Source organism: Peromyscus maniculatus, chromosome 2, assembly GCF_049852395.1.
Source record: "Peromyscus maniculatus bairdii isolate BWxNUB_F1_BW_parent chromosome 2, HU_Pman_BW_mat_3.1, whole genome shotgun sequence".
In the NCBI taxonomy this organism is placed as follows: Eukaryota; Metazoa; Chordata; class Mammalia; order Rodentia; family Cricetidae; genus Peromyscus; species Peromyscus maniculatus.
In genome coordinates, this window is record NC_134853.1 from 153,640,347 (window position 1) to 153,762,845 (window position 122,499).

General features: G+C 54.6%; 1 protein-coding gene and 1 long non-coding RNA gene across 2 annotated transcripts; one reads left to right on the forward strand and one right to left on the reverse strand.

Annotated features, from left to right (window-relative positions):
* The first annotated feature begins 61,139 nt into the window (after positions 1-61,139).
* Runx3 (RUNX family transcription factor 3) lies at positions 61,140-120,961 on the forward strand. The gene is made up of 6 exons (XM_015994542.3): positions 61,140-61,666; positions 95,017-95,276; positions 97,462-97,618; positions 105,273-105,377; positions 113,977-114,126; positions 118,335-120,961. The coding sequence occupies exons 1-6, from the start codon at positions 61,609-61,611 to the stop codon at positions 118,865-118,867; spliced, it is 1,263 nt and encodes a 420-aa protein (XP_015850028.3). The 5' UTR covers positions 61,140-61,608; the 3' UTR covers positions 118,868-120,961.
* Positions 108,160-109,413, reverse strand: LOC143272016 (uncharacterized). The gene is made up of 2 exons (XR_013049388.1): positions 109,307-109,413; positions 108,160-108,688 (listed from the first exon to the last, which is right to left on the reverse strand). It is a non-coding gene; the product is annotated as an uncharacterized LOC143272016 (long non-coding RNA).
* Positions 120,962-122,499: the final 1,538 nt, after the last annotated feature.

The following is a 122,499-nucleotide window of genomic DNA, read 5'->3' on the forward strand; positions in this document are numbered from 1 at the left end:
ATTTGAACTCAGGTCCTCACACTTGCATGGCAAGCACACTTACCTACTGAGACATCTGCCCAGACACATGGGTCTCACTTCAAAACATTTATTTATGAATGTGTGTGTGTGTGAGAGAGAGAGAGAGAGAGAGAGAGAGAGAGAGAGAGAGAGAGAGAGAGAGAGAGAGAGAGAGAGAAGGGAGGGAGGGAGGGAGGGAGGGAGGGAGGAAGGGAGAGAGAGAGAGCTAAAGCTACAGTACATGAAGTCAGAGAACAATTTTGGGGAGTTTATTCTCCTTCTACTTTGTGAGTTCCAGGCACCAAACCCAGGTCATCAGGCTAAGCAGCAAGTGTTCTTACCCACTGAGCTACCTTGCTAGCCACTCTGGAAAAGCCAAATGAACAAGGACCTAGCCTGTAACCAGCACTTCCTACCTCTCTGGGTGCATGTGGTGAACCCCTCTTACCTTGTTTTCTTTTTTTTTCCCCCCTCAGGGAAATGGACATAAAAGTAGATTATTTGTGTAGCATTGAATTCAAAATGCAGTAACCTAGTTCAGAGAAACACCCACCATGGCTCCTGGTCCACAGCAAGTACTCAATCCATGTTTGTCCGGAGGAAGAGGGAGGACAAGGTGCTCTCCTGGGGGACCTGAGTCCTGAGTGGGTTCGTGGTGTGCCAGGGTCCTAGGCCTAAGAGCCAAGCAGACGCTGGGAACTCGGGTCTCCTTTCTGCCGTGACTTCAAGAAGGGGAAGCAGGGTTGGGGTATGGCTGTGGGGAGAGTGGCTGACTGGTGAGTCCCACAGCCGGGACTGGGGCTGCTCTCCCACCGCAGCACAGAGCTGGCTGGTCAGGAACGGGGAAGTCAGAGCTACCTCCTGGGCAGGGCCAGACAGGCCAGGCTGAGGGTGGAAAGACCCTTTGTTCAGTGCGGCCAGAGCGTTAGGAAGTGCTGTTCTCAGCCCGCCGGCCTCCTGCTGCCCTTGGCGCCTCCGGCCTAACGTCCAGTGCCACGGGCCCAGGCTTTCCTGTGCTGAACCTCCCAGGCCTACTGAGGCCTGGTAAACCTTCCTGAGGTCCAGCTGGGACCCGTCACTCTTCTGGGCAGGGCCTGCTTGGCTACTTGGAGTCTGAAAAGCCAGCTCTTTACTTTGACTAGCCAAGTCTGCTTTGGTGTGACCACCTTGGCCCTAGGGTGGCTGGAAGGGCAGCATAGAACCCAAGTCTTGGGGTTCTCCTAGACTGAGAGCTGCTCCCCGGACTTGGTTCAAATCCTCCCTTGGGACACAGTCAGCACACAGCTCTGCACCTGGTGGTACATCCTTTACCTACGGCACAATAGGGCACGGAGAAGAGCCCACTGAGGCAGTGCGGCTCCATAATCCTTCAGGTGTAGCTGCGAAGGATGCCAAGGCTGTGAGCTCATCAGCAGCTCTGAACAAAGCACCCCCTGTTGGCACAGAGGCCTCGTGTCTTCTAGGCACCTCCTCTCTACCCCAGCTAGACCAAGGGCAGAGCTGCAGAGAGCCATCTCAGGAGCTCGAGACAGGGCTCGTGCAGCCAGACTGCCTTCAGCCTCGATGTACAGCCCAGGAGAGCTTGAATTCTGCTGACTGAACTGTCTTCCCGATCCTCTAACGGCGCTCCTGCATCCTGAACCCCACCATTCTTCTCTGCCGGTCCAAGAGTGGGGAACAGAAGCGTACTGTTGTGAGGGACTTACTCAAAGTCACAAGGCACGTCACAGCCAAGGCCGGGCAAAGAACTCAGATTTCCCGCTGGTAAGACGGCTCAGTGGTTAAAGGCACTGCCACCAAGCCCGGCAACCTGAATTTGATCTCTGGAACGTATGTGGTGGAAAGAGAGAATGAACTCCTGAAAACTGTTCTCTATCCTCCTCGTGTGGGGCTGTGGCTTGTGCATGTGTGCACACATACACAGATACAGACACACAGACACAGACAGACAGACAGACAGACAGACAGACAGACACACACACACACACACACACACACACACACACAAACATATTAAAAATATTTACAAAGGGAAAGAACTCAACCCTCTTCCCTCAGCTACGCCTTTCCCCACTGCTTTCTGGCCTTGACCCCACACTGGGACCAAATGCGACCCAGTCGGTCTGCAGGAACGAATCTTGACAGATCCGGCCTGGGTCTGGCACAGTGGGGGGGGGGCTTCTGTGTCCAACTTTCCCTCGGGGTCCCGGCCTTCCTGGAGTGATAGAGGCTCACCTTGGTGTCCATTGGCATCCTGCTGTGACCTTGCAGCTGTCTCTCCAGGGACTGGGTGGCGTCATCTTGTCACATCTGTGTTGCAGCCGAGGGAAGGCTGTGTACTTGGGGCAGTGATGCTTGGCTTATGGCTTAGGTACAACTCTCCTACAGCTTAGGTACAAGCCATTTCCCACTTGGGGGCTTGGGCTGGGGCTCTCTCAGGGGTGTGGCTAGGGCAGAGGTATTCTGGCAAGAGTGGTCTTGGACTTGGCCCAGAGGACCTTTGTGAGGGCGGTTTCGTTGACCAGGCCTACTTCTCAGCATAAAGCCTGCCTGACAGTTCTCCAGATTCTAGAGCGGGAAACCCGCCCAGGGACGAATCAGTTTTACTCAAGGTCACGCAGCAGCCACAGATTCTTTCCGGCTGCCTTGACTCCCTCACTTTAGCCCTGCTTCTCCTCAGCATCTGCCCCTGTGGGCTGCCAAGGCACCTTCACCCTGGCCTGGAGGAGGTACAGGACTGCAGCCCCTCAGGAGAACCCCCAGACTGACTTCCACTGAGCAGCACCCTGAGTGGGCTCTGTTTCGGCTGTGATTTTCACAGGACCTGCCTTCCTAGTCCTGCGGGATGGGGTTCAGCTTCAGGAGCGCTCACTTAACGAGGCCTAACAACCATGCCATCGTACCCTGCTGCTTCCTGGGCCTCCGATCTGCCTCTTCCTCCCCTTGGCATATCAAATCCCCTTCTCCAGGCTTCCTTCTCTGGGCCCTGGGCCCACTGCGGCTTCTCCTCAGCCTTCAGGCCAGCCTTTCCTCCAACCCCCGACAGAGTCCAGCGACACAAATGGGCTCCTACCACCCATTCCTGTTTCCCACACTGCTGGTTAGGCAGATGGCTCTGGGGTTCTGGCCTGTGGGTCATGTGACTCCTTCCCCTCTCTGAAGTTTTCAAGCCCTCTAGGTTCCACCTTGTCAGTGGGCTGGGGTTCAGAGGTCACACGCCATCAAGTTGAGGGGAGCCCAGAGGGCATGGCTGCAGCTGCCTGAGAGGCCTTGTGGACAGCTTCCTGGGAAGGACCAGGGATCAATGGAAATGGAGGAACGGGGTGGACGGGCTCATTAGCCGGAGGACCAGCTGGCCAGCTGTGCTAGACCATGAACTTGGCAAAGGGCGGTCACCCAGGACACAGGGTGGCCTGCCTGTGCAGAAGGGACTCCCCAGGGGGCCCTCACAGAATCAATGAGGGCAGCCAGGCCAATGAGAGGTCAGCAGGCCCTAGGGAGGTGACCCTGGGCAGGACAGGGAACTAACGACAGTTCTCCTCCCCGGAGTCAGACCCAGGCCAAAGACTTTGCAGCCAAGGGACCATTAAATCGACACTCAGTCAGGGCCATCACCGCTGTCCTTGGCGCTACCCACCAAGCTTCTCATCTTGCCCCATTGGAGAGAAGACACCTTAGGCTCAGGGAAGTGGAGGGACGTGAGAAATACTGATCAACGTGAGACTCAGGCAGCCGGACTCCAAATCCCAGACTCTGTGTTTTTGGTTTTGTTTCTCTTTTTGGGTCTGAATTTGGGATCTTGAATATACTAGCAAGATATAATACCACTGAGCTACATGGGTATAGAGATGACTCATTCTATATGAATAGACACAAGTAACCACACACATACATACATGCACATACATATATGTGCACATGTCTGCACATGGTCACACACATATGTGCATACACACACACACATACACACACACACACTCTTTTCAGAGAAGTTGCTTTGATGTGGCTGTGACTAACATGGGACACAGAAGTCATGTCAGTGTGTGTGTGTGTGTGTGTGTGTGTGTGTGTGTGTGGTCAATAGTGGGACTGACGTTTCCACTCTAATTTCAGAATCTTTTTGGGGATTGTGGGGACTGTGGGGAGATCTGAGGCTGGGCCGCCCAGCCTGGCTGAGGTTGGCATGGTGGGAGAGAACCTGTCTGTTCCCTCTGTCCAGCCCCCAGGGTCAGACCTGGGAACTCCAGGGTTAGAATAACTTTATTTATCCCGGCCTGGCCCACGTGTGTCCCCTCCCCTCTGGCCACAGTGAGCCCTGACCCTCCCCAGTCTGCTCTCTGGTGATGGGTGAATCCTTATTTAAACATAGACTGGCAGCTGCCCCTTGCCACGGACCCCTGAACCAAACCCCATGCTGATGCTTGGCCTGACTCCAGGGTGATCCTTGGTCCAACTCCAAACCTCAGACCCAGCTGGGATGCTGACCTTGGCCACAGGTAACCCCTGCTTCCTTGCCTGGGCAGTGGCCAGACTGTCACTGATGTTTGGTGACCACTCTCCCCTGCCAAGTGGCAAGAGGCAGGAACTCTCTAAGAGGGAGAGCCCCTCCACTCTGAAGGGGACACATGAGATGCCACCATTGCAGCCCCACTATGGCAGGATGCATGGGCATCATGACTGCTGCCCCGAGGCCAGGACTTGGCACCTATCCTGCCTATGTTCAGCTTTTGGAGCCCATGTCCATGTCCTGCCCCTGACCTCAGGTGTGTGTGTACGTGTGTGCGTGCGCGTGTGTATGTGTGTGTGCACACGTGTGTGCGTGTGTGTGTGTGTGTGTGTGTGTGTGTGCGCATGCGCGTCAGTGGTGACATGCTAAAACCCTTCAGAACTCTAGGCCACTGTCTAAGCAGCCTGACTCAGGAGGCAGAAGCCCGGGTTTTGAACTGAACTCTGCCACTGACCCACCCTGTGACCTTTCTGAACCCTTGTCTCTCTGTCCTGTTTCTTCCCTACCAAACTTGAAAGATCATTCCAGAGATGGGAGTCTCCACGGAGTGGGAACCACGGTGCTCTGCAGCTCTGTTATTTACGTGAACCTCCGATGGCAGCCTGAGGGCTTCTGTGATGCTGTTTCCTCTCCACGGAATGCTCTCCGCATCACCCAGCCACGGCTCACTTCTCTTCCACCGGCTTTCTGCTCAGGGAACCTTTCATTCTACCCCTCACCCCTAAACACACAAAAGTCTCACCAACCGACACACTGTAAATTGTGCTCATTTTGCTCATCATCAGAGGTGACATTCCTGGAAGGAAATGGGTCTCATCTTTGAGAAGGTGGAGCCCCGCCCCCTCCCAGGAGCATCAGGGCTAAGGTGCTAACCGCAGGAGGCACTGAGCGAGACCCAGCCCCTGGCAAGGCTCCGCAGTCAGTACCGGGGATGGCGGAGCCCGTTGACGCTGTCAGTCATTGCCACCAGGGGGCGGCCTGGCTATGTGCAGGGGTGAGGTGTTGCCCACGGCTAGCCACTTTTACCGCTGGCTCGCCCAGTTCCCTGGCTTATCCTTCAGACATGGGGAGACCTGCTCTATCTCCCTGCCTTCCGTTTGGGTAAAGGGAAACGCGGAGAAGACCTGAATGGCCAACTTGACTCTGCCACTTTCTTAAGGCTGTGTGATCTTGGCCAAGGACTTTTCCGTCTCTGGTCCTCAGCTACCTCAGCGGAGGAAGAGAGAGAGCATGTCAGCCGTTGTGTTCCGTCAGAGTCTGTTTGAATTTGTTTTGAGTCAGTAACTGCCTTCACGCCAGCCACAAAATATTACCTCCACTTCCTCTTAATTCCTTCTGGCTCCCAGGGAAAGTTCTTCGCCTGTTTTCCATGCTGCCCTCTGTTGGCTGGAAGAAGAACCACAGCGGCAGCCGCTGGCCTGGGGTGGGGTGGGGGAGGGGCTTCAGCAGCAGAAAAAAGTCGCCTCCTGTTTTTTTGAGCGCCTACCATCTCTTAGGTGAAAACACAGCTGGGCCCATGATATTGCTGACAGTGATCCTCAGGGTCACAGTCACTTGAAGGTTGGGGGCCTGGACCCTTAGGTCTCCAAGCTGGCAGTGTAGTGCAGTGGTCAGGGACAGGGACTCTGGTATGAGGTTTGTAAGTTCAAATCTTTGCTTCATCCTTTATTAGCTACCTGGCGTTGGACAAGTCATCTGACATCTGTGCCTTTGGTTCCCCAAGAGTAATGTAAAGAGAATAATGTGTCTTAATCTCACACTGCAGTTCATGCCTGCTAGGTACCGAGGACACGGCCAACATGTTTATTCTCTGATTATTACATTTAGACTCTTCTGCCCCCTTCCTCCAAGAGCACACATGCTCATCTCGCAGCCTGCACCTTCCTTGCTGAATGCAGCAGCCATGAGGCTGGCTTTCATCCACACTGGGGCGAGCCTGTAGGATGGGGGGGGGGGCTGGGATGGGGGAGGGGGTTCTTATTCTGCAGTAATGACAGAGGCAAGGTGGCTGCACCCTCCGGTAGGTCCTGGGTGGAGACGTGGTGGTGGTGGTGTTGGTGGTGTTGGTGTTGGTGTTGGTGGTGATGGTGGTGATGGTCGTGGTGGTGGTGGTGGAGGTGACGGTGACGGTAGCAGTTGGTAACGGAGGAGGTAAGGTTGACTGGTGACAGTTGTAGTGGACTGTGAGGGTGATGAGGAGGTGGTAATGGTGATGGTGGTCACATGGTGTGGGACGGTGTGGCGATGGTGTCAACCGTGGTAAGCGGGGCTGGTGATGGTAGAGGTGACAATGGTGACGGCGGTGATGGTGTTAAGTTGTGGTGGTGACAGTACAGGGGGACCCAGCCTGACTGTCTTCTCTGAATGGGGCTGGGTCTTCAGCTCCAGCCAGCACCTGGGTGTGGGTGTGCGATTTTGGCTCCTCTGAGCTTTCCAGAAAAAAGAGCCATACTGGAATGCCAAACCATGCTTCCTTTTCCTGCCTACCAGACCCCTCTGTGGCTGCCTCCTCATCTGCAGTTGAGGGGGGAGCAGACGGCTCCTATTATACCTTTTATTTTTGCCTGTGAGAATTCGATAAAATCTGAGTTGGGGGCTCCCAGCTGCCCTCCAGGCTCATGGGTTCTGGGCCTGATGCAGATAGGCTAGTCTGTTACTTCTCTGTTGGCTCTATCGTCCAGGACTGCTGATCCCACCCCTCCCCAAGTGTGGCATCCCAGGGACTCAGTGGAACCAGGCCCAGAGATTGTGTCTCCCCCCAAGGGAGGCAGGGACAAGCAGGCGAGTTCCTCCTTCTGACAGCCAGCCTGGGGTCGAGAACTCTCTCTCATACCAGGAGGCCCAGGGCATTGCAGCAGACTCCAAACCTGCAAGATGGAGGTTCTGGTCTAGCTCCACTAAGAGGGGATTGATGTACGTACATAGAGTGTCTCTGCACGTATTGTTTTTGCTGGGTCCTGTGACAGCCCTGGATGCTGAGACCTGTTCCCTCACCATAGAGAAAGGCCCAGAGGGGCTGGGGAAGTGACCCAGTGGGTAAAGTCCTTAGTGTGCAATCATGAGGACCTGAGTTCAATCCCCAGCACCTACGTAAAGCTGGGTGTGGTTGTACACACTTGTAATCTCAGCTCTGGGGCCCAGGTGTGTGGTATCACTGAGGAGACTCAGACTGCAGCTCCCCGGGGCTCACTGGCCAGCCAGCCTAGCCTATTTGTCAAGCTCCAGGCCAAGGAGAGACCCTGACTGAAAAGAGCTCCTGAGGAAGAGCATGTGAGGCTGACCTCAGACCTTCACACAGGCATGCACACTCGTCTGCACCTGCACACACGTGTGTTTAAGTACATGCATAAATACCCAGAAACAAGGCCCAAAGGCTGGCGGATTGACTGAAGTCCCACAGGAGGCAGGGGCTGCGAGAGGCAAGTCCTGCCTCCAGATGGCCCTGCAGCTGCCAGGCCTACACCTGGGGCTACCTCCTCCCCTTCCAGGTTGTATCCCCTCTGTGAAAAGCCATGGGGACTTTCCAGCCATGATCTTTCAGGACATACTATCCCCTTGAAGTAGCAGGTGAGGTTTTGCACCCCCCACGGAACACACCAGGAACAGATCCAGTTAGGGAAGCAGGGTGCCTTGTGTTTTTGTGCCCCGAAATGACAGAGCTGGGCTTAGAACCCAGTCCCTAGACCCCCCAGCCACAAAATGGGGGGCCTGGCTGGAGTGGGGTTTCTAAGAATAAAGTTGCTCCCAGAGCAGACAGAGAACAGGGACTTTCAGGCCAGCTATCTCTCCAAGTGTGAGCTCCGGCAGGCCTGGTTGGCCAGGGGTGGGAAGGGTTGACCACTTCCTGCTCAGGGCTGGCGGTCCCCGTGAGGCGGTCATCAGAAGCCGACCACTTCCCGGTCTGGGCCGCCTTCCCCTTTCTAGCCGGGAGGGAGGGTGGAGGATGAGGTGACCCTTTGCGTGCTGTGGCCTGGGCGACGTCGTCTGGCCTCTTTTCATTTCCCCCAGCACTGTGTCCCTCTCCACAGCCACCAACGGTCGGAAGCTGCTCAGAGCTGCCCGCCTGGTCCTCTGTCTCCAGCCAAGACCCTCCCTCTGGGGGGGAGGGGGTGGGCTCCTTTTCTCGGGGGCTTGGGAGTGGCACCCTTCTCAGTCCTGCTGGGGGTCTGCCCAAGAGACCTGGACAGAGGCGTTATCCTTCCCAGAGAGGCTTCAGTTGGTCTAGAGTCCTGCCCGGGGTCACATCCTTGCCTGTCAGCGGCAGAACCACAGCTGAAATTTAGTCAAGTCTTACCCTAAAAATCTGAATCCTACACACGGTTAACATCTTTGGTGCCCCTCAGAGGACATGTGTCCCAGAAGACGCTGGAAACAGGGGTACAGACAGTCCTGCCAGATCTGGAGAACCCTAACAACAGGGATGGTACCTCTCCTCCTCTGACTCATCCTGGAACCAGCCCACACCACACACAGAGCAGGTTCTTGGGATACTTGTACAAATGTAAAGAGCAAACTGATCGCACACATCCAACCATAAAAATGCTCAGGAGACTGTAGATCATCAGGCCTGAGCAACAGAGCCCCGACCTGAGGGACACAGGTTCTGCCTGAGAACGGTGTCCATCATCCTTACCCAGAGTTAAGACTCATGATATGTTTATTTATTGAGGTGCCGGGGGTTGAAGCCAGGGCCTTGTACATGCCAGGCAATCACTCGACAGTGGATTTCCAGCCTCAGGTCTCTTTTATTTAGAGACAGGTCTTACGAAGTTGCGCAGGCTGACCTTGCGCTCACTCTGGAGCCTAGGAAGGCCTCCCGTCTCAGCCTCCCAAGGTGGAAGGGGTCACAGGCCTGTGGCACCAGACCTGACTGGCTGACAGCATTTCAGTGCCCCCCCTGCCCTTTTCAGCCCATCGGCTGGAAAGTCCGAGATGTGAGGGGCCTCTACACAGAGGGGGGTAGGATGCTGGGTAAAGAGTATGGCACTACACAGCCTGGGCTCCCACGGAGCCTCTGTTCAGCTGGGCTGGCTTTAGAAACCTAGTCAAACAGTCCAAGCGCCTGGCAGATGCCAGCCGGTGCCCTCGGATGTGCCATACCTCCTTTCCAGGGCGAGGCAAGCCCGGGGCGCCCCTTGCTGGTTGGCAACTCCTGATGCTTCCAGGCTACACTGGTCAAGGGAGGTTTGTCCCCAGACCCTTAGCCTCCGGCTGTAACCGTAAAACCAAGACCCAAATGAGGCCGAGGGGAGAGTGGTCATGCCATCAATAACTAAACAACAGCCTGGCAGCCACCAAAGGTGACAACGGCCGCGGAACTAGGTGACAGGAAGACAGACAGCTGTCAGTCTGAAAGCAGCGCGCTGGTCCTGGCTGGCTCGTTCCACTTTCTATGGTTTCAGGCACTACAGGTCAAAGGTATTCAATGGAAGAATCTAGAAATCAACAGTTTGTAAGTTTGAACCCATGCTGCTCCAAGCTCCACCCTGCCCACCTGAATTACCCCTTGGCCTAGTGTATCCAGGCTGTGCACACTGCTTATCCGTCACCGAATGCCTGTCTTATCATCAGGACTGTCACTGGCAGGACTTGTGTTTGAGAGAGCCTTATTTTGCCCACTGATGTCCCCATAGAGCAGTGGTTCTCAGCCTTGCTGATGCTGCGACCCTTTGATACAGTTCCTCAGGTTGTGGTGACGCCAACCATAACATTATTTTCATCGCTACCTCTTAACTGTAATTTTGCTATGGTTATGACTTGTCATGAAAATATCTCTGTTTTCTGATGGTCTTAGACAACCCCAAGAAAAAGGGTTGTTTGACCCCCCTGAAGGGTCGCAACCCACAAGTTGAGAACCACTGCCATAGACCAAGCATGGTGTGGTAAAGGGCAGAAAGCATGGAAGGCTACGAACCCTGGTGCCGTGCGACAACTCGGAAGGCCTGTAGGAAAAACTCTCTAGAGCTCAGGACTCTGCTTCCTTTTGAGAATCCATGCGGACCACAATAGTTAAAATCTACGCCTGTGGATTTACAATACAGCTCAGGAGATTAAAAAAACAAAAAACAAAAAACAAAAAACCCCACAACACTCTGACTGAGGCCTGGGCCCATGGCTTAGACAGTGTGAGGACCTGATTCTGGTCTCTTGAATCCACATGAAAGGCTGGGTGTGGTGGTGGGTGCATGCTCATTGTCTCGGCGCTGGGGAGGCAGAGACAGGAGGATCCTGTCAGTCTAGATAAGCCAGTCAACTACAGACTTGGTGAGACAACCGTCTTTAAATAAATAAATAAGTAAGTAAGTAAGAAAGTAAATAAATAAATAAATAAATAAAATAAGGCAGGGCTGGGGGTGGCTCCGTGGTTAAGAGCACACACTGCTCTTCCTGAGGACCGGAGTTAATTGCTGGAATCCATGTGGGGCAGCTCACAACCACCAATAACTCCACGGGCCCTTGCACTCACAGGCACATTCCCATGCACAGATACATACACGTTAATTAAAAAGAAAATAAATCTTTACAAGAAAGTGAGGGATAGATAGTTGAGAAAGACACCTGATGTCCACCACTGTCCCCCACCCCCATGAACACATGCACACACACACACACACACACACACACACACACACACACACACACCAATATCCTGAAGGAGCCTGTACCAGCTCACCTCACAGGCCCGATTAAGACAATTAGGTAGGACCATCAGCGCTGCTGTTCAGGTACCTTTGATGGAAGAAGAAGAAGGAAAAAAAAATAGAAAAACCAAAAACCAAGCAGACAGTTCCGGCAGAGGCCTCAGTCACCAAGACGGCATTGGCCCTGCCTCAACCCATCACAAGGTGAACCCCCCCCCCCCCCGGGCTATTTTCAATACTGTTCAGTACGCTGTGTTAGATCACACACTGATGTAGTATTTCCTATTGTAAATATATTCTCTTTCGATTAACCTACCACTGGCCTTGCCTCACTGGTCAAGAGTTTTCTATTAATAGTGCCTACCTCTAGGCAGATGCAGAGCATGGGGTGGGCTAAGGTGTGCAAAGTGTCTGGTGCTGTGTATTTACCACACCAGCTAGCGACACTGTCGTCAGTCTGGGTCCCAGTTTGGTAGAGAACATGGAGGCGTGGAGGGGAATCTTAAGGTCATGGAGAAAGCTGGCTACAGATGGGGGCCGAGGCCTGAGCTCTTTGAATGGCCACACCCAGAACAGTTCTAAGGTTTACACACCTCCTCCCCCACCTCATATTTTAGAAGGGCTGGGGGGCTGCAGGAGCAGTTAGGGGACATTCTAAGCTGTCTTCCCACACCCCTCAGGACCACACCACCCAGCCTCCTCTGGCCAGGTCCACTCTCTGGAGAGTCACACGTATTCCCTACATCATCACACAAAGCCGCCAGTTTACTGTCTCAGTGGTCTTCCCGGGTTCACCAACCCTGTGTGTTTTTATGCCTAGACCTTTGCTCGTGTCTAGCTATTTGTCAAGGAGTCCCTGGGGAGCAGGCCCGATTCCTCTCAGAACCCTGAGCCCCAGCTGGAACCAGGCGTAGAGAGAGCTTCCTCGCGTGTCTTTGGTTGAACTGACTGCGGGATGGAGACGTCTATCAGGGACAGCCCTTTCAGCCTTCTGGCTTTGAAACCGGCCAGAAGTGTGTTTCTCCAGGCCTCTCAGACACCGGGGAAGCTGCTCCGTCGCATAGCCCTGCCTGCTCTTCTTCCTCCTCTCCATTCCCGCAGCTGCCTTCTTCCGGGGGACACTGAGAGGCTGTGCGAGCGAGGGCAGCCAGCCCTGGGAAACCTGGTCTGTGAGGATCTCTACATACTGCAGTAGGGTGTGGCTCTGGGCTTTGTCTCCTCTGAGTCACCTCCTGGGTGCCCTGAAGCTGACTCAGACAGAAAGGCAGAAGGAGAGGCCTGCGTCCCTCGGTTTCCAGGGGTCCCTCAGTTTCCAGGGTCCTGAGCCTCGCTGGGTGGGTGGGGTGGAGAGGGAGAGGCCCTGGATCAGGAGGGATTAAGCCTGTGGTTCTCAACCTTCCTAATGCTGTGACTCTTTGATACAGTTCATGTTTTGGTGACCGCCAACCATAAAATTATTTTCGTCAGTACTTCATAACTGTAGTTTTCTACTGTTATGAATCGTAATGTAAATATCTGACATGCAGGAGATCTGATATGCGACCCCCAAATGGGTTCACAACCCACAGGTTGAGAACCACCGGATTAGAACCTTACCAAGTAGCCATGTGGTTTCAGGGCTCGAGGATATCTCTGATCTTCATGCTATCAGCACGGCAGCGGTAGAGACAGCGCCGGTGGTGGAAACAATGGAGTCTGGAGTCCGGAAGCGGCACCTGGGACTGGCTGAACCGGATCCTAACCCTGTCAGGACTGCCTCACAGCAGGGGGCTCAGACCCCAACCCCCTAGTCAACTTGCAACCCAAAGTCCAAACGCCAAAGACCGCTGGGGATTGAGCAAAAAGAGCAATGGCCAAGAGCTGGCGTCACGTGGCACTGAGCTTGAGTTAGGATGGTTCACAGCTGGTGTGAGAAGATGGCGACCTTCCAGCAGAGCGAATGCCTACTGGATAGGCAGCGACTTCTCGCTACCATGATAAAGGCCACCGGGGGTATGTGTTAAACAAGGATTCTACCCGGCAGACCCCAGAGACCCAGCATGGCAAGAGACGGAGGGAGGGCTCAGAGGAAAAGATGCAGGAAGTGGGGTGAGAAGGGACCCGTGTGCTGTGTGGTCCTGGGATGTGGCCTCTCCCCCATGGGTCAAATGCCTCCAGAAGCCCCTTAATCCACAGCCCTGAACGCTGGTGGCACCAAGGGCCAGAGTGAAGGGAGACACTCCACCAGTGAGTGGAGGGACAGTGTTTGGACATGGGGGAGGTGGTGGAGGCTGATGGAGTGCGATGATGACGGGACAATGGGGTTCAGTGCTGAGCTCTGAGTGACTCTTCTCAAATGACCTCCAATCTCACTCACATTGATCGCTGTCCTCTGGCAGACAGCAAAGACCATGGAACCGAGAGTCAGGCTGTGGAGTTAGTCTTCTCCCTCATCTCCCAACAGAGTCATAACACCCCTGTCCCCAGGAGGAGGGCTGGGCAGTGTCGGAGAGGCATCAGCTGGAACAATGTCTGGCAGAAAGTAAAGAGGGAAATCGTGATTATTGGTATTATTGATGCAGACATGAAGACTCAGAGAGGTGAAGCTAGTTGCCTGAGATCACACAGCGACTAAGTGGTCGAGCTAGAATCTGATCTTTAGATCTATCTCTTTCAAAGCCCCACCCCTTCAATCCCCATCCCTCCCTACAGCCTCCCCGGTGCCTTTTCTGATCCTCTGTTACAGCAAAGTGTTTAATATCAGAGACCCCAGAAGGGGACATGAACCTTGGTAACATTCATTTCAGAGGGCGGGATAGAGGAGAAGTCACATGTCATGGTCAGTCAACGTCCTGGTCAGGACTGGATCCTCAGCAGAAGTCGCTCATGCCAAGCCCCCCCAACCCCCGACAGCAGGGCCAGTCCCTTTGTGGGCCCCATCCTTTTCTCACCCCTCACAGGAAGTGATGGCTACAACCCATTCCTAACCACAGGGGAAATTTTAGGTTCTGGGCCGGACTCGGATCCAGCCAGGGCCCTAGGTCAGACGCTCTGTCATAGGCAAAAGGCACTTGGTTCCCACAGCTGTCTGGAGCTGGGGTTCCCCTTGCTTGGCTTGGATCTTCTGACTGTGGCCAGGGTCCCCCAGACTCACTTGCAGGGACCGTCCTCATGTCACGAGTGAGCTTGATTAGAGCGGAGAGCTGCTGAGGGAGGCAGACTTGGCAGCGACTTCCTGCGCAAGCACTGTGTGTCTTGGACAGGTCTCTCATCCTCTCCCATGTCTGCCCCTCACGGCTCCAGCATCCCTATGAAACATCTTCTAGTGTCTCAGGGAGGCTCCCCACATGTATCCCCACCCCCACAGCACCCACACATGTTGGAAAATATGTAAACACATGTACTGTGGCATTTTCCTCAGTAAAGCATGTGTCTCTGGCTTCTAACTTGTTCTCACTCTGGCTCCAGGGAGGATGCTGGGCCATCTCCAAGGAAACATCTTTGCTACATCGACCGTCGAGTCTGGGGGATGAACTTTGATGAATTGTCATCTATGGGCAGAACTGTCTGGAGAGCAGTGCTCTCAGCTCTGGCCTGACTCAGCTTCTACCTGAAGCCTCTCCAGGCCTCTCCTGGAGGCTGTTTGATGAGGTGCCCTGGTGCTTCCGTCTGGCAAGCTGACCCAGAGGCTCAGTAGTCACAGCAGGAAGCCATGTGGCGGGCAGGTCTGCACGTCACAGGCAGCTTGAACCAGTTCTGTGTGGCGGTACTTGAAGGACCGACCACAAGTGCCCCAGGGGCAGAGCCGCTAAGTCTGTGGGAGCCTGCACACTGCCACCGTGTGCCCCAGACGCTAGACACAGAATTAGAGTTTGGCGTTGGCCTTTCTGACTGGGGGACTTGTATGGTCTTTCCCTTCCCATGCCTCCCTTTTGGAAAGGAGTGTCACTGTATACCGGAAGCACGTGATTTAATTTTTTTTTAAATTTTTATCTTTTTTGCTTTACATTATTATTTGGGGAGGGATGCACGTCACAGTGTGTGTGGTGGTCAGGTGACTTTATGGAGTAGGTTTTCTCCTTCAGACTTTACATGGGTTTGGGGGAAACAAACTTAGGTTGCCAGGCATGGGCAGTGGGCACCTTTCCCTGCTGAGCCGTCCTGCTGGCACACACCTTTTTTTTAAAAAAAAATTTAGATATATTTATTTAATTTTATGTGCATGAGTGGTTTGCCTACAGGTATATATGTATACCACGTGTGTGTCTGGTGCCCACAGAGGTCAGAAGGGAGCATGAGATTCACTGGAACGTAACTGGAGTTACGGCTGGTTGTGAACCACCATGTGGCTGCTGGGAACCAAGCCCCGGTTTTTTGCAAGAACAAGTAAGTGCTCTTAACCACTGAGCCGTTTCTCCAGGCCCTATAACTTGCTTCTTGATTTTGCAGGGGCTCACGGCTAAGTGTGCGTCTCAGAAGTGGTTTTAGACTTGGTGGCCTCGCTGCCTCAGCCTCCCAGATGCTGGGAGCATATTGATCTGTGTGCATCAACAAGTCTGTGGTCGTTTGAATGGTGTTGGGTCGGTGACAGCTCTGAGGTGGTAGACGCTGGACTGGGTGCATTTTGCATTCTGAGACGCCCCTAAACCTATGGGACCGGGGGGGGGGGGATGTTTGCCTGTGAGTGTGGAATGTCCCTCATGGGATCATATGTTGGTCTGCAGCTGGTGGCACTTGGGTGACTGTCTGAACTGGTGGCAGAATTCCAGGCACCTGCTGGCAATCTCTAGACATGCTGCTCCTCCCAGAGACAGGCCAGCCTCATTTTCCATCCACCACTCAAGGGCCCAAGACTCAGCAGGTCACCTCCACCCCGGAACCTCCCCCTGACTCCCCTACCACCCTGGGATGAGCACTGTCCTGCTCTGGCCCTGGTGACCTCTTGACCTCTTGAGCTCAGTAAACCTTTCTCAGGGGGCTCTAGCCATTGCCAATGGCTGAGCACAGCAGAGCCCAGGATTCCCTCCCTCCCCCCAATATTCCCTTGATGCTCTGGGGCGACAACACATAGCGTCCACAGAGGGGTGATCCCCTGCTGTCCAGGGAAGCAGCTCCTCTGGGACTTCACTGCCGTCTTCAAATCCTTACCAGTCAGCAGACCCGAAGTCCTGATTCCCTTGAAGGTGACCACAGGGATTTCTGTATTGTGACAGAGAAGTTTCTGGACGATGTCTCTGGAGACCACCTCTGGTTGCTGCTCTAGGGGGCCTGTGCAGCCTACAAAGCTTGGGTACTTACTGTGTGTGTTTGCCCGGGGGCTGGGGCACTGGGGGCCACGCTGGTTTCTACCCCGAAGACATTCCTGTCGGGACAGGGACACAGGCAGAAATGTACGGCCTGTGCTGGAGTGGTGAGGGTGCAGACAGGTGCAGGCACCTCCAAGAAGTGACTTCCTGAGGTCTCAAGGCTGGGGATAGGCAGGTGAGGAGGGCAGAGGCCGGCTGGGGGGCGGGGCGGGGGGCTTGTACAAGACTCCGAGCACAGAGCCATTCCTTTCTCGCTCTCTCGGGGACCAGTTGTCAGCCACCATCACCAAATACTGGGGACAGCTTAACGCTGTGGTTAGCGGCACAGGGGCTTTAGACCACATGTCCTGGGTTCGAGTCTTGCTTTGCTCCTTCCTTGCTATGAGAAAATATACGTAACCACACCACCCCCTTGTGCCTCAGTCTCCACAAGTACAAAACAGAAGATGTCTAAGACTGTCCATGGAACTGTCAGGAGGCTTCAGTGGGACTGTTCACAGGCAGGAAGTTTGGGGGTTTTGTCTGTTTGTTTGTTTTGTTTTGTAGTGCTGTAGATGGAACCCAAGGCCTTATGTACACTAGGCAACTGGTCTACCGCAGAGCTTCACCCACAGCCCCTCAGTGGGATTATTCACGTGAAGCGCTTTTTTTTTTTTTCAGAGTAAACATGCATTAAATCTCATTTGTCTCTCTAATCCTGAAAGCTTTTATTGAGCACCATCAGTGTGTCAGGTGCTAGCAGATGACCCACACACCCGAACCCAATGCCATGTCACTGGAGAGAAGACAGAGGCTCAGGGGATTAAGCAGGAAAGTGGAGACTGACTGAAGTCCTGGAGGAGTTGAGGGTGCCTTTCTGGAGGTGCCAGTGGCTGAAGTGAGGTTTGAGGATGCCTCCGCCCTAACAGCCAGTGGCCCCAGCTTGGGCAGAGCATTCAGGCCCTTGAGTCCCAGGACCCCCAAGGGACAAAGGAGCCGCCCCCCAAGCCTTCCAGGAGTCCCAGCAGGGGAAGGCCCCAGCAGGCTGGGTTCTCAGGCAGCTGAGCCTCCAGCAGGCATCACACAACAAAAAGGCCTTTCTCACCCAGAGTGAGTCACCAGCCTCGAGAGCAGCCCTTGCACTAGCTCGCGAAGACAAAACCACACATCTGAAGAAGTTTCCCACGGGCCACCACCGGCTTTAAATAGCTGCATCGAAGCTTGGAGGAGGTGGTGGGGAGGGGTGGAGAGCCAGGGCCCTAGCCAGTCCGCCGGGATCCCCACTCCAGACCGGGCCTTGACATAGAAGCCCAACTGAAGCCGTGTGGATTGGAACTCAACATCCTGGGACCCCTGCAGACACGCAGAAATCTGGATACAACAGCTGGACACACAGACAGCTGGACAGATCTCCAGCCAGCCGCGGCAGTGGGGTGACGCCGGAAAGGGGGAAGTTGACCTCTTGGTGCACCCTAAGCAGCCTTCAGGCCTTGCTGGGCCTCCTGGCTATCACCTGACCCCCCTGGTGCTCGGCTGCCCCCCTCACCCAGCTCATTCGTGACTGTTCCCTGGGCGGTTTCCGGAGGCAGGCTGGGAGCTGGGCTGTTGACGCACTTGCCGCCCCCCAGCAGCGCTGGGTGTGAATGGAGCCCCCCATCTCCCTTTCCCGTAAATGAGCTCACCCCAGCTGCACAGGCTTCTAAGAAGTGGGAGCCGAGTACCCAGCCCCTCATCCACAGTGCTGGGTGGAGCTTTTCTCCAGTTCCTCCCTCTACCCTGGCTGGGGGCGGGGGCCACCTCAGGCTGGCAAAAGCCCTTCCCTGTGGGTGTGGACAAACCCCTTCAGTGTCCCAGCAGCTGGGGTCATCACATCTCTAAGACCTGGATCTATCACTCAGAGGACAAACGGACAGGCCCTCAGATACGTGGGGGACAACAGCCATGTGCCCTCCCAGGTGAGGGAGGTCACCTCCCTAGGTCCACAAAACCCTTCAAGACTGTCAGCGGCTCAGCGGTTCAGGCTTTGGTGACCAGCTGTGTCCAGACCCACAGCATGCCATGACTTGTCCAGTCACACAGCATGCCACTGGGGATCCAGGTAGACCACTGTGTGATTGTACATCCTGATCAGTCCACAGACGTCAAACATTCACTCAACAAACATACTGAATTCTTTGGTGGGTGACAGACTCTAGATTAATAAGATATTATCATAGCTGAGAGATTAGTATATATATATTATATATTTATATATTATTACATATATTAATATAGAAATCATATATTTAACATATAATTTATATATTTGTATTATATTAAACATTTATAAATTTAATATATTATTACATTATATTATAACATAAATTTAATAATATATTATTATATGATTGTGATATTATAATATATGTCAATTATATATAAAATAATTAGTTATATATTATAATGTTATATCAATATAGTATATTAAATATATAAAATTCTACATAGTAGTATATAACATATTTATGTTTGTATATTAATATACTTAATACATATAATAATATTAACTATATGTATATTTCTCACCTGAAGCCAGGCTGAGGCCCAGGTTCTTGTGTTGTTTACCTATCTGGGCCTCTAGGTTTGGAAGAACAGTCTAGATAGGAAGGGCCCAGGGTCCTCATCTTACATGGTTCCTCAGGTCCTCTGGCAGCTCTGAGGAGTTGAGGCTGTTGAGGGCTGCAGCTCAGGGATACCTGCTCTCTCGCTGCCCCCGTCCCTCTGCAGGGCCGAGCACAGAGAGCCTCCTGAGGTGGTACATGGCTGAGGGACGGTGGGCGATATCTACACCTCTCCATGTCCCACAGGATGGGAGCGCCGTGGTCATCTGCTGAGCCGCCACTGAGCCCTTGTGACCCTGTGGCGACTCTCTGGTGCCCAGGGCATTGTGTGGCATCCCTGTGGTTCAGGCTGGTGGAGCCGGGTCTGCACAGGCTACAGGCTGTAAATGGGAAGGAAGCCTGGTTACTGCAGGGCAGAGGGGAGGTATTCAGTGCCACAGCCTCCCAGGTCCTCTCTCTCTCTCTGTGTTCCCCACTCAAGACCCTGGCTATCTTGGGGCCCGAGAGTACTTGGTGACATCCTTCTAGATCATGTGGGAAACAACATGGAGCTCACAGGCTGGGCTGCCTGTGTGCACAGTGCATTATCCAGCTGAAAACAGGCTTTGGGGACTGGCTGACAGATCACCTGGTACCTCAGGGTATCAAAGCCCTGGTCCGGCAGGGGCTGTGCCCTCCGGCTCTGACTGGTGGCAACAGGGGCCACTGTCTTTGGAGATTTTGTGCAGCCTCCTGTACAAGGGGCGGCAGGTGCAGAGGGAGGGGCTGACACTGGGTGGGGTGGGGGCTGGGCAGGGTCACAGTCAGCTAGTGGGAACATCCCAGACTCTGCCAGTCTCCAGGGGAGGCAGCTCGCTGGCCTGCTGGGGGGCCAAGAGGACAGTTCAATAACACAGGAGCAGAGAGCCTGTTCCCGCACCTGCAAGTGAGCTGCCGTGCTCTGCCTGGCTCTGGGATGGAAGCAGAGTACTCTGGCCTTCACAAGCCCACTCTTCGTCTGCAAGAGACACCTTGACTCAGGAGAGTCATAGTGGGGACTCCTATGAGGAGGCACCGTGATTTTAACAAACACACTGTGACCTTCTTCCAAGGTTGGGACATTGCATGTGTGTGGATCAGCTGACAGGCTCAGGGTCAGCTATCATCCTGAACTTGGACCGGGAGACCTCTGCCACCTGTGCTCAGCATGCATGTCTGCATGTGTACATGTGTGCAGGCATACATGCATATGCACATGTGTGAGGCTGAGTCTGTAGGCATGCATGTGTAAGCATGCATGTGCAGGCATGGATATGTGCCTGCATACTGTATTTCCATACTGTACATTCTTGCCGTGGTCTGGCTGCTGTGGCTGTGTCTCTGGAGGGAGCCTCTCTGAGCCTACTTTTTGTATGTGGCTCTTACAGGCACACATCAGCCAAGTGCATGGACCTACATGTGCATGGGCCCGTGGGGGGGGGGGCTGTGTATACATGAACCTGTGTGTGCACGCACATGTGTGTGCATGAGTGTGTGTGTGTGTGTGTGCGCGCGTGTGTGTACCTCTCAGGGGACAAGACTTGGGGAGAACCTTAGAAAGTCCCTTCTGGGACCATCTAGGCCCCCTCTCTTCCCAGGTGTGCCCTCCATTCATTCACTAAAGCAGCCTGCCCCTTCCGAAATCCCATGCCTTCCACACAGGAGCTCCTCAGGTGCCCAGGACCACAACCTGCACCCAGATTTCCCTGCCCTCTACCCCACCTTCTCAGCTTCCTCTCTCACATCATGCCTGGTGCCCCTCTTCCTCTCTGGGGCCCCTTCGCTCTGCACAGGTGTCAGAAGTTGCTTTTGAGGTCTTTACCATGTCCCAGCGCTTGGTACCCCACCTGCCTTGCCAGCAGCATACTTTTTAAAAATTATTCTTGTATTTCTAATTATGTGTACATGTGTATAGGTATGTGCATGTAAGTGCAAATTTCCACAGAGGACCGAAGAGTCAGATTCCCCAAGAACTGGAGTTACAGGTGGGTGTGAGCCATCTGATGTGGGTGCTGGGAACTGAACTTGGGTCATCTGGAAGAGCAACATGTGCTCTTGACCACTGAGCCGTCTCCCCAGCCCCGTCGGCAGAACTGGGCTCCTGTTCCCCTAACAGAGGGTCTTTAACTCAGCCCTGTCAGTCTGATACCTCTAAGCCCACTCGAGTTTGGCCACCAGGAAGTTCTAAGTGTCTCCATGGCCAGACAGCCTCTGTCTGGTGACCCCGTGGAGAGTAGAAGCCCCTCCACATGCTCATTACATCTTGCCCGGAACTTGCTTCTGTTTGGTGAGGGTGTGTGTAGTGGGGACCATGTGGCTTTCATTTCGGTTTCACCCTGGAAAAACAGTGGTTTGGATTAAGGAAAGAAACAGTTGGTACAACGTCATGAGAAAGATGGGGGAGGAACCTTGTAAAAGTGGGCACCAACTTTCCACTCGTGTTCCAAAGCATTCTGGATGTCTCTCACCTTCTGCCATGGCATGGCTGCGCTCACCTCCTGCTGTGGCATGGCGGCCCTCTCCTCCTGCCATGACATGGCTGTGCTCTCCTCCTGCAGTCAGGAGACTGAGTCTGAGAGGGCTGGGACCTGCTTCTGTGAAGCATGTGAAGGAGAACGGCGGAGACTCTGCAGCCTTCGTTCAGTTTGCAGGGAACCGTGGCCTCAGTTTCCCTGCTGGGAAAGGGGAAAAGATGAAGCAGTATCTTCCATCGTCACTAGAGCAGAGCCCAGGAATCCCATGGATGGTCCCTGAGGTCCATGCCAGGCCCTGGGTCAAGAGCATCAGTACACCATGGTCCCCATACCAGAGACTGACAGACCAAGACTTGTGTGAGAAACCACAAAAGACCCCTGGCCTGGGGGCAGTGCCATCTGGATCATCAACCCTGACTTCTGGATCTCTGGGGTCTGTTCCTGGGGTGGGAGCGTCACTCTGAGCAGCTGGGGCCAAGGCAGTGAAAACAGGGGCCATCTGGAAGCACACAGGTGGTACCAGGGCTCCGAAGCCACCTGCTGGGAGGTGGGACAGTCCTGCCCTGGTGAGGAAGCAAAGGGTACTAAGATTCCCAGACTGGTCCAGGCCTGGCTACAGCCACGTCTCCTGAGGGTTAAAGGGCTAGGTGACTTTGATCTATGGGATGACCACCTCTGCCTGCTTGGCCCCAGACTGTCACCCGCCCCTACACCGGCCTCCACGTAACCGTCTATATCCAGAGCCAGGGCTCCGAGCAGTCAGGAATCAGGTTTGGCTGTGGTCAGGGTCAAGGTGAAGGAGTTGAATGCAGTAACTCAGTTGTGGCAAACAGAGAGCCTTCCACCCGTGCAGATCAGTGTTGTCCCTGGTGGGGTCGCGGGTGCCAGTGACAGGCCGGGTGGAGGTGGAAGCCCCCTCCAGAGACAGCCTGTCTGCTTGGCTCGTGAACTCTCTTCGACACCACAGCCTGCCTCCGGCTGTGTGCAGAGGGTTGTCAGCGCCTGTCAGGGCTCCTGTCACCCAAGGCCCTGCGCACAGGGTCGGAGGTCAACTCAGAGGGGCCATCTTCAGCCTGGTTGATGGGAGACTCAAAGCAAGAGCCAGCCAGCGAGTCCCCGCCGCGCCATGCCGGTCAAGAACAGGAGGACTGTGGAAACGCTGGCTGACCTGTGCCCAGTGTCACACAGACAGACAAGCGCCATTCTTGACTTTCTCTGCCCTGACCTTGTGGTCCCCAAACCCTCATAGAAAACAGACGGACAAAACCAAAAAAATTCCGCCAACAGCTGGACTGAAAAGGACCCCAGAAATGATGCTTCCCTCGTTTCACAGGGAGCACGGGGGTCAAGGGTCATACTGGGCAGTGTCCCCCACAGGGGTCTAAACTGTTAAAAAAAACCAAGCATGGTGACCCCTGGCTCTCATATGAGTACTCGGGAGTGGGTCACGGAAGAATCAGGCCTCAAGGCCGGCCTCAGCTCCATAGTGAGTTTGAGGTCAGCCTGGGCTACCTGAGGCTTGTCCCCAAAGCAAACGAACAGAAAACAAGAGGACTTCAGTGACCCCTGTAGACTGTAGACCCCCTCTTGTGCCTTCTCAGCTAATCCAGCCAGGACATCGGGCACCCAGGCTGATGGGGGCGGGGAGTTGTTACTGGGTGGGGGCTCAGGCCATGCTCACCCCACCTCACGGGGAAGAAGGATGACCCGAGCCAGCCAGGGCCGAGCAGAGGGTCCCACTACACCTCTCTCACTCCAGCTCGGGCCTGATAGCCTCTGCCCCGTGGTCACTGCAGAGTATTGGAGTCTACAAGGACCCTGGTCCCTGCACCCCGGGCTGTCTCAGGAGCCCTAAGAGGAAGGAAAAGCCACAGGCCCAGGTGAGGAAGTCCTACACCTGCCACCGTTTTCCCTGGTGGATTTCCCCTCAACCACCAAATACTGAAGAGCCAGCCAGGAGGGACCAGGCTGGGACTGGGCAGCCGGGGGCTGCGGCAGCGGCGGCACAGGAGTTGGTATGGTAGCACTTTTCTGGGCCAAATGCCATCGGCTCCTTCGGTATCCACCTTGAAAAGGGTTAGAGGTCAGAGGGATACTTTCTGTATGACCTTAAACAAGTTGTTTGCCTTCTCTGAGTCACTGACACCACACACATAAAACGAGACACTTGGCTTTAGTTGTGAGTCCATCCATGGCTACACTGGCGATCTCTCCAAATAAGTACCTTAGTATGCTTCTTCCCTGTCCCATGCCTCAGTTTCTCCACCTGTGGTTTATCCCAGCCTCTCCTGCATGGGATTCTAAGAAGACGGTGGCCCAGGTCTGTGAAATTCTGTCACTGGCTGAGGAAGGGCCAGCTGCTGAGGAATCTGTGGGAGGTGAGAGCTGGTAAGGGTCTGACCTCAGGGATGGCAGCCTAGGGCATCAGCTGGGACAGGGACGCTGCAGTGGGAGCAGATTTCCTGCCAGACAGGGGAGGTGCCACAGCCCCAGGTACTGTGACTCCAGGAGCCAGTAGTGCCCCGGGGCAGCAATCTCCTGCTTCCGGGTGGGCATCAGACACTGGGCCCCTCAGTAGGTGACTCGGGCAGACCCGTGGACTGTGGGGCAGGTGGGCTGAGTAGTTCCACACCCCAGCCACTGCTGTGACGCCAAGTTCTGTGCTCCCAGGATCCTTCTGACCAGGTCCAGGCCTCTCACTCTCAGGAGCTGAGGATGTTGTCTCTCCAGTCACTCCTACGCCTACCTTCCATGTCCCTGTCACGGCCACAAGGCTACAGAGGGCCCCGCCTTACTCTGATGGGACTGGGAGAGGGGCACACCACAGAACCAGCTGACGGGGGCACCCAGCCTTCTCCATCAAATGCCTCTGTGAGCCTCAGTTTCCTGCTTCCCAAGCCCTAGTTCCCAAGGCAACAGGAGGACTGTTGAGCCCATTGTCCAGGCTCAAATCCCAGCTCTGCCATTCATGAGCTCTACAACCTCCAGCAATGTAGTCCTCCTTCCTGTGAGTCTCAGTTTCCCCATTTCTGAAATGTGAGTAGAAACTGAACGTCTTCCTTATGGGGCTCTTGTGATGGTTGCTATGTAAGGTGGCCTGGCCCCAAGTCAGCCCCGTAGAGGCATCGCTGGAATCAGATGGTCATGTGACATGTGTGGCTGGTAACGTGGGTGGCAGAAAGGGACAGTAGGACATGACCTTTGCCCTTGCTGGGTCTCAGCAGTGTTTTCTAGTTTATACTTCTGCCAGGTGGAATGTGAGTGCTAATTGTCAACCTGACAGGATCTAGAAGCTCTGGGAGACTTCTCCCACCATGCCTGTGAGGAATTGTCTTGAATGTGTTAATCAATGTGGGAAAACCCGTCTTAATTGTGGGTGGGACCGTTCTCTGGTCAGGGAATCCTGAACTGTGAAATAGAGAAACTGAGCTGGGCACACGTACTTGCATTCATCTGTTTCCTGGCTGTGGCTGGGATGTGATCAGCTGCCTCACGTGGTGCTAGGATCATAGGTGTGTGTGTGTGTGTGTGTGTGTGTGTGTGTGTGTGTGTGTGTGTGTGTGTGTGTGTGCATCCCATGTCCTATTCATGTGGTGCTAGGATTGAACCTGTGGCTTCATGTGTGATAGGCAAGTGCTCTACCAACATTCTTCCAGGCCAGGACATGCAGTTTTGAGGGAGAAAACTTGACTGAGGCGGGTATGGTTGGTGTGTGGAAGCCTCCCCTGCTTGCAAACTGCCTTGGTTGATTTGTTAGTCTTGCATGTTACCCAGGTCACAGCATGGGGCTGCACGTGGCCAGGGAAGTGGGAAACACTTGTCCCTATACTTGGGGTGGCCCAAGAGGCCCGGTCCCTTGAGTCTGGCAGCTTAACTGTGGACCTGTCGCCTTGTACCTCTCATCATGACACCCTCCTTCGGTCACTCGGCAAATCCCCCTGCTGCTTCCTCAGGGTGGCCCTGCGTCCTAGACTCTGTGTGCCTGTGTCTTGCCATGCCCAGCATTGAGTCCTGGAGATAGAATGCAGGACAAGGTAGATGTGAGCCATGACCTGGTGTACAGCAGAAAAGGCCCACACTGCCTGTCCCAGCATTCCACGGGTGGAGGGAAGGTTTGTTTTGGCTCTCTGTCTCCAAGCCTTCAGTCCACTGGGGCAGGGACGTGCGGCAGGCGGCACACATCATGGCAGGAAGCAGTGGGGAGAAGCCTGAGTGTAGGCTTTCTCTTCTCTCTCCTTTTATTCCACCAGGTCCCCAGCCTTTGGAACAATGTCCCTCTCCTATTCAGGGTGAACCTTCTTACAAATGTCTCGGGCACTTCTTAACCCAGTCAGGTTGACCAAGAGGAACCACACAGAGACTTTCTACGGGACAGAAATCCACATCTGAGCACACAACTTCTAGACGCCTTTTAATGGCACACACTGAGTCAAAGGGACAGTCCCCTGGGTCAGTGCAGAAAGCAGGAACAGACCCAAGAGAACGCATGTTTACATTCATTATATGAAGCTTAATCTAATTGTCAGCTCAATGCAATCTGGAATCACCTGCGTGATGAGCCTCAGGACCTGCCTGCACTGGAATTATCTCTTGATTAGGTTAACTGAAGTAAGAAGATGTCCACTATGGATGGCTTCATTCCCTAGGTTGGGGTTCTGGACTGCATATGAAGGAGACAGTGAGCTGAGCACCAGCATTCACTTCTCTCTGCTTCCTGACTGTGAATGCAACGTGACCAACTGCCCCACACTCCTGCACCCATATTTTGTTATTTTTTATGCTCTTCCAGAAGACCCTTGGTGGCTTAAAACAATGAACAATTAATCACTGAGCTGTCACTTCTGGAGGCTGGGGTTTGGGAGCAGCCTTACCTTGGGCTCTCTGTGAGGGTATGGGCCTGCAATCAGAATGGTGCCCAACCATCTAAAGGCTTGGCCCCAGATGCCAGAGGCTGGCTCCCAGGGGGCTCACTGGCATGGCTGATGAGTCTGTATGGACTACCAGGAGCCCTAGTCACCAGGCCCCTGTGTAGATTGCTTGACTGTGTACTTATAACAGGGCAGACAGCTTCTCTCAGAGCAAGGGATGGGGCCAAGAAAGGGTGCGATGCAAGAGCATTCACGTCCTTAAGGATTCAGCCTCAGAAGTTAGCCCCTTCTCACTTTTTCTTTCTGGCAGGGTCTCACTTTGTAGCCCAGGCTGGCCTAGAACCCAGGACCCTCCTGCCTCTGTCTCCTGAGTGCTGGGATTACAGGTATACAGAGGCTATCATTTCTGCATTAATTCAGTTGGCTAAATCAGCCCTGCCCCGGGTGGGCTGGGCTTTCACCAGGGATGAATACCAGCAGGTGGTGGGGACAAGCCCTCTCAGAGACTGGCTCCCCAAACTGGGTACTTTGCTCCTTCCAGCCAGAGGCCGAGGCTGCAGCACACAGCACACAGGAGTGCCTTCAGGTGCCCCCTGGCCAAAGATCATTTCTAATCACCTGCTTGCAGGAGTTTTACAGGCAGGGGCCTGGGTAGATGGCTCTGCTTTCAAGTCTCCCTGAAGCACTTGGCGTGGCTTGCCCACACCAGAATCTCAGCTCAGAACCATGCTGCTCTCTGAGACAGTGAGACTGGTTAGTCTTAGTATGAATTAGTTCATCTTCAGGCCATAATAAAGGATAGGATTTGGAGTATAATCTAGTGGACAGGAGCCAAGGCTGTAAAGAGCATAGACCAAGCAGAGCACCTGGTAGTGGTCTCCAATGGGGAGCAGTTGGAGAGGGTTCTCCAGGAACAGCCATGGGGTAACTCCCCAGGATCCTGAGGGGACAGTGAGGGGAGGAATTAGGAGGTTGTCCCTGCTGGGAGTTCCGGAGACCACGAACTAGGTGAGATGCTGCAGAGAGGTCACGTGGCATGCGGAGGGCTTAGCCCTGCTGAGACAAACTAACCCCAACATTCCTGGGGCCTCCAACCCAAAGCTTCCAGAAGGGGCAGCTGAAAGCGAGAGTCTGGGGTCCAGGTCAACCCTGCCTTTGTTTACCCTGCTGTACCGGGCTGAGACTCCAAGCTCACCTGGCTCCTCTCACTCTCAGCTCCAGGGGGCCATGCTCGGAGCCCGCTCAGGGGACATCCAGTCAGCTGGCCTGAGGGCCAGCCAGGCTCTTCCCCACTTCCTTTCTCTTACCCAGACCTTCCTAAAATCATGGGAGGGCCACCCAGCCAAAGGTGCTGACCCGGGCGGGGCCTCTGACCATGGCCAGCCTGGGATCTGGGTGGGCAGCTTGGAGACAGGGGCACGTCCAGCAGGGACTGACAGCCTGTGAAATGTCCCAGAGACATTCATTTGAGCAGGAAAGGGAGGAAGGCTGCCAGTTTGGGGGGTAATTATTTTGCAAAACTTTACGAAGTTTCGGAAAAATCTTGTTTCCCCCTTCATTGAAACCATTGTTTTTCAAGGGAAATTGAATTAGAAGGTGGTGGCGGCTGGAGGGGCAGGAGAGGGAAGAGTGAGCCACATGTTTTTCTAACTAACTGGGCGTCTGTCCTGTGCCAACAATTCCCAAAGCTTCTTGCGCTCTGCGTCTGGGACCACCAGGGCTGTGGCCAGGGGCAGGAGGGAAGCCCCCTGCGGCTTCAGGGACGGTGGCAAGACTGGATGTGCCCCCACCTCCTTCACTGGACTGGAGGGCGCTGAGATTCAACTGAGAAGGGGTGTCAGGCCCTGAGTGCTGGTGCATAAGCCTGGGAGGGGTTGGACCTCAGTTTCCCTCCTTGGAGGACTGCAGTCAGCAATGGATGCCTGGAGTGGTGAGCAGACTCCAGGTAAATGGGATATGAGCTCTTCTGTGCAGGGAAGAGGGTTGTTGCCTTGATCATCACTTCCAATCAGCACCACCCTCCAGGCCTGTGCTATTCGATTGGTAGAGTCTGGCAGGGGCAAGAGCAAGGATCAGCTAGTGATGTCTGCTGTGGACACACATTTGGAAGGAATGGTAGGTACCAGACCAAGGAATTGCCATCTCTAATCTGTTCTTCCAGGAAGGGCAAAGGTCTTCCTAGGCCTCATTTAGGAGGGTGCTCCAGCCCCAGCAGAGGAGGCTCAGCTGAGTCCCCAGGAGGGCACAGGCAGGGGACTGCCTCTGGGTGCAGCAGGGTTCCTCCTGTACCCTATTCCAAGGGACTTGTGAACCTCATGCTTAAGGTGGATCTCGTGTCTCAGGCAACCCGCAGAGTTTATGTTGTATAATCCTGCTGTCACCAAAGCCTGCCCAGGCCGCAGCAGCTAAGCTAGTCCTCTGCAATGTGTTTAGCCCTTTAAAGGGGGTTACCTTCCACTAAAGGTGATACCTCCCCCTCTTCCCTTGCCCCTCCTCTTCTCCCTCCATTCCTTCCTTCTCCCTTTCCTCTCCATGTCCTCCTCCTCCCCTCCTCCCTCTAGTCCTCCCTGTAATCTCCCTCCTCTTCCTCTCCCCTCCCCACCTCCTCTTGATTCCCCTTCTCCTCACCTTGCCCATGTGATGCTCTAGTCCAGGAGGCAGCGTCTTGCCTCCCTGCCTCTGCTCCTACAGTGGCCCCATCAGTAGCATCCTCCCTTCTGCTGGGTCCTGATATCCCAGGAAGCAGGAGAAAGTGGTGAGGAAGCTGAAGATTCTGGGTTCCTTCAGTCCAGGTCCTAGTAGGGTTTCTTCTCCCTCCTGCAGCTGATTTTGGCCCCTGAGATCACAGCCACATCAGCCACGGGCTTTGAGATGTGGCTCTCAAGCGCTTAGGACACTGTCTGGTATACACTAAGTACATAATTTCTATCATTATAAGATCTGTAAAAGCTTCCCAGACAGTGTGCCCGTGTAGGCTCCCTGCACATACTGGAAACCATATGTCTGTCCTGTTCCGAGGACACGGGACAAAAGAGCCTAACACCAGGATTTTGAACAAATGAGAACCCAGCACGGCTGCCTTGGGGCCTGGTTCATTGTAGAAGCATGAATTGAGCACCTGCTGTATACCCCGCTTGGGCCTGATTAGCTTCATCCATGTCCTTTCCCGCCTCTGTGATATCTCTCAGTAAGGTGGGAGTTGCCTACCAGGCAAGGTATACAGCAGGAGCTCAGCAGTTGTGCCACTAGTGAGGACACGAGGCAGAGGAGCTGGAGCAGAAACTCAAGGAAGCTCATGGGAGCCCAGTCTCTGGACAGACTTCCCCCGCAGTGGGTCCCAAACCAGCCTGGACATTTACAGATTGGGAACCACATGGCTGTGTCATTAATTGTCCTGGCTGCTATGGCTGCTGTCCAAGGACCCAGAAGCACCACAGCTGGAAGCTGCCATTCACTCTGCAGAGCCGCTATGGTTGGGACCCGGAGAAAGGCAAGGGCGTGGCACTATGCTTCTTTCGCTTGGGGTCTCTTGTGCCATTGTGGTCAGAGCCGGCTGGGCTGTGTCCATCTGGAGACCTGAATGGGCTGCATGGCCATGCTGGCGCCTCGTGCCAGCTGGCCGCTAGGAGCTCAGCTGGGCCAGCTTCTGGATGGAGTGGCTCCACACGTCCTCTCGGGTGGTGGCCTTCTGTGGCAGTGACTTCTCCAGTGTGAGTGTCCCACGTGCACAGTTTTCAGCCATTCAGGATTTTATGACCTACCATGGAGGTCACATCGTGTCCTCACATGACAAGGGCTACCCCGGTCCCACTGGGAGGAGGTAAGGAGGCCTGCCTCCTGGTGAGGTCAGAGAATTGGAACCATCTTTAAAAACACTTCACGGGCTGGAGAAATGGCTCAGAGGTTAAGAGCACAGGCTGTTCTTCCAGAGGTCCTGAGTTCAATTCCCAGCAACCACATGGTGGCTCACAACCATCTGTAATGAGATCTGGCACCCTCTTCTGTCTGGCCTGAAGGGATATATACAAGCAGAAGCAGAACACTGTATACATAATAAATAAATCTTTAAAAAAAAAAACACTTCACACTAATTCTTTTATTAATTGAACTAGTTTGACTTAAAATTCTTAAGGAAACTATGCCTAGTGGCACACACTTATAATCCCAGCAACTTGGGAGACTGAGGCAGAGGAGCCAAAGTTCAAGGCCAGCCTGGGCTACAGAGTGAGTACAGAGCCAGCCTTATATATCTCTGTAGTAAAGAGTTCCTCCTCCTCCTCCTCTTACTTCTTTTGAGATTTATCTCATGTAGCCCAGCCTGACTTCAAACTTTCTATGGTGCTGAGGATTGCCTTGATCCCCCTGTTTCTCCCTCCCTAATGCTGGTATTTCAGGCCCCATACCACCACACCTGACTCTGATCTTCTCTCCTGGTGCTAAGCAGGGGCAGCAAACTCAGCTTCTGGTTGGCCCCACACTCACAAGGGACGCACACCAACCGTTCTGCCTGCCTGCGCTGAGGTGAGATCTGGGTGTGGCAGTGGGAATACACACCTCCGGAGGGCTGGGGGAGGGGGTGGGAGCCTGTCAGCTCTGAGCAGCCCCTTGTAATCAGAGGACCATTTACATAAGGGGAGCAGAACTCTCAGGCCCCTCCTGCCTCAGGTGGAAAGTGACCACGCCAACAGACCTCACAGCACGGGTGGATTGGGAACCATGCCTCCATGAATAGGCTTGGGTGTCTTCATGCTGCAAGCACTGTGTCAACTGAATTAACCTTTCGTCCCATTCCTGCATCCCTTCTAAATGCTGGTCAGTGTCTGGAGTTGGTTGGAGCAGGGTGACAGTCTCTAGCTCATCCAGCTGTTATCAGGCTCCTGAAGGCCACCCAGAGTCCCCCCCCATGTGACCATGCACAGGCCATTCATAACCCCTAAGACAGCAGAGCACAGTGCCTGACCCCCACCTCCATTTGTAGGTTCTTGTGGTGAGGTCAGGCTGTGTTAGTTACTATTGCTATGATGAAGTCTTTGACAAAAGCAGCTTGAGGGGTTATTTTGTCTCAGGGTACAGTCCATCACAGTGAGGAAGTGAAGGTGGCATGGCCTTGAAGCAGCCTGTCATGTTGTGTCCACCGTTAGGAAGCCATGAATCCTGGTGTTCAACTAGCTTTCTCCCTTTCATTGGGACCAGAACCCAGACCTAGGGAATGGTGATGCCCGCCGTAGGCAGGTCTTCCCATCTCACTCAGTCTAAGTAAGATAATCCCCCACAGGCATGCCCAGAAGCCGGTCTCCCAGATAATTCTAGATTGCAACTTGAAAACTGAGACTTGCCATTCCAACTCCACTCCTTGTCAAGTTGACACCCAGACACATCAATTTAACCATAATTTTCCTCCCATTGCCCCCAAATTCTCATGTTTATCTCAGAATGCAAAATACAGTCAAGTCTCTATCATCTCTAACATGTCCAACAGTTTTAAAGTCTGTGTCTTGTCTGAGACCCGAAGCAATCTTTAAATGCGAACTCCTATCAGACTAATATAAATAAAACAAGAAGTCTTTAAGATGGAGCTGCAGCTAAAGGCAACACTGGACAAAGCCTGACATCATGCGTTTGATCCTGGGAGCCCACGTGAAGACTGAAGGAGAGAACCATCTTTACAGAGCTGTCCTCTGATCTCCACACAGGTACAGCGGTATGCACTCCCCTGCATATCACACACACACACACACACACACACACACACACACACACACACACACACAATAATAATAATAATAATAATAATAATAATAATAATAAATAACAAGTTACATATTTCTAACATAATGATGGCAGAGTAAACATTCCTAATTTCAAAAGGGAAGCATTAGCCAGGTGTGGTGGCGCACGCCTTTAATCCTAGCATTCAGGAGGCAGAGGCAGACGTCAAGGCCAGCTTGGTCTACAGAGCAAGTTCCAAGACAGTCAGAACTACATCGTGAGACCCTGTTTTTTTGTTTGTTTGTTGTTTTGTTTTTGTGTGTTTTTTTTTAAAGGAGATGGGAGAGCATTTGGCGTATAGTGAGGACTTTTCAGACCAAAGCAAGACAAATCCTGTAGTTCTTTGTCTAACATCTGGGGAGTCCAGATAAATTTGGCGGGACTCTGGAGGCCTTGGGTGTGATCCCATTCCTTGGGTTCTGCTGCGTGCAGCACACAGAGCCTTCCTCCTAGGCTGGCTCCTCTGCATACCTCCCACTTTCCTTGGTGGACATCTCATAGTCATGGCATCCTCAATGTCCTAGGGTCTCCTTCCTGGCTCTGCCCTTGGCCTCTCGGGGCCTCCTTGCAGGTACCCTGGCCCTGTCACATATTGCCTGGCCTCAGCTGCTCTCCACAATCACCTCATCTTGATTTTTTCATGCCTCCAAAACCAGTACCACAAGGCAGACACCGCCAGACTCTGTGGCCAGACAGAGATGTAGCCAGGCTCTCCCTGGACCACAGCAGTATCCACTTCTGTGTGCTGACCCTGGGGGAACACTTCCCTAGGGAGATGCCTTTGAGGGACAGGGAACCCCTTGTTTAGGCTTTCTTGATTTAAATGAATTTGGATATAAACAAGATAGAGCCTCGCTTGGATGGTTTTTCCCCCCTGAGGATGCCTGTCCTGTCCCAGTGTGGTGCCAGGGGCCTTGCTCCTCAGAGCTGATGGCCTCTCTTAACAGTGACAGCTGCTTCCTCAGCACCGGCAGGGACGTGTTCCTCTCTCAGATTTTCTTCTGTCAAACAGATTAGTCGATTACTTTTAAATTTGGTTTCACTTAAATTCTCAGGACATAAGCAGAATAAAGTCAGAATCTCGGCCAAAATATCATGAGACCCCCTTCGCCCAGTTCCTCACAGAACCCTCCGTCCCCTCTCAAGCCTCAGGAGTCCATGCCTCCAGCATGCACACTTCCCTCAGCATTCTTGCCTTCTAAGCACCCATCAGAACACCCCACCAATGTCTGCTTCCAGCATTTTCTACTTTTTTAGCCCAAACTCTCCCACATTGCCACCACAAAACAGTTCCAAAGGCCCAAGAACCACGTGGTTGGGATTATCGCAAGAATGGCCAAGTTTCTCAGTAACTATTTTTTTTCTCTTAGTTACAGTTCCTGTTGCTGTGATAAAATATTCTGACAAAGTCAATTTAAAGCAGAGAGGATTTATTTTGACTCTCATTTCCAGGGAACAGTCCATCATCGTCCCAGAGAAGCCCTGGCAGCAGGAATGTAAGGCAGCTGGTCACATCCCATCCTCAGTCAAGAAAAAGAGAGCAGCGGATGTTTGTATTCAGCTCCCTTTCTTTTGAACACTCCAGAATCCCGCCCAGGGAATAGAGCCTCCCACGTGGGCAGGTCTTCACACCTCAATTAACCTAATCACTTGGGCTCATCTCCCAGGAGCTTCTGAGTCTCATCAAATTAACAATTGAGATTCACTGTCACAGGTCATCAAGGTAAACTTCCTTTGGGTTCAAGGTTACCTTTACCAAGTCTTGTTCATGCCCAAGGGGCCAAGGGGCCACTTTATGGCCTGTCACAACCGTTCTGGAATGCCAGCTGGGCTCTGCCAGCTTCCCAAACCTTCAAGTGCAGACCTCATCTGCAGAAGTCAGCCAGTATACAAGAGAAGAAGACCCTGGCACCACGGACCTCAGCCCTGATGACCGATGGTGGGAAAGGGCACTCCACCCCCTCTTAGTGCCAGTCCTCACTGAGGCTGCCTGAGTTTCCTCAGAGCCCAGGCCCTGTGAGGCATGAGATCAGAGTCTCTCTGGGTATTCTGAGGCTCTGAACATCACTCTCTTGCCATTCTTTGTACTCACATGGCCTCAGACCTAGGCTTGAGCATGGACACCACAGCCATAAAGTGCTGGCTGATGTGTGTGGTTGTTAACCTTGACTTTTAACTCTGCTCCTGAGGAAGACACTCTGGGAAAGCATAAATGGGGACCTCTGGGTCTTCATAAATTGCAAGGCAGTCAGAGCCCGGATCCCCCTTAACTCTCTTGATCATGAAAGGCTCTGGTGTTCTTGTAGCTAGGGTGGCTCAGACAGGATCGGGCTGTGCCATCTCAGAGCTTTGAGAGGCAAGGGCTTGGGAGTTTCCATGTAGGTTATTTTTTAATTGTCTTCCTAGGAAAACATGATGGATGGCTCACCCATAGCACCTGCCTTGTTCATGGTTAATATGCTTTGAGGAAAAGTCACAGTCAGCTGGGGTGTTGCTCAGAAGCAGAGCACTTTCCTTGCGTGTGAAGGGCTCTGGGTTTGATCTCCAGTACTGAAGTAATGTCAAGCTTGTGATTATCAGAAGTAAGATTTCTTAAGTTAATTAATTCAATAATTAATTAATTGACATAGGTCTCTTTCTATGCACAGCCTTGACTGTCCTGGAACGTCCTATCTAGACCAGGCTGAGCCTTGAACTCATAGAGATCTGCCTGCTTCTGCCTCCCAAGTGCTGGGATTGAAGGTGTGTGCCACCACACTGGGCTACTTGAGTAACCTTAAGAAATTAAATTCGTTAAGATGCCTCCAAGCCTGAAGAGCTGAGTTTGATGCTGGGATCTGTGTGGTGGAAAAGAAGATCCAACTTCAATGGGCGTTCTTACTTCCGCATACCCTTCCATACTCCCAAAAGCGATAAATACATAAATAATTTTTAAAAGAAAAAAATTAAACTTACTTCAGTGAAAAGAATGAATGCATTTGAAAAATATATTAAGAAATACATTCAAGACGAATTTAGGGTTAGAGACTCGTTGACGCTATTACTGGAATGACCAAAAATTTGGAAAGAAAACATTTTGGGGAGGCAAGTCCACCACAGAGGGCCCTATGCCCAAGATCATGGGGTGGGGCTCCATTTCTTCCTGAGTCATCAAGCCAAAGGCAGGGAGTTTAAGACAGGTCACTGGCCAGCCCTGGCTTGCCAGCCAAGCTTGGGGGCCTGTCTCCAGCTGTGGGCAGAGCAGTGGGCGTAGAGAGCAGCTGTGTGCAGCTCCAGCTGATGCAGAGCCCCGAGCAGCTGACCAGCGTGGAGTCTGCGGCCTCCCAACTGGCCCAGAGGACATCCTGGCCTGAGCCAGTGGCCCGTAAATGCCAGTTCCCTACTGAGGAAGAACCTGGGGGGCCTTGGAGCGCCTGGGTTTCATTTCTGTGGCCAGGAAGCCTCTGTGGACGGAGCTTGTGGCAAGGGCGGAGAGGCCCAGGTGGGGTGGTTGAAAGGCATGTCAGCCCAACACCAGGTCAGGGCAAACTCACACAGCAAACATGAGCATGTATCTGCGTTCTCACCACGGAGGGTAGCAAGGCCAAACCTGTTGTCCGATGGCATGTTGGGCAGGAGTCCACAAGGGGCACAGAATGTCTATCGGATGTAGAGGTAACATGGCTTCTTCTAGGGGCCCAGGACAAGCCCACAGAACAAGGTTCCGGGTGGTACACGTGTTCACGTGTGAGCTGGGATGGGAGACTCTATGTTGGGGGAAAGCCTGGGGTAAGGGAGCTGGGGGGGCGGAGTTGGGGGAATGGAAGGGGAGAGAACTCATTGCTTCTACAGCTTCTGGATTTTAACAAGCCACACGGCAGGGCACCCACTAAGTACAGTCTGTAAGGGGCTCTTCCTGGTGCTACTCCATCAGATTCCCAGATACTCCACCACCCATAAGACCCGGGAAAGCGGTTCTCTTACCATGCCTCCATGTACAGGCACTGAGACTCAGAGGGCCTCAAAGCAGGTTCGACATCAGACATCAAGGAAGTGGTGTACACCAGCCACGGCCAACCCCAGCCACCACTGCCCTCATGAGCCACCACTCACTTCGAGCCATCAAAGGCCATGCTTCCTATGAATGCAGCTTCCTGGGGTACGCTCCTACCCACCCGCAGTTCTAGTCAACCTGTTCCCTCCCATCATTCTTAGACCTGGGTTGCTCAAGGCTTCGAGGTCTGTGTCAAAAGCCACGTGAGGCGTGACAGCAAAGACGCAGCCGCCAGCATCTGCGGAGAGCTGAGCTGGCACCTGGCAGGGCTTGGATGTTTACCCAAGTGGCTGTCTGTTCTTGCCTCCTTTGTGCCAGGGCGAAGCTGGATGTTGAGACACAGATGTGCACCTGCTCTGGCCCCGAACCTACGGTGTCTCAGGCCAGCGGGGACAGGAACAGGATCCAGCTGGTTTCAGGAGACTGGCTAGAACCATTAGGAAGATTTGGCCTCAGGAAATCCAAAGAGGGAGAAATCTGGCTGACTGCATGAGTCCAGAGCAGCATCCTGGGGTGCAGGGTGTGGGGGTGGGAACTTAAAGAAGAGGGCCCGAGTGCAGAGGAGAAAGTGCAGAGCCCACCAAGAAAGTTCCAGACCCACAAGAGGGAAGAACCATCAAGGGAAGTCACTGAGAGGTGAGACCCACGCTGGCAGTGTTGGTCAAGTCCTGCACATACCATCTAGCTCAAGACAGGCTGGGGAAGGTCACATTTGTCCCATTCTGCAGAGGGAGCTGCTGTGGCTAACCATCCTGGTTGGCCTGGATGCCTCATGTCCCAAGAAGCTCCTCCATCCCAAGCAAACTGGGAAGACTGGTCCTGTGGACAGCTCAGCCTGCTGGCATCCGGGACCCGAGAAGCCCCAGTGTGAGGCCTATCATCCCCTGCGCCGTAGGTGTTCCTCAGTTTTAGGTGGCACCCAGGGAACATTATTGCACTCTTGGGATGGTGACAAGTGTCCCTCCAGATGGCAAAAGAGCCAGTGCCTTTGAGGAAACTGAGGCTGAGTGACTAAGACCCGTGCCCAAGGCCAAATGGCAAGCTTAGGACTGGTCTGGTCATCCACAGGACTTCCACTGAGCCATACGGCTGCTTATGGTAGAACCAGCAGGACGTCTGGACAGGGTCCTTGAGTTCGCCTCCAATCTGCTGTGTCTCAGTCAAGACCCTCCCGACTCCACCCCACTTCCCATCCCAAAACTGCTGGCTTAAGTCTGACAGACAACGTCTGCCTTCCCAGAGCCAGGGAGGGTCAGCCCTACTGGCATGGTGGGGAGGTGACATGTGGCCAGGCCCAGAGGCAAGGGAGCTGAGGGGAAGGGGAGCCGGGCCTCAAGGGCCCGCCCTGCTGTCTGGGCTCAGCCACCCTTGTGTCTCTGACCACAGCCATACCTCTTCCGGGCGCAGTGGGCTCAGAGCTACCCGCAGCAGGAGCCTTCAAAGGAATTCTGAACAGGGCCGAGACAACCAGGAGGGGCTGGGACACACCGCCCCTAAGAAGCCTGTCTTTGTGGCCATGGCTACCTCTCCCTCTGACGAGGTCCTTGTCCATAGTGAGAGATCAAGAATGGTTTGGGTATGAAAGGACAGTCAAATGTGTGGCCAGTCTCCACTCCAGCTGCAAGAAACCAAGGTCCAGCCTGTGGTCTAGCCATCCTCCAGCTCTAGACCTGGTTCCTGGGCTCCCCCAACCCCCAGTCTCCCGTCACCCTGCCAGGCCCGGCACTGTCACTGTGCCAGGACAGCCATGGGCCCCAGAAAGCTCTCCTACCTAGGGTCAGTCCCTCTGCCCAGGTACAGAGACCCTGGACCCTGGGTGGGGGTTGCTGGGGGGCCCACTGGCTCCTACAGAGGGGCCTCTGAGCCCCCAGCTCCCCACGCTCCCGCCCCCCACACTGTGGTTAGCTGAAGAGGAAGCAGCAGCCGGGCTGCACACAAGGCCCAGAGTCGTGCTCACTGGGGCTCTATGGAAAGTTACAGCCGCCGCCACCAAGGGCTTTGAAGACCAAACTGTTTGTGTTCCCCACAGCTATTTGTGGCCAAGGCGCCCACCACCCACCACGGCCCTGGCTCAGAGGTGGGGACTGAGCAGAAGTCAGCACTGTGGCTGTCCTCAAGACAGCCAGACCAGACCAGCTCATAACCCATCCCCATGTCTTACAACCAACCTGCCCAAGCCATCAAAGCTAGTCCAATTCTAGAAGCTCAAGTGACCAACCTGTCCCACTGGCGGTACCCAGCTGACCCTGCTCAAAAGAGCCCAAAGCCATCACCCAGCCAACTGACCTAGCCTGGATAATGAGTTCAACCAGTCTAACCAAGCTTAACTCAGCCAGTCAGCCCACTCATGCCGCTGAGGCCGCCAATACAGCCCCAGCCAAGTCTGCCACCCAGCTCAGTCAGCAGCAGGGTGGACAGGCCTTTCCCGAAAGCCACAAACCAGGCAACCCCATCCCAAAAGAACCATCCCAACCCCTAGCCAGTTAAGTAATTCTATTCAGCGAGCCCTACAACTCAACTTACCCAGTGTAGGCCAACCAGATTCTCAATCTGGATAATCCACAGTTTCACCACACAAGCCATTGTACCAGACCCACATAAACACCCCACCCCAGCACACAACCACCTGACCCCAACATGACCACCCTACTTCACAACATGGCCAACCTATCCCACCCCATCATACCACACGACCGCTCAACCCCACCACCACAAACACCCCACCCTACCCCATGACCCATCCTACCCCACCAACACGAACACCCCACCCCACCACATAACAACCCAAACCCAAGATCACCTCACCCTACTCCACAGTCGCGTCAACCCTACTACAAGACCACCAATCCACCTCAGCCCCACCCACTGGTGAGCCCAGTGAACCCCTCTTACCCAGGTGACCGAGCCTAACCGAGCCAGAGGCTGGGCCCTTCTAAGCCAACCTCAGCCCCCAGGTATAGGACCACCCTTCCCAATCCAGCATGTTGTCAACAAGCTAGCCAGGCCTTCCCTCCGATGGCGCCGCCACCTTCTTTAGGGTTGACTGCACCCCTGAGGGAAGCCATGAGGAAGTCCCAGCCCCTAGGCGGTGATGCCAGCTTCCACAGACTCTCGGTCACAGGGCCACCTTGAGTCTAACTTAGACTAGCAGCATAGGAAAGACAAAGTCAGGGCTGAGGGAACTCTGGGGGGGGGGGCCCAGCTCCATGGCGGGCATGACACACATCATGAGGAACGACAGAAGTTTGTGTGGGAGGCACACAGTGCCAAGGCTTAGCAGTGGCAATGGCGGCAGTCTGCCATGGCTGAGAGCTGAAGCCCAATGGGAGAGGAGGGGTGCCAGGCAGACTTTCACGACTGTGACAAGATGGCCGAGAACTGGACGTCAAGAAGGATGGTTTGTTCTGGTTTATCAGAGGTCTCGGTCCTTGGCTGGCTGGCTCCATGGCTGTTAGGCCTGTGGAGAAGCAGCGACATTATGATGGAGAGCACACTGAAGGAAAGTTGTTCCCACAATAGCAACCAGGAAGCAGAGAGAGGAAGGGGCAGGAGACAGATGTTCCCTGTAAAACACTCCAGCGGCCCACTTCCTCCCACCCTTTCCCACAATGCCACCCAGGTAGAGCCTTCCACGGACTAGACCCACCCCCGGCTTCTATGATGGGACCAAACCTTCCACACAAATGCCTCTTGAGGATGCTTCGTTATCCAAACCACAGCAGGATGGATGAGCCAGGACCCCGGCTGCCGCCTGGGACTGGATCTAAGTCTCGGGGAAAAGGAGTGAGACACTGATCAGGGGAGGGTCTGAGTCAGGTGGCCATGGCTGCACCAGATAGACTGCAAGAGTTTAAGCTCTGCCTGGCTTGGTGGGTCCCCTTCACAGGTGGGTACCGAGGGCTAGAAATCAGGTCGGCCCAAGGCTCAGGGCCCAGCCTGGCTCTCAGCCCACTGTTTCCAGGACACGCTGCAGCCCATTCCAGGGGCCCGGCCCCACTGCTGAAGCCAGAGCTTCAGAACTTCTGCTTCTGACTCCTTGGTGAGCTAAAGCCTTCTGGGGAGACGGGGCCCTGAGGCTGGGGGATGAAGGGGGTCAGAAGAACTTGCAGAAGTGAGAAGGAATATGTAGAAAGGATTATGATTGATATTTGGGGATAGCGGGGCCCAGGTGGAGACTCATGCCTGCCCTTAAAGCCATCTTGGGGGATACCCAGACCTGGCAGGAGGTGACAGCCACCAGTTTCCTTAAGGGCAGAGCAAGACTGTACCAACTGATGACTGGTTTAGCCTTCCGCTTTGACTCTGAGGGAAACTGCAGTGGACGCTTGTGCAGCAGTAACTTGAGGAGAAGGGGCTGAGGGCTGTCAGATCAGCAGCATCAGGGCCACTCCTGGAGTCCAGGGTCCAGAGCCTGGAAGCTTTCAATGGCCCTCACCTTTTCCCAGCAAGCCCTGCAGCCCACCTTGCCAGCGGGTCCGTGACTGAGAACAAGATGTCTGCTCCGTCAGGAGCTGAGCTAAGAATGGAGGGCATTGCTTCCTGGCTCCGCAGGTCCCACCCCAGTCTGCAGGACTCTGTCCCGTCAATGTCAGATTTGGAGAAAAGCAGCTGCTTCCCACAACCGACCCCCTGGATCAATAGAAACCCCGCCTCCCCTCGTCAGGTCAGACAGGTCTGACACCTGGAGCTGTCTCTCTCTATCAACCCCAGACCTTCCGATCCTGCCTGCTCTGGCACCCGCCTTCCTGGCTAGAGGAGGAAGTCCAGGAGACACCATCCCACGGGCTCTGAGAAGGAGGAGGCTTTGTGGAGAGGAAGGGGGACACCAGGAGGACCCCCTGGACGGAAAGAGCATGAGACAACAGAAAGCATCTATTCAGAACTAGAGAAACTGAGGCTGGGAGAGGAGAAGCCAAGACCTACCCAGGGGCACATGTGAGTGAGGTCAGAGCTGACCTGAGACAGGGTCCCATTCTCTCTCCTTAAAACCAGAATCAACCAGGAAGTGGACAAGGCCGGCCAGGATTCCCCCACTCGACACCCTCTCTGAGGGGAGAGGAAAGCATCCCCGTTCAATAGGGTGGTAATGTTAGTATCACAAACGTGCCAACAACACAGTACACCAGGATTCGCTGTGTGAACCTTTTTTCTCAGTTTTCCAACCCGTAAGATGGTTCTAGGAGCAATTCTCTCAGGTAGAATGAGCACCCGACACCAGGCATGTGACAAGTGTCTGTTATCATAGGGGAGGCTCCCCAAGGCAATCGTGTGGTGTGTGTGTGTGTGTGTGTGTGTGTGTGTGTGTGTGTGTGTGTGTGTGTGTGTTTGTGTGTGTGTGTGTGTGTGTGTGTGTGTGTGTGTGTGTGTGTGGCGGGGTGGGGTGGGGTGGGGGGTGAATGACCAGTCCCAGAACCAGGGTCCAAAGGCAACTTCTTATTTCACGTCTGTAGTAGGTGGGAAGCAAGCTGTGAAGATCCTGTGCATGCCACATTGGACGTACACAAGCGGTCAGTAAGAGCCAGAGTCCTATCTTCACTGGCCCAGGGTGGGCCACATACCCAGCTGCAAGAGCCAGCCCAATCACTGTGGCCAGGGCTCAGGAAGTCCCGAGTGACAAACCTGGGTTAGGTACTGTCCACATGGAAGCCTGGCTAAGTCCACCAGAGCTGGGGATAGACTGGACCTGTGGGGGTGGCACCCACCCCTGACAGGTGGCCTCTGAGCCCCTTGAGGGCTTTACCTCCATCCTCTCTAAGGACTATAGGTGATGTTTACAGTTGGCCTGCCATGTGGGGCCTGTTCTAGCCCAAGTCATAGACACAGAGGTGGGAGCTGCTAGGGGCCTGGAAGACGAAGCCTCCAGGGAAAGGCACTGTGGACTGTCCCATCAGAGGCATGCCCAAAGTTAATAACAAAGCCATGCGTTCTGGTGAGCGGCGGTCAGGTGCCCTCAACTCAGTGGTAACAAGGCAAGCTGGTATTGATTAAGTGCCACAGGACAGGTGTGGTTCTGAGCACTTTACCCCATGATTCCTGGGTCAGATTTACAGATTGGGAAACTGAGGCACAAATAGCTTAGGTAAGTTGCCGAAGGCCCCCTCAGCTAATATTTGAAAATTTCCTTTCAGAGAGCTTCCGTGAGTCACCGGCCATCATCACCCGAATAGACGTCAGCTAGTGTTCATACCAGACTGGCCACCGATGTCACCTCACCACTTCCCACCTGCCGGACTTCCTGTGGGGTGTGCCACTGACATGCAGTTCCACAGGCGAGACCCTGAAGTCTTCTTTGTCATCCCCACTTCCGAGATAAGGAAACTGAGGCTCCCAATGATGGGGCCAGGGATTCTCAGGTCACCCACCGTGGAAAGAGGCCACACGGGCCAGGACTGAGTAGGGTCAGGGTGGCCTGTGTGGCCAACGTCTCAATAAATGGGGCGCAACTGCGGTGTGTGTGTGGGGAACATTCTGTGCCCAGGCAGAAAACCTGTCCCCAGGGAGAGCAGGAGCTGCCCGAGGCTCTATTCCAGGTGACTGTGGCCTCGGTTCCTTCAGGACCACAGCCTGGCCCTTGTTTTGCTCAGAAAGCCACACGTCATCTCACACAGGAAGCTTCACCCTGGCCGGCTCACGTCCTGTTCTCTAGAAGAGTGAGGAGGAAAAAAAAAAAAAAACCCTGTAGAGTTAGTGTGAGTTGTTTTTCAACCAGCTGTCTTTGAAAAGTTCCCTAAGACAAGACGGAGGGAGTGTTCTAGAGAGAGGCTGGAGGGGACATGACGCCCAGCCCTGGGGACACAGGGAAGGCCAAGGGCGCTGGCCCCACAGAGATGTGGCTCCACAGCACAGACCCGGGCGACATCTGCCTGCCCCTCGCTCCCCCAGGCTGTGCTGGGGGCAGACAAGCATTCACAGGAGCTCCGGGGCCCTAGGCTCGTGACCATCGTTGCTGTACAGTGTGCTAAAGTGTTGAGACCTGTGTATTTGTGGCAGTTTGTAGACAGCTTTGGTGGGGATATTTACGCCAAAGAAATTGGCAGACACTGGTGAATCAGGTCTCTGTCTCTGTCTCTCTGTCTCTCTCTCTGCCATTTCTCCTAATTGCTGTGTGACCTTGCTCCTGTTACTTCACCTCTCTGAACCTGTTTTCTCACCTATGCTAAAGATTAGACAACTACTTATCCAGCTTTTGGAAAAATAAACTCCGAGTGTGTCTGAGGCACCTGTACGCACAGGCACCCCACAAATGTTCCCTCCTTCCCTGGAGAACCCCAAATTCTGTCTACCTCAGTCTGGTGTTACCCCCTAGAGAAGAGCTGATCTGAGCCTTGTCCTTGTGCCCTAACTGGGGTTTTGGGTGGGGAGGCCACAAGTGTGCTTCAGAGACATTTAATCCTTTCACTCACAGTTCCTAAGCCTCTGGGGATCTCGAGCCAAAGAAAGGATGGGGACCAGGGAGGGAGGGTAGGGGGAGCTGGGTGTTTCCTGGAATCGGAGAAACAGAGGGCGAGGCAGGTGTGAAAACATAAATCTCATCTGGCATCAATGTGAGACTTGGGAGAGGCTTCCGGGGTGGGTAGCACATGGACTGGGTAAACTGGGGGAGCTGTGTTGTCCCCTAGAGTAAGGACACACAGTCACTAAGAGACACGGTTAGAAGTGGGCCCCAGGCAGTGGGATGCAGAGTGTGTGCCCTGATCCGCAGTGCCGGCCAGTTTCCATGGTGTGAATGTCCTCTCTCCCTCCCTCCCTCCCGTCTTTTGTGATGTCTTCGTTCATCATCCATTCATTCTCCGGGACCTCCCACCACCTGTGCAGACTGGAGGATGAGGACCCAGAAAAGCAACAGGTACCTCACTCTCTAGCTCACAGGCGGGAGGCTATACCCACAGAAACCTGGTCCACGCAGTGTGGTCTCCTTGCCACAGGATGGAGGGAGGGCTTCCAGGAAGAGCTGGTAGAAGCGAAAGCCCGGGGGGCTGGAGGGAGTGGGCAGAGCTGAGGCAGGGCCAGCAGAGCGGCAGGGGGCTGGAAAGCAAAAATCTCCAGCGCTTGGGACGGGACTGGACTGCTGTGCCCAGCAAGGTGGTTTCAGGTGGACAGAAATGGAGGGGAGTCCATAGTTGTCCTCAGCGGAACCAGCCAGGGTCCTTTCTGCAGGGCACCTCAGCGTGTGGACACCCTCAGCCTCTGTCTGATTTTGAAAATAACATCAAGAGTTTCTAGTAGGAATCACCAGCCTCTCAGACCCCTCCATGTGGCTTTGGGAACACAGATTCCTCCCAGGCTCCGGGGGGGGTGGACTCATAACTCAGCTGAGCTGTGGGCCGTCACTGAGGCTGTACAGGGAGAGCTGGGCCTGGCATCTCTGTCATGTTCTGCCACTCGCAAAAAGCCAGCAGGACAGAAGCTAAGGGCATGGGGCCACCTTAGCCTCGAGCCAGAAATCCTGCTGAGAAAATGGAGAAACCAGATGAGCTCAGCACCGAATGACAGGCAGGTGGCTATCTGATGACGTCACTGGAACCCCTCGATCCGTCCATACCCGAGGCAGACCCTACTTCTAGACTTAGTATCTCTTCAGACTGATACAGCACTTACTGCTTACTTGTTTTACTTCCGTTGGTTTAAGGCACTTTGAGAGAAGGCTCACCAGTCAGTTACCACTTACCCTGACGGAACAGCACCCCAATACTTCACCAATGCCCTTTGCTTTTCACTCAGACCTGGACTCAGAGAAGCCACCTGGCCTTTCTGGGGCTCAGTTTCCCCATGGCTGTGCCAACTTTATCCTTGGCACCCCCGACCCAGAGCTGCCATCGACTGGCCCCAGCATCTCTAACTCGGATACTGTCAGAGTCCCTTTAGGATTTCCATGTTCACACTTGTCACGGATAGTCCTTGACAGCATCCGGGGCTGGTCGTGAGTCAGACCATGACGCTCTGCTGCTCAAGTCTCCAGTGGCTCTCAGTGCCCAGTGAAGAGAAGGCGAAATTCATCATGGGCTTCGGGTCCCACACAGTCTGGCCTGTTTCTTGCCTCTCTCCTGTACCTCACCTGCTGACGTCAGGTGTGCTGGCCTTCTTACTGATTCTGGAATGTACCAAGGCCACTTCTACCACAGGGCCTTTGCATGTGCTCTTCCTGTGACCAAAAAAAAAAAAAAATGCATTGGTTCATGGGCACTCATTTCGTTCAGCTCGAATGTCTCCTCGTCCCAGGGGTCAGTCCTCCTACACAAGCGACTCTCAGGTTCCTTTTACATATTCCTTGTCTTCTGACAGGTCTCACATTTGTTTGTGCTTTGTGGTCTGGCAGCCCTCTGATCTACCTATGGGTGCACTGCTCTGTGAAGGTGTGTGTGGTGGGGGGGTGGTGAAACCAGGGTCTTTCTGGTCTGTTCGGCTGCATCCCCAGCACCTAGGACAGCGCACAGGGTATCCTCAGCCCAGGGGCAACTGGGAGCAAGCCTGGCCTCAAACCCCAGCTCAGCTCAGCTTACTGACGCACTTGGGCACATCGCATAAAGTTTCTGGATCTTGGTTTCTTCCCCAGTTAATGGAGATGATGGAGAGGCACCTTGAGGCCTGGTGATGCCCAGTGTGTGTCTGCCATGACCATTCCTGGCAGCCATTTGGGGTAGGATGCCAGTCTCATTCCCCCAAGTAAGTTATAGCTGAGCTTTGCGCAGCCTGACTGTGTGACCTTGGTGGGACTTATCTTGCCCTTCTGAGCCCAGGAAGGGCTATGAAGGGTGGTGGAGGCTGGCCTGCAGCTGTGGAGAGTCCATCACTAGAGAAGCATCTGACTCACGGTCTCAGAGTGTGGTAGATGCAACTGGATAAGGTGTGTCAGTAGGCTGACCGTGGTCTCATTCATTCATTCAACAAACATACCTGAACGTGTACGAGGCATTTTTTGTTGTTTTATTTTTATTTTTTTTTCTCGAGACAGGGTTTCTCTGTGTAGCTTTGGGCCTTTCCTGGTACTTGCATTTTTTTTTTTTGAGGTGTTAGGGATCAAAATAGGCAAAGTCCATTTTTGTGAAACTTAGCTTGGGTGTTAACAAGTGCCGGGAAAACACACACACACACACACACACACACACACACACACACACACACACACACAGAATATTATTTTAAGGTGTGTTACTTTTGTTTATGTTGCATTTGTTTAACTCTGTGAAGCTGTGTTACTGTGCCTGTCTAAAACACCTGATGGTCTAATAAAGAGCAGAATGGCCAATAGCAAGGCAGGAGAAAGGATAGGCAGAGCTGGCAGGCAGAGAGAATAAATAGGAGGAGAAATCTGGGAGGAAAGAGAAAGAGCAAGAGAACAAGGAGAGGAGGACTCTAGGGGCCAGCCACCCAGCCACCCAGCCACCCAGCCACCCAGCCACCCAGCCACCCAGCCACCCAGCCACCCAGCCACCCAGCCACCCAGCCACCCAGCCACCCAGCCACCCACGGAGTAAGAGTGAAAGTAAGATATCCCGACGTAAGAAAAGGAAAAAGCCCAGAGGTAAAAGATAGGAGGGACAATTTAAGTTAAGAAAAGCTGCCAAGAAACAAGTCAAGCTAAGGCTGGGCATTTATAATTAAGAATAAGCCTCCATGTGTGATGTATTTGGGAGCTGGGTGGCGGACCCCCAAAAGACAAAAGAGTAAAGAGCAAAAGAAAAACAGCAACAACAATAACACACACACACACACACACACACACACACACACACACACACACACACACACACACACTGGACTGAGGTACAAGATACAGTGGCTGGGCTGAGCTGTGGTATATGGGGAGCATCAGGCAACTGGCCCTAGGAGGCCCTGGGATTCTTGGTTGCATTAACCAAGGTAGGTTTTCCCAGAAAAGACGGAAAGTAATTTTCAGCTGGGGAGTGCAGCACACACCAGCCTTCAGCAGCGGGAAGATGGACTCCAGACAGACCAGCATGTCCGCTTGCAGAAGCAGCATCCTGTGGGCCCTCTGCACATCCACCACTCACACACATCTAGTCCACATGCGTCTGGTCAGAATGGCATTCCTCCCCTGCTCCAAGCACACGACCCAGGCCTGGCCAGCCTGAGAGCCAGATCTTGAATATAGTCAGCGGTTTAAAAGGAGCTCAGGACCCACGTCGTGTGGAAACAGAGCCAGCCCTGGGTGTGCGGGAACAGGACACCCTTCCCCTGGGATCAGTGAACTTCAAGGGTCAAACTTCAGTTGCTGAAGGTGATGAAAGGGAGGTCTGGTCAGGGGCATCGTGGTGAGGTGGAGAAGGAGGAGCAGTCAGGAATCGCTCCTGCCTCTGGAACTAACCATGCCTGAAGCCGTCTGCTCCTGGAATTTTCTATTCTACGAGCCAGGGTGAGGGGCTTTCCACGGCATGGAGCAGAAGAGTTCTGGCTGTTGCCGTCTGTCCTTCACGCCACTCGACAAAGCTGTCACCTACTGGGTCGTGACCAGGAGAAGGCTTTTGGGAGAGCAAGGGGGTGGGGGCAGCAAAGCCACTTCTGAGGGACAGCTACAGGACAGCACAGCCTAGAGCCAGGGGCACACTGGCTTTGGGATCCCAGAGGCCTCCTGTGCTGTCCTGGATAGGATTGGCTTCCTGTCCCAGGACCCCATCCCCTCCTTTGTGAAGTGGATGCCATGGTATCACCACCTCAGAGAGGAAGCTGTGGGGTCCCGTGAGTTGTGTGCCTGCCCAGCACTGACCCGGAAGCCCGAGGACCACAGTGCTTGAGGACCACAGTGCCCGAGGACCACAGTGTGATCAGAGCAGAGGGGGAAAAAGATGATGAGAAGGGGCAGACTCAGGACTGGAGGTTGGGGGCTGCAGAAGCATGCCACAGCTCCCTGGGGGAGACTGTCTACCAGTGAGCAAGCCAAAAGAGGCACAGGCTGCCTGGACAGGCGGTGAGCTCCTGTTAGAGCAGGTGTGTGCCTCTCAAGGGGAATTGGATGGAGAGCTTCAGCTGTCAATCAGAATCAGGAACCAATAGACCTCCATAGGGTGGGGGCTGATGGGCAGCTAGTTCCTCAGAGACTTTGGGTTCTGTTGCCTGATCCCTGTAGATGACATTTAATTTGCTCCCCAACTCCCATGAGTCCCTGGGTTCCACCCCACTGAAATGCTCTCTCTTGAGACCCACTCCTCCCCTTTTTAGCTGACTGGAGCCCATAGTGACATAAGTACCTGAGCAGCATGCAGAGTGCTTGCCCCTGGCTGGTCCCAGTCAGAGCAGCAGGTTCCCAGTCACCCCACACACTAAGCTTGGTCAGTGAGGGTTACCCCTAACCTTTCACCGGACCCGGAACCATTTGAGCCCATCTGTCCCAAGGCTCGCTCAGCCAAGGCCGTGAGTCAGACTCTGGGTCGCCTAATCTCCACATCATGAAGATCCTGTTCAAGAAGTGGACACACAACACAGTAGACCCACAGAGGAGCCTCTGAGGAACCGGTTGCCTCTGTTGCAGAGGCTGAACCCGTATCTGCAGCAGCCTTCAGAATGGAGACCCGGGGAGGTTTTGAAATTTCTGCACATGTGCCTGGGTTGTCGGCAGGCAGAAGTCACACACGCCTTTAACTGATTTGGTGAGGACCATCCACACAACGGAGGCCTAGCCTGTCCACTCAGTTTATGTTGATTGGAGTTTGTCTCATCTGAGAATGCCTTCCCAGCAACCTCCAGACAAGCATCCTGTGGGCCTGGGCACTCTGGCTTAGCTTGATTGACACTTCAAGTCACCCATCATAGCTGGGCGTTGTCACTTAGAATAGCCAGTATGGCCCTAACTCATTAGGTCAGCTGCCTGCAGGCAGGGCATGGGCAGGCCACCTTCCTGCCTCCTCGGGCTCAGGGATTCTATCTGGAGCTGAAGCAGCAGAGAAAGCCTGCTGGATTTGTTTGTTTGTTTGTTTGTTTGTTTGTTTGTTATAAGAGAAGACATAGGGGCTGGCCGGAGAGCTTAGTGGGTAGGGGTGTTTGCTGCCAGACCGCTAGAGCTTGGCTCCCAGGACCCATATGGTGGAAGAGTTGACTCCTACAAGTCCTTTGACCTTCACGTGTGTGCTGTGGCTCATACATATATACTTTTTAAGGAAATAAAGAGAAGAAAGTTAACAGAAATCGAAACCAGTGTGAACCTGTCTGTCTAGAGCATCCATTGGGAAGGACAGCAATGTGCCAAGAAGACCCAAGTTTCAACTCTGGAATGGTCCCACTGATTCTGACACGTTCTGGCTGTGTGACTAAGGGATGCCCCTTGACCTCTCTGTGCTTAAGACACTAAACATGGAGAATGGAGGTGGGGCACCGCATCAGCACGTCACTGTGGAGTCTTGACAAGCGGGGTCCACCCAAGTTAAATACAAACAGGGAAGACCATTAAAAACCAGGAAGGCCTTGAGCACAAGGCTGAGGGGTGTGGAGGTGATGCTCTGGGTCCCAGAGAGCCATGGGAGACTGTAGACCGGGAGAGGACCGGGCATTTTGCAAACTTCTGGGGCTTCTGATTTGAGGGCCAGACATTGCTGGGACTTGTGATCCCATCTAGTCCAGGCTCCATGAATGAGTGGGCTCTGCCCACGCCTTCTCCAGGCTTCCCAGAGGAGGCCAAGCTGAGCAATGAGAACCCTTGAGAGAGGCAGCCAGCAACCAGCCCGTCTGACACCTTAACCACATACAAGAGAGGAAGCTTCTCTAGTTACCTTTGGGTGCAGGCTGCAGAGAGGCGAGGAAGGTATCTTGATTTCTTTCTGGCTTCTGGCTGCTGTGCCTAGGAACGGCCTCTGTAGCCTTGTGGGGCTGGGGGCATGTAGCTCAACTATCATTTTCAGGCCACCAAGAATGGCAAGGTCTCGGGGGCGGGGGGGGGGGGATTAAGCACCACTGCAGCCACTGAATGACATGCAATGCTGGACGGATCTGTCTGCCCCCTCCGCTCCTGCACGGGACACCCCCAGCATGGCTGCCTCCCTGGCCTGAGGCCTGCTGGGTCCATGTTCCCGTTATGGGTGGGACCTGGTGGCTCTGTGGTCTATCCGCTTGATAAGAAACCCACTGTTGTTGGTCTGCAAGCAGCCTTGGGGGTACAGGTGACAGACAGGTGGGGCCCTGGGACATCTGAAGCCAAGAGATTCTGGGGCCCTGGGGCTGGATGCTTGTGTTGTGTGCACAAAGCTCGGGTTCAATCCCCAGGACCCTGTGAACTGTGTGGTTGGGCACACCTATAATCCTAACACTGGGGAGGTAGAGGCCATAGGGTCAGGAGTTCAAGGTCATCCTTGGCTATGTAGCAAGTTTGAGGCCAGCCTGGGCTATGTGAAACCCAATTAAAATAAACAAGAAGTTCCCCGCTGGTGTTAGTGTTTGATATTCAACCCCTCTCTGTTCCTCATATCACACCTTGCCACCGGCTGGCTGAAGGTCCAAGGTTTGGGGGGGGGAATTTCTTTCCCTATTCCATCTACATGGATCTGCTCTCCAGGAACACTGCCTTCCTGTAGCCTGCCAGGCACAGCTGCCCTCTGCCACATCCACCATGCAGTATCTTCCAGACTCCCAGATGTGAGCCTCCACTCCTGGGGGCCATCTGTTCCCCAGTGTTGTTCCTGGTCCCCTGGCCATGCCCCCTCATTCCTGGAGGGTCCCCAGTCCTGAAAAGGCTGTGACTGAGGGGCTGTAAGTGGAGATGTTCTGGCTTCCATGCCCTGTCCTGTGTCCCATCCCCAAGCTGTCTGCAGTCAGTCATCCACACATCCTGGCCACTCACTGACAATGGGTCCTTTGGTGTCACCCTCCTCCTAGACTCTCTCCGAGGCAAGGTACTTGGTCACCCTCCGAGCTCCGTCAGCTACCCCCTCACAGCTGATGCAGTGGCCCCTCCCCTCCCACCCATGCAGGTGGTGAGTACCAGAGTCCACAGCCTCCCAGAGGTGAACATCGCCTCCCCTGGATGCCTCACTGCTCACTCCTAGATGACACGGAGAGCCTGGCCGCCTCCCTGTCACCTGTCCTTCTATCACTCCAAACCCGCCTCCCGGAAAAGTGACATCAAAGCTCACCCTCCTCCGCTGAGTCCCCACCAGGCGGACGAGAGTGGCCAGCTACATCGCCTCTTCAGAGGAACAGCTGATGGCATTTTGGCACCACCCAGGACACATTCCTATTTTCATCTGCAGAATCAGGGTGTCTCTGGGCTCAGAGTGACTGTAACCAGTGCTCCTCCCCCACAGTCCCCTAGGGATGACCTGCTGGGGAAAATGGGGGGACCTTCTGACAGCCCACTTGGTCTTGTGCCTGCCCTGCTCTGCCCGCCCTGGGACCACACCCCACACAAATGTAGGAGCGTTTCCCACTTCTTCAGCCCCTACAAGGACCTCTTCCTGGCCCCAGCTGGCACATGTCTCTCTCTTTTCCCAGACATTTGCCCACACCCTCTGTCCCTCATCTGCCCTTCACAAGCCTGCCCCCAACACTTGGATCCCTACCACTTCTGAATCTATAGATATCACGTCATCCAAGGAGCGTTCATGACTCAAGTTGAATTGTAATCTGTGAAGTACCTGCTGAGCTCTGGTTTCTCCCATTATAATACTGTCAGTCCTGCTTGGGGGGAGGTGATGTGCTGTGTGTTATTTCTACAGCCCACCAGGGAGCCCAAGCCCTCACACAGCCCTGTAGCAGGAATAAAATGAACAATGAACTTCTTTGTTGGGGTTGCAGTAAAGCAAGATGCTCATTAGATCTTCCTTCTTGGGTCCTTCAATTGCATATTCATTCAACAAACCCCTGTGCATGCCTACTTTGTACCAAGCCCTGGGCAGGGAGCTGGGGACACACTTTTGGTCCTCAGAAAACCCACAGATTGGCTGAGAAGGCCAGATACAGGAATCCGAGAAACTGAAAAATATGGAAGGGTTGAAGAACCCAGATAAAGAAAGTTTCCGAGAGCCAGTGACCTCTCCATAGACAAGGAGCAGGTGCTGGGTGGTGGCAGGCCACCCATGGAGATGACCACAAGGGCAAGACCATGTTGTTGAGTCAGTCTAGGGTACTGCATGCCTCATTCTATCTGGGCCTGGAGCCAGTTGTGCCAGTAAGGGAAATCCAGGCCTTTCTGCAGGAAACAGGATTTTGTAGAAACTGAGGCAGGCTCTGACTGACTCCACCTACCTGAATAAGAAGCAAAGAATAAATTGCTCACATTGTGGGTAAGAGGTGACATTGTGAGGATGGGATGTGACTCCATTATAGAGCGCATGCTCAGCATGCTCCAGGCCCTGGGTACCATCCCCAGCGTCAAAAAGCAAGAAAGAGGCCACATCCGAGTGATTTGGAAGGTGTCACCAGCAGGAAGCAGAGAGTGGAAGGAGAGCTGGGACCTGACTTGGGCCAGGGGCCAGGCGGGGCCACCCACAGGAGACAGTCAGTAGAGGCATTTTGGGAGCTGAGGCTCTCGCTTACCTAGCAGACCTCTGAAGAGAGGATTTGGCATTTCCATACATCCTGGTTATTCCTCATTCATCCTCTCAAGACAGAAGAATCAAAATGTCTCCAGACTCGCCACCACAGTGTAGGAACAGAGAAGGCAGTGGAGAAATGCCTCAAAGCATGAAGAAAACCGACTTCAATCATTTCTATGCCCAGCTAAACTATCCAAGAAGATGGTGTAAATCTAGCTCCTTTGTAATGTTTGTAAGTAATATTCTGGAAAACACACACATACACACACACACACACACACACAGACACACACACAGACACACACACACACACACACACACACACACAGTCCCCTCCAGTTCACAAAATCCCGGCGCCTGTAAGCCAGGCTGTCTTGCAGATTGGACTGGAGACTCTCAGGTGCTGCCCCCAGTAGTTTTTGCTTGTTTGTCTGTTTTATATTTTTAAGAGTCTCACTATGTAGCCCTGGCTGGACTGGGACGCACTATGTAGACCAGGCTAGCTTTAAACTCACTGAGATTTGCCTGCTTCTGCCTCCCAAGTGCTGAGATTAAAGGAGTGAGCCACCTCACCTGACATTGGACCCAGTAGTGAGGGAGGCTCTTGTTCTCCACCAGGTGCCCCAATGCATGGCTTCCCTGACAGTGTGGCAGCTGGAAGGGAGACAGAAGGGTACCAATGAAGGTGCATGTAACACATGGAATTCCTGCTCATCACACATGGAGGCACCCTGGGCTGTCTTGGGGAGGCTGTCGGGCTGTGTACCCATTCCCCAGGAATGCCCACTGATGACACTGGGGAAGGGTGGGTACATGCCCCACTCCCTCACCACCAGAGAGCAGCTCTGTGTTGGTTTCCATGAGGTCCCCACCTGGCTGAGTCCCAGGTGGCAAAGCCAGCTGCCTTCCCTGGCCTGTGTCCCTCCCCATTTCATCCTGACCCCCACCCCCAGCCGGCTGCTTCCTGAGACACCTCCTAGACATATCCCTTACATATCTTACTTCTGAGACTTACTTTTAAGGAGATACAAACTAAGGCAATGGCCCTGCCCTGAGTGAGTGCACCCAGCAAGTCATTTGTGGGTGTTAACTTTAGCTGGGTGGCCTAAGGAAAATTCTACCCGGCTCTGTGCTGGGCTCCCCTGAATGTCAGCCATACCTGTATCCTCACTGGCCAGGCCCTCTGGTCCCACAGTGTTGCCTTTCCCTGACACAGGCTCCAAGCGTCCAAGTAAATGAGCACACACAGGGAGAGGGAAGCCGCAGGCCTGGCTGGGAGAGGATCCTCTCGTGGAGTGCGCTGGGATTCCTGGGATGCTAGCTCAGTGGCATGCGCAATGCTCCGCCATTTCCCAACCACATAATGACAGCCCCTCGCCTTTTGCCTGGGTCAGCAAATTTGCTGGCCAGCGCACCCCTGCAAACCAGGCTATTATGACTGAAGGGAAAAGGGGAAGAGAGAGGAAGAAGACTTCTCCTCAGGCCCAGACCCTCAAATGGAAAGGCAGTCGGGGCTGGGAGCTGGGAATGGAGCTTCCAGAAAAGCGTGGGTGCGTGGGGAGGGCGTGGCTAAGGTCCCGATACTGACTTTACCACCTCTCAGCTGTGCAGTGGAACTGACCAGTTTCATTATGTCTCTGAGCTTTCCTTCCCAATAAAATGGGCGAAGGGGTGGTCACACCCCCCATACACATTTGTTAGAATCAGCTGCAGTTAACAGCCCCCCGAAGTACGCATAGGCACAGGCATCCTAGGACACTCCTATGGATCTGAGCGACCCACTTCTTATCCAACTGTGCAGAATTAATTTGCCAGCTTCCCTGAGCCTTGTTCCTCTGCTGTCAAATTAGTCAGATAACAGTGCCGTGGATTCTCTGGGCTTGAATGCTGCACTGGTCCTGGGCCTGTGACTTAGCTTCTGACGCTCAGTGCCCTTATCTGTGGCAGGAATACTATGAGATCTAGGGAGCTGATTTCTGTGGGGCCCTTAGAAGCTCAGCAGGCTCGTGGAAAATATGATTCAAGTGCAAGGCCATGATTCATGTTTGTTCTTACTTTAGCTTCATGGTAAGAACATATCCCAGCCCCAAACCAAAGTTCAGGGAGAGGGAGGGACTATGGCCCGGAGCCTGTAGGGTAGGCCCCTCATGAAGGTAGGCCCTTCCCCGTCACCACCCCCGTGATTAAGAGTTGCCTTCTTTGCCCACTTCAAACCAAGGGTGGCCTCCTTAAGGGCCACCCTTCGGCAGCTGAAGGCCCCAGCAGAGTGCATTGATGCTAAAAATACATTCATCGCTCTACCCAAAGACCTAGAGGAAGGCCAGGTTACAGAAAAGAAGGCCTGATGTCTGAGGTTTCCTTCTTCCTTCTAGAGCATCCAAGCAAGAAAAGTGCTCTGAGCTGACCTTGCAGGCCTTGGGGGGGGGGGGACAGGGGGAGGTTCTCACTGACCAGCATGTCGGGGATGAAGCCCTGAGTCTAGGCTGGCCCCTCTAGCTCCCAAATCTTCCTAGAGCAGCCTCTAGAGTCTAGGGGAGCTTAGGGATTGTGACCGCGGGGACTTAAGGGGCTGTGGGGAAGAGAAGCGTGCTGAGGTGTCTGCTCTCCCACCTCCCTTCTGCTATATAATGCATGGATATACGTGCCCTAGCTCTCCGGCCGTTCCTGAGCAGGGGGCCAGCCTGGCCCAGTACCCACCGTATTCTCTTCTTCGAGTGCCTCACCTCCCCAGCCTTCAAGACCTAGGTGAGACATTTGCTGTGCCCTGGGTACGAGGACACTGACCTGACAAGCTTACCAACAGCTGCTGCATGGGCGGCACAGAGCTGGGGCAGAATGTTCTTCTGACACGGTCCGGTTCCTCAGCTTCTTTGTGGGGACTTTAGAGAAAGAAGATGAATTGAGGAGTCACTTGGGGACATGGCGGGGGTGGGGGGGTGGGTGGTGGTGGCTGTAGACTGGGGTTGAACCCCTGTTAACTGGGTGTGCACAGAACTCTCACTGGGTGTGCACAGAGCTCCCTCTGGGTGTGCACAGAGCTCCCACTGGGTGTGCACAGAGCTCCCACTGGGTGTGCACAGAGCTCCCACTGGGTGTGCACAGAGCTCTCACTGGGTGTGCACAGAGCTCCCTCTGGGTGTGCACAGAGCTCCCTCTGGGTGTGCACAGAGCTCCCTCTGGGTGTGCACAGAGCTCTCACTGGGTGTGCACAGAGCCCCCATTGGGTGTGCACAGAGCTCTCACTGGGTGTACACAGAGCTCTCACTGGGTGTGCACAGAGCTCCCACTGGGTGTGCACAGAGCTCCCACTGGGTGTGCACAGAGCTCTCACCTCTGTAAGCTTTGGCTTACTCCCTGTGTGAGGGGTGACGGCCTGGCACTGTCAGCCTGCTCTAGATGGAATGCTCTAGATGCAGGTGATGGAATGTTCATGCCGGGGGACCTGGGTCGGTAGGTGGGATACAGCGTTCAGCACCCACTATACCCTTGCCTGGCTGTGGAGGACCAATGTGGCTCAGCCTGTGCCAGTCCCTGGCTGTCGGGCTCCTCAGAGAACACTGATGCTACCACTGTTGGATCAGGGCTTTCGGCTGAGACCTGTGACCAAAAGGTCTTCAGGGCGAGAGAGGCCTTTGGGGTCCTTGAGAGATACCCCGAAGTATATCCTCACTGTCACCCTCTGAGCTGTCACAGGTGACAAACCGGCTCCCCTGGGATGGCAGTGAAGGGTCTCTCAAGGCAGGAAGGTGGGGGAGGGGCGGGCTTGGCTTTGAGGGGGCAACAGAGACAGCTTTTCAGAACAACAGGAAAGAGAGGCAAAGGGTGGGGAACAAAAACCCAGAACGCGGGTGGTGCTTGCTGGGGTGGGACCTTCACCTGCAACCTTCACCTGCAAGATGGGTGACCTTTGACATTGCTCTTCACCTTTCACGCTCCCTGGAAAGCAGCAGTAAGGACAAATGACAAGAAAGCCTCTTGGCGGTGGAGGGAGGTGTCCTCAGAGTCCCTCTCAGCGATCCTACGAGAAAAATCTCTAGATACGCACCCCACACTGCACAGGATCCTCAACACCCTGTCTCTCAGCCGGGCCTGGCTACCCTGGTCCCCGGGAGGGCTGAACGCTGTAAGGGACCTCACCAGCCATCTCGGGAGAAGACAAGGATCTGCCCCGGACACTGGACGCTTCTCATCTCCCTGCAGGCCTCCTGGAGCAGAGCCCCGTGGCCAGCTTGCTATGAAACATCACTCAGTCCCTTCTTCCCCTGCACATGGCTTTCCGTGGCAAAAGAATCTGAACTCAAGTTCAAGGCTCAGCCCAAATCCGTGGCTGTCTGGCTCCAGCTGCTGTGCAAAGGACAGGAGGCTGAGACATGGCTTTGGTTTCTGATTCCTCTTTTTCGGCCTGAAAGTGAGGCCAGATGCTGCGGGCTGGGGGGCGGGGAGCAGCCAAGAGCTCAGGGAGGGGCTGCCTTTGGGAATCGCTGCCAAAGCTCCCGAGTGACAGGATTCCCTAGTCACAGTAGCCCAGGGTCGAGGTCGCGGTCCCAGCTCTGCTCGCGCGTGGCTAAGGACCGATTTCATTTCCAGTCTCAGGTACCCTGCTGCTGGGATGCACCTGTGCGCCGTTAGCACGCTCACTCCCAGCCATCACCGAGTGTGGGGCGGGTGTATCCAACACCGTGGTGACAGAGCTGCAGGTCCCACTCCACCTGGTCCTCAGGCCAAGACATCTCCAAAGTGGCTGAGTAATGCCATCATGGCTGTCTGTGTTCTCCCCGTCATCCCTCCCAGTCAGCCCTGAGTCCACCAGAGTACTGCCTCCCAGAGAATGGTCTGTCATTACCGCCTCCCTCGAGTGTCATCCTGACACCCACATTGTCACCTGCCCGGTTCTTCTCCCGTTGATCCAGGGGACGGCCCTCTCCTGCTCCCCTCCCAGCCTCCTCTTTCCCTGGACTGGACTCTAAGGGGTGCCGTGAGCCCCGGTGGTCTGATGCCTGAGACTGGACTCTGATTTTAGGAAAATCAGGCAGAAACTTTCAAAAGACTAGGTGAAGGCAAGCTGCTAAGAAAAAAAAAAATGAACCTTGGCCTGGTGGCATAGGCCTGGAATCCCCGTTATTCAAGAGGCTGAAGCAGGGGAGTTATAAATTCAAGACCTGCCTGAGCCAGTGAGTGAAACTTTTGTCTCAAAAACAAAACTAGACAATACAGACCAAAACAAAAAAAAATAAGTAAATAACCCAATGAAATTAAAGGCTTTAAGATAATATTTAATAATTGCCTTTTATTTGTAGATAATGTTTTTATGGTTCTCTTTATTTATTATTTATTTTTGAGACAGGGTTTCTCTTCGTAGCTTTGTGCCTTTCCTGGGACTCACTTTGGAGACCAGGCTGGCTTCGAACTCACAGAGATCCGCCTGCCTCTGCTTTTGCCTCCTGAGTGCTGGGATTAAAGGTGTGCGCCACCACCGCCTGGTTCTCTTTATTTTTATTATTGAACCCCTCTAGTCTTGTTTAGCACACTGTAAGAGAAGACCAAGCTGTGCCGTACGTGCCCGGAGAATGACCATCAGAGGTGGCTTAGTTGGTAGCGTTTGCTTGAGGGAACCAGGGCCTGAATTCCATTTCTAGAACCCATGCTAAGAAAATAAAAAGCTGGGCGTAGGGGCACTCGTCTACAGTCCTGGTGCTGGGCAGGCGCAGACAGGAGGTCCCTGGGGCCCACTAGCCAGCCAGTCTAGATTACTTGATGCGCTCCCGGCCCAGAGAAAGAGCACCTGAGGTAACCTCTGTCCTCTGCGTGCCCACGAGTGCACACACACACATACACACACAGAGTACACACAAGCTTATACGCAGACCTACATACCTACAAATACACACAATGGAAAAAAGGAAGGGAGGGAGGGAGGGAGGGAGGGAGGGAGGGAGGGAGGGAGGGAGGGAGGGAGGGAGGGAGGGAGGAAAAGAGGCTAGGAACTCAGCTCCGACAATGAGCCAACTCTATTCCTCGTTATTTTCACACTGACTCCTCTTACGATCTAGGGTAAGTACAGTTGGCCTCAGAGTCCAGGAAAACGGCTCAGGAGAGTGAGGCCGGCACAATCTCACAGCAACTTCGAACCGAAGGCAGACTTCAGTTACGGCTGGTTCTAGCCTCTGCATCCCCCCACCCCCATGCCCAAGGCAGCCTGCATGTGGAAATCAGAAGTCTCTCAGGGGGAAAGGAGGATGAGGACCCTGCCTGGCATTCCCTGGTTACTGCTGAGAACACCCGCTCGGAACCAGGCTTAGGATGTGCTCCTGGCCCCTACATAAGCCTCTTGGACTTCCCTCCAGTTCCTGGGCCTAGACTCAGTTTCTAGAAAGGGAGAGCCCCCTGAGGATGAGCAAGTGACAGGAGCTTGGGGGGGGGGGGGCGCTCGTAGGTGTGGAAAAACCAGCGAGGTGGGGTGAGAAGCTAGAAAGCGGAGGGGGAGGTGTTGCTGGATGGAAAGAGCCTCTGGCTGGGAGTGGAGCAATGGGTCCCACTGACTCACTCAGGGTGCTTGGATGAGTCTGCCTACCTGGGGATGGGGGATGGGACTCAGTTTCCATCTCTAGAAAAAAGCGGTCTTCCCACCGCGTCATTTTCTGCTGTATTTCACATTGCAGCTCCAAACTGCTCCCAAGTCCCGTCCCGTCCCCGGGGAGGCGCCACCTCCACCACTGACCCCCAGCCAGGCAGGCAGCCCAGGCCAGGCCAGGCAGCTGACACATTCACAGTGCTGGTGGGAGCGAGGTGTTCTCCTTACACAGCTCTGCTGGTCCCCCGTCTGGCTTACTCATAATGGCGCCCTGTTGCGTCATGGAGACTCCACCAAGGAAACCAGTGTGTGCCAGGCCCTCAACCAGCAAGGTCCCTCCAACCAAGGTGTCATCCCCATTTCACAGGAGTGCAAACTGAGGCCCAGGGAAGGGAAGTGGAAGGCACCAGGGTCTAGCCTTTTCAAGACCCACAAAAGTGTCTCCAGAGCCCTTCAGTCCTCACCACCAGCTGGAACTGAAATTCCCTCCAACCTCGGCAGTCCTGACTCGTCTGTGGGGCAAAGGACTGAACCTAAGGATCTGATGGACACGTTTAGGGGCTTCTTCCTGATAGGAAATCCAGTGTAGCTGAGAGGCAAAAAAAAAAAGTCCACAGCCTTAAATAATGCCCTCCTCCCTAATGTTAGACCTGAGTCAAGGCTGGTACTGGGGCCTAGCCCCTGGCCTGGACACTGGTGAGAGCTGGCATGGTGCCCTGTCTGAAGTCTAGAGAGCTTAAAGGACAGCTGAGGCTGTTGTGGTGTCACGATTGAGGCCTGGGTAGGAGAGCTGAGGGTGTGAGTTCTAATCCCGTTCTAAAAGGCTGAGATCTTCGGCATGTGTGTTCATGGTCCTGGGCCTCTGTGACGTGGCCTGTGAACTGCCAGGGAAAAGCTCTTGAGGCAAACAGGAAAAGCCACGCTTCCCACGCCCCACACCTGACCGAGTTCTCAGAAGATGAGGACAGAGCAGGACATCGTCCCTGCCTTTTGAACCTTTCTGAACCCTGTCACAGGAAAGGTTAAAAAAGGTGGACAGAGGGCCTGTCCGATGCAAAGGCCCTGAGGCAGGAAGCTCAGAGTCTCTCTGGCGGCAACACCTTAAGGGCATCGCAAAGGCCCCGGACCCGTGAGTTCAGGCTGCCGGCTCCAGCAGAGGGCAGGGGCTGTCCCAGCACGGCCATGCCGCAGCTTTCCCAAGCAAGGCCTTTCTTGGTGGGCAGGCCGCAGCTGCCGCCTCATGTGTTTCCCATTTGTACATAAATCCCAACTCCCATAAAACCCCCTGAAGTGCCACCCAGCCGCATATGTGGACGCCTCTGCCTGGCAGTGTGGTGACGGATGGCGGGGTGTCAGCCACAGCCCAGGGCAGTGACAGTAACAGTGAGGGGTCCTCCACCCTCTGGTGGAACCAGGCTTTGGCTCCTGGGGAAGAGCAGCCAGGCCACCACTGCCCTTCATTGGGAAAGGGTCTCCTAGGCCATTGCAAACCACAGCCTGCTGCCTACTCCGTGGCTCCCAGCTCTGTTTCCTGGGTTGTATGATGAGACCAGACCCACAAACAGAAACCCTACCTTTTCTCTCTCTTTTTATTCTTTTCCTTTCAGCCTCCAAAGAAGTGGGGGGCGGGGGGGGGGCAGTAGCCACAAGATCTTCTAAGGGGCTGTGACATCACGGCCCAGGTGACAGTGGCCTAGCCAATGGGCCTAGGCCGCGAGCTGGCTTCTTGCATCCTGTGATGTGAGGTTGGGTTGACACTGGGAAGGCCTGGTCCCCTCAACCACAGAACCACAAGGCCAGGCCCTCGCCGCCTCCAGGGCCCTGCGAGGAGCTGGTTGGCTCCTGGCGTCCCCACCCCCTGGCCGTCCTGGCCCCCACCGCAGCCTGGGCTCCGTGGAGGGTGAGCCTCGTTCATTCATTCATTCATTCCCGCTGCTGAGCCTTGTCTCACTGCTGCAGCCCCGGGCTCCTCCGCCCTGGCTGCCCAGGGCCCCTTCCCACCATTTAATGATACTCTGCACATAGTGCTGTTGAAAATTTGTGGCTAGACATTCCTGTGGGACCGGGAAGCCAAATTCTTGGGTACAAACCGAAACTTTCTTTCCTTGGAGATTTTCTTCTCTCTCGCCCACAGATACTCTCGCGTTCTTTCCTTTTTTTTTTTCTTTCTTTTTTTTCTTCTTTTTCTTTTTCGTAGCAGCAGGGGGAGAAAAAAAAAAGAAACCAAACCAAAAAAAAAAAAAAAAAAACAAACGAAAAAGCAACACCTCCCCCTTTTATTTTCAAAAGCAGCTTGAAAAAAATATATATAACAAAACAGCAGCCAACCAAGCCGGCCCGGCCCCAGCCCCCCAGGCCGCGTCCTTGCCTCTGCCAGTGTGGGGTATGGCCTCCAACAGCATCTTCGACTCCTTTCCCAACTATACACCGACCTTCATACGAGGTGAGTACCAACGGTGGGACTCGCTTGGCTCTCCCGGGTGGGGAGCGGTGCCGGCCTCAGACCATGACCCTCCGGGCCACGGCTCTAGCCACCCCAGTGGCTGGCTTCTGAGAAGCTGAGTGGGGAGAGGGATTGGTGGCCTCCATGGTCTCCTGGCATGAGCATCACTGTGTGACTTTGCTTCTCTGCTGGTGGAGTGTGTGATGGGGCAATGGCTCCCTATGAACCTCAAAAGGCTAGAGACCTCAGAGGGTCCTGGGATGAAGAGAACAAGGTGAGGCTGTGGCCCTCCGCTTCCTGCCTCCCCCACAGGACACTGGGGCCTGTCTGCCCAGATCAGGGCTCAGATGGACTGAGGTCAGATGTGTCCGGGAGGGCCATGGCCAGGGCTGTGCCTGGATCTACAGGTCTTGAGGACTGTCCTGGGCATTCTCTGTGTACTCTGAACAGTGAGGACAGAGGGAAGAGAGAGGAGCCACAGGCTGCTCTGAGAATCTGCTCAGCACTGGCGGATACTATGGAAGACCCTATCCCTGGAAGGTCTAAAGGCTTGGTCACAAATGAAGGTGTTTGGGGGTAGCTTCTGTTTCTATTCATGGCCCAGAAGGACCCAGAGTTCTGGGGTGTGTCCCTCAGCAAGGGTAGGGACCAGGGTATCCGATGTGAAACCTCTGACTTAGGCTGAATCCGGGGAAGACAAGCCCTGCCTCTGGCCTTTGAGGTACCCTGGCTTCAGACACCTCGGCCACCTTCCTGCTTCTTTGCAGTACCCCATGGGGCTGTAGCCCCTGAGACCAGGGGACTGCGGTCCCCGAACTTCAGCCCCAGGCTGTACCAACCTTGATGAGTGACCTGATACGGGTCACTTTACCTCTCTGCTCCTGATGGTGTCCCCTCTAGCTGTGGGGTCCTGTTATCTGAGCTGTGCATGGGGCAATACTTCTGGGCTGCTTAAGGGACTAACTTCTCTGCTGAAGAGGGGCAGAATGTTCTAGAATTCTAGGGTTGGGAGACGTTGCCTTTTTTGAGTCGAGGTGGCCAGATGAGACGTAGAGGTCTGCCTGCCCGACTCCGACCAGCTTTGACCACAGCACTGGGTTCCAGAGGGCCTGTACACCTGCGGGTCTGTGTGATAAGAATTTGCCGAAGAGTACGGCGTATCTCTTTCCTGGTGACCTGGGGAGGCCGAGGCAGGTTGTGTGCTCAGATGGTGATTGACCCACGGGAGAAGGGACGCTCCCTCCGAACTGTGGCTGGTGATAAATGGTGGCCCCGGGTGCTGTCCCTTGCAGCCACCACTGTTGTCCTAGGCACCCTTTGTAGTCTTCGGTGTTAATTAAAGGCAGCTACTGGGCGAGAAAATAAGAACTTTATAAAAACCAGTTGCTGGATCTTTGTAATCCGTATTTCTCCCTCCCTGAGCAAGATGGAGAAGTTGAGCTTAAAACAAAGAAACCTTAGAAGACAGGGCTAGCGCCGGCTGCCTTAGATGAACTCCTGACACAAAGCCCTAGATGTGGCTGTTGGAGGCGGGAGGACAGAGAGCGGACTGCAGCAGCTCTGGCCCGACACATGGGGAAAAGAGAGAGGTCACTGGACCCAGCAGCTGGTCCCTGGTCAGCAGGGTGGAAGGTGTCGGGGTCACCGGGCAGCTCGGGACCCCAAGAAGAAGATACCCTGCCCTTGCCTCACCTCTCTCCTTTAAACCTGCCCACTTGGGCTCAGCTCCTTAATTCAGAGCCCTCACAGCTCCAGCCTCAGGGTCCCCTTGTAGCCACACACCATCCTGGCCCCTCAGGAAGCCTGTGACTTCTCAAATTGCACTATTAAAGACATAAAACAAAATCCAAAGGACTTTGGGGGGACCCCAGAGCAAGGGAAACAGTTTCCAAGACATAAAGGCCCTTTTGCGGACTGTGACCTCGGCTCTCTCTGGAGACATTGAGTGATAGCTGCTTTCCGTGTTCGTTCAAACCCAGCGGAACTCTGGGTGACAAGTGCTGACTACAGATTGTGAAGGGTCATCTGCCACCACCTTCTTGAGATCGAAAACAATTTGTGGTTTCCATTGGTGACACCATCATGGTGGAAAAAGATGCTAAATTTTGTTTCAAGGTTGCTAACAGAAAGGAAAATTCATTATTTCCAGCCGGGTTCATGGAGCCCCTGGATTTCTGCTCAGGTCAAGAACCCTAGAGTTGCTGTGTTCTCACACTCTGGCCCTCGGGATCCACCTGTGGGAGTCACAGATGGGAGCCCCATCCTTGTTCTCCCACAGTGTCCACTTCCCTTGCCCTGCCCTCCCCAAATGCTGACCCTCCTCACTGCCTCAGCAAGACCCTCACCACTCTCCTAGAGCCCTGGAAAATGCCGCGTTCCAGATTCCCGTCTCAGATTGTGGAATGGGCGTGCGTTGAGTCTAGGTCTGGAGATTCATGGAAGCTGACTTGGGCGGTGCTGCAGAAGGCCCAGTCCGCTGTCTGCCTCCAATGTCCATGTGCTGTGTGACTCCAAGCAAACCGCTTGACATCTCTGAGTGCCGTTCTTTCATTAGTAAAGGGGACGTGTCCGTTAGCGTTGATAACTCCTCAGGCTGCCTCCAATCCCTGTCTGTCCCTGCCCCAACCCAGGGTGGGTCCTCTGCACTGTCGTGACTCTGTGCCGACTCAGAGTCCCCATGGACCAGAAGAGAACAGCTCCGTCTATGTTTTTACTGGCATCTGTGTTTCCATGCCTTGCCCCTGGGCGTCAGTGCACAACAGACATCTGGGGCCTCTGGAAGCAACAGGGGACAGACTCCCCTGGGCGCCTCCTCGTCAGGGTTTGTGCAGAACCTTCCAGAAGCTGCCCAGCCCACCCTTCACGCTTTCTCAGTCCTGCCCTTGAACCAGGTCCTTCGCTGGGCCCAGTGTATCCCTGGCTTTCCCTGGGAGGAAAGGGGGCAAGGAAAGGACCCCACCCTGCAGCAAAGGCCAAGGAGAGGATGGAGGACCCAAGAGGGCATCTTTAGCTCTGTTGGGGGCTGGCAACATCACCCTAAGTCTACCTGAGGCCCTCCTTGGCACCAAGGAGCCTCTAACCAGCAGGTCTCCCGCCCCTCCGCCACAGCACCCAACATTGCTCCTTCACCAGCAGAGTCTCACTCCCAAAGACAGAGGGGGAGAGGACTTTGTGGGGGGGCATCTGAGGAAGTGGGCTGTGCTACCTGCATGCAGATTTAGGGGTACGATGTACAGCGATAGCTTTGACTTGCTAATTCAGCCATTCCACAAAAGCTTGCCAGGCTCCGGCTCTGGAGGTGAACTCGGATGCATGCCTGTGTGCTGCCTGTTCCTAGATAACACAGGCAAGTCTCTTCACCTCCCTGTGCCTCAACTTCCCCTTCTGTAGCAGCGCCAGTCTCCTGGGGCTAGGGCCACTGCCCTACCCATGTCACAGGCTGGCCCCCTGCTGGGAGCTGCTTCAAGAGGGTAGGGTGAGAGTCTCCATCCTGGGAGCAAAAGCTGGTAGAGAAAGAGATGGGTAACAGCATGGGCATGGATGCGACGGACCTGTGGTTAAGATGGGGAATGTGGGAGTTGACGGTACCAAGTCTTAAAGGGTAAGGAGGTGACCAAGGAGAAGACAACAGCGTGAGATCCGGAGATCTCAAGATGCCAAGGACGGGATTGCAGGAAGATGCCCTGGTGGTCCTGGGGACAGCCATGCACACAGGACCCCCTGCACAGGCCAGGCGTTTGACGTTTAGCCTCTGTTCTCTTAGCTGGGGTCAGCGGGCCGCGCAGACCTCACCTCCCAGACATCTGGGAGAAATGGGAACTGGACTCTCAGGCATGGGGCGTACTTGTTGATGACAGGGGCCTGACAACATGGCTTCGGATTGTCTAGCCTAAATCACCTGATTTGGATGTCACTGGATAGGGAGGAAGGAGAGAAAACGATGTCCTTTCCTAAGCTTCAGGTTGTGGCTAGCAACAGGGAGGCCCCCCAGTCACAGGCTGCCATCGAGGTTGGTCACCCTGAGTAGATGACCCCGTGGCCTCCTCCTCCACTGGCCCTGGTGGGAGATGAGTGACCATCTGTCTTTCCTCGCCCATTATGGCGCCTCGTCTACCAGGGCCCTTTGATGGCGGCTCCTGAGCCGCCCTGCAAACATCATCTCCCCAAACTACCCAGTCTGTGTCACCCCACCCCCAGGCTGGAAAGGAGTTCCTAGGAGCCCCCCACTGCCCACAGGGTCTGGGTGGGTGTGAACCGGCCCCACACAGTGGGACTGTGTGTCCAGGCCTCATCCGCACCCACGACAGCCAACCGGCGGCCCCTGGTGGCCCTGCAGGTCAGATAGTGGGCCCATTGACGGCAGCGCCTTGAGGTGGCCACATCAAAGCTGAGGCTTGCTTGGTTACCTGAAGGGGAGGGGCCTGAAAACATGACCTTCCAGAAGACTCTGGGAGACCAGAAGAGAGTAATGACTGAAAAGAAAGTCTGGCGTCAGGCAGACCTGGGCTTCTGAGAGGTGGGGAGACAGCCCTGAACTTGGGGTTCGGTATGGCATCCAGAGCACCGAGTCTTAATCCCGTCTCCTAGGGACCTGCCGTGTACAGGCTCTCTTTTTTAACTTTTAAAAAATTTCAAAGTTTCCTAAATTAATTCAGTTTTTTTTAATCGATGAATGTACATGTTATATGGGGAGCATTCTCCTCCTTGGCTCCCTACCCTCTTGTGACTTGTCCCTTCCCCTCCATTTAGTCCTTTGTCCCCGTGACAGAGTCACATCTACTTTCTTGTTATATATGCATACAGGATTTTAGGTGTCTGTATGAAATCTAGGACCCACAAGTGGTAGAAAACTTCTTTCTGAAGCTGACTTAATTTGCTCAATGTGATTATCTGTGGCTACTCAATTTTCCTGCACATGACATGACTTCATTATTTATGAATGCAAAAATTCCACCATAGATAGATAGATAGATGATAGATAGATGATAGATAGATAGATAGATAGATAGATAGATAGATAGATCCACCATATGCACACACACACACACACACACACACACACACACACACACACACACACACATACATGTTTCCTTACATAGGCCTTTGTTGTTGAGCTGGAAGTCCTTTGAGTGACTTACCCAGGAGTAGTATAGCTGGATCGTGTGGAAATTCTAGGGTTGTTTGTTTGTTGTATGAGACAGGGTCTCATTATACAGCCATGACTGACCTGGAACTCACTATGTAGATGGGGCTGGCCTCAAATTGAAGATATCTGCCTGCCTCTGCTCCCAGTCCTGGGAGTGAAGGTGTGCGCCGCCACACCCAGCTATTTCTAGGTTCCTGAGAAACCTCTAACTGGCTTCCACTGCGGCCGGCCGGATTAGCTTCTACCCCCCCGCCGGCTGTGGAGCAGGGCCCCCGTTTGCCTCGCCAAGGTCTCTTGTTTTCTTGATGACCGCCGCTCTGACTGGGATGAGATGGACTCCCAGTGTGGTTTTGATTCTCTCCTGTTGGGGAAGCTGGTTTTTGAAAGGCCGATTGTTCAATTGTATTTCATCTTTGGAGTACTGTCTGTTCATCTCCTTAGCCCCTTTATTGACTGGGTCATTTGAGTTCTTGTTATTGGTTTTTTTTTTTTTTTTAGTTCCTTGTATATTCCAGACACTAATCTGTCAGGTACATAGCAAGCAAAGGATTTCTGCCATTCTGTAAGCTGTTGCTTCGACTGATCTGATTCTATGAGGTCCTATTTTTCAATTGTTGGCCTGAGCTGCCCCAGTGAGAGTCCAACTTGGGAAGGTCTCCCTATCTATGTATGAAAGTGTTTCCTTTGCTTTTTCTTCTGACAATGTCATAGTCTCAGGTCTGACGGTAAGATCTTTGACCTAAGGCTGGAGAGATGGCTCAGAGGTTAAAAGCACTGGCTGCCCTTCCAGAGGACCCAGCCTCAATTCCCAGACCCCACGTGGTGACTCACAATCATCTAAAACTCCAATTCTTTTTTGTTTGTTTGTTTGTTTTTGTTTTTCAAGACAGGGTTTCTCTGAGTAGCTTTGCACCTTTCCTGGAGCTCACTTGGTAGCCCAGGCTGGCCTCGAACTCACAGAGATCCGCCTGGCTCTGCCTCCCGAGTGCTGGGATTAAAGGCGTGCGCTACCACCGCCCGGCTAAAACTCCAATTCTAGGGCATCCAATGCCCTCTTCTGACCTCTACAGACACGGCATGAATGTGGTGTACATACGTCCCTGCAGGCAAACACTTACACACATAAAATAAAAATAAGCAAACCCTAAAAACTAAATATCTTTGACCTATTTGGAGTTCTTTCCCTGAAGGGTGGGAGGAACACATCTTTCTTTGGTCTTCATCCTCTGGGTACCCAGTCTTCCTGGAATTCTTTGTTGAAGATGCTGTCTTTACTAAAACGTGCATTTTTGACATGCTCATCAAAAGTCAGATGGCCATAGCTGTGTGCGTTACATATGCTCCTCTGTTCTAACTGATTGATCTGCATGTCTGGTTTTGTGCCATCTGCAGACCTGTAGCTACTACCAGTAGTTGGTGAGTTATACCGTGTGTGTGTGTGTGTGTGTGTGTGTGTGTGTGTGTGTGTGTGTGTGTGTTACTGGGGATCAGACCCAGAGCCCTGGGCATTCTAGGCAAGTGTGCTACTATTGAGCTACATTCTCAGCCCAGCCTTCATCTCCATCACCTACCCTGCCAGGGGTCATTCCGAGATCATCTGCAACAGACCGGGAACTTTGAGCTTCAGCCTCAGTTCCAGAGCCAGCTTTGGGACTTCCAGGGTCATTTCCAGAGAAGGGAGGGAGGAAAAAAGGAAAAACGGGAAAAGAAGGCCTTCAGTGCCTGGAATCCGTATCTGGACCCCATCACAGGCCTTGAAACAGCAACTCTGGGGAGTGGGGAGCCCTGGGCACTCCTCACGGTGGAGTGAGGGGATGAGGGCAGGACTGACTTGGTCTCATCTGCTGAAGTCAGGACGAGAACCGGGAACATCACGTGAATAACAAGTCGGTCCAGAGAAAGGTGGAGTGGACAGGAAGAGACTGGCCCTCCAATTCAGCTCCAGGAGAAGCAGCTTTGCTCTCTCGACACCCAGGAGTCACTGCCCACGCTGCCCTTAGTTCAGGGCTCAGGCACGGTGGGAAGCTGCTTGGCAGCTGGCGCTCCGGCATGTTAATCTCTTGGCCCTATGAATGGCAATTGTATAAGTGGGGGCTGGGACTGGGGACGTGGCTCGATTGGTAGAAGGCTTGCTTAGTGTGTATGAGGCCCTGGGTCCGATCTCAGCACAGCAGCAAGCAGAGTGTCCCTGCGATTCTTAACAGTCGGGAGATGGAGGCAGGAAGATGAGAATGAGATGTTCAAGGTCATCCTTCCTCTCTACAATGTCAAGTTTCAAAGTCAGCTCGGGATACTTAAGACTCTGCCTTAAAATATTATATATATGCATGTATATATATAGAGAGAGGAGGAGGAGAGGAGAGAGAGAGAGAGAGAGAGAGAGAGAGAGAGAGAGAGAGAGAGAGAGAGAGAGAGAGAATGGGGTAACAAGAGGAATTTCAAAGAGGAAACACACAGGCTCAGAGTGTATGCATGCCACACAGGCTGGCCTCCTGTCCAAAGCCTCCAGCTTGCTGACTTCACCAGTACATGGCCCCCTCTTTCTCAGTGTCAGAGAGAGCTGTGCAGGGAGCTCAGAAAGACAAGACCCTCTGCACATGGAGCCCTGGGGAGGGGAACAGAGCACAAAGTTTAGCTGTTTATGCCTAAGCTATATCCAGGCCCTACCACTTCTTCGATCTGCATCCTGGAGAGAAGATGCCACCTCTCTGTGCTTATCTCTCCTCTGTAAAAATGGGGAAAATTAACAGTACCCACCAGAGGCTGTTTGGATGGCCTTGGGATCGGATGAGGTTAATACCAGGCCTCACACAGTCAAGCCCTTCATCAGCATCAGAAAGTATTATGGACATATATTCTTCCTCTTCCAGTCAGTGGGAAAGAAAAAAAGTGTGACTCCGAGCTGATAGAAAGTAGGGGCCCTGCTTCTCAAGACCCAGCTTCAAGGCCGCTGCCTCGCAAGAGCCTCTTTTCCCAGGAACTGGGGTGCCTGCTGTCGTCACACCCTCACTATTGAAGCATCCTAAGAGACTTCCAAGTAGTGGGTGTGGGCTCCCAAGTGACGTCCAGTGTCCCTCGCTACAAAGTCCTGACGGAAGGTGATCTGGCGCTGCCGTTCTGTGCAGGTTTCCGTACCCCTTCACTTCCCCTAGGCTGGCTGGTTTTTCTCTGAACGCCAGGCCAGAGCTCTCCCAGCCTATGGGCGCTGGCAGCTCAGAGGTTTAGGTTCCTCTTTGGGGTTTTCTTTTAAGTCTGGGAAAGGCATTTTTGGCACAAGGCTCAGACTTACGTGTGGGCGGAGAGGGTAGATTCGCATGCGTTACGATTTTCGAGATTGCCATGGTCAGCCCCACCCACCCAAACACCTTCCAGGGGAGAGTCCAAAGAGTCCACGGGAGTCTTGACCCCCACCAGGGCGCCACTGCTGTGGGACTGTAAGTGGGTTTCTTCTTGTCTCATACCTGCACATCTGTGGGTCATCTGGCCCCTTCACTTCTGCTGAGTGGCCAGTAATAGGGGCAGAGGGTGTTGGAGGCCCTTGGAGACCCTGAAGGGGAAGGAGATGAAGGGAAGGGGCAGAGGAGAGGAGAGTTTTCTTAGTGTCACACCTGTGCCCCAAACCCACCTCACCTGGGGGAGTGCAGGTAGCTGCCCAAGAATTGCCCCTCCGAGGACCTCCTCCAGGTCTCCGTCAGGGGCTGGCCTTGCCCACCCAGCCCTGGAGGCCTCAGGGCCTGCTGAGTTGTGACCAGTGCTCCAGATCCTGGATATCTTAGCAAGAGGTGCAGGTCCTGGGCAGGTGGGAGCAGAGTTCCGGGTGGGTTAGTGGGGCCCTTCAGCAAACCCTGACACCCCTCTGCCTGGGTTCCCTACGTGAAGCCAGACAAGGACATCTTCAGGCAAAGAGTAAGGAAATAAAATGCCAACTGTAGCTCAGGCCACGGGAGTGAGTGGAGCCAGAGGGGCCCAGAGGCTTTATGGGAAATTCTCTCAATGCTCGCACTTTTCAGATCTCTCAACATGGAGCCTGTGGTACTTACAGATGTAGGAAGAAAAACTGTTTTGTCTCTTCAAAGAAGAGGAGCTTTGCCCTCTCGGGAGCAGGGGTTGAAGGAAACCCACCCTCTGTCCCTCCCCTCCATTCTGTCTTTACCACCTCGGTTCTGGCCTGTTGGGTAGTGGAGACAGGTTCTCCCTGGGTTTTAGGTGGAGCCTTGCATACAGCAGACGCTCAGGCCGTGCTTACATCGGAGGCCGCGCTTGATTCTGGGGCCATGCTTGTATCTGATGCATGGGCCCTGTAGCTCCCTGGGAGAGGCAGCCTGGTTTCCCAGCAGGCTCTCTCTCTCCTCTATGTGAATACTACTGACCCCTCTGGTGGACATTTATTGAGCATCTACTGCAATGCTCCTCAGCCTTCCTAATGCTTCAGCCCCTTAATACAGTTCCCCAGACTGTGCAGACCCCCAACCATAAAATTATTTTGTTGCTATTTCATAACTAATTTTGCTACTGTTATGAATCATAATATAAATATCTGATATGCAGGAGATCTGATATACGACTCCTAAAAGGGTCACGGCCCACGGGTTGAGAACCACTGACCTACTGCATATAAGCCTGTAAGAGTCAACACAGCAGGCAACTGTGTTTGCCTCCTGGGCCTGATATCCAACACACACACACACACACACACACACACACACACACACACGCACGCACGCACGCACGCACGCATGCACGCACGCACATACACCCAGTTTACAGATGGGAGGAGTGAGTCCCCGAATGGAGGCAGTCCTCACTCAAGGCCCACAGTTCAGGAGTTCTGAGAACCCACTACAGCCCCACTTAGGCCACCTACGGCCCTGAATCGGCCTCCCGGTGCCTCTGTAGATGTTTATGAGCACACCGAGTCTACACTGCGGTGGGGTGGGCATCACGCGTTCCACTGCTGAAGTGAAAATGCATCCAGACGCAGGGAGTCGAGGGGCCTGCTCCAAGCAAAACTGGAGAAGAAAAGAGTGAAGGAGACGGGAGTTGCAGCTGTTGGCGACTTCCTGCATGCCAGGCACTGTGATGGTCCTGTTACAGTCAGGTCTCATTCCCATTGTTCTCCACAATAATCCATGCAGTGGACAGCATTGCTGTTTCTATCACCATTTTACAGTCGGCAAAACTGAGGCTCAGCAAGAGGTCGGTGCCTGGTAAACGTCAAGGTCTGTGTGATATCAAAGCCACCTCCTACCTGGAGCATGTCTCCTCTTCCTTGAGGCTCAAATGCACCACCTCTTCAGAATTCTCCCTGAATGTCCCCAGCCCTGTTCAAAGACTTCCAGAATGTTCCTGAGGAAGGTGAAGTCTGAACTGGATCCGCCATAGGCAGATCTGGGGAATAAAGAATGCTGTTGGCACATGGGGAGTCAACTGAATAAAAGGATCGTGCAGAGGGGTTCCTGGAGATGGGGGCCTTGTGTGTCCTGTGGAGGGGACACAAGAGAGGAGCATGGGAAGAGACAGCCAGGCATGAGAGTCGGGCATGACTTCAAGGCAGGTGGAGTCCAGGCAGAGTGCAGGCTGGGCAGAGACGGCTGCCCCACATCCCATGACACCCAGGCAGCTCCGTGAAACAGGCCAGTGCAGACGCACGCACGCAGTGAAGACAGGTTCCTGTACGTGCATGTGTGCATGAGTGTGGTGAGACCACAGGCCTCCTGAGCCGCTTGCAAGGCTATTTTTATCCCTCTCTAGACACACAGACATATAGCCAAAGCATACCGCTGCTCTGACACAAAGACTGTGCCACGGATGCCCGAGTCTGGGTTCTGTCCAGGACAAGGGCGGGGATTCGGATCAGTCAACGTGAGGCCTATCTCAGGGACACCCCAAGGACCTGCGCAGGTAGTGGTATTTTCAGGGCACAGTGCAAAATGAAGACGTGGGACACAAGTTCAAAGTTCATTATGTGTTTTGGGATAGGGATGTGGAGATGGCTCAGTAACGGAGTACCTGCTACAGACTCTCACATAAGGCTCTGAGTTTGTATCCCCAGAACCCACAAAGCCAGGTGCACTTGTGCACGTCTGTAAGGTCAGAGCCTCTACAGCACGGTGGAAATGGAGAGGAGAAAATGCTGGGCCTCACAGGCTACCTAGCCTGGCCTCACAGCAGAACAAGACCTTGTCTCAAACTAAGTGACCAAGGACCACCTAGGTTGTCCTCTATACACACACACACACACACACACACACACACACACACACACACACACATCTACAGAGAGTCAGGAAGAGAGAGAGAATAAGAAAAAAAATGTCAGGTCTGCCACTCATGGTGGCAGAGGCCTGTGATCCCACACTCTGGAAGTAAAGGCAGGAAGATCAAGATTTCAAAGCTAGCCTGACCTACATAAGACCCTACCGTAAAACAGCAAGAATGGGGAGACATGGCTCAGTGGTTAAGAGTACCTACTGCTCTTTCCAGAGGACCCAAGTTCAAATCCCAGCACCTGGAACTGCAGCTCCGAGGCATCCAGCACCTCTAGCCTCTGCACACACACACACACACACACACACACACACGCACACGCACACGCACACGCACACGTGCACGCACGCACGCACGCACACTTCTAAAATAAATTTAAAGTAAAAAGAAAACAACAACAGACTTTCAGAACAGACGTCATCAGAGCATGAAGCCAGCGCCAGAGCCCTTCTTTTAAGGGACAGTGGGCCTGAAAACAAACCTGCCTGCTTTCACTTCCCTGTCGCTGCCCGTCATCCAGCCTCATGGTCCCCGCTGTCCCCCGCTGAAATAATGAATGACTGAATGGGGCTGGGAGGACACTTGGTTGGTAAAATGCCTGTCATGGAAACATGAGAAGCTACGCCTGGATTCCCAGATGCCACAGGAAAGCTGGATATGGCGGTGCACACTGGTAATCCCAGCACTGAGGAGGGAGAGACAGGGGATTCCTGGACAGTCTAATTCAACTGGCAAGCTCTAGATTCACTGGGAGCTTGAATTCACCCTGTCTCAGAAACTAAGGTGGTTCCCTGCCGTACCTCCCTGGACTCACCCGATCTTACCTGATTCCAGAAGTTAGTTTATTTATTTATTTATTTATTTATTTATTTATTTATTTATTTATTTATTTTTGTTTTTTTTCAAGACAGGGTTTCTTTGTGTGGCTTTGTGCCTTTCCTGGAACTCACTTGGTAGACCAGGCTGGCCTCGAACTCAGAGAGATCTGCCTGCCTCTGCCTCCCGAATGCTGGGATTAAAGGCGTGCGCCACCACCGCCCGGCTGATTCCAGAAGTTAAGCGAGGTCAGGCCTGGTTAGTACTTGGATAGGAGAATCGGAGGTGGAGGGAAATTGAAAACACAGCGTCAGCTTCTGGCCTCCACACACATGCACATACAAGTGTATACACATGAACATACATGTTCCCGCCTGTGCACACAAGCGCGCGCACGCACACGCGCACACACACACACACACACACACACACACACACACACACACACGAATGAAGCCTGTGGTGAGAATAAGCCCTGAAGATTTCAGAGCCAGTGAGAGCACCCAGGAAATGTCCAACTGACCCCAGACCCCACAGCATTTAAGGTTACAAAACACCTTCAGAATCCACTGCATTTATAAGCGCTCCCACCCCTAGACAAAACCACCATCATTCGGTGTATTTCCTTCTGGAATGCTCCATGGGGTGATTTCCTGCCATGTGTGAGGCCACACAGAGGGTATCCCAGAGCCTTAGGACGACTGTCAGCAATCAGCATGCCCATACCATGAGAAGAATCCTGTCTCAAGGGACTTGTCATGATGAGGAAACACTGTGTCCAGTCATCCCACCCAGTGACCACTGTCACATACGAACACTGAACATGATAGCTAGCCTGGCACAACAAGACACCAGAGGTTTAATCTTTATTTATTCGTTCATTTATTTGTTGGTGCAGGGTTGAGAATTGAACCCAGTGCCTCATACATGCTGGGCAGGCATGCTACCACTGAGCGACAGCCTCGGCCTCCTTTTCACTCTTTATTTTAAAACAGGGTCTTAAGTTGCCCAGGCTGGCCTTGTGATGTCAGTCTGCATGTATAGCCCAGGCTGTCCTTTGAATTTGTGATCCTTTGCCTTCACCCTCCCGAGTATCTGGGATGCCTGTGTCACAGGCCAGGCTGTTCACTGCATTTTAAAGATTTGCTTTTATCATTTATTTTAGTTATGTGTAGGTGTGTGAGTCTCTGAGTATGTGCACAGGAGTGTGACTGAGTCTGTGAGTGAAAGTGTGTACCCACGATCACAGGAGCTCCTGGATCCCCTGGAGCTGGCTATAGACAGCTACCAGCAGCCTGGCCCAGGGCTGGGAACAGAATGTGGGTCCTCTGGAAAAGCAGCAAGTGCTTTTAACCACTGAAACATCTCTCCAAGCCCCTATTAATTTCATTCTAATTATTCTTCTAAAAGCATGCCCACCTGTTTCAGGCATTCTCTCTCGGACCACGGGATATCTCACGCATGGTGCTTTTATGGTTTGGAAATCAGCTCCTGGTGACCCTGTGTTTAATACATCAGACATTGCAGAAGGGAAAAATACCGGAGATGTTCAGAAGTGCCTCGTGGGGTGGGAGCTGGCTGATACGGGGCTGAGTCAGATAACGGAGGAGGTTGAGGAGGACTCTGGATGATGTTTGTGAGTGGGGACCAACCCTTTCCTCATCATGAACTGCTGTGCCTCTAAGCGATAACTCCTGTCCCGTTTCCTAGCGCCCAGAAGATGGTGGGGTGTCCCCGTGAGTGCTCAGCAGAGGTATCAGGTCCTGAACAGAGTGACAGAGGGCTCCAAGCTAGCAACTGGGGGTGCTATATCACACAGGGCTGTGTTGCAGGCTTTCAGAGCCTTTGATATGCTGGGGAATATGGCCTTTAGAAAGTTCACCCTAGACCACCTTGGGATAGGCTGTTTCAGGGAAAGCCGCGCAAGGTCTGCATCAGCCACCAGCACCACCAGGCCAGGGGATGATTTAACTGTAGGAGACTTTGCAGGAGCATGTTAGAGGAGAAAGTACAGCAGTTCAGAAATCCACACTGAGGGCCTGAAGTTGTTAGGGTCAAAGCCTGGGCCATGACAGCTGCAACCAGCCGAGTCCAGTCCAATGAAAGAGAAGGGTAAAATGGGGGAGGGGCACATTAGGAAGGGGAACAAATAAAGAACTAGTGACCCCAAAAGTCCATCTTCAGGTCCTGACATGAGGTTTAGGTTTAAACAGAGAACAAGAGGTGGGCAGCTAAGCAGTCCTGGTCAAGTGTCTGTCCTGCCCATCACCCACCCATTATGGTCTGAGTCCTGCCCATCACCCACCCATTATGGTCTGAGTCCTGCCCATCACCCACCCATCATGGTCTGGCTTCCGGTCTCTCCCGCAAGGAGATCTGACGTTGGGAATCTGACAGTGGCAATCTCTTCTCCGGCACCAGTCTCCAGCCTTTTCCTTCTCTCGGTTTGAGACTCCTGGGGACCTTCTGATTCCTTGGAAACCACTGTTTCTGAAAGGGACATGGGTGTCTCTTTAGAGTACCTTCATTCCTGCCAGGGCGGTTGCAAACTGACTCTCTAGAAAATATGAATGATGATGATTCGACTTTTAAATAGTCACAGGATTCACGCACTGGGTGTTTCCTGCCTTTGCTCAATGAGCCCCACAGATGCCAGTATGAAACCCATTTAATAAATGCAGAAGCTAAGGCCCAAAGAGGTTGGTGCACATGCCCGAGATCACCCACCCTGGGTTCAAACCCAGGCAGCCTGCATGGGGGCAGTCACACCTCACTGCAACAGGGCAGCTGAACAGAAATCTGGGTTTCCCTACGTCAAGGAACACTCTTTGGCTCCACGGCCCCCCTTCTACCACACATCCACGAGCCCAGGTCACGTGGTCCCAAACAACTCTAGAAAGGAAGCGGAATGTAGGGGTAGGGGCCAGTGTGCTTTCTTGCAGAACTCATTAATAATGGCTCTGGTTTGGTTGTGTCCCCAGAGGGATGGGTCTGAGGGCCCAGAGGATGAGGCCATGGAACCTGGCTGTGGATGCTCAGAAGGCACTGGGCCATCATCTCCACAAGGACAGAAGTGAGGCGGGGAGGGGACTCAACCAGAGCTGAAGGGCCTGCAGAATCCTTCGGACCTCGGATCAACCCCAGGTCCACACCAAGCCCCTGCCTGGGGTTCAGGCAGGAAAGAGAGAGCCGAGTGTGAGGATGTGGGAACATGGGAGCCCATGGTGGGTACCCTGAGACTACCCTACAGACCAGGCATGGACATCCCAAGCTCTGAGTGTGGCCCTGTGACCTCCCCAGCCTGATCAGGCCCAAGGCCACCCAGAGCCCCAGAGACTGGCCTGGAGTAGTAGACCTGGGGGGCAGGAAGTACCACACCCTTCCTGCCTGTCTGTGTGGACAGTGGGGCTGGTGATAAAGCCTCTTGGACTTCTGGAAGCTTCTAAGAGGCCTTGATGAACAAGAGCAGTGGGACTGTAGCTCGGTCAGTGACCGCGGCTAGGGCTGAGGTCAGTGACACTAGACAAGGAACCAAGCTAAGATCATGGTTGGGGCCTGGTTTGTGGCATCCTGGGTTTCATGTCAGGGACATGAATGTCTTGTTCATGGTACATACCACAAAGGGTGGAATCTGTGAGCAGTTCGGCCAGTGGAGGACTTCAGGTAGATTCACTTTCAAGTTCACCAACCCCAGATTCCAAATTTCATCTCAGCTCTAGAACCTCCACCCAGAGGGCAGCACCCAATCTCCTTTGACCGGGTTTTGATCTCTGCACTAGGGGAGAACAGCATCCACCTCCAGGCTGTCAGTATCAACAGAGAGAAGGCTGAGGGCCACGGGGATCCTGCAAAGGACACAGAGCCTGGTGACCAGCTCGGTCACTGTTGCTCTGCTGAGCCCAGCCTTGTCCCTGGGATGCCCTCCTACCCGCCACCCCCCACATACACACCATGTGCACAAGTGCGCGCGCACACACACACACCCATTCTCTCCAATGATGGGATCTCCAGCTTTGACATTTTTACTCATTTTTCTGTATTTCCCAGTTTCTCACTCTACTCTGGTGATTTGTGTCCCAGGGTGGGTAGGATGGCAGCTCAATTAATGCTCCATATTAACCCCATTGTTTAAACAGACAATAAATAAGAGAGGCCAAGCCAGGCAATTCCCCCGGCAAGCACCCCCCAGCTCCAGCTGCCCCAGGCCCTGACAGCACAGGATTCAGCCATTCCCATCCTCTGCAGCCCCCAAGGCGCACCCCGTTCCTATGTGGAACTGGCCCTCCTGAAATCTTCTCCACCTGTGCCCCCCTTTGTACGAGGTCAACACAACAACCAAAAGTTGACCCCATAGCTACCTCATGCCGTCCGCGCCTGGGCCCTGGGCCTTGGGCCTTGGACCCTGTGCCTGCCGACTGTGTGGTATATGTGCACACAGCCTCATACAGACACACTCACTTCCTTAGTCAAGTTCACCACAATAGGAACCCCACCTGGGGGTCCCAGAGAAGCTATGTGGGGCGCGGGGTGGGGGGCGCCACACTGGACCTGCTCTTCTTTTCTTTTCTTTTTTCCAGAGCTGAGGGCCGAACCCAGGGCCTTGTGCTTGCTAGGCAAGCTCTCATCCACTGAGCTAAATCCCCAAGCCCTGGACCTGCTTTTCTAAGCAGGAAATGTCTCCCACTCTTAGAGGTCCCAGCTCCGACTAAGCACTCATGTGGCAGTGAAGGGGACACTCGGCAGAGCAAGAGGGCTACAAGGAAGCTGGTGACGCCCTTCTGGGCTTTGAGCTCTTCAGGCCTCACACAGGGGCCCATCAGGGACCTTCCCGCTGCCCGTCACAGTCCCCTGTGCCAGAGCTGGGAAGCCTCTCGGGAGTGGTGGATCCAGAGGGCTCTCGGGGAGGCGGGGAAAGACCATGCAAATAGGAAGTGTCCCCAGGGCCCTGGGCAACCCCAGAGTTCATTTTTGGCCCCTTCTTCCTGTGAGGCAGCCTAAAAAAGAACCCATCTACCCCACCAGGCATTGTGAGAGCTTCAGTCTGGGGTGTCAGAGACCCTCCCAGTACAGCAGGGGTGAGGCCGTTTGAAAGGCCTCCGTGGTACCTAGCCCCTGCAATGAGCTCTGCCATGGAGACAGTGAGGTGGAAGAACCTCCCAGGAAACTGAGAGGGGGACTCCAGGCAGGATCTGGCGACCTACTGTCAGGCCAAAGTTTCACCTCGCAACGATAGGACTGTGGCCACCAACAGCTAGCTGCGGGTGTCACACAGCAGTAACTCAGCCACCCAGACCACAAGGCTTGGGTCCCTCGGCTCCCTGTGACAGCAGCCTGTGGTAAAGAATCAACAAATTCACTGTGGATGAGGCCCAGCCACAGGGTTTCTAGGACCTTCTGTCTGTCTTTTCTTCGGTAGGGCGGTAGACAACCACACCTACCTCCTAGAACACAGATCTCCAGGATCTGGTGCCTGGTCGGTCAGCTTGTGGGTTATTCAAAGTATGAGGTGCGTTCAGCTTGAGGTCACAGCACCCTAAGACTGGGGTGACCTATGACTGTCCACTTGGAGCTGAACGACTCAGAGACTGATGACAGGCCTTGGACATGGCTTGGATGGAGCACCAGATAATGGGTGTCCTCACCCTCGGCTGGAACCGGGAGGCCTTGGGTATGGAAGGGTTTTCCTTGGGAAGAGAAGGGACTGTGCTCCGAGCTTCCTGCCTGGCAGCGACTTTGAGGTTCTGGCAGGGGACACTGGAGAAACAGCTGGAGGCCTAGTGTGCAGGCCTCTCATTCCTGTCTCAGCCATCTCTGTCCCGGAATTTGTCCTGAGGGCGGTGGGGTCAGGTATGTGACAGACCCCATCCAAGGAGTGTCCCTCACAGTGACACCCCAGGCGGCTGGGCTGTTGGCCCGAGGGAACACGATGGTGGTCCAACCTGGGGCCCCCAGCTCAGCAGCCTCTGGTTGCTGCCATCATGGAGGGAACTCAGTGACACCAGGAGCACACAGTATGGCGGGTTGTTTCAAAGAGCGTGTGCTGTGTGTTCTCGGCATTCTACGAAGATGCAAAGGGGCGGGGGGAGGGGGGGGAGGGCAGGAAAAGCAACACAGAGGAAGAAGAGTAGCGGCCAAAGGGCAGACGCCAGCAACGGTTCTGGGTGGCAGGCTTGGGGTGGTTTTAATTTTCTTCTTCATAATTCTATTATTTTCCAATTTTTCTTTAATGAATAGGTATTATTTTCATACCCAGAAAAATATGTGTTTTGTTTTAAGAGCCGAGGGGGTGGAGGATCCTCTTCTCTCCTCTTGTGGACTCTGGACTCTAAAACCAAGGCCCGGAGTGGGAAAGACAGGCTTCACTCGTGTGCCCATTCTGGAAAGCTCCACCAGGAACCCTCCGTTCCTTGGCCAGAGAGCTGGCGTGACCTCAGGGTGTCACAGTCCTGGGAAGGAGAGGGCCACCAGCAAGTCCTTACAGCACAGCAGGATCGGGAGCCAGGGGGGTGTAGGAGAAAGCTTCACAAAGCGGGGCATGGAGATGGGGCTTTGGTGTATGATTAGGAGTTTGGCAGTCAGAAAATGAAGACACCATGGGCCAATAGACAAAGACTCTGCTATGAGAAGAGGGTGAGGAGGGAGACAGAGCTGGAACACCCTGCTCCTCTGAGCATTTGGCATTGCCCAGCTCTAGCACCCTGGTTGAGTCACCTCCTGGGCCTTGGTTTTGTCCTCTGGAAAATGGGTTAATGATATCACTGGATTAGTGGAGCATTAGAGAGAGCTCAGAACCACTCTTGGCATGAGGAGGGTTTGGTTTTTCTTTTTCTTACTGGCCTAGAATTCACCTTGTAGACCAGGTTGGCCTCAAACTTGCAACAATCCTCCTGCCTCCTCCATCCCCCAAGCACCAGGCTACTCCTTTCATCACGCTTCATCCTGCCAGTGGCCTGGGAGCCGAGGGGTCACTGGAGGTAGGCTGATCACCACAGCGTCCATCCACTCACGCCACCCATTAGGTAGGCATGTGCTGAGCTCTGGGCCTGTAACCAGGACTTGCCTCGGATGAGGGGATGGGACAGAGGGGCACCCAGGGTACACAAGGAAGCTCGGCTGTACTGGGGCCAGGTTTATAGCTTTTCCATCTGCTCTGTCAGGGAGATTGCAGTCAAAGTGAATCTCTTGTCCCTCTGCAGCAAGCATTCTCTGGGGAAAAGAGGCCAGGGACACAAGATGCACCATTGCGGAGGCACTGATGTCTACAGAGGAGCCGGGACCCAGGAGGTCCGCTATCCCGGTGACACAAACCGATACTGCCTCTGGAGACCCCAATGAGGATCAGGGCAGGGTGGGGCTGTACTCTGATGCTGTGGGGCCACCACCGTCTTCACTGGGTCCTGGCCTGCTCCCAGCCCCTGGTACCCATGTCCTTTGCTCCTGGCCTCCGTCCATTTTGCCATCCCGTGCTGATGGGTCAGGTCTTCTCACAATGCCAGCTTCTGTGCTGTCCCCACGGTTCTCTAGCTTGTCCCCTATGTCTCTCTGATTTTCTCCATCATCTCCTCCCCACCCGCCTGCGCAGCCCAGGGTAGTCTCCAAGCCTTTACCATCACAGCATCCAGCTATCCCTGATCTTGGGATAAGGACATGGACATCATGTCCTGGGACTATGATTCTGCCTGCAAAAGGGGCTCAGAGAAGGAGGAAGTATCAGGCAGAGCTGAGTTGACTAATGCAGACGGACAGAGGACAGGCAGGGGCCCTGTGTCAGGGAGCAAGAGAGGCCAGCATGTTGAAGACCAAGGTGGGCAGACTGGGCCAATGTGGGGGACAGTGTAGAAAGAGACCAAGATAGAGCCATAGAAGGCTGCAAGCCACACACAATCCCACGGAGGCCAGTCAGAAGGGAACAGATGATCAGCGACACCCCGCCCCTCCTTGTCCTCCACTGCCCCCACCCCTGTCCCCAGTACCACCCCATTGTCCTCAGTTGCTATCCACTCTGCGAGTACTCACTTCACAGGTTAATAGAAAGCTGTAGTATCAGCCAGGCAGCGGTGGCGCACGCCTTTAATCCCAGCACTCAGGAGGCAGAGCCAGGAGGATCTCTGTGAGTTCGAGGCCAGCCTGGGCTACAGGCACCAAAACTACACAGAAAAACCCTGTCTCAGAGAAAGAAAGAAAGAAAGAAAGAAAGAAAGAAAGAAAGAAAGAAAGAAAGAAAGAAAGAAAGAAAGAAAGAAAGAAAGGAAAGGAGGAAGGAAGGAAGGAAAGGAAGACAGACAGAAAGCAAGCTGTAGTATCTACCACAGTGACAGTCAGGGAAGAGCATATTTAAGAGAATGCTGTAGCCATAGCACCAGGGAACCAGCAGTGTTTACTGACATCAAGGGCCAGACTTCTTAAAGCTAGTCCCAGATAAGAGAGGTTTCTCTGAAGCATGAGGAATTGAGTTAAAAGTTTAAAAAACAGCCGGGCGTTGGTGGCGCACGCCTTTAATCCCAGCACTCGGGAGGCAGAGACAGGCGGATCTCTGTGAGTTCGAGGCCAGCCTGGGCTACCAAGTGAGCTCCAGGAAAGGCGCAAAGCTACACAGAGAAACCCTGTCTCGAAAAACCAAAAAAAAAAAAAAAAAGTTTAAAAAACAAACAAACAAACAAACAAAAACAAAAAAAAACCTGGGTTGGACAAGATGGCTCAGCGGGTAAAGGTGTTTGCTGCCAAGCCTGCCAAGCCTGAGGACCTGAGTTCGATCCCCGAGACCTATATAACGAAGGGAGAGAACCAGCCCCCACAGGTTGTCCTCTGACCTCCACACATGCCAGACAGAGCATGCACACTGATAAATAAATGCAATTCAATTTTGTTTTAACTAGAAGGAAACTGCCCATTAAGGTTAGCAGCATGTCGTAGCCCTCCGCGGTCTCCAATGTGGCCACTCAGCATCCTGTTGCTTCAGCATACCCTCTCCCTTCTCCGGACCTGTGCCTCCAGCAAGGCACGATGGACACGAGGATATTCTGTCCAAACCCACAGTGTGGACCAGCTGTGAGTCTCACATCTAAAACCTGATCCTGGGGATCTTAGGGTCTTTTGTATTTTTTGAGGGAAGGTCTCAGGTAGCAGAGAATGGCCTCCAACGTCTGATCCTCCAGGTCCACCTCCCCTGTAATGAGATTATAAGCTTGCGCCACCATCTCTAATTTTTGGAGGTTGTGTTCAGGACTTCCTGGTGCTAGGCAATGTCCTCACCAGCTGAGCTACATCCGCAGTCCAGATACAGGACAAAGAACCTCTGATTTGGGCAGGATCCCTTAACTTTGAGGAGCAGCAGGGTCCCCATGTGTAAGTGAGGGGTGGGGGTCCCAAACCTATGTGGCACACAGAGAATAGAAGGACAGTAAGGGAACACAATATCCCACAGCCTTCCCGTACCCGGAAGCCCCCTCTCCTGACCCTCTCCAGGGTGTGGCTGGCTGGCTGTGGGTCTCCAGCCTCCAGACCCCCCTCCCCACTGCCAGCGTAACCCCCGACTCCCCGGCCTCCCCCACGTGCTGGGTGGCAAGGCTTTGCCACAACCACATGAAAAGCCATTTCCCCGGGGTGTCCCCACACCTGGGAAAGCCGGCAGAGCGCCCAGCGCGGCCCCGCCCCGCGGCTGGAACACCGGGCGAGATCAATGCGGCCGGCGGGGCGTCGCCACCTTGTTCCAATCAGGGCCGGGCGCCTTCCGCTGGGGACCATGCCCAGCGCCAGCCCTGGTCCTCCCAGGCGCAGCCTGTGACCTGCCGGAGAGCCGCAGACACCGGGCTTGGGCTGGATCGCTACCCTCTTCAGCCTCAGTTTCCTCGCTGAATCTTCGGCCTCTGGTTCGTTCTCAGGGCTAATGCGGGGAACCAGAAGAAAGACAGAGGATGTGCAGACAGGGTGACAGGAGCCTGTGGGGAAGGAAGCCCGTGTTCTGGGTGAGCCCTGCTACCAGCTGCTGGCTCTTTAATCCTCCCCAGCCCTCAGGCCACCTCCTCCAGGAGGCCCTGGCTGCTCTGAGGCATCAGTGGCCATCCCTCAGCACCAATCTCTCTTCAGCCAAGTCTTCTGTCTTCCCTACCAGCTGCCAGGCTCCTTACCGCATCCCCAGCACCCTTAGCATTTTGCGTGTGCCGGATGTAAGAGGACGTGGAATTTGGTACCCCCCACCTCATCTCTGTTTTCCTTTATCTCTACCTTCCCACAGAAGCACACAACTCTCGAGCCCAGGGCTGTAAACCTGGCCCTGGGACCAGGCTGGGGTGAGGACAGAGCAGGTCTTTAAGCTCAAGGCTCTGACTGAGCTTCTGAGATGGGCTGGGAGAGAGACCCTGGGCCTGAGGACATTTGTGAGCATGTGAAAGCGGGACATGCCACACAGTAAGAAACTCCCCTAACAAATGACAAAGAGCACCCCTGTCTGAGCCTCTGGCCAGGATGGTGGGGCAGGGTTGATGAGCCCACTCCAGCCCAGGGTCAGCTGCTCACATCCTCAACATCTCCCTCCCGGAGGACCACAGACAGGCTGAGAAGGAAGGACAGCCAGCCGCTCACTGCTTAGCTGAGAATCTTCCTGAGCAGACCTTGCCATTCACCCCTGCTGGCCTTCCATCCCTGGGGCCCCCTGTGGAGCCAAGGCCACTGCTCTCCGGAGTCTGTACTTGGCTCTGACACTCTGGGGGGCGGGGGGGGGGGGGGGAGGTCCTTGTGAACTTGGACCAGTCACCAGCTTTACCTCAGCTTCCTCCTGTGAAAAGAGGGTGATGATGGAGGGGCCTGACATCTAAGGCAGCTGAGCCAAGTACATGAACCCTGCCTGCAAAAAATATATCTGGCGTATACTGTTAGGAAAGAGGGTTCATGGGTGGAAGTGGGGTACAGCTGCTGCACATAACAACACAGTGTCAACACCCAGAGCACTCCTCCGTGCCCCAGGCTGGAGGCTGAACCCCCAGGCTGAACCCGCTCTCACCTGGGAAGTGAACCATGGCAGGGACCTGGAATGTTGTTGGTATTGGAGGAGGCCCCAGGGAGCATGCTCAGTGGGCACTGGGCACCTGCTGGGTACCAGGAGATGCCATGAGTGAGCCTGCTGCCATGAGATGGCTTCAAGAACTACCAGGCGATTGTGTCGAGAGCTAGGTGGTGGATCGACAATGTCGTTGAAACAGGGATTTGGCCAAGAATGAAGGGATGCAGCTGGGGCTGGGGGCAGTGGCTCAGTGAAGCATCGCTTGCCTGGGATTTTCGAGGCCCTGGGTTCAATCCCAGGCACCAAAATAAATACAGAAACAGAAACTCAAAGGATAAGCAGGCCCAGTTGATGCACCATGGACAGTCATGTGGCAATGCAATGTAAGCTTTTGTTAGCTGGGTTTTTGTGGTTGTTTTTGAGACAGGGTCTGACTATACCTGGACTCCACTATGTAGACCAGGCTGGCCTCACAGAGATCCCCCTGCCTCTACCTTTTGAGTATTGTGATTAAAGGTGTGTACCTAAATGTAAGCTTTTTTAATCTGTTTTTTTCTCCCAGAGGTCTGGAAGATAGAGAACCTTTTAAGACTTTTTCTATGTATTTATTTATTGACAGGATCTCATGTAACCCAGGATAGCCTCAAACTCAGTATGTAGCAGAGGATAATCTTAAACTCCTGATCTTCCTGCTCCGTATTTCAAGTACTGGAATTATAGGCATACATAGAGTAAATCACTATACTTTGGTTTAAAAAAATGTTTTTGAAGCATGATCTATTATGTAGCTCTGGCTATCCTGGAATTCTCTATGTAGACCAGGCTGCCCTTGAACTGACAAAGACTCACCTGCCTCTACCTCCTGAGTGCTGGGATTAAAGGCAGACTCAACTATACCTAGCTGGCTTAATTTTTTTTTAATATTTTGCTTACCTTTAAAATATTTTATTGTAAGCCAAGCAGTGGTGGTGTACAACTTTTAATCCCAGCACTCGGGAGGCAGAGGCAGATGGATCTCCCGTGAGTTTGAGGTTAGCCTGGTCTACAGAGCAAGTTCCAGGATAGCCAGGGCTACACAGAGAAACCCTGTCTCAAAAAACAAAAACAAACAACAGAAATAATTGTAAAGTTTTAAGTAAAGAAGTATATATGAAATATGAGTCTTGTTGAAAGATGAAAGGACATTGACAAAGCAGGCCTCTGTGCCTATTTCAGACTTGACTGCTTAAATGAAGTGATGACCAGACCCCACCCCTACCCCAAGGAGCCACACCCCTCTTGCACCCTCCATGGTGAGGGTGGGGAATCCCTGTGTATACTGTGCTCTTTCTAAACTAATTTCTATTATATTTATTTACTTATGGGGGGTGCACATGGGCCACAGCTCACATTTGGAGATCAGAGGACAACTTGCAGGAACTAGTCCTCTCCTGCGACCATGTGGGTCCCCGGAGATCGAACTCAGACCATGAAGGCTTAGCGGCAAGCGCCTTTGCCAGCTGAACCATCTCACCAGCCTGGCTGTGTAGACTTGGGAGAGCAGGAGCTTGGTAGAAGTGCAGGCCAACCCTGGGGACCCGAGGGAGTGAGGCTGAGGAGGGTCCTCAGAAGGTGGCTCGTCCTCCCCATGCCTCAGGGAACTCCTGCCTCACAGCCTGAGGCAGAGATGGGGTTCCGAGGCTGGAACTCAGCGGGGTCAGAATGCAGCCCCGGAGTGTCTCTCTCATTTGTTCAATAAACCTTTACCGTTAGCTAGCCCTGCCTGATGGAACCTCCTGCCCGCCCCCCGACAGCTGAACTCACTAATGTCCTGCTCTCAACTTGGGGGGCTCTCACGGCAATCTCCTCCACACCAAGGTCCCTGGGGGTGTCACAGGGCCTTAACCAAGGGGTTCAGCGATTCCCCTTCATGGGGGTACAGGCTATAGGAGCTGTGGTCTCCAGCCCGCTATGTGCCAGAGCCTCACACTCCATTCTGAGCACAAGAATGTTCCCCTCTTTCAGGTGAGGGAGCTGTAGCCGAGAGGGGGATGTGTCGCTCTAAGCAGGAACTCAGTGTCCAGGCCAGGCTAATAATCTGCCCTCCAGGACTGGAGGTGCAGGGGTGGGGAGGGTGCAGATGGGGAGAGGGGGTCCTCCTCCCAGGCAAAGTCATCTTTCTTTGAACCAGGCAGATGGGCTCCTCTGGCCCTGGGACACTCTGGGGGAGGTGTGAAAGTCAAGTGTGGTGTGGGACAAGGATCTCCTCCCGCTCCACCTGCCCGCCAGGTCCACCATCTGCTCTCCCCTCCTGTCACCCAGTGGTGGCACGGCCCTGAGATGGGGCCCTTGCTGCGGAAGCCCATGCTGTCAACACTGGTGAGGAAGGAGGTGTAGAACGTCTCCGTCCACTCATGTTGTCCTAACGAGCCGGGGTCACTTATTCCTCCCACTCCAAAAAGAGCAGCTCCGAGACCAAGACACCGCAGAGCTGGTGAGGTAGGCATCGCTCTGCTTCCAAGATGGCACCTGCTCTCCAGAACAGTAGGAGAGGGCAGAAAGAGCCTCGGCTGCTCCCCACCGCTTTACGAGACACCAGTCCATTGGCTGCTGATGCCCACAGCTCTGGTGTAAACCCCTTCCAGAGACCTTACCTCAGTCCTAAGGCCGCAGTAAGGAGGAAGTCTCTGCAGTGAAATGGGGCCATGCAGGCCACAGTGGGGATCCGTAACACCTGTCAGGAAGTCTGGCTGTGACTTCCACGCTGGGCACTGGAGGTTCCTCACAGGCCAGTGTGGCTAGGGACATGGGATGAAAGCAAATGGAGCCACTTGAATGGTGCCCAGAGCCAGAGGCGGGGCCCTGCCAGCACCCTGTGCAACCTGGGTAATTCAGTGACCTTGCCTAGCTCTCAGTTTCTCCAGCCATGGGATGGAAAATGAGCGGATCTACTGTAGGTGAGTAGATTCTAGGTGTCTTAGGGATGAGGCAGGAGCCAAGCCACTATGTCCCTGAAAGAGAGCCAAGGCCCAGGGGAGGAAGGGACTGCTCTGACTCACCTGTGGCACCCACCACAAGTCACATAGACAGCCAGGTCGACGAGCCTCCGGCTCAAGCCGGGCCATAGGACCCGATGGCTGCCGGAGCTGTTCTACATCCCAGGCTCCGGCCAATGACCCACACAGAGGTTAGTAAATGTCACCAACTGTCATAGAACCGCTCCACAGCCCAGCTCTGTGGCCACAGGCCAGGTCCACACTAACCAGACTCTCCCTGTTGTTTAATCGTGTACTTTCTATTATTTGGTAATAACAGGGGAGGAGCCGGACTGTGCGTGGCCACCTGGCCCCGGGGGCGAGTAGGGAGCACTACAGAATAATGCGGAGCCGTGAGGAGCACTGGCTTTGGAGCTCAGGAGGGAACTCGGTGGATAAAGAACTTGCTGTACAAGCACAAGGCCCGAGTTCAGATCCCCAGCATGCATGGAAATGCTGTGAGTGTGACAGCCCAGTCAGAGGCAGGGGTCCCCAGAGCAAACCGGCTATCCAGGCAAGCTGTACGGTGAGCTCTCGCTTCAGGTTAGAGATCCTGCCTCAGTGAATAAGTAACCAAGTAACCAAGGAAGATTCCCGATGTCAACCTTGGGCCTCGGCATGTGCAAATGTGTGTGCCTACACACAAAGAAACACACCTCCTTTTGGAGTCCGGGAGAACTGAGTTCAAATCTTGACTCCCTTGGCATGTGATGCCTCTGGGCCTCTGTAAACTCCACAAGTTGTTCTGACATTCACCTAAGCTACTAAGCAAAAGAAGCAATGTGTGCTCAGTACACCTTTCCACCCTGCATGCCAAGCCATGGCATGGGGTGGGTACCTGGCCGGTGGCAGATCTACGACCAGGAATGGCAACATGATTTGGGGGACCCCATGAAGAATAAAAATACAGGTCCTTGTTCAATAGGTACTAAAACTTTCAAAGTTGCTGTGGCAGAGCATGCGTTCGACGTAGTGCGTGCCCTTCCTAAGAACTGGGCCTGGTGACACCACACGGGTCACACCCTAGGGAGCTGGCACCACCTCAGAGACAGCCAGGGAGCTGAGACGCAGCCCAGGTGGAGGAGCTGAGGCCCTTCCCTAGCGGCTGAAGGCCTTCCACCGGGGCCAGCCCTGTTCTCTGTGCTGCCTGTGGCTGTGAGGGTGACCGCCAGGGCCTGCCACTGTCGGTGGTCACGGAGGAGGCATAAAAGCCTGACTGTTCTCCACCTCGGAACGCCTGTTTTTATCTCACGCCATGCATACAGTACATAGCTGCTTTCTTTCCGCAGAGGGCTGCATTTTTTTCTTTTCCAAGGGCGACGCTGGAAAGCCATGTGGCTTTTATTGCTGGCAGGAATGTCTGCAGCGTTCCTCCTCACCACATAAATGGAGCCGTCGTCCTCAGCCTTGTAAGGCCGAGGCTGCTCCCCTTCAAGCCATCAGCCCCTGAGATTAATTAAAGTTTCACAAGGACTGACAGGCATTAAGACCTTTTTAGAGAGGTGGAAAGTCCCTAATAGGACCCCGTGGCCCAGGCACTGCTGGGTGGGCTTCAGGGACAGGGGGGCCTAGAACTGACAGAAGATCAGGGACCCAGGCAGCAGGAGGTGCCCCGGCTCTACCCTGGTCTAGGCTGTGATCCTTCCCGCCCTAGGTCTTGGTTCTGCCATTTGACAAAGTCGGGGTCTTGAACTCGACATCTTAGGGCCTTCATTTGTGACACTAGAATTCTGAAGCCAGCCCAGGACTCCTCTGCCAGGCTTCTAATTCTGTCCCATGGTGGCGGCTGTCACTTCTCCAATCTGGTTCTGCCCCATGAGACAAGCAGAGCGGTCAGAAACATGGGTTCCGGGGTCACGCTGCCTGGACAGACTCCCAGCTCTGTGGTTTCCCTGCTGTGCAGACTTGTATAAGTTTCTTAACCTCTCTGTGCTTCTGTTTTTCTCCCTTGTAAAATGGATATGATTGGCAACAACCCCCAAAATGCTTTAAGGCGGCGTAAGTGAGCATGAAGTGTGGAACGTGACAGAGGTGACAGCCACTTACAGGAAGGAGCTCTTCCCCGTCCCTGCCCCGTGCCCACTGCAGCAGTCGCCCTCTGTGTGTGGGGATGGTTGGCAGAGCTGAGGGGAAAGGACAGTTCTGGGGGGGTCAGGACCCCCTTGGGCTCCATGTGCAGAGTTTGGGGTCCTTGTTGTAGTGCAGCCAGCAAACAGGGTGCTGGTGAGGCGTCACTGTTGGTCTAGTGCAGGGGAAGCACATTCTTCTGGGAGCCCAGGTCATCCTGGGAACCCAGAGACTGAAATCTCTGCCCCGCAGAGGCCCAGGGAAGCTGAGCGCACAGAGAGGGTCCAAGAACCCAGGTTCTCAGCTTATGCAGCCACCAGGAGGGTCAGCGACTGGCCGGGCTGGACCAGCTCCCTCCAGATATGGAGGCTGCCATGGACTTCCTCCCCACCCCCAGAACCCAACGAGCCTCTTCAGAATTGATCTGCATCCCAATAGGAGAGAGGGGAGGGAGCGGATCCCCATCCTCTAAGGTGATCGGCTCTGGGGGTGCGGAAAGGCTTATAGACCAAATCTGTCTGGTGTCCTCCGGGCTTGGAGAGCCTGCTGGAACCAAGGACTACTTAGGAAGCACACTCTCCTCCTTCAGATAGGAACCTGAGGCCAGAGGGAAAGTCTGGCCCTTCCCACTTTTCCCTGGGTGCTGGGGTCGCATCCTCCGTCCCTCCGGCTGCAAGGCAGCTGAAGGCAGGCTGGCCCCTGCACTGGACACTGACGCACAGCTCTCACCAGGGGTCTGCGCTCAGCCCTGGCTGCGCCTTCCCGCTTCCTCAGCCTTTCCGAGGTATTTTCTCTGTCCTCTGGGTTTGAAGGGTCTGCTGAAGCCACATTCCCGTTACAACGAATGGGGCTGAGCGCTGCTCTAGGGGACTGCAGTCCCAGTGGTATCTCAAGGCCAGCACCCTGTCTGATCCTTGGTCAGGCCTCAGCCACTCCCATTTGAGGACCAGACTCCCACAGAGCCAGGAATGGTATCACAGCGCCCAGCTCTCCCTGGCTCCCTGGACCCTCTGTCCAGCTATCCCTTCTGCAATTGGAAAACACACCCGTCCTCCGCCCATTCTGGATCCTTCCCTCAAGTCACGCAGGAGAGGTGACTCCAGAGTTGGAACCTCTGAAGTAGGGGTTCCCACCTTCCAGGAATTTAGCTATATTACCTCTTCTGTCACTGGTTCTGATTGGTTGAGTATGTGTGCAGAGCCAGGTTATAGGACATCTTTTGTATTTTGGTATTTTATATCGTGTATCTGAAAAACGGGATGCAGAGTTCCGTTTACTAACAGCTCTTTCTTTCGGGCTTTCTCTTTCTCGGCCTTCCGAGGCTCACAACTTCTCCCCTCCCAGCCGAACTGCGTATCTTCCTTCCTTCCAATGAAAGGGCGTTAGATCGTTAGATCGAAGTCTACTGAGAGTTCCAGGGACTAGGCTGGAGGCAGGATCCACATTGGGTCCCTCGCACGTGGGTGTCAGGACCAGAATGGAGAAATTCAGTTTCTAAAAGGAACAGAGACACCTGGGGGGTGGGGTGGGGGTGGGGGGAACTACGGTGTTGATGATGCTTAGGTCACTTGCTGCTTAGGTCAGGGCTGCTTGTGGAAGGGCAGTGGTGAGAATCCGGGAGCCTGGAAGGCAAGAAAGCCCTCGAAGGTTGCCTTCAGTGCCGGCTCTGTCTAAAGGCAGGCACCAGACAGTCTTTAGGCCCCAGGTGGCCCTCAGTCCAGCCTAGGAGGAAAGAGGAGCAAGATGACCATGGCCATAGCCTGGTCTCTGAGTCCCAGCAAGCTGTGTGGAAGCTAAAACCTGATGGATGTTTCACAGTTGAGGGTGTGGCGCTTGCCAAAGACGGTTGGAATGATAGAGCATCCCTCTGTGCCAGGCTTGTGCCAAGCACTTCACACATTATCCCAGATGCAGCTGTTATCCCCCCTACAGGGATATTTGATGCAGGGTCCCTGGACCAGAGTGATGAAGAAAGACAGACTTAGTAATAAACCTAAATAAATACGCATAGCTCAGAAACAAGTACTCCAAAGCCCACCCTCCCCAGGCTCCAGACTCCCAAGGAATCAGTCCCACTCAGCCCTTCCCGGAGACAGGGGCAGCCGCTGAGCTGCCAAGAAGCCATTAGAACCCTCTCTAGGTGGGGGTCCCTCTCAGGAGAGGAATCTGCTGTAGATGACCCAGGCTGGGTCCAATTTACCCAGCAATGCACAGACACACGAGAGGGGAGCTCCGATCTCTGCTTCCCGACACGAGGTGCTCTTAGATGGGGACGTTTGAGGGAAAGCACACTATTGTCCATCCGTAGGACCGAAAGGGAGAGGTCACATGCGTGCAGGGTGGGGAAAGGAGGGGGTGTAGTGAGTCCCGGTTGGTGGCAGGAGCTCTCCTGGTCTGAAAACCGACAGTGCGGAGATAGGACTAGGTTTGTCGGTCTAGAGCAGCAGAAGGAAGCTGCGTGGGTAGCAGGCGGATCTAAGGATGAAAGTCTGTTCCTTCCGTCCTATCCACAGAATGGGTCTCGGAACAGAAATAGGAAAACGGTGTTCTTTCTCTGTTGGAGAGAGTTCTGCTGGTCGCAGGCCCTTTGGTGTCTGAGACCCCAGGAGGGCACCTAACACTGAGAGCCAGGGCAGGCAGCCCTCGGACTAACACCACGCCATCCGTTTGTCCGATACGTGGCCGCAGATACTGTGAGGAGTCGGGCAAACGAACACTATCCTGGAAGCAGCTCTTTCCCGGCACCCGGCCGGCCGCTTGGAAAACCGAGGCGCTGCAGCTGGCGCACATCTGTGCTCGGATCCTGGCAGGGCAACTGAGCAGCTAGCAAGGCGCCAGCGCCAACTAGTGGGAGGTTCTGGTCACTGCTTCAGCCCGGGAGACCCTGCACCCGCGACCTCGGGCTGCATATTCCGTCTGAGCCAACACTTCCCCAACCCTTGATTCTGGTGCCTACAGTGGGCCGGCGCCTTCCAAGGGCTGTAGCTGAGTCCAGATCCCGGGTCAGACGCCGGGTCCCCCCAGAGCCTCATTCTCTGGAAACTCGTTTGTTAACTTTCTGGAAGGACAGAAAGAGAAATTAGGCGGAGAGGCTAGTAAATGGGGCAGATGCAAACTGGAACCACTCGATAAATCGAATTTACACACCATTGAGGCAGCAGGTCACGGCCCACGGTTGTTCGAGAGCAGAGCATGTGGCTTGTCGCGGGTCTGGACCCTATCTGGTGGCGAGCAGTGGTCCCTTCCTAGGGGAGCCCCCTGAGGGCACACGTACCATAGCCAGACTCCCAGGATTTCCTCTCGTCCTGAGGCTTTTGCCTGAGCTTCTCACGCGCAAGGACCTCGGCCCAATGATGGGCAACTCCGAGTTATTGGTTCTCTAAAATGTCCAGTAAGCGACCCTCACGGTCCCTTGCTTTCTTGATAGCCTGAGGCGCTGACTTGAGGCCCAGAGAGGAGTGTAGAACAATTCTCCTGGCGCTCCTCAGATTCGGGGCCAGAGCTTGTCCCCACTGTCGTGCGCCTACGGCCTGATTTCGTTTTTGACAAAATGGAGTGTGCTAGGCTGAGATCCAGAATGAAGTCTTGATGTCGCCGTCGGATCCTAGGTAGTGTCGCTCTTGGGGCTTGGAATTGGTCGTTATATTCGCGTCCACTGCCGCTGGCAACGAAAATACAGACGAATTTCCAAAGCACCGAGAGAAACCCAGGCGTTCGTTCGTTCCCGCAGTCCAGGGAATGCACCTGGGGGATGGCCCCCAGTGATTGTGGGCTTCTCGCTCCGGCTCTGCCCCCCTCTGTAGACCTATAGCTGTCTGTCTGTGCACCCAAGCTAGGCCTGGAGACCGGAGAAGGGAGAGGTGCTGGCATTGAAGTCCAGGAGCGGCTGGGCCACCCTGCGTAAATAACAATGGAGACCCCAGGACCGATTTTCCACAGGGTCCCTGACAGCGCTGTACATCACAGCAACCAGGGCCAAGAAGACGTGGCTCTGCCCTAGGAGGGCCCCCCTTACCACCCACAGGGAGAAAGCGGTCCGGCTCCTCTCCAAGCCACTGACCGTTTTCTTCCTGCCACAGACCCTTGTCTCCTTCCACGACACGGGAAGGTGGCTGCACGCATTGGGGGTGACACCAGAAAACACACGTGTTGCAGGCCCTACTGTAATTTTCAAAGAGCCACCGGCCGCCACGACAGAGAACGACTCCACGAGGCCTATGCGATCCTGAAACTAGTTTTGATTGGACGGGAGCAGGGCGGTTGACCCCCAACCCACCGCTGATTCGTGTGGGAACCCCCATTCTGTCTGCCTCGAAGGTTGACACAGAGGCCACAGAGGGCCAAGACAGCGCGGAGCTGGGGACCGTGAAATCCCGCGTGGGGTGGAAGCTCTAGGGTCAAAATCGTTTGTGGGGTGGAGGGAGTGAGGAACCAGCCTTGGGTGTCACCGCAGCGACCAGCTGAGGGTGCAGGTTCCGGGCTGCGGTGGCCAGAGCTGGAGCAGCCAGGCTGCGACCCGAGGGAGGGGCACCGAGGCGCAGTCAGGACGCTGGAAACCGATTTCTGCCTCGGTTGCCGCGGTTGCTCCCGACTCCCGGGGATCGCAGCTCCCGCGCGGCTTGCTAGGACGCGGGTGTCTAGACCCTTCGGGGAGGGGCCTGGTCCCTGCTAGGCCCGCGCGGGCCCGAGACGCCCGGTCCTCCCCGGCGAACTCCGAGCCTGGGGGCTGCGATTGGCTGCTCCCCGCGTCGCTCGCGCGGCCCCGCCCCGATGCCCCGGGTACTAACCCCGCGCGGGCGGCCGCGGCGCCGCCACTTGATTCTCTAGGATCCGGGCTGGGGCCGCGGCCGCCGAGTCCGTGGGGCGGCCGCGCGCGCGGGATGCGGGACTAGCGGGCGCGCGGCCGACCGTCGGGGCGTCCCCCCACCGGCGCCGCCCCCCGCGCTGGCCGGGCCCCGCGCCGCCGCCTTCCCGCCTCCTGCTTCCCGCGGCTGCGGCCGCCCGCGCCCTGACGGCTGCGGTATGCGTATTCCCGTAGATCCGAGCACCAGCCGCCGCTTCACTCCCCCCTCCACGGCCTTCCCCTGCGGCGGCGGTAAGATGGGCGAGAACAGCGGCGCGCTGAGCGCGCAGGCTGCCGCGGGCCCCGGCGGCCGCACCCGGCCCGAGGTGCGCTCGATGGTGGACGTGCTGGCCGACCACGCGGGAGAGCTCGTGCGCACCGACAGCCCCAACTTCCTCTGCTCGGTGCTGCCCTCGCACTGGCGCTGCAACAAGACCCTGCCGGTCGCCTTCAAGGTGAGTGCGGGGGGCGGACGGGCCGGGAGGACATGGAGGAACCTGGGCTCCCCCATTGCAGGAGCCCAGGCCGGGGAGGACATGGGGAGCATCAGACTGGGAGGACATGGAGGGAGATGACACCCAGCTGGCAGGACATGGGGGTGCCCAGGCGCCCCTGCAGCAGAATCCCAGGCCCGGAAGGATCCCGGAATGGACCCCGCTGGACCCTAGACGACTCCTGTATAAGAGCCCAGACCACCAGAGGACATGCGGGTTGGGAGGAAAGGAGGCACCCAGCCAGTAGGACGCAAGGGTGCATGGTCACCCACGCTGCAGGAGCCCAGGCCAGGAAGGACATGGAGGGAACCTGGGTGTCCCCTCTGCAAGAGCCCGGGTTCAGAAAAATATGGTGTGCCTCGGTCAGGGAAGATATGGGAGGGCGGCCAGGAGAACTGGGCGGGGGAATCCTCCAGCCGCTCCCACTGCAGGAGCCGGTACCGGGGACCCCGCGTTGAGATCGGTGCACCGGGGCCTCGCTGCCCACAGGACACGGGGTCTTGGGGCGCTCCCTCTCGGATGCACCAACAGCTTGGAGGGGCCATACCTGGCTCTGGCAGGGCCCTGCGTAGTATGGCGACGTGGAAACGGGATGATTGGGACTTCCAGATTCCTCTGGCACAGCCTAACCCGTAACCGGGAAGAGGATCGCCCGAGCTGGGCAAGGCCCCCGGAGGTGTGGGGTACAGAGGGCGAGGAGGGCCAGGCCTACCCCGCGGCGCCGCACCTCCTGCGCGGCTGCAGAAACACTTCCTTCCCACACTCTCCACCTCGGGCGGCTGATATTTTGCACTGGGCGACCATAGGCCGATCCTGGAGCGCGGTTCCCTAAAGGGCTGCCTCCCGCAGAAGTCTGCGTCCTGAATGACAGGCTGGGACGCCATCCTGGTAGCCCCGAGTCGTTCAGAGAGGTTTTTTTTTTTATTGTTTTTTTTTTTTTTCAAATATGCCAGGGATAGGCAAGTGTTTCATTTTCTTCTTTCTTTTTCTTTCTTTCTTTTTTTTTTAAAGGGGGGCAGCCAGATGAAACGAAAACGCCTTGGTTTTCCCCTAAACCTCTCGCAGCTGCCGCGAGAAAGGGCAAGGCAGGAAGGGCCGGCGGCTGGGGAGGTGGCGGTGCCCGAGGTGGCTGGAAACGCCCGGCTGCTGGCAGCTGAGGCCCTCCTTGCTCCCATTAAGACTTCAAATTGAAAAGGGGGGGGGGAGAGACTACTGACTCTTTGAGGTCTCCCGGGTGACATCTTAAAATACCAGCGGGGGAAATCTCCCGGGGAGGAGGGGGAGGAGGCCCGTGTGACTGTAATCGTCAGATCGGAGGTTTTAGTGTCACTTGGAGCTTAAAAGGAATCTTTGAAATTAAAAGAAGACAGGATGTTGACAGGAAATCTGGCCTTTTTAATCAGACCCCAAACATTTTCTCCTTGAAATCTTTACCATCTGGATCCCCAGTCCCTGCACACGGCAGCCACGTTTAAATGGCTGTGACTCTGTTTCAAGTCTGGTTCAAAAGGCATCTGCCTCTTGGTGTGCCATGGGTGGGGTGGGGTAGGGGGGAAGAGATGACATTTGAGGGGACAACTCCACCCACCCTTCCAGCGGTTCCCAGCAGGTACATGCTTAGTTATCAAAACCGGGGGTTTTCTGGGTCAGCTTGCAAAACATCAGTTTTGTTTTGCAGTTTGCATTTTCTCCGCATAACGAATCCAGACTCTGCTGAGGCTATTTAACTGGGCCTTGGCCGCATGGCCGGGCCAAATTTCATACCCTAAAGGGCGATGCATTAACTGAGACCAAGGAATACCCCCGATGTTATCATTGCTGATGCTTTTGCAAGGTTTGTGTAGTCTTCTTTAGCGCCCCGCCCTTAGCGCTGACCTTGCTGATTGGCGGCTTCAGCTTAGATTCAATTTAATAAAAAAGGATGGTTTCTCGGAGCTCACGTTAACCACTGGACCCAGGATTCGGGTATGGAGGGTAGAGAGTTTATCATTTAGGTCTTGTCTACGGAGAAAGATCTGCACCATTAAGCCTCTTCTACCCCAGCCTCCGTGAGAGCTTCAGTGAGCCTGGGATCTAGGGGAGCAGCTGGGTGCACCCTTTCCTTTTGGCCTTTCTAAGCTGTCCTCTTTCCTGCCGGTTTCCTCAGGTGGTGGCCCTGGGGGATGTACCTGATGGAACGGTGGTGACAGTGATGGCGGGCAATGATGAGAATTACTCTGCCGAGCTGCGGAATGCTTCCGCAGTCATGAAGAACCAAGTGGCCAGGTTCAACGACCTTCGCTTCGTGGGTCGGAGCGGACGAGGTGAGCAGGAGGGACCCTGGGATGGTAAAGGTGGGGATAGGAATTGAAGGAGGCCTCTGGGTCTCAGCAAGAGCCCCAGAGGTCTGCGAGCCCAGCGCTTCTGAACAGCAACTCTCCGTCCCGTAGGCAGGCATTACACTGCCCTTTTATGTGGATATGTTTATGGTCCCTTACTGGTAGAGTTTTCTCCCAGGTTCCAGGGTTTAGCAACTCTTAAAGTCTCTAGTGCCGCCGCTGCCTTTTCCCATTCGCATCCCTGATCTCACAGAAGATGTTGGGAGAAGGTCCTGTGCGCACAAGCTCAAGCAGGGTGTGGATGTCTTTTGGTTGGGGCCGAGGCACCCCAGCAAATTGCCCCAGGGTCAGGAGGCCCCCTGTGGTCTCCCGAGAGCTCTGGGCTTCTTCAGGTACCTTCAAAAAGAGGAGAATTCAGGGTGGGATGATGAATGTTGGAAAGAGAAGTTTGAAGGCTACCATCTCAGCCCCAGGCTCACGCTGGTGGCTGCCGTCAGTCTGATCCACCCCGGGGAGTGGCAAGAAGGCAGGACCAGACGCCACAGTGGCTGCCGCCAGGGGCTGTTGAGTGGGAGGTTGCTGGGACCCGAAACCAGTCATCATGTAACTTTGGGGTGGAGGGGCCCTCCCTGTTCCCATGCCCTGAGGATAGGAGGATCTTCGGCTTTAAGACTAGCCTGCTGAGAAGCGGCTGCTCCTGGAAGGGGATGGGCAGTCACCTTCCGAAGCTCAGGGAGCCCTCCAGGGTTAGGAAGTGAGCTGGCTCCCGGCTGCCATGGCTGGAGCAAAATGGTCCTTTTCAACACCAATAAACAAGACCTTCTCAAGGCTGGAGTTCCCTGGGAGCCGCCAGCCTGCTCCCACTGGGCATCTGGGCACCATTTTGCTCTCCGCAGCCCGTACAGTATATACATACAAATGTCAAACATATTTTTTGACTTTTCAGCATTAATTAAAGCCAGAGCGTTATTTGCATGTAATAACTGTTTACTTGTTACTTTTTATGAAACTGAAATAGTTTACATTCTTTCGAACATTTCCTGTTCCTGTTGGCTCCCTTCCCCATGCGCAGATTTCTTTCAAACGTCGTCCTTAACTGGCTGCAGGTTGATGGATGGAAAATGTTTGCTTTTATGAATTAAGCTTTCATGGCTGCTCCTAATTAGTCTCCAAGCCCCTTTTGTCATCCCCGGTCCCTGAACCCTTTGCAATTTAATCGAAGCCCGGTCCCGGAGTGGAAGTCACTGGGACAGGGCCCAGGTGAGGGGGCACAGTGTAGCATTTTGTCCCTAGGGAAGTTGGTAGAAAGTGAAGTGGTGTCCCGGAGCCCCCCCCCCTCCCCCAAGGCGCTAAGCACTCTGGGCTCCCTTCTCCCTCCACACTCTCCCTCTCCCGGGAGGTAACAGGAAAATAAAAAGGTGATGAGTCTCTGATGTACTGTGGCCTCTCTACCTACTGAGAAGTATTTTTGCTTTATTTTGAGACAGTCTCCGTAATATAGGCTGGCCAGGGACTTGTTACGTAGTCCAGATTAACCCCAGGTTTTTTCACTGCCTCAGCCTCCCGAGTGCTAGGATTGCAGGTGTGTCCTGCCACACCTATCCCTCAGAGGATTTCTTAGCAAATCGTGCCACCCACAGACAAGGGCCCAGGCTCTGAAGGCCTCTTGGGGAGAGACATGTTTCTAGGGTGTCACTGAACTGCAGCTCTTGGATCTTTGGAGGCTGGGTCTGGGGTAGTGGCTTCAGTTAAAATGTTCAGTTAAAAGTTAAAGTGTCCAGCCTCTCGCCAGCCTCAGTGGTCCCGGAAGGGAGGAGGAAGCCGCATAGACAACCCCATACCCCTGGAACTCTGTACCGAGTGCTCTTGGCTCCTGCTCTTCCAGTCTGAGCTCTAGGGTAGCTGACCTGGGCCTCAGTTCCAAACCGGCTAAGGACTTGCTGGATAGCTTTAGGGAATCGACTTAACCTCTCTGCACCTCTCTTTCCTTCTCTGTGAAATGGGGAGGGGGTGATAATGGCACTTTTTAATGACCTATGGGGTGGACTAAGGACACCGAGACTAGTGAAGGTTCTCAGGTACCGAGAGTTGGGTACCCGGTAGAGATTTAGTTCTTGAAATGGTTGGCACTGAGAGCCTTTGAGGTCTCTTTGAGGCACTGCCACTCACTGATTCTCTGATTGCTGTGTGGTTTGGCCGGCCGGGGGTGGGGGAAACCCAGAAGGTGTGCACTGTTGAGTGGGAGAGGTGGAGGGGCTGATGTGGGGAAGGCGGTGGAGGTCCAGGGTGCAGGGTGGCCACACCTCTGCCATGCCTGTCCCAACAATTGGGAAATTCCCCTTGAGGACATTCCTCTGATTAACACGGAGAATCTGGGCCACTTTAGGTCGGGATAGAGAACCCCAGAATCTTCCCTGGTTCTTTGATATCTGCCAGGACTAAGAATCCTAGATGAAAATTTCTATGTAGCTTGTTTTTGTTTGTTTGTTTGTTTGTTTGTTTGAATTCCTGATTTCTGTCTGAATCCCAGAAAGATCACTTTTCCGCTTTCCATAAAAGACAGGCATGCACCAGCACCCTGGAACTCTCGCTGCAGGTGTGAACCCAGATGAGAGCAGGCCAGACTCTGCGGGCTGCAGCCCCCTCCCTGTCCTGAATGTCTGTATTCTGTACTTTAGCTTCTTCAGACGTCATCCAGTTCCTGAATCTCTGTCCCTCCATAGCTGTGAGGAAGAGAAAAGAAAAATCATTCAGGGCCGATGCACATTTGAATATGTAAATGCCCTGTGAGAACACGCCTCTTCAACATGGGCAGTGCGCCCTTCCCAGAAGCCCCTTGACACTGGGTGACAGGATTCAGAGTGTGACCGTGGCCTAGCTGTCATTCTGTGCCAGGACTTGCTGAAGATGAGAAAATTCTCTGCAGAGCTATGAACAGTGCTTTGTGGGGGGTTATTGTTTTGTTTTGTTTTGTTTTGTTTTTACGGTGCTAGGTATCAAAGCATGACCCTGACTCATGCTAGCCAGAAGATATTACACTGAGCCATATCCACACACACACACACACACACACACAGAGAGATAAAAACAAAACAAGACCCCATCCTCTGAAAAATTTAGTAGTTATTAAAAGAACCCCAAAATTTGCTTTAGTGTAGGTAAAACTGAGTTAGGTTCATGGCTCAGGAAGATGTTTGTTGGTTTTTTGTTTTGTTTTGTTTTTTTAAGCACATTTTTTCCTTCCTGGGAAAAATTAATTCTTTGTGGCCCTAGGCAGTACTGGGCTTGTGTGTACTTACACACACACTCACCTGTCCACATGTCCATGAACTCTAGCTTGCACACATCTCCCTCTAGGATTGATGCTCTCTTGGCCTTGTCCCCAGGGCCAGTCCTCAGCTTGTTTTCTAGAAGGCAAAGTAACCGCTGGCCTAGGCACAGATAAGTCACTCAGAGCATGCCACTGACTGGCTAAGACGTAGCTGAGGTGTGTGGAGAGAGACTTGGGGTGAGAGCCGTAGGTGCAGGCTGACGGGACCCCTAGACGAGGGATGGACGGTGTCTTGCTGAAGCTGAGAGGCTGAGGAGCTGAGGCGTGGCTCCCAGAGTCCAGGTAGCCCCTGCAGGCTGAGCTTGTCCTGGTCATGCTTCCTAACCCACTTGAGGTTGCTGGTGGGTGAGGCTACAGAACGTACTTGTTTCATACACCCGAACAGTACAGCCTTCTCCACTCCAGCTAGGGCCAGCCCTTAAAGTTCCTTGAGTGCAACTCCTGGCCCTGTGGCCTGGCCCCACTGCATGGTCACTGGGCTCCTGCACAGCCACCCACCTCCTCCATCTTCCTCTCAACTTCCTGCTCCAAAAGAGAGATGCTCACGCTGCGTACCACCAGAGGGGAGAATTGGGCGCCGAGGGCAGCTTGCCCCGCCCAGGTTTCTCAGGGTTTCTCATGTTCCTAGGCCTCAACCCTGATGTCCTGATTCCCTTTCCTCTCTGTGGGTAGCTGAGAAGGCAAGGAACTGTTGAGGTCTGCTGGTGACCTCAGGGGCGGCATGTGGTTTGCTCCCTGGGGCAGGAGGGGAGGGGAGTAGCAGGTGTTTCGTTGGGAGGGGGCAGCTGCCGCAGACTCTGGATCTTGCCTGGATACTGGGTGAGCTGACCAAACACGGTCCCTCTGTGGGCCTCAGTCTTTGCATCTGAAAAACTGCTGTGTTTAAAATAGTTAATTCAGTCTCTATGACATCCTGGGTGGCCTCCTGGGGCCTGGGGGCAATAGGGTGACCCTTCTGTGAGCTCAGCACCTAGGAGAGGGAGAGAAAGCCAGCTTGAAGATGGATTCTGAAGGGAACTTTGCAAGAAAGCTTCATGAGAGTTCCAGGGTGGGGGGTGCATGGGCTACAGAGGGGAACAGCTACCTGGGAGGGGGTCGTGGTGCTTGCCACTCTGTGGAACAGATTCTGTAGTAAGCTCTAGCCTCGGATCTGACGATGACCATAATGTTGACTTTATGACGAACATTGAGGGTGTTCAGGAAAATCTGTAAGGGCTATCGCGTGATCGCTGAATGCCTGTGTAGCTCGCTGGTGACAAGGTCACAGGTACTGCTCATTAAACTTCTGTGGCTTGTGGCTTGCACTCTGGCTCGAGAGAGGCTCTCCCAGTTAGGGACTGGGAACAATACTATTGCAAATTTTCCCATCCCAGATCCCTGGCCTGCTCTGCGCTAAGAAGGGTCAACCACAGAGGCTAAATTGAAAATGTCCACTTTGTTTGTCTGGCGTTTTGTGCCCTGGGGATGGAACTCAGGGCCTGAAGCACTCTGGACAAACCTTCCACCATTGAGTCATCCCCCCCAACCCCCCAACCCCCCACCCCCGCCTCTGAAGTGTCACCTTTAAATAAAGTGGCCGGGGAAAGCCCTCATTGAGAAAGTGACTCTCAGTACAGACTTAGTCCTGGCAGCCAGGGTTCCAGCCTACCCCCCCCCACCTTCATTGTGGCCCCAGAAGCAATGAGGTCAGGGAGCCAGCCCCGCTTCCCCCTGGCACCCCGTTGGTTGGGAGGAGGAGTCTAGGAGAGAAATGTCATCAACATGAGAAGGCCCAGAGAGGAGCGTCCCAGAGGGGAGCAGAAAGGAGTCTGAGGCCACCTGCCCTGTATTGGCCTAGACTGTCTGCAGTTCTCTTTCCAGAAATGAGGCAAATGGCCTCTGGCCTGAGGGTGAGGGCCAAGCTGGCTTTCCTAACTAAACCTCCAAACCTTAGCGTTTGCATCCTGACCTCTGCTGCCTGCCTCCGGGACCTTCTTCCACTGAGGGATCTATTCCCTAGGGTACTCCGACTGTACTCACCCGAATCCCAGAAGCCCTTGGGTTTGGAGGCTCAGCTGGCTGACCTAGCTGCCTTAGCCACGCTCAGGCATCTCCTGTTTCCCAGGGCTAGAATTTTCCCTTGAGCAAAGAGAACATTAAGATGGCTTCGGCCCTCTTGTGCAGCAGGCCTGTGGAAGCTGGCCCGCCCCTTAGGGCACCATTAGTGAGACCTGTCTCCAGCAGGCTCCTGGGAGCCACTCCGAAGAGGCCCAAATGCCTGGACTTGGGCTGCCCATGGGGAGTTCCCAAGCTTCTAACTCGGGTTGACAGATAGCTCCAGAGAAGCAAGCCGGGTCGAGGGGAAGTCAGGCTTGGGTATCTGTGGAGTCCCCGCCTCACCCCAGTCTCATCTTCAATGGTCACGGTGCTACCCTAGCCTAGGCCCCGAGAGACCTACAGAGACGCAAAGCTCTGGATGCAGCCCAGTGTACAAAGTGACAGAATGACCAACATGCTAAAAACAAAAAAAAACAACAGACTTGCCCTCCGACATCCCCTCACCTTGCAGGCCAGACAGAGCCTTCACGGCAGAGTACCTTGCAAGTACGCACACCTTCATCTTTCCCTGACTGGAGAGACCTGTCTAACACTGAGATAGAAACAAAGTGTGAGGAAGGGCTGAAGTTAGAAATCGGAGTGTGGCGGCAGCCATCACCCAGACAGCCCCTGGCTGTGGACGAGCTTATGATGGAGCAGTCGTCAAAGATCTTCAAGCCCCAACGGGAAAGTCTGGAGAACAGGAGATGGTGACGTCCGCCAGATTCTGGTGATGGATAGTGACCGGAGACAGTTTCAGTCTCAGTAATAAAAGAAAGGCAAACAAAATCAAGAGAAATTCGAGATCTTCCATGTGATAGACACGAGCCAGTGGCACTTGGGTGACGTGTGGCCTCACATCACTCATGATGAGATATGTGTCCCCAGAGAGCCAAGATCAGCCCCCACAAACTCATCCCGGGGCCCCTGAGGTGACGTACTCGCTGGGAGGAAGTCAGAGATGTGGACAGAGATTTTGACACATGGAAGGTCACTTCCATTTTATTTTAAATGGTAAAAAGAAAAAAAAAAACAGAAAAGTATTATTTTAAAAGATTTTCCCCTCTCAGGAATTTTGAATGGAGACGTTGGAGCCAAACGTCTACCTAAAAATAGAACCGGGTTCTGGAAATAACAGTTGTGTCTGCCGCTCTCCGGTCAGTCCGCCTGCAGCTCCGGCTGCCCACAGCAGCAAGAAATTAACAACGACATCAGGAGGTGGACCACTCAAAGCATAGATGTCCCACAGGGGAATATTTAGCAGCCATTAAAAATTGAAGTTTATGGAGAACTTGTAACGCTGTCACAGGAAAAGAAAGCCAGACAGAGGGTTGGAGAGGTGGCTCAGTGGTTAGCGCACTGGCTGGTCTTGCAGAGGACCTGGGTCCAATTCCCAGCACCCACATGATGGTTTACAACAGTCCATAATCCCAGAGATCTGATGCCGTATTCAGTGCCATGGTGCACTTTTATTCATATATGCAGGCAAAAGACTCAGACAAATAAGCTAAATAAATTTTTTAATAATAATAATAAAAAAAAAGGACAGGTCCCAGCACTTGGGAGGCAGAAGCAGGAGGATCTCTGTGAGTTTGAAGCCAGCCTGATCTACACATCAAGTTCCAAGACAGCCAGAGTTACACAGAGAAACCCTGTCTCAAAAACAAACAAAAAATAAAAAGGGGGGGGAAGCTATAGATTGTAGTACCACAGCACCTGTGCAAATGTGTATGCCCACACCCAGAGGGGAGGAAGGGGGGGAGCTGGGGCTGGGAGGCTCTTCTTCTTCTCTTTAAATAGGTTTTGTGTTCTCAGTTTTTTTCTATAAAGAAAATTACTTTCTTTATAAAGTTTATAAATTTATAAAAGTATAAATTTCTTTATAAATAAATAAATTACTTAGTGAAAGTAAATCACTAATTACTTTCAGGAAAAAGCACACACTCATCTGTGATCTTTACCTCAGAAGCGTCTGGGTCCCTAATTAGAAAGAATATCACAAAAATATAGTCACGTAAGGGAGAGGGACCAAGAGGGCGGAACTGGAGGACAGCCGGGGCCACACCTCCTGGGGCCTTGAATGCCAAGCCCAGCGGCTTGAGCTACATTCCTCCTGCTTTCTCAGTGTGTCTGAAGGGGACTAAAGACAGGGGCCCTGGCAGCACAGCCCAGATGGGGAGCTGGGGCACTGTGAATGTGTCTGGCCTCAAACTCCTGCCTTGATCTCCCCAGGGAAGAGTTTCACGCTCACAATCACCGTGTTCACCAACCCTACCCAAGTGGCCACCTACCACCGAGCCATCAAGGTCACCGTGGATGGACCCCGGGAACCCCGACGTAAGTGCCATTGAGCCCTGGCCAGGGCGAAGGGTTCAGGGGAGAAGGGGCAGCCCTCATGGCTTTGTGTCCCCCTCCAAGCACTCACAGGGTCCCCGTCTTAAACCCGCTCAGCCCCAGACTCTGAAGGGTCAGCCAGGAGGCCAAGGTGGCTGAGCCTCTCTAGGGACAGCCTGGAAGAAGGACGGAACCATGGGGGGGGTGGCATTTGGGATGGGGACTAGGCCAGTTTTCTCTGCACCCCAGTCGCCTCTGCAGTAATGAGGGATGGAGGGGAACAGCCACCCAGATTGGAGCTGGTCCCCTGTGCCATGCAGCCATACCTCCTCTGAAAACCCTGGCTCTTCAGAGCCCAGGCACGCCGGCTACAGGATCCACACAGACAAAGGCAGTCTGCCGTGTGCACTGAGTACCAGCTGCGGTCAGGGAGTCTCAGGCCGTCAGAGTCAGCGTCTGCAGCAAGGGGTGGAATTGGCATGCTTCCTGCGGGGGCTCCTCATGATGGCTGAGCCAAAGGGTTTCCCTGTTCCAGGGAGGTGATGGCCCGGGCCTGATGGCTGGGGGCTTGTGGGGACCTTGACCTATGCCAGTGGGGATATGCTCCTGCCTCAGGCTTCCACTCAGGCTGGAACCCTACGGCTTGTAACAGGAGACCAGGTCCTGGGACCTCTGCTTAGTGCCCAGGAGACTCAAGAGTGTGGCTTGCACTCACATTGGTGAGTGCCATTCAGGCCTTGGAGTCAAGCTTGACTTCCCATCTAGTGCTCCAGCAGGTAGCTCTTGGGGAAAGTCTCTTTGCCTCAGAGTCACCTCCTCCCATCCCCCTTAACTGTAGGTCTTGGGCAGGTCACTTACAGCCTCATTTTTCTTGACTGAAGAATGGGTTTGCACACGCAGGCGACTGTACGGCCAGGAGACAGGCACTCAATGGCAGTCTGTCCATAACAAACGGTTTTGAAGGATGGAAAGGGTTCATGACCCCCCTCCCCCTGCCCCCTGTGTCTGGTCCTTACCCCTGCACTTCCACCTCCACCATCAGAGGGTGTCCCATCCCCCTCAGGAGCAGCAGGGTAGCTGCCTGGAGCCACATTAAGGGGGCCATGGCTCTGCACCCTGTCCCAAGAGCAGGCTCAGGGCTCAGCATGAAGGTGCAGCGCCCCACAGTGGGGCTGGGAGTTAGGGACAGGATGGAGAGGCCCCAAGGGTCCAGACAATGCCGAGGTCCGAAGAGAGGTCCGAAGAGTTCATCTCTGTTCATCTGCTAGCTCAGTGCTTCCTGAGGCCTGTGGATGAGGATGTGGCCCAACCTGCCCAGGGGGCCCTGGGAGCCCCCTGCCTATCTTCTCCTGGTTCCCCAACCCGCCACACCTTAGCTGGCCCTTTCTGATATAAGGTGCCTGGGAGGAGACAAAACAGGAAAAGGTAGCTGAGGTCAGATGCTGGGATTGCTGTGTGGCCTCAGACACGTATTATCCCTCTCTGGGCCTTCTTTATAGTTCATTGTTGCAACAGAGCAAGGGGAGGGGGCTATTCATCAAGTTACCCCATCCTTGGTGCCGTTCTCCAGGCTACCCCATCCTGGGGACATGCTTACTCCTGCCTTTGGCCTCCCTGGCCCAGAAATCAGGTCTCCAATGCCTAGCCTCTAGTCTCAACATGTTTGTCCTTACTCTTTGCTGGACTCAGTTTCCCTGTACCCCTTCCCTCCCACCCACCCATCCACACAGCCGAGTGACCCTGTATGCACAGCCTCATGCAGTCTTTCCATGAGCCAACCCTCAGTGACATCCCCCACCCTGGGAAGGTAGCGCCATTGCCGGAGGTGACCTTAGCACCTCCAGAATCCGAGTAGGTCTCCCAGAGGCACAGGCTGAGTGTGGTGGTGGGATTTAGGAGGACTGTGCGGTTCCTGACTTTTCACTATTGACCCACAGGAAGTGTCACAACCCTCTGAGACCTGACTAGCCTCCTGGCTCTCAGCTTTCTGTACCTTCCCCCTATTCCACTCCCAGACCCCCATGAGGTCAGAGCTTCTGTGGGTGGGTGGGGCCGGCCCCGAGTCCAGGAGCGGGAGTCTGCATCCCTGAGGCCCAGCTGTGGTTTCTGCGGCCAGGTCGTTCCCCTCTGGTGCCTTGCAGAGCGTGCCCAGGCTGCAGCCGGGTGGCCAGCTGGGGCTGAGGCTGGCTCAGTGGCTTCCTGCCTGTGTGGCCTCGGTTTCTGATGCATCCCACCCAGTCACTGGGGATTGGTTCAAACGCAGGTTGCTGAGCTGGATTCGGCATGGGGATGGGATGGGAGGTGGTTCAGGCCCTGACCACACTGGCAGTGACCACAGTTTGGGAACAACTAGACCCATCCACCAGGCTCAGCAGGTGCTGGGACCTACAGTGTGGGACCCGGCTTCCTCACCTTTCCAGAAGCTGAGGGCATGGTCTGGAAGCTTCTCTTCCTCTAAATGCACACAAAGCAATTCGCAAGCACCTGCCATTCCTCCAGCACTGTTCCATGTGCAGAGGCCACCACCCTGAACCCCACCTGCTGGTTCCTACCCTCCTGGGCCTCACATTCCGGAGGAGAGAAGGGGAAACAGGTTTTTCAGTGACCATGGTCAGGCCAAATCTGGTGGGGACCCCTCCTTCCTCTCTTGCACCCTCTTTCCCAACTCACCCCACTCCAGCTCCTGGCCTCTGCCAGGTACGCTCCTGCCTCGGGGCCTTTGCCCAGCTGCTCCTGTGCCAGAGTTATGCCTCCACACTGATCTGCATGCTCCGCCACGCCAGGGTTTTTGTTTTGTTTTGTTTTTTGTTTTTCGAGACAGGGTTTCTCTGTGTAGTTTTGGTGCCTGTCCTGGATCTCGCTCTGTAAACCAGGCTGGCCTCGAACTCACAGAGATCCACCTGGCTCTGCCTCCAGAGTGCTGGGATTAAAGACGTGTGCCACCGCTGCCTGGCTAATGCCAGGGTTCTTTTCTTTTGCTTGTCAACCTCTTGCTCCTGGCCCTGAGGATGCCCACACGACCGTTTAGTTGGTTCTCCTTAAATAGGTCAGGAATGAGCTAAGTAAATAATGTGTTCATTTCAGCAAAGCTGGGAGGAAGCTGGAGTGGGCAGAGGGTGGGTAGTTGGCACGCGGGGCGGGGGGTACTTCCTGGTGAGGTTCAGTCCTGAAGGAAGTGGACCAATAGCAGTGTGGCCTCTTGGGACTTGGTATGGGCAGGAAAAATGACCCAGTGTGACATACACGTGGGCCTTGGAGAAAACTGAAGTGTGGTGTCATCCTGGACTCCAGATGTGGGGGAGCTGAAAGACAGTCTAGAGAGAAAGCCACACCTGGTCATTCAGTACCCCAGAGCCTGGGAGCACCCCACTAAGGCCTGGCAGATCCAGGAGGACCGACCCAGCAGAGGAGAAAGGGTTAACCTCAGACCTCCCAGCTCCCCTAATCAGGCCCAGGCCTGGAAGCCCCAGTTGCAGCCCTGGGCGGGAGCTACCTCCCTGCCACTGGCCCTCCGCCAGCCGGCCCGGCTTGCCTGCCCAGCCACCACTGGTTTTCATCTGCTCACAGGGGGCCAATTCACAGCAGACCACCCCAGGCCCGGCACCCGCCTGCCATCCGAGCGGCTGATCCGGTGTAAATCTCCCCACAGGCCGCAGAGGAAGCCGGCAGCAGGCGCACAGTGGCTGCTGTTGTGTGGGTTGCCGGAGTGGCAGGCTGCAGGCCGGCTGCTGGGAAGCTCTGCACCAGCCCAGGGCCTGCTGCCTGGGGCTCACCTTGTTCCCAGGGTCCTGCCCGACTTGGCCTCTCCCTGCATCCCACCTCCTGCCTCATTGAGGCCAGCCATGGAGCTGGCCTCTTGCCAAGCAGAGCCCAGCTCTCCTCTGTCAGAGAACCCTGTGGGCTAGGCAGCTCATTCCAGGTTTTAGTATCACCTTGTGACCTTGGCCTGGTGCCTTCCTTTCCATCTGTGGGGGTGGGGGGCTGGGGCGCTTCACAGAGGGTTGTGGCCTTGAAGTTGTATGTGTGGTCCGCCACCGCCGCCGGGCATCCTGCTCCGCCTGCTGGAGGCAGGGGTTAACCCTGGCAAATGCACCAGGAATCTGGCAGGTGAAGGGACCCACGCTGTCCTGGTTGGGGACAGTAGGGGAATCCCAGTTGGACTACATAGTGTGTCCCTGGGGAGTCTCCCAGTTCGGGGGCTTTGACCTGTATCACCGGCCTGTGAAGTCGGCTGCCGGCTGCCTGGGAGCTGTTGACCCAGGAGTGCCAGGCAGGTCAAAGCGGGGCTGACACCTCCCCTGAAGGTCAGAGCCTGTGGGCTGTGTACGTCTCAAACCTGACTTCACCCTAAGAGTGTAGGGGAGGCTCTAAGCTTTCATCCCCATTTCACAGAAGAAACAATGGAGGCCAGGTGAGAGTCAACCAGAGCCACCACTGGATGATGGCTGTCTGCAATGGTCCTGGGACTGCTGGCCGGGGAGTGAGTTAGCTGAGGTCTACCCTCCCACAGACAGGGTCTGGGACACTCAGTGTGATCAAGGACCCCCAGCAGGAGCTGGCAGGCAGAGCAAGCAAGACCCTACAAGTCAGGGTCCCTTCCCCAGACACCCTTCTTCCCATGAGGACTCTACCTTTACCAAGCCCATCCACCTACCCTGGGGTAGGATGACAAGCACTTGACAGGTGTGGAAACTGAGGCCCGGAGGAAAGGAACCTGGGCTGCTGTGGCTGTGTGACTGGGACTCAAGCCTGAGTCTCAGAGCAAGGCAGGACCCTCCTGGGCTTCACTGAGCCCCTGAGGCCTCGGTAGGGTTTCTATTGCCGAGATAAAACGTCTCCACCACAGGCAACTTGAGAAGGAATGGGTCTGTTTCGTTCTACAGCCCTCGGTCACACTCCCTCACTGAGGGGAGTCAGGGCGGGAATTCAGGGCAGGAACCTGGAGGCAGGAGCTGATGCAGAGGCCCTGGAGGGGAGCTGCTTCCTGGCTTGTTCCTCAGTGATGGAGCGGGGCCTGAGAGCTGTAAGATGACGTAAGATGACGTAAGCCCTTTCCTTCCCAAGCTGCTTCGGGTCATCGTGTTTGAGCTCAGTAACAGAAAATTAACTAAGATGCCCCGCCCCCCCGTATCCCCTGCCCATGTTCCTCCCCACAGAGCGCACCCTGGGCAGGGCCCTACCACCATGTCACACCTTGAATTTCACAGCCAGGCCCCTTCCTGAGATGAGCCCTGTGGAGAGGAGGTGGCCATTTCCCCAGCCTGTCAGTGGCTCTGCCCAGCCTTGCTGCTTCCCACCTGTACTGTGGGGGGCTCGTCCGTCCGTCCGTCCGGTCTCCCTCATGAGGCCGCGAGGGCCAGCAGCTGGTGTACCTTCCGAGCCTGCTGTGGACAAAGCTCCCTGTACCCAGCAGGCTCCGCTGTCTCCTGCCCTTGACTGCCCTCGGGGCTGTTTCACAGGGCTCTTAGGTTGGGCCCAAAGGACAGGGAGCCTTCCTGGCAGAGGCTGTCCCGCACTAAGAGGACAGAGGGTATGAGAGAGGCCAGGCCAGTGGCAGCAGGAGGCCAGAGCTGTCCAGGAACCGCCTGCTTTCTTTCCACTGGGGCCTGGAGGCCCGTAGGACCAATGCTAACCCTCTTATGATTTTTAAGTCAGTCATTCTCCAAGGGAGGGGACCTAGGTGAGCAGGCTGTGCGGTGGGTGGGGGTGGAGGGGAGACTGAGGCAGCCCGCACAGAAGGGCAAGACCCCAAGTGGCTGAGGCAACCAGGCAGCTCCATGCTCTCATTGTGGGAAAAGGAATAAAGGGCTTTTTCTGTAGCCCTCCTCCCCGGGCACAGGCCAGGCACTTCCGTTCAGTTCTGCTCCCAGCATGAGGCTCTCAGCCTCGTGGCTCTGAGACTTTCTGGCGCCCTGGCCACGTGGGGTCAGCAGGCTCCCCTCTGCCTCTCCCTGGCAGGGGCTCCAGCATCGCACAGCCACATGAAGCAGTGCTGTGCCGTCCCCTCTTCCAGGGAGCCTGTCCTGGGCAAGCCACGGGCCCCAGCTGGCTGGGACGTCTCAGGGTCTCCACTGACCCGTGGGAGCTCCAAAGGGAAACCGTCCAGAGGGGGCACTGGGCCCCGAGTCAGGGATCTGGGCTGTCTTCCTGGTCACCATCCTGGCCCCAGTGTCCTGCTCCGTCATCTGCCTCCCCTGTGGTCATTGTGGTAGGGACCCTGTAGCTCAAGGTGGAGGGAAGTGGGACCAGTGGGACCCAGGCCGCACCTGTTAGGGCCCGTCCTTGAACCCAGGCTGTCCCCAAGCCCCGCTCTCCTTCCGCTGGCCACAGGAGCAGCCGTAAACACACAGCACACTGTGACTCAGAACCAGGGGACTTTGCTCGTCACTGACGACAGCGGCAGGCCTGAGGTTTTGCACCAGCCTTTGTGTGGCCCCATTGGCTGCCCTGGAGCTTGTGGCTGACTGAGCCACCCATTTCCTTGCACCCCCGCTGTCATCTGGTCAACCCGTCACCTCCCATCTTTCCGGTGGGCTTCCTGCCTGCTGAAATGGCTGGGAATCCACTGTCCCCAGCTCATCCACACAACCCTGCCATCTCCAGGAGCCTCGGAGCTGGGCTTTGGCACTTCTACTGAGCCAGAAACCACACCAGGGCACCATGATACCAGCCAGTTGTCCTCAGTGAGGCACAAGCCTTCTATCCAGTCCCCAGCCACCTGTCTGTCTCATCAGGTTCTTGCCCAGGCCTGGGGCCTTGGAGTCTGTAGTGCCAGTTCCAAGGCGCCCCAGGCCACACTTTCCCCTTTATTTCCCAGAGCCTTGGGGTGGTGACATCTGCTGCTGTGTGTACCACTGGTTGTGGTTGGGGCCTTATGGGGGAGGACATCAGGGTTCCATTTCTAATCGTGACCTGGGACCCCCTGCTCAGTTCTGAGGCTCTCCTGAGTCCAGCTAGACCTGTGGCAGCCATGTGTGGGAGCTCTGAGATCCATGAGGACCCGGCACCTTTATGAATCAGGTTCTGTCCACAGCTTCTTCAGGTCCCTCGTCCCAGCAGTGGTCAGTGGTCATGCTTTTCAAGCCTGGAGTCACTGTCCAGTCTCAGGCAGGACAGTGAAACACCTTAGTGTAGCACTCACCTTTCTGTCAATCTAGAAAAGTCCCTGTCACTCCAGACACAAAGACTTTGGCAAACTTCTCATGCTAAACACTCTTCTGACAGTTTCCTAGCATGCCCAAGTTTAGGAAGCCCCGCCATCCTGACCTCAGACAAGCCTGCACACCTCTGAGAGGTGAGCTTGTGCCAGAGGAGACATTCAGAATCGCTTCTGTCAAGGAAAGGATCAGGAGGCAACTGCACCTCCAGGGGATCTGACAGGCACGGTCAAGGGACATCCCCTGACGTGGCTGTTCTTGTCAGTCATGAGCTCTCCACGGCAGCAGGGAGGGCATTTCAGAGAGGCTGGTCACTGTCCCTACTTCACAGGTGAGGAAAGTGTGAGCTCCCAGGAGTGTCACGCCAAGAGAGAGTGATAGAAGAATATACCCAGGCTGAGGCCATTCTAGAAAGTTCCATGAATGGACTCTTCCTCCTCTGTTTTTCCGTGCACATAAACCCCAAAAGAGGATGGAAAGAGAAACTTGAGAGTTGGTGAGGACAGGCCCGTGGTGACAAAGGGGCCTTCCTTGGTGGTCAGAGTTCACCTATTTTTATTTTAGGAACTCCGTGTGTTGTTTAAGAAATGCAGGATGGGTGATGAAAGAGCGTGTGTGGCACTTAATGTCACCCCCAGGGTCCCTCAGCCACCAGCAGGTGCACAGCCAGCCCGCAGCTCCTGTGTGGGCTGTGGCTGTTCAGAGGGTGGTAGAGAGGACTGGCAGTCTCCAAAATGTGACACTCCGGCCGGGTGGTGGTGGCACATGCCTTTAATCCCAGCACTCGGGAGGCAGAGCCAAGCGGATCTCTGTGAGTTCGAGGCCAGCCGGGACTACCAAGTGAGCTCCAGGACAGGCGCAAAGCTACACAGAGAAACCCTGTCTCGAAAAACCAAAAGAAAAAGAAAAAAAAAAGTGACACTCCACCAGGCACATGGTCCTTTGGCCCTGTGTCTGGGCAGGGACCAGAAACCTGTATGTATATCCTCAATGACCATGCCTCTCTCTGCCCTCCTTTCTGAGGCCCCGAGGGGAAATGGGTTTGAGGGTGCCTAGGTTGGCCAGGGCTAGGTGGCCTCATGCCCTCACGGGGGTACATGGAGTGTGGGGATCTGCATGCTGCGGGGGTGAAGGTAGTATCGCCCCTGGGGGCTCCTCCTGACTCCTTGGCAATCCGCCTGCCCGACCCATTCTTCTAAGCCTATTGCCTTGGTATTCTTTTCTGTCAGGCCATGTTGAGGAGGCTTAGGTAGTTCAGAGTCAGAAGTCCGGGTGTGATATAAGAATGACCATTCTGAGGAGAGGTCAGGCAGCCCGAGGTGGCACATAGCCATGTTTTGCTCAGAAAATTAGAGAGTTCCACAGAAGCCCAAGTTAGACTCCAGGAAGAACTTCCCAGCAGGGCAAGGCATTGCAGTGGCTGACGGGCTCCCCGTGCTCCACAGGGCACAGACAGAAGATAGAAGACCAGACCAAGGCCTTCCCCGACCGCTTCGGAGACCTGCGCATGCGTGTAACACCAAGCACCCCCAGTCCCCGCGCCTCGCTCAGCACCACAAGCCACTTCAGCAGCCAGGCCCAGACCCCAATCCAAGGTATGGAAGAGCCGAGACCGGTGGGGGCCAGGCAGGGGTGCGGATGAGGAGCCAAGGTGTGAGTCCTCCGGGAAGACGGCTCCCCGGCTGTTTCTTCGTGGGCAGCCGGGGCAATCTGCAGTCTAGACTACCAAGTCCACTCATACCTGACCCTGGGATGAGCGTGAGCAGACGTGACCATTCCTCCCTCTGAAGCTCACTATTCCCTAGGGACATGGAGGTTATCCTGTGGTATGCATAAAGCCATGGCCTCCCTGCCCCCACTTGGCACACTCCACTGCCTCAGCCTTCTCTTGGTGAGGGGAAATACCATGGGGACATCTCTCTCTCTCTCTCTTTTTTTTTTCTTCTGAGACAGGGTATTTGTGTGTGTGTGTGTGTTTGTGTGTGTGTGTGTGTGTGTGTGTGTGTGTGTGTGTATGTGTGTGTGTGTTTGTGTGTGTGTGTGTGTGTGTGTGTGGCCCTGGCTGTCCTAGAATTAGTTCTGTAGACCAAGCTGGCCTTGAACTCACAGATAATATCTGCCTGCCTCTGCCTCCCAAGTGCTAGGATTAAAGGCGCGCACCGCCACAACCCAGTGTGTTGGGGATATCTCTTTCTGGGGCTGGGTGCTGTTCACACCTGAAACTGTGACCTGAGGTGCCAGCACCGCCTAGCTCAGCCCCTCCACCCAGTGTCACATGAATAGAGAGCACTAGGGTCGGACTTTGTCCCCAGTGCCTGGCTGCAAGCAGATCTCCCTGGGGTCTGTTATCCCGTGACGGGTGCTTGGCCGGCATTGTACTTCTGCTAGGGGTCAGGGACAGGAGGCTGAATGCAGCTGTCTCAGGTCAGGCAGGAGCAGATGCCGAGCCACAGAGGCCAGAGGGCTAGCTGCTGCCCTGTGTGGTACCTGTCCCTTCAGATCACCCGTGCTGTCTCGGGGTCAAGGTGGCAGATGAGCGAATTGAAGCTCAAGAGGGTTGGTGCCACCCTTAGGCCACACAGCCTTCTGGTGACCGAGTCCAGTGTCTCCCTGGGCCTGTCCTTAGGTGAGGACTTCTAAGCGTCTGAGAAGGGACCGAACATTAGGGCCAGAGTGGGCTGCATGCTGGCCCCTCTCTGGCCAACCGTCTGCCCTTCTCCACACTGGTCTTTCCATGAGGACGCATTGCCGGGGATATTAACCATGTGTTCTAGGCATGATACAGTGTCAGGGCATGGCGTCAGCCCTCAGTGTATCAGGAAGCTGGCCCAAGGTAAGGAAAGGCCCTGTCCCCAGTTTGCCTGAGCCCATGAGTTTGAGATTCGTCTTTTGAGCCCTGGGCCCTTGAGGTTCATTTCTGGCCTCAGTAAATGCCCTGCATCTACCTCATGCCCAGCCCTGTCCAGGAGCTTGTCCTTGCCACAAGCCAACAGGCCGGTACCTACAGAGCCTGACCTAAAAGGGATGGATGGAGCCAGGGACACCCCAGAGTCCAACAGGGCTGGAGAGTGCTTCCTGACCATCAGTTCCCATGAGAGAAGAGCACATGGTTGCCCTGCTCCAGTGAGAGGGTGTGGCCTTGGGACTAGATGCTCCCAGGAGCCAGACTCAGCCTCCCACAGCCCCGGGCCTCACCTGGCCAGTGTGGCATGGATGGCCAGTCCTTCTCTTACTACATTGATATAGGACTCTTACACCCCATGTTAACTCCAATGGGCCTTTGGTGTTCAGGAGAGGGTCCCATGTACTTTGTTGTCAGGTCAACCTGACCAGTTCTAGCTCTGCCTCGCATTGGCTGTGTGATCTTAGGGAAGTTGCCTGACTTCTCTGAGCCTCGGTTTTCTCAAGTGAAAAGAGGTTAGAGTGGCTTTGGCATGCTCAGATACGAAGAACCACACTCTCTGGTCCTCCGTCCTGGTGGGACTGGGTCCCAAAGGTCCCCCGGGATGCCTCACCACGTTCCTTGGTGCCTGTTAATAGCTTTGACCCCTGGCTTTGGTCACTGCAGGCGATGCCAAGGCTGGGAGGGGGGGCGCTTGCTGCAGGCACCCACAATGGGGGCTTCTCACAGCTCAAAGGGCTCATTCAGCTGCACGCAGCAGCTGGGGCAATTTGGAGAAAATAAACATTTCCTCTCGCTGCTGGGTTGGCTGCTTGACAGTGGTCCCAGCAGCTCAGATTTCCTGGGGCTGGGAGGTGGAGGCCGAGGAAGCTGCCGAGGGTCCGAGGGGGTACCTAGGGCAGGTTCTTCCCCACCACTCCAGAGGAGAAGCTGGAGCAACGAGGAGAGGGGGAGGAGGGGACAGTGGCAGCTCCATGCACCCCAGTCCCTTCTCCACTGCAGGGCCACAGTCCCACTGTCCCCCACAAGTCTCCTTCAGTCTGCTTTGAGAACAGGGTCCCCTGGTAGCGGGCAGCAGTGTGCAGGGTCCTCTCATGTTGCTGGCACTGAACATCCTCTCGGCAGGACTCCTGGGTGTAGATGGACATCAGGTACCTCGACCTCCCAGACCAGCCAGGGCGTCTCCACTTTTCATTTCAGAAAGCTCCAGCTGCCTGACTCTTGTCTGTTCTCTGTACCTGGAGCCAGAGGCAGGCCTCTGTGGTCATTCATAGCCGGGCCCAGAGATGCTGATGCACACACCCCAGAGACCCAAGGAGTACCAGATACCTAAGGTCACCCGACACCTTGGGCCGACAGAGCCCAGGAAGCAGGAGGCCTGAACTCCCCATCCCCAGGCACAACTGGTCGTGGCCAGAGGGCCCACTCAGAGTGGACACCAACCCCTAGGGCCTCCCCTGGTCTTTTATCCATGATAGAGCAGACAACACCACTTGGGTCTGTCGCGTGCCCACTGCTGTCAGGATATGAGGAGGGCTCCAGGTCAGGGTTTCATCTTATCGGGGTCCCAAACTCATCTTATCAGGACGGAGGACCAGAGAGTGTAACGGTGGCCGTAACAAGACAGAGCACCACAGGCTGCTGGACGTGGCTCAGTTTTCAGCGTTTTAAGTGTGTTAACAAATTTGATCCAGGTCCTCAGGGAATTGATGCACCGAGAGGTTAGGTGATTGACCAAGGGCACACAGGGAGTGAGAGTCAAAGCCAGGAAGATTGACAGACTCCAGAGGTCCCGTGGAAAGTCCCGCTGTCTCCACAAAGAGGCAGTGCCTACCAGGCCAGTGTTGGGACTCAGGACGTGTGCTCCGTGACCCTCATGCCTCTCCCTGCCTGGGTCCTGTTTTCCCACCCATGGGGTTAGGTTTGTTTCCAAAGCCCGTGTGAATGCTGGGATTGGGGACCTGTGATTATAAAAGTAGGTATACAGGTTGCCACACCCCATCTTAGAGCTCACTGAGAAACCCAGACCCCTGGTGCTGCTGTGTGGGGTCTGACTGCCAGGCTGGGGTCTGGACCCCCAAGTGCCTCCAGTAAGTGTTACACTATGCATGTAGTTGTATGACCACCAGGTAGCTCCAGCCTGTGGGGCAGCCTTAGAAGACATAGGCTCAGGAAGTGGGGGTGAGGACCAGCAGAGCCCTCTCCCCAGCCAGGACACCACTCTACCTACATGTGTGCCCATCCAGAGGGCATGGGGATGCCTTGTGCTGCTGCCCAGCCTCACTTACTTAGCCCATGGCTGTCCCCGAGATCAGAGGTGCCATGTCTGTGTCACTGTCCTGCTGAGAGCTGTCCTGACCTTCATCTGATGCTCTGACCCCCTCGACTGGGCAGTTTACAGACAGGAGCTGTTTATCACACACACACACACACACACACACACACACACACACACACACACACACACACACACACACAGTGACCCCAATGGAGAATAGAGGCCATCTGGAGCATTCCAGCACTTTCTGTGCATTAGGGAGGAGATCAGCCTTTATCTCTGCCTCAGTTTCTTCCTCTTCAGAGGAAGGTCCCGCTCCCAGTCTCACTGGGCCCCTGAAGACCCTATTCACACCCTTGATCTTGCCTGCTCTTCAGAGTGAGCTTGTGGGGAGCCCTGTCTATGCCTGCCCTAGCAGGCCGGGAAGGACACTCAGAGCGAAGGAGGGCTGTCCCCTCTGCTTTGGCCCAGAGCTCCACTCCCAACCTAATCTGCAGCGAGAGTTCCCAGAGCCCAGCCCAGGCAGAGGAAGGGGTCCCCGGGAAGGTCACCCCACGGTGGCAGAGGTCCCCTGGTGGTCCTAGCCTGCGCACCTGACCCCCCGCCCCTCTTGCTGTTCCCAGGCTCCTCAGACCTGAACCCCTTCTCGGATCCCCGCCAGTTTGACCGCTCCTTCCCTACGCTGCAAAGCCTCACGGAGAGCCGCTTCCCGGACCCCAGGATGCACTACCCGGGAGCCATGCCTGCCGCCTTCCCCTACAGCGCCACGCCGTCGGGCACCAGCCTGGGCAGCCTGAGCGTGGCGGGCATGCCGGCCAGCAGCCGCTTCCACCACACCTACCTCCCGCCGCCCTACCCCGGGGCCCCGCAGAGCCAGAGCGGGCCCTTCCAGGCCAACCCCGCGCCCTACCACCTCTTCTACGGCGCCTCCTCCGGCTCCTACCAGTTCTCCATGGCGGCTGCGGGCGGTGGCGAGCGCTCGCCCACCCGCATGCTGACCTCCTGCCCCAGCGGCGCCTCGGTGTCCGCGGGCAACCTCATGAACCCCAGCCTGGGCCAGGCTGATGGCGTGGAGGCCGACGGCAGCCACAGCAACTCGCCCACAGCCCTGAGCACGCCGGGCCGTATGGACGAGGCCGTGTGGCGGCCCTACTGAGCACCCTGGGGACTCGCGGGCCACCCGGACCGGCCCTCCAGCTCCAGGCTACAGCAAGAAACATACTTTGGCCTAGTCCCAGGGGCCAGAGCTGGCGACGGCTCCCAGAGCTCTGTCCAGCAACAAGTTTGAACAGAGGATGTGGGGACTTCCCCCAGGACACTGCCCCAGCCCACACCCACCTCTGTTGTCTCCAGCCATGCCTAGGATTATCTCCTGAGTCAGAGGCTACCCCTGCCCATGAGGAAGGAGGCCTTTGCTGGCAAGAGAAGCTCGGGCTCAGAGATGTCCAAACTTCCTCTCTCTCTCACCCTGCACCCTGGGGACCAGCCTTCCCTCTGCATTGGTACCCCCTCAAGCCAAACTGGAAACCCCAACCCCTGAGATGACTTCACTGTAGAGAGGGAGGACCCAGGACACACCCACACCAGTCCCAAACTTGACTTCCCCATTATTCCAGGCAAGCGGTCCTTGACCAGTTCTAGCTTAGCCAAAGACACCGGGCCCCAGAGCAGTCCCTGGTGGCAGGTCCCTAAAGGGAGGAAGGCCTCAACACCTCCAAACACATTCCAGCCTGCAGGGTGAGCTCGGTTCTCAGGGACAGAGAGGTCCCTGCAGAAAGTGTTACGGTGGGAAGCAATGGAGTGGTCAGTGTCCCTGCTCACTAGGCTCACTAGGTCCAGCCCAGCTGTGTCCCAGGCCCAGGCCTTGCCTGCCCAGGCCTTGCCTCCCAATCTGCAGTCCGACTCCCTAATGTTTGTACCTAGAAGCAAACAACCTTGAAGCAAAGGAAAAAAGCGACTTCATCGAGCATTTTTAAAACAAGGTCCGTGACAGGTGAAGTTTTGCCGATCTGAAAGGCCCGCCTCTGCTAGTGAGATATCAGCAGACCCCTGCCACCCTCAGACCTCACATTCCTCCCAGAAGGGGACCAGGGCCTCCAGGAGGCCTTGTGGAGGCGCTGGTGAGGTGTGCCATGGCAGAGCAGTGTCCAAGCAGAGGTTAGACAAGGCCCCCCTTAGATCTGGCAGGTGGGAAGGGAGGCCTTGGCCTAGGGCTTGGGTCATGGGGACTGTGGGAGATTGTCAGTGGGAGAGGTTAAAAAGCTCTGACCAGAGCTGGCCCACAGGTGGGTTTTCAAACTGAGTGAGCCACAACCTCTGTGGCCTTGGAACTCTCCTCTAGAAGGCTCCTTAGAGATGGTCTCTGTGGTCGTGCTTGGCCTTCCCCATGGCCCACACCTGTAACCACATACATGTACACTCCGGCAGGTCAGGGGGACCTGACAACCCTGTGCAGACACCTCCTGTTACAATTTCTTTTGTCCCAACCTTGTTGGGGGGGGGAAACCCAAAACATTTTCTGTCTCTTGGAAGTAGCTGAGTAAGCCTTCCAGCTCCTGCACCCAGACGGGCCTCTTCACCTCTTCTCAGGAAGCAGCTATAGCCCATTGCCCTCCTGCCCGCCTCACTACTGGCCCATGGTATAGACTGGCCCAGACTACCAAGGAAGACACCTTCAGGATCCTAGTGCCCAGCACTGTGCAAGCCACCCCAGACGACTACCCTTCCTGACATCCAAACGCAGGTGGAGATGGGAAATCACACACACACACACACACACACACACACACACACACACACACACACACCATTACTCCTCTTTCCCATCCTTGATCTTGATTATCAGTGACAGCTGAGTCTGTTGTCCGTCCCACAGTGAATACAGGCAGCCTGGGCTGGTAAAAATGGTTCCTTATTTGCAAGGCTACTTTAAAGTGCTACTTGAAAGCACTGGCTAGAAAGAAAGCACAAGGAAGCTGAAGGGGGTTGATACAATGTCACTGGGAGGGGTGGGTGGGTACTGATCCTTTGTGACATTGTTACCCTGAAGTATCCTACCTGCTGTGAGCAGGTCTTCCTGAAGCGGGCTCCGAGTTGAGGGGGAGGGGGGGGCCTGCTTTGCACTATAGGCTGCTTGGTGTGTTTGTTTTTTATGCACAACTTGCTTGTACAGTCAACTGCCCATCTTGGGTACTATTTAACTGTAAAATGAAAATTGTATTTGTTACAATAATATAACAGATGCCTTGAAGGACCTGTGTCAGGCTTCTGGAGTTGTGAAGGTGGGCGGGACCGCCTTCTCTTGGGCAGGAGACAGGGGATTGTAGGACAAGGTGGAGCTGGCTGTGTGGGAAGTCCTCCATTCAGCTCCATCGGGGTAGCTATAGAGACCTGCCCCAAGTTCCAAGATCCTGCCCTGTTACAGTATTAGCTTGCCTAAGATCCATCCCCAGCAGGAAGTTCCTGTTTTTCTACCCTGGACTATGGACCCTTTCCTACCCAGCAGCACCTCTGCCCACAGGATTCTGGCCACAGCTGCTGCAGGACCTGTCCCCAGGTACACCCTGAGTGGGTCACACAGCAGGACCTCTCCTTGAGTTAGAAGCAGTGTCTTCCCAGCCCACAGTCTTTTATTTGGTTTATCTGAGGGTGGACCTGAAGGTGGCCTCTACACCTGAAGAACAAGACCCCTGACTTTAACTCCGGTCCCCTGTACCCCACATGTCCAAAGGAAACAGACCAAGGAGTCCTGGGCCAGCTGGAGGCAGAGCCCGGGGTGGGGGGTGGGGGAGACACCATGCAGTTACCTCTGCAGCCTCTGGGTGGCGGTAGGAGTGGAGCAACACTTACCCGACTCCACCAAATCTCCACCACTCCCCCCAGCCCCCTGCTTTGGAGAGGAATGTGGGCTGATATTAGGAAGAACTCCCCAGCCTCTGGATAGTTGCTCTTGCCCTGCCCAGGTTTCCCCACCCCAGCAGTGACAGTTGACAGTAGCAGCTTCCTGCCTCTGCCCTTCAGAGACACCCTCCTGGTCACATGTCACAGTCACAGGCCCTGAGCTCCCACCAGAAGACAGGGACCTGCAGGGAAGAGCTGACTTCTGGTTAGGAACGCTCCACTCTGAAGCCCCAGTCAGTTTTATGCACTTTCCAGAATCAAAGGGTCTGACACAGCCAACCCAGGTGAGGACGTCAGTCAGCTGCCGGCCTGGAAACCCCCTGAGGTCCTCACGTCTCATATGACAGATGAGAGCCAAGGGATCCACTGACTTGATGATCTGTGACTGGCTTAGTGGCAGACCAAGAGGCAGTTCCCAGAAAGGACCCAAGCCTGGGACATCAGGCCTGGGGTGGCTTTGACTCTTGTCCTGAGAAGTGTACATCCTGTCCAGGGAAAACAGGCCTGGGGGAGCTGATGCTGTGTGGCATGACCTGACACAGACCCACATCTGCCTCTCTTCTCAACTAGCACCCCTCCCTGCCCCAGACTGCACTCCCACAAGCAGCCAGACCCCCAGCATGGACCCGGAAAGGGGCAGTTCTCCGCTGTACCCCACACCCCAGCTCGGAGCACTTCAGTGGCTCCGTTCATCTCAGGGTCATAAATGAAATGAGCTGTCAGAGGAGCCGAGTGTAAGAACAACCCTCTCTGGCAGGAACCCAGACCTCCCCTGACTCCTCCCCATGGGGGCTGTGCAGAGTGAGGGCTATGTCCCCCCAATATCCGCTGCTACACCTGTGTGGTCCTGGCCAGGGAAGTCTGGGAAGCCGGATTCCAAGCTTCCTA

Bases quoted from the DNA above. Each gene is read 5' to 3' on its own strand.
- Runx3 (XM_015994542.3), top strand. From the start codon at position 61,609: ATGGCCTCCAACAGCATCTTCGACTCCTTTCCCAACTATACACCGACC. The intron at 97,619-105,272 runs GTGAGCAGGAGG...TGATCTCCCCAG, and splicing joins CGTGGGTCGGAGCGGACGAG to GGAAGAGTTTCACGCTCACA. The intron at 105,378-113,976 runs GTAAGTGCCATT...CGTGCTCCACAG, and splicing joins TGGACCCCGGGAACCCCGAC to GGCACAGACAGAAGATAGAA.